The sequence below is a fragment of the Bombus vancouverensis genome, unplaced genomic scaffold (assembly GCF_051014615.1).
Source record: "Bombus vancouverensis nearcticus unplaced genomic scaffold, iyBomVanc1_principal scaffold0028, whole genome shotgun sequence".
NCBI lineage: Eukaryota > Metazoa > Arthropoda > Insecta > Hymenoptera > Apidae > Bombus > Bombus vancouverensis.
Window position 1 is genome coordinate 1 of NW_027468919.1, and position 144179 is coordinate 144179.

General features: G+C 34.6%; 2 protein-coding genes, 1 long non-coding RNA gene, 1 other non-coding gene and 2 pseudogenes across 19 annotated transcripts; 4 read left to right on the forward strand and 2 right to left on the reverse strand.

Annotated features, from left to right (window-relative positions):
* Window positions 1-3750: 3750 nt before the first annotated feature.
* Window positions 3751-11784, forward strand: LOC143304245 (survival motor neuron protein-like). 9 transcript variants are annotated; one of them, XR_013060953.1, is made up of 5 exons: window positions 3751-4412; window positions 4490-6735; window positions 10562-10744; window positions 10870-11282; window positions 11670-11784. XR_013060953.1 is itself a non-coding variant. In XM_076626636.1 (4 exons), exons 2-4 carry the CDS (start codon window positions 10348-10350, stop codon window positions 10969-10971), a joined length of 330 nt encoding a protein of 109 aa, XP_076482751.1. In that variant the 5' UTR covers window positions 10228-10244; window positions 10313-10347; the 3' UTR covers window positions 10972-11217. The 9 variants fall into 9 exon arrangements, 3 of the variants coding, with proteins under 3 accessions (XP_076482752.1, XP_076482750.1, XP_076482751.1); XR_013060954.1 differs by lacking the exons at window positions 3751-4412; window positions 4490-6735 and adding an exon at window positions 9807-9902; XR_013060955.1 differs by lacking the exons at window positions 3751-4412; window positions 4490-6735 and adding an exon at window positions 9866-9915.
* On the reverse strand, window positions 7547-9373 carry LOC143302404 (adrenodoxin-like protein 2, mitochondrial; annotated as a pseudogene). The gene is made up of 4 exons (XR_013060949.1): window positions 9064-9373; window positions 8536-8648; window positions 8243-8371; window positions 7547-7877 (listed from the first exon to the last, which is right to left on the reverse strand). The product of XR_013060949.1 is annotated as an adrenodoxin-like protein 2, mitochondrial (transcript).
* Window positions 11785-20004: 8220 nt separating the features above from the next.
* Window positions 20005-102988, forward strand: LOC117162209 (very long chain fatty acid elongase 6 pseudogene; annotated as a pseudogene).
* Window positions 21320-27779, reverse strand: LOC143304250 (omega-amidase NIT2-A-like). 3 transcript variants are annotated; one of them, XR_013060961.1, is made up of 5 exons: window positions 27610-27738; window positions 22760-22944; window positions 22198-22366; window positions 21717-22002; window positions 21320-21565 (listed from the first exon to the last, which is right to left on the reverse strand). XR_013060961.1 is itself a non-coding variant. In XM_076626642.1 (4 exons), the coding sequence occupies exons 2-4, from the start codon at window positions 22841-22843 to the stop codon at window positions 21863-21865; spliced, it is 270 nt and encodes an 89-aa protein (XP_076482757.1). In that variant the 5' UTR covers window positions 22844-22944; window positions 27610-27779; the 3' UTR covers window positions 21320-21862. The 3 variants fall into 3 exon arrangements, 2 of the variants coding, with proteins under 2 accessions (XP_076482757.1, XP_076482756.1); XM_076626642.1 differs by having other exon boundaries at window positions 21320-21879; window positions 27610-27779; XM_076626641.1 differs by having other exon boundaries at window positions 21320-22002.
* LOC143304251 (uncharacterized) lies at window positions 27668-32802 on the forward strand. Of its 5 annotated transcripts, none has more exons than XR_013060967.1 (8): window positions 27668-27736; window positions 27813-27996; window positions 28209-28304; window positions 28381-28659; window positions 28735-29003; window positions 29087-29183; window positions 29346-29450; window positions 29528-32802. It is a non-coding gene; the product is annotated as an uncharacterized LOC143304251 (long non-coding RNA). The 5 variants fall into 5 exon arrangements; XR_013060965.1 differs by lacking the exon at window positions 27668-27736 and having other exon boundaries at window positions 27863-27996; window positions 29528-31016; window positions 31090-31521; XR_013060966.1 differs by lacking the exon at window positions 27668-27736 and having other exon boundaries at window positions 27863-27996; window positions 29528-29954; window positions 30099-30113.
* Window positions 52524-52630, forward strand: LOC117163157 (U6 spliceosomal RNA). The gene has a single exon (XR_004465425.1). It is a non-coding gene; the product is annotated as a U6 spliceosomal RNA (small nuclear RNA).
* Window positions 102989-144179: the final 41191 nt, after the last annotated feature.

The window sequence follows — 144179 nt, forward strand, 5'->3', positions numbered from 1 at the left end:
GATCAAATTTACGTGTAGCGTGGGTAACCAATGGTAAATATTTTGCAATGTGTATAATTTCTCAGTAATCTGAGGCTTATAAAATCTATTGACAACTAATGGAAATTGTTGATTTAACAGATCAATTTTAAATTCCTCGTTAATCTAAATTTTTTTAATCCTATTTACAGCTAAACCTTACGACGAAAAATTAACGAAGTGGAATAAAAATGGCATTGTAATTCTTCTCGTCGTGTATCGGTGTCACATCAAATTTAAGAGACAGTTTTACTTGCGGATGCTGCGTGTTACGTTGGTGAAGTCGACGAAAGCGTAAAATAGGAGCTCGTCCGAAATACACTAACGCGGAAGGTTAAATTTAACGCAAACGGCTGAGAAATTAGTTTAGAACTCGAAGTTTCATTGGTACGACGCTCTTGAAACGCATTCAAAGAGGTCGGCGACCTCGAAAGGGGATGAACGCAACTGTTTCGTGGGAATTTCTTATTGTGGCTTATTTGGATGAAGCTGCTTTAAAATCAGCGCTGGATTCGTCTGTATTTTGCCCGGAAATCATAAAATGTTTAGGCCAGGCGACTCCATGTACAGAAAATGTTATGTCCACTTTTTACGTCCGTAAAATTCAACTCTTTACTACTATGCACTTCTTCTCCAAAAAAATATCGCGTTTCAATATTAAAAAAGTTTCAATAATATACTATCCATTAGAAGAATGATAACATGATAACCTTACAAATTATTAGTATTAACAAATTCTTATTGTCGTATAGAAATGCCAACTATTGCTTCGGTAAAACAAACAAAGGAATTTTACAGGTAAATTTTACAAATTACAAGTCATCTTATAACGCAAAATACGACGTGTAAAATTGTCTCAATTTATTAATAGTGTTAATAAATTATTATGATAAAAGATGCAGGAATCTTAGCCTCATGAGAAATTAGAGATGAAAATGAGTGGGAAAAGATTAATCACTGGTCCTCCTAAAAAGATGCAGTCCCATGGATGGATGATTGTGCGAGTATTAAAGCAGCGCAAAACCGTTCCCCGAATTCTCATCCCGGACGTCGTACGACCAAAGACAAAAACAACTCACTCGAGGGCATTGCGGAGAGACATTCATCGAGGACACAATAGTATTATTCCAGGAAGTGCTAGTTCTTCCTAGATTCCGGTTACAATGTTCTTAACGCATGGAAATTAATCTTGACCAGGAAACATCTATAGCGGCATGTATTTTCTGCCGTGATTGTAAATCTGTTTGGAACATGCGGTTTGTCCGTTAATCTATGCGCTGTTGTTCAATTGAGTCAATATTATTTGTTGGTAGATTAGTGTGTGCAAGAGCGCTCTATCCATTATTGTCCAATTCGAGCACGTATTGGTAAATTTCACACCGGCAATTACGGTGAAATCGTTCGTGGTCGCTGGAAATTAGCAGTATCGTTTGCGGTCGTGAGCTGATCGACACTGCGTGAGCGGGGAATTATGTGAAGCAGCTTTGCTTTGTCGTTTCATGCATTTAATAGGTTTACGGCGGTGGACAGAGTTTGTAAAAAATGAAGACAAGGTAGAAAAAGATTATTTTTCATTTTTTACTATTAGATTATTTTCAAAGTGATCTTTTCAGTGAAATATGATTGACAAAAAATAAGATCTATAATTGAATCATTATAGAAAATAGAATAATATTGATAATAAAGAAATAAAAATCAATTATAGAATAACATATAATAATAATAATAATAATAATAACAATAATGTGGATAGACTTTATGTTTACTTTTATATGTATAATGATACTGTTTGATCCTTGAATTAAAGTTAAGATTAACGTTGCGATTATGATTATCCTTTGTCTGACTAAATATATTTGAAGTATCAATTACAGTAGAATTTTTGAAAGATTCTTGGCTGTTAAACAAAAAACTGGTTCCTTTATATTTCGCTCAATTATCATAGAATCGTGAAACTGACATTCACTTCAAATTTTGTCTGTTTCAGGAGTAACAAGTACCTGCAAAAATCATCCATCAGCCGGATATGTGCTGTCGGAGGGTTTTTCATTAACATTCCCGTCTTTCTAACTGGTAAGAACCAATTCCTTCAATTCTGTCAACTTTAACCTTTTGAAAGATACTAGTACATAAGTTATACGTTTAATTTTTCTTGAATTCAGGCATGAATCTAAAAGATACTGTGAACTATCTCTGAGTGTATGAAATCAGTTTAGAAATCCAATGGAAATAAAGTTAATTTTAACGCCGAATAGTCATTATTTTTCTTAGAAAAATAAAAAATGATCGTCTTTTAGGGAAGTTTTAACAGATTAATTTATAAAGAGCGGAAACAGAATATTCATGTCATGCATGAATACGGCTGGTGGATGGATCGAGATCTAATCTAAAGTTTACGTTGTGTCATGCTAGTTTACACAGCTATCATTCGCTCGATCGATCGTTAAGCTGTTGAACTCGATTCAAGACGGACATTTTGACTCTGTTCAGAAGAAAACTGCGTTTTAATAAATTTGACGGAATAGAAATTATGATAGACTACAATGTTTTTTTAATTATATCATAAAATTTATTTATTTTTTTTAATGTCATGTTAGAAACTTCAAATACTGTCCAAAACTTCGAACGTAATCGTTTTAGAAATTTGTAAATTACTTAACGACCAAAAATATTGAATTCTCTATTGTCTGAAGATAGATTCTCTATAATTTAAGTAATTTATTCGTCGAGAATTGATATATAAAGACTTAAATAATAAATTAATTGAAAAATAATTTGCGACTAGTATTGAAAATTTCAATGAAAAGCATATGTATATAGTTTACGCTTCGAGAATTATATGTATTGAGAATATGTATTTGCGCTGATTCTTTGTCCCGCTTGTTATGGCATACGTGTTATAATGATCCTCTAACAATGCTTTCAGGTATGATATTGTATACATTCATCCAGTTTCATTCGACGCCGGTGTCACGTAAAATGGATACTTGGGTTGCGAGAGAAAAGAAAGCTGAGTCGTAGCCCAACTATTCTCTTTTATCGAACTTTATTATGACTTTGGCACTTACAGTAGAATAACGTTGAACAGAGAAAGGAGTGTTGTACAAGAACAGCAACTAGAACGAGAACTCCCCGGGCTGGGTGAAGTCTCGGCTTATATACACCCTGGCTTGGGGATGTTGGGGAGTTTGGTGTGGATTCCAAGGAGTCCGAAAGTCGGGGTTGGGGCCTTATCTCTGATGGGGACTAAGATGCGTCGCGGCGTTGGCGTCCGACAGTCGGGAGTCGATGTCTTTTCTCTGAGAGGTAATTGGTGTCACACCGGCAATCGTTACGTCGGTTTTCATAGGCCTTGGCATCGTGTTTTGTGGATGCGCAATGGTCCATAACGTCTTCGTGTGGCAGAGGGTAAGAACATATCGCTATTAAAAAAGAAAACGAACACGTTCAAACACGTCTAAATCATCTTTTATGTGTATTTTACCCGGAAATCATTTTATCGTGAAATTTTGTTTTTCAGAGTTACCATAATTTATCTGGTAGAGTTCATAAAAATTTTTCTGAAATCAATTGCAAGCTTTTAGGAAACCAGGATTTTTCACATTTTTAAGAAGCGTTATAATTATATTGCTGATCTTTATACGTTCGTGCGAAATTGAAAAGTACGCAAATGGTGCAAAATGCATAAAATGCGCTAAAATATACGTATATAAGAAAACAAATCTCGATTAAAATTTTATTTCTTTGATTATGTTTGTAAAACTACAAACTTGTATAAAAATACGCATTCTAGTTATAAGTGTTAAAACATTCGATCTAGTCCTTATCACATTCATGAAAACCTCCATTTAACCATTCGTTGTATCAACAAACATTCATATGCAAAACTTACCACCTACCACATCCTCCGCGTATTAATATAATCCCCTTTTATAAATTATACACTTTAGAGTGGACTGGTTGGGTCAGAGTGATATAAGCTTACAAGTTCTCGAGCAGTTCTACCGAAGTTACATTTACGTTTGCATAATTTCACCGAAAAAGATACTCTGTAGAATGACAAGTTCGTTTGTTTATGTGATCCGCGATCGCAACTATTTCAAGGGGATTTTATAAATAACCATACATACGATATTCAGTGTATTTTCGTATTCTCGTTTATTTTTGGGAGATTTGTAAAACTGTTGAACAAAATAATTGAGTAACGATTATATTTGCTGAGAAAAAGTCTTTTTCTCTGTACCCCTCCTTCTACTTCAAGCATGTAGTATTGACAATAAGATTGACAATGGCTGAAAGTAATCCAAAAGAGTTTTCACCATGTTTATCGGTAACGAAAAAGATTTGAATCATCTTTAATACTTATTCGTAACTAGAATCATTTCAACTAAAATGTAAATTCTTATATTATAACTTTTTTAATTTGTTATGGCCCCTGACTACAACCTAACCTATCATTCTTATTTCGTAGGAGAAGACGAATGCCGTGAAGGCGTTAGCGCGCGAACAGTGCGAAGCGGCGGTACAGCTGCAGCGTCAGCAGCAGCTGCAACAGCACCAGAACCAGCCCCAGCTACAACAGCAACAACAACTAGTCCTGGAAATAAGCTAAATAGATCGCAGCATTTGCCACGGGAAGCAACTGGCAGCGTCAGTCCTGGTCTTCCGGCTGCCACATTGGATCTAAGTAGCGCAGCAACCACCAATAGTCCGCATGAATTGTCCACGTTAGTTTAGAAATTTGGTCCGAACATTATATCTTCACATAGGATTGGAGATTAATAGTTGATAGTTAATTTACACATCGATCTTTTTATTTGTAAATTGGGTCGTGGTTTAGAGTTGGTTTGTAAAAATTCGGCCCTAATTGTTAAATGATAAATATTGATTAAGAATAATAGGCATTGATGTACCAATCTTTTTTTAACTTATATACTTGAGCACACGCATTGGAGATTTCACTTTTATTCAGTGAAACAGCAACTTCATTACTCGCTTATTCAATACGGCAATTGCATATATTTCATGGACATTTTAACAATGTTTTGAATAATTTCTAACTGTACAATTGTGATGAAGTGAAAAAAATCGTGATAAGAAACAGAGAGAAAAGTTGCTCGTTAATGAATATTGACCAGAAATAAAGTAATTTCTAAAGAATATCCCGAAGACGTCGTAGATATTACGAAAGGAATGATTAATTTATACCCGCGTGTATCTTGCCATTACCATACTATTATTATTATTATTAATATTGTTAGTAGTACTCGATTACATTATTATTAATATTAATATTATTGCCTTATTATTATTAATGTTATGGAACCTCTAGTCCTAGGTTACTTTCGCTGCCACGAAAGAATAAGATTTTCGAATTTTTGACTATTACGTGTAATTCAAGTTTTCCTGTTGCGCATGCGCAGTAGAAAGAAAGTTAGCGGAACTCAAATCTCGAACTATAGAGAGTTGAAAAGTAGTAAAAGTAAAAAAGCACGAATAACATTTGTATTTGTGCTGGATTAAGTTTGATAATTGAAAATTGAGTTTGATGATAACATTTTTTTCGTATTCGCTTTGGTAAATATTAGTTTTATTTAAAATTGAACAAAGCATTTTATGTTTTTCAAATACGGTACATAATCGTAATATCGAATTTTGTAAACTGATAGTAAGAAACTCTATAATTCGAGACTGGAACTTTGATCAAGTTCACATTGAACGTAAACTGACTTAATTTTGTTATTTAAGCGTGTATACTATACGTGTTTGTTCCTTCTTCTCTTGTGCGCAGACTATAGCTTAATTACTTCCAATAAACGCAGTTATATCGAATCAATGACCGATACAAATTTAGATATTAGGATTATTTAAACAAGAGATTAAAAACTAAAAAGTATTGTTTTTATACTGCATATGTACATATGCAATATGAACGACAGTTTGTGTAATAATATGTACCCCTCTTCTTAGTTTACTTTTGTATATTTTGCGACATTTGATATTAATTTTATGAGGAACGTACTTACACTTTATCTTTGTAATTAAATGTGAAATGAAAGAAAAGAAATGACATGAGAAAAGGAAATTCGATGTATGAGTATATACGAATTGACGGAATTAAAATTTAACGCTATATTTAAATAGAAGACGTGAAATATCTTGTCATCTTAAAATAACTTGATCATTCCTATTCTTTTACATAAAAACACTTTTCGACTGTAACTTAAGAAACATGTCTGCTAACGTGAAACGTGCCAGAAAAAATTAACAACTTCCATTAAATTGGCAAATTTCTCATTAATATCGTAAAACTCGCGTTTACAAAGATCAGATCAGTGTACATAATATACAAAACAAATGCAGAATATATAAATATAGCACATACGTTCTGAATTATATTCGAATTGGGCAGGGTAACCAAGTGAAAATATGTAAATTTCACGATGTGTAATGTACACTTTATCGAATTTGTAAGTAGTGTAGAAATAGAATATTTTACACGTAACAAAATATACAAACGACAATACACAAGTTAAATTATTTGTTAGATCCATGTATAACAAGCATAGTACAAAAGTGTTTTAGCTTTATGTACTGGTAATTATGAGAAATACCAACTTAATAGATGTATTTGGTATGTACCTAGTTAAGAAAACAATAAATTATTTTGAACAGATAAAGCGTTTAGTAGCTTGTGAAGTATGAATTTTCGAAAACGTAAGTATTTTATATCTAAGTAGTTAAGAAACGCGAGCAAGGGAAATCAAACAAAGGAACAAAGTTTTTTTGTTTAAAAATATTTAATTTGTTGTTCTATTATCCGAGGTTAGAAGCGATAATGTACAAAATCTGAATAAATAAGATTCTTCAATATTATTGAATTTTAATTCTAGGGTAAAGTAATATATCCGCATATTTTATTTATATACAATATGTATAAATAATGATGTGATTTGACTAATTTTGTTGAAAGAATATTTGTACTTTTTACGTAAAACTTCAGTCTTTTACAAACTTTCTTGTAATTAATAAACCAGTAAACACAATATTAATAAAATCTATTAAAATTATAAACAAACTCATAAGTTTTAATTTTAGTCCTTAAAGGTTGAAATATTTTGCTCCAATGTCGAGACATTTGTTTTAATCCAAAACATTACTATACTGAATCGATAATGTTGCATGTGCCACGAAAATGATGATAGTGTCAGATAACTTGTTGTGAAACGAAAAAGCATTGCATGTACATTTCTGTTGTTTTGTTGACCATGAGTTTGATGATCTTTTAAACTTGCCCATAGCTAAGAAATCAAACAGTATATCTAAACGAAATTAATTTCAAATTATTTTTTAGGTTCTAAGCTTTTATCTAATCTTTCAGAAGTTGCAAAATTTATTCCACAAGAGTTTTTTTTATCATAACCAAATACACATCTTAAAACCATTTAAGTCTTCCTTAGTAATTTCTTCTTATCTTTAATAGTAACGAAAATAATTTAGATGAACGTTTTAAAATTGACACCCTGTATATTAAAAATAAAAGATATATTTTCTTCATAATTGGATAGGCTTTTTACAATGGCAATGTACAAATATCAAAATTGCAATTATACTATAACATATGTATATATATAAGCTTCACATTTAAACACAAGATTCTTTATTATATTTTTTTAATACCAATATTTTAATAATTATAACAAGGGTTTTTTAACAAGAGATGTATAACATTGTATACAAATTTTCAAAAACCTATAGATAATTTCAGTTATGCTCTTGCATCATTAATTGTTGATGGAACTCTTACCTCAATTCCATCTAGTTCCTTAGACATTACTATTTGACAGCCTAGCCGTGACCTGAAATTAAATATTATATAACTGAATATGTCAATAAATATATTTATTGCTATACAAATTAATACTAATACACAATAAGATTTCTATTTATCCATTTGAAAATCAACATTGTAAATATGCTAATTCCAACATATTTGTAATGATTATAGGGTCATAAATAAAAAACTATGAAAATTTATTATAATTTCAGTTTCGTAGTATTCAGAGATAGCGATTTGAAATTCTACATTGAGATGCAGATTTCGAAATACCCAATACTAACCTGTTTTTACATAAATTTAAATAGAAAAATTCACTTTATAAAATATTAAAAGGTAATAGAATTAATAATGTGAATGATTTGATACTGATTATTATGAACTAACGTATCTGTTAATTCATATGCTAAATCCAACATGTCTAATTCTTCATTTGTTGGTTTGTCAGGAAGTGCATCATAAACTTCTTTCGAAAATATTAAATGGCACTACAAGTTAATGTTCCTTCACAAGCACCTATATCAATTATATTTTAAGATTACAACATACTTATATAATAAAGTATCAAAAGTTAAAAATAATAAGAATATTAAACTTGATAAAAATGAAAATTTTCAAATATTTTCTACCTCAAAATTATTTATTTTAAATTAAGTAAATTATGCTTCTTTAAAACATACCATATCCATCTAAATCAATTTCATTATTTACTACTATGTCTAATATAGTATCTCCAACTTTCCCTTTTGCTGTGATTCTCTCTCCACTTGCTTTAACAAACGTTATATTTACTCTGAAAATAATATTTATGAAAGATAAAAATTATCTCAATATAATTATTTTCTTTATTTTTTGTGTTTCTTCAATTAATCTTCTCTTAATTATACCTTAATTATATGTATCACTTATGATAATAGAAATAATTTAAAAATAAGATATACTTGTCTTAATAATACATAAATAAAATTCGTATATCATATATTTATAACAGTGTTATATTTTTAGTTGTTCACTGTCAATGTTGTTCTTATTAATACTATTCTATTAATACTATGTTATTTTTCTAGATGTTATACTCCTACAAAGAGAAAAATTTCTTAGACATTATTATTAGCATTATTATTTTGACACCAATTTTATATTGGAAGGTAAGTACTGAAATTCTATTAAAAAAAGAAGGAAAGCACAAGAAAATTTGTATCACTTACTCTTGTTTTTCTGAAAGTGGTTGCGTGGTCGATATTCCTCTTGTTGCCTGCAAAAAGGGCAACGTTGTGTTGCTTGTATATTTTGAATAATTTGATGCAATACCGAGAATTGATCTCGAAAATTTTTGTAATTGATTTACTAACGCCATTCCACTGTCATAAATATCATGAGTATGGGACACCCTGACCGAACACCAGATAAGTATTGCGGAAAATATCAATTGTAGATCAATTGTACTTTGTACAAAAACTTTCACGGCATTCTTCGGCTGCTATACTGGGACGTTCCTTTACTGTGATAGGTTATAAAACGATTCCTAACACAAGTGACGCATCTCTACCGGACACGTGCTCTTCGGGCCACACGTTTAATGATACAAGACCAGCAAAATGATCAATGTGTAATTTTACATATCTTACATTTTTTCCAAATGAAATATTGTTTTTATTAAACGTTTAAAACCTCAGGCAACATTTATTTCATCTGATTTCAGTTTTACAAATATATATCTATAATACATATCTGTATAAATTACGGTCTGGTTATATCAAACAGGGACTGACACTCGCTAGGGAAAACTGCCTAAAAATTGAATCGTAAAAACCAATATGAAAGACAACAAATTTCTCGTTCTGCGGAACAAATAGAAATGAGCAGAATATCTTTATCTTTATCTGAGACATTCAAAGCGTATCACGCATACGCTAAACCTGAAGAAAACTTTCTTGTCTTCCATGTTCATTTTTCCCTTTCCATTTCCGAACGGTTTCTTCTATATTTATTTATATGTTCGTGATTGATGCTATTGACAACATACAACTAAGGGGAAATACGAATAGTAATAGATAGATGTATAATTCATTATGCAATTTTATAGAATTAAATCTTATTTATCTTCAGATATAAAAACTATATTTACCAGCTGAAACACTAACGCATATGCAGTATAATATAATCTACTTAACAATCTCGTTTTAGTTATAATATGTGATTAATTCTTTTGCTATTTCGCTATAAACAGTTTTTTGTGCATACAATATTTTTTTATAGTATTCTAATATATCGTTAGATATTGTAAAGAAAGTAAAATACAGTTATTGAAGTTTGGGAACATTCAATGTTAACCTTGCTTCAAAAAATAATCTTTCGAATGAATGGGGAATAGATTTTTAGTATTATAGTTGGTATAATGTCATCATTGTTTACAATGTGTTAGAATTAAAGAAATGAGACAAATTAATATTTGAGAAGCAAATTCAATATTTAAATGATGTTATTTTAAAATGGCAGATGATATGAATGTTCTTTTTATACGAGGAAATGGAAACGTAATGGTTTTAACATTATTTTAGTACAAGATCTTAGCATAATAGTAATTAACAGTATCCACTACCTTTTAGTCAATTTTTGAAAAATGACATATATGATAATTTGCAATAGTTTGATAATAAAATACTTGTATCAATATTAATAACGTATAATTTGCTATCTCAAAAGGATACAGACACAGCCAATGATAATGTTTGGGATGATAGTGCATTAATAGAAGCATATGATAAAGCAATAAATTTAGCAAAAGAAGAAGTTATCAAGCGAATGGGAATGGATGTTGGAAATTCTCAACCGAAAGAAAACCTACAAAATCTTAAGCAGCCTAAACACGCAAGTAAATTACACAAGGTTGTGATTTTGATATAATATTACAAATTTGATACAGAATATTATTAAATATATTGATTAAGAAGCAAATTATTTTATTTTGCTATTTACTTATATTTATTTGTATACACATCTTTTCTCTATAGAAATGGATCATAGGAGCACCTTATCGTGCAATATACTCAGAGGATGGAGAAATTTATGAAGCTATAATATCAAAAATTTACGAAAACAATGGCACGTGTTGAAGTGGTTACCACTTCTAAGAAAACTCTACATCTGGTCTTTTTTAGTTTTCTCAAGCACTGAAGCCATCGACAGCGTGTAGACAAAAGACTGCGACGAAGTCAGGCCATAAACAGTAGACAGGCGACGTTGGCTTCGGGGTTTTTCAGTTATTAGGTAACACAGCTAGCGTGCGGATCTGGACCAGCTCAAATTGTATTTTTACTTATTACACTTCTATTTAAATATATTTTCTACCTTACAATTTATCCACGTGTTTTCTCTGTTTACACACCGAATAACCTCAACAGCACGTGTGTTGTAAAATTTGTAGGTAATACCTTTAGCATGATGGTTATGTCAATTAAGAAATGTACTAAAAATACATATATATATGAAGTAAAGGCTTTCGCATAGTCTATCACAGTGTCATTCAGCAGGTCCTTAACTGGGCAGGAGTACCTGTCAATGTCTATGGGGAGACCCGTGGGATATAGGGTCATGAACCATAAACGTGCATGTTACTTATTGTTCATTATTAGCTGCTTGGAATATAATTCTCCTCATTAGACGAGTGATTATTACTACATATATCAAGGCAAACGTTTATACATATACATTTATGCACGGGAAATTCTAATACATTGCCTGTAAGGACAGTAACTGAATGGCACTCAGTCATTCTATTAAATGACAAAAATTTCTTTTACTCTGTGTTTAGGCTATGGTAATACAGAGAAAGTCGAGTTGAGTTCTCTTTTAGAATCAGAAGGTTTGCAAAGTCAAATAGCACAACAAAAGAAAGCTTTGGAAGAGAAATTCAATGAAGAGAACGATGCGACTTGTGAGACTAATTTTTCTACAAATGTAAATTCGAAAAAATATAATGTAGAAAAAATGGATTGTGACTCTGAAGAAGCAAATGCGTATAAACATCACTTCATACCGGGACCATCTTTCAATTCGATGACTGATATAATGCCACCTGCACCTCCTTTACCACCACAATTAATGGCCAAGTAAGTACAATTTAAAAATTCTAATGGAATGCTGAATACTTCTAATATTAATAAGTAATTTGGAATAAGTTTAAGCGGAAGCAAATTTTGAATAATTTTTGAATAATATCCAGTTAATAATTTGTGAAACAAATTAATTTCATTTTATTGTTGGAAACAAATTAGTTGGATTTTTCTTTCTTTAGCAGTTTTTGCCAGAGTTGACCTGACGTGCTACTTCAGTTTCCATCTTCGCTTCTCGAAACTTCCAACGTCCTTGGTGTTGGAGTCTCTTTGCCCAGGTGAGTACATAGCTTCTAGATACTCGTCGCTGTTCATCCTTACGAGCCTCTCGAGCTTTAGTTGTCAATTGTTATCGTTAAAGGAAGAGAAGTTCGCGACAGATGTTATCGAACAAATCGTTTATTCTCGAAAAGTTCGAACTTGTTCGTTGCGTTTGAATATATATGGACGGACGCCATTTTTCATGACATCATCATGATTTGTCATGTCGTGAGTATAGCTTTTGACTACCATATGTTTGTGATTTATGTGAAATTTGACCACTATACCGTGATAGAATAATATTTCCAATGAATTATAAATATTTTACATTGTGAATTATAAATATTTGTTACAAATTATATCGTACTTGAGATGAAAATGAACCATATATCTGCTTATGGAATATGAGGTAGTAAATCATTCGAAACATAATAACGATTAATTAAGCACATATACAATAACGTTTACGAATGAATATTGCGAATTATTGTATGGCTTTAATGCGGTATTTAATGTTTTGATTGCAGTCTTTGAAATGGTATCATAGGTGCTGATATAATATCGCGCGAAAAAGGAAAGACCAATGGTTAATATTGCAGGTGCACCAGTGCATTGCGCTCGTCGAGGGTGGTTTTGACGCTGGTGCCGAGGAAAGGCGCAGAACGTGTTCGATCGACCCGCGAACGTAGCCTGTGCTCATACTGCGACAGAGTTCGTTTCAGTTAGGCTCAGTCGCTGTTTGTCCGTCGACAGCGTATAGTCGCGTCGGCCTACGATTCCTTTTTTCTTCTTGTTTCTTGCGAACTCTCTCGCAACAGCCGTTCTATACGTACGCCGCCAGTATATCGCGTGATCATCGTTCCCGTTGCTTCCCTTACCCTCTCATGTCCTTCGAAGAAGACCTCCCCTTGGTTTTTCCTTGTTTGGAGGGAATTCATCGCTCGGACACATGGACTGCGAAACACGAGGGTTGATCGAGGCATCAGCGTGATGTACTTTTCAGGTTTCATATTTTCTCTATGAGACTTTCTAAGGAGAATTTGGAAGATATACATTTTTAGGAAATAAAGGTTTTTATGGAGTCATCGATAGGTTAGAATTTAATTAACTCTCTTATAACAGGTATTCCAATTTTTTAATATATAAATTTAGTTTCCTCTATGGTGTTAGAGAACATAATGCGGGCATTTTATGATATAACGAATATATTCGTATATATTTTAGTTTATTCATTCGTCAAATTTCCCTAGTAGGCCGGCCTGCAGCTCACATGCAGCACTTAGTAAAAATTTGTTTTGTTAGAGGTTGGCCATTCTTCTTGCTATAAAAATATCGTGAAGTCATATCATATGATAAAGCACCTTCTGAAAGCTAGATGCTCGATAACGAGCCTAATGATTCTCGGTAGTTTGTAATGTCAAGCTTTGAATTGGCGAGATCGCTCTGCTGTCAAACCGCCGTCCAGCGGCGACCACATTCTTTAACCACGTTCAAGGGGTATATCACGCTACAGAAACCATCAAAGGGTTTGCAAGTTAGTTGCCTTTTAGAAGTGGGGCAGTTGGTTGTTACATGTCATCCGTAGTTGCTGGCTGTTCTCCTTAGTCGCCATACATCATAGAGACGACAGTTATAGTCGCCAGTTGTCCTTGCTAATGGTTGCTTGTTGTCGCTAGTTAGTTCTCGCTATCGTTATGTATTCCATCAATCACGTGAAATTTAACGTATGGGATTTTATTCTTCTTTATTCTTTCTGTAGGGAGATTTTTTAAGACGAGGAAAATATAGAATATTTCAAGACGACGGTAAGGTTTGAATTTAAGCAACTATTTTATGATACAACAAAGTGGAAAAACGATTTAATTTTATAAAGTTTAAGGTAATTTTTTAAAAAACTTCGAATTTAAAAGATTCAAATAGATATCTTAAACGTAATTAAACCCTCCATATCGTAAGAAATTAAATGAAATTGCGCAAGAAAGTTAATACATTTAATGTATTATTTTAAACATTTATTTAAAAACATTTATTTAAAATTTAAGTGTAGGCGTTGACGCGCGCGCGCCATTCGAAGCATTTGTCAGTTCGTTACATCTGCGGTAAAAGTTGTAACTACGAAGAAGCTTAACATATGGTGCGTCTCAAGACGACAGTAAAAAGTATTAAGAGATTTTTCGAGATTTTTTCTTTTAAGTTTCCAAGTACTTTTTCTATTTAACTTCTTTTTTTTGCATTTTCTCACAATATTCGATAAATAGAGACGAAATATGACAGTTCTTAGTTCGGGGATTTATTGGTTCGAAAGTTACTTCAAAAGTGTTTCTGGAATTCGTGCGGTTAATACTTTTAAACTACTGAGTACGACTTATTCCGTATGGCTGGACAAATCTTTGTTGACACTGTAAGCGTAACTGGTCCGGATATTGTCTTGTGGAGATAGAAAAATACACGAAGTATTGATTGAACTACATATTTTTTTTAATTCTTTTTTAATTCTTTTAGTTCTTCATATATTGATAATAGAACGATATTCCGCTACTTTGAGCACAATATAGTAATGTTTAAATAAATAATAAAATTTACGCATTTCGTCTTCATGCGTCGATAAGAAAATGCAAAAAAAGTTAAAGAAAGATGATGCGCAGACGCGAAGTTTAGTCAGCAATAATATTTAAAACCTCTAAAATATATTGTACACATTTATTTGCAAATAAGCTCAATGAAATTAAACTGTAACTGTGTTTCCAATAATGTCTTCGATGTATTGCTCGCCATTATGTCGGATTAACAACTCTAAGTGATCGACCTTAATCACTAAATGGCGGCCGTGATTCAGTGGTATAGCTTTACATATGACGGACATCGCAGGCGCTTATAAGACGTCTATTGTGAAACGTTTCCAATAGCACCGTTTATGTGATGGTGAAATCTGAATATATATATATATATATCGCTGAAATATATATCGCTTATCACTTGAGTCTGACACGATCGTTTTTAAATAGAATCACGATTTTTTATTCTTTACAAAATCAGTCTATAAAGATTATGTGCAAATAAAATAGATAAATAGATAAATGGTAGTACAAACTTATAAAACAGATATTACAAGTATATCTAAATAAATGATATATTTATAAATTGTAATATTTGATCTAAAGTTTAAATAAATAAAAGAGATACTCGTGACTTACAATAAAAGTATTTTTTTCAATTTTTAAACAAAGCAAAAGTGGATAACAATTTTTCAAAATGTAAAAATCAACACAATGGTTGGTTTCTTTAATTAATCAATAACGTTTAAAGTTAATTAATGTCCAGAGTGGTTTGTACATTTTGTATTTCGCCGTATTTCAACGTTCGATGTGTAAATAAAACTTGATGCCTGAAATATCGAAAAAATAATTAAATCCGATCGTTCCGTCGAATTTGCAAATTGTATACTCGTGTAAAATCGAGTGCGCTTGTGTATGCTGATACGAAAAGTGGTAGTATATTTTTCTTTTTTCGATTATCGTTATCACTTTTTGTGTGGAAAAATTAATTCCGTGAAATGGAAGTGCAATCAATACGGCTTATCACGAAATAATAGCACAACGACGGTACATATTGGTATTGACGTCAGCTTCACAAAATTTCTCGAGTATCGCGGTCGACTATTTGGGTTAAGAATTCATTTTCAAGGTCCTACAAGCACGAGTATCTTATGGATAATGGAAATTTTCAGTGTACATTTTAATAACCATATTTCATATTGCATGCTGCGGTCCAAGAAAAATTCGCAGTTAATATTCTGCTAATCCCTGCTGCTTTTAAAGACCATAAGTAAGGTCCGTAAGGTCGTCCGTAAGGTTTAAAAGATTTCGAGTAGATTTGTATTACGTATTTTATCTTCTAATTTTTAAAGAGAGGGTCGTGTTTAATTAATTGAAAATGACGAAACTGTAATGGGACATTATTATCAAATATTAAACGTGGTTCCATTGGGTACTTTTATGGTCTTTGCGAGATATATATGCATTATACGTTGCTATTAGCAACGCGTAGCGATGAACGATGGAGAGCAGTACCTTCGTTATCTCGTCTCGGTTGTGTACATATCAGTAATGCACAGTACTCGGACTAAATATCTTACAAATTCCATACAGATTTTCAGATTAGTTTCGAATAATACCAACACGACCATGATAGTCACAGTACAGTATTAAATAGTGCCACTATGCATAATACACTCTTAAAATGTTTCTACAAATATATTTGTCCGAATATTTTTGTCAGCTACTATATCCTAAACACGATTTATTAAACAATATATAGATTTAAAAAAGAATATATAACGACATTACTTGTTTAGGCTAGATTGGTTTAACTTGTATAGTTTTAATAACTGTGTAAGATCAAACAAGAACTTATCGTTAGTTTGGCGAGATTTGATTACACGAAGCAACATAATTGCTTTGAAACTCAGGACAGAAAACAATGTCAACCGGTAGACGCGTTTGTCTGGTGAACGTGTAACGCGTGAATAATAGATAGCGACAATCACGCGAACGCTAGTTACAGCTGACTTGGCTTACATTGTAGCATTCAAACTAGAGTATACGAGCCGTAAGCGCTATTGAAAGTTCAAAGGCCGACTAGTGAGCTTCATCCTATCTCATTTTTTAATCAGGCGATGGATCGACGAATCGTATTGATTTCGAGGATTATTATAGTTCTGTGGGAATTTTAAAGCGTGGTTTGTCTAATCTTGTCTCGTTAGCTACAGACTCTTTGGCGAGCAGCCTGAAACTTGATCCAGTTTCGAGAAAATGAAAAATTCGTTTCTTCTCTTTGCTTCCCTGTTCCTTCTTTCCTCCTTTTTCCCTTTTTACATCGCGTTAAGACCCGTTAAATAATATTGACTGCCGTGGACGCTGGCTGAGAAGTGCACTTTATAACTAGCTTTAAAATCACTGACGTCGATGAGGACAAAGGTAAGTTAGAGGGTCATTTATCTGAGCTGGTGTTATTCGACCTGAACTCTGCAGCTTTTCAGAGCTCCTTTCGTTTTTCTTTTAAGAGCAGAGATGTTAACTGGTCTTTTGTTACGTGTAAGAAGTATGTACTAAAGCTTATTTAGCACCAATTGGTTGCTCAAAGTCGAGATATACATACCTATATTATATTAATACGTTACAGAAGATTAGGCGTTAGTTAGCTTATGAGAATTTATAGTGTGTCACAGATCACAAAAGCAGAATGACTACTTTTTCATAAACGATATATGTATATGAATTGAAAGTTTAACTATTACGCCACATACTTCTCTCGATAAACGTCGTCGAATGCATATTGTTAAGGAATATTAGCCATTTGAATTCAATAGTTTCGAAGATACTAATGCTTCTGTGAAGTTTTTGCGGGCTGTTAATTTTTTATTGAGATACTACAAATTTTGAATAACTTCGATTAGAAATAAAAATCACATTACATTAACGCGTAGAATGTAACGTAACGTAGATAATGTAAATATAAATTATATTACAAGGAAATAATACGGGTAAGTAATGTGAAACATTCTGGTTAAAATTGCATCCTTTGAAGGCTAGGACACACAGTACTTACGAAGTAGATTAAGTACCAAATGGGGTACTTAAGAAAATTCATGTTGTCATTGTTTAATAAACATCTTTAGCTAATAGCTTTCTGCAAAAGCTGGTTTAAGTTATGCTAGCTTATTCCTTATTAATTGCAATTATATTGTTCGTATCTCCTAGAGGATTAACAATCCATTTTTATAATGGATAATAAAAGTAAATTCCTATTAGGTTGTCCCAAGTTTCTTTCGTTTTATAAAGAAATGACAGATGCACAACATATTTTGTTTTATGTTATTCTATATTATTTTACATTAAATTGGAAAAAGGTGGATCACACGTAATTCAATAAAATAATATAAAACGAAAAATGTTGTACATCTATTACTTTCTTATAAAACGAAAGAAACTTTTGGAACAACCTAATATTTCTCTACTACGACGCTTTTACAGTGCTAAAATATTTGATAAAAATGTTAAGAAATTCTAATATTGATTTAAGCGTATCGATTTATCTGCTCTTCATATTTAATCAAACAGAAATTGTTAATTATGATTTCCACTTAAAAGCGGATTGCATATTATGAGGATAAATTATCAAATTCATCTCTAATATAGACATTAGAGAATCATTCATAGCCGCAATCCTGTTTACCGCTAACATTCCTGGTACTCAATAATTCATTAGGTGACTGCTTTAGCCGCACAGAATGCACCTACAAATAATTAATCGCGATTAATATTCCATCGACTTTTGAAAGTCCCTCATGTGATCTATTTCATGCGATGAGAATATGTATAAATTGAGATTGCGATCGACCATCCTCAGTCGGATAAATCGAGTGATTCAAATTATAACACAAAAAAAAGTTAAAACTAGTTACATTATCTTTTTCAATTTTTATGTATTATTTGGCGGAAGAAACTTTGGTAATTGGTAAGTAAAGTTCACCTCCTTAATGTTAATGATTTTAATATGTTATTAAGCTCAAAGTTCTAAGGAATTTTCTATATATATATACATATACATAACTGTGTGCGTATATATATAATATACGTATAACAGCCAAAGTTCAGCTCTCAAGTGTACGCAAAACTTTTATGTTCATTTTACGCTATACCAGTATGTTTCATGAATTTGTTTGCTAACAGTATCGAAACAAATAACAAGCAGAGGACGAGCTATTCATGAATTGTTTTGCCAGCGTGTACGCTCCCAATATTTTCTATTTGAGAAAACATACTTGTTGCTATTGCAACTACAAATATTTTTACAGTCGACGCTTTTGCCGTGAATCATTGGCTAACATGTAAAATCGAGAAAAAACATGGTTTATTGTGATGGAAATGTGGAAAACCGCAAAACCGATATAGAAGGGAAAATAAAGGAAAGGAAGGTAGATAAGTAGAAGCTTGGGGCCAAGTTTAATTCACTGAAACCGAGCTGCTTGTATTATCACAAAACAAAATTGCCAGTACGTCATTTCCGTACTCTCGTCCTCGCGAAAATGGTTTCGCTTGTTAAGGAAAAACGAAGAGATAGGGAAGAGAGGAAAAAGCAGACGGAGAGCGCTTTTCAAAAGCTGGCGAACCGTGTGTTACCACAACGAGACACGCGATGCTATTTGTCGCTTTAAATTGTGCCGCAACTCGTTTTTGAGATCTTTGCCAGGGGCGCGTTAAAACACGCTGAAAATATATTTCTGGCTTTTCTGGCGTTTAACTGAAATATGACAAATAACGTTGTAAAACATATGTACTTATGACTTACAGAGTAATTGAGTGTACAAAATATATAGTATACAAAATAGTCAGCGATTTAGGGCTTTAAAAGATCAAAAGGAAAGAAAAGAAAAGAAAAGAAGAAAGATAATATGTTGTGGCAGTCTAAGTCGATCTAAGAAAATAGATAAAGGGAGGGAGGAGCAAAGCTAGTTAATCTGGAAAGAATCCAAGCGTCAATTTCAAGCATTTACAGAGAATCAAGCGGGCTGGTTAAAGTCGTGAGTTGAGCAATTATCCCGCGTTAGGTTCAATCAGGTTAGTCCCATGCGAAATTGATCCAACCATGCGAAAACGAGTGTATTCTGATTTCTGTCGCAGATACTTCTGGCCAGTGCAGTACCTACACGGTGGTTGTTGAAATAGCCGCTTCTCATCTATTTTCCGCAGCGCGGACATCATCCTTTGATCCCTTACGACTAACGAAGTTTTCGAAGATGTACGGCAGTTTGAGATTCTACTTGAAAATGATCATGATTGCGGTCTGTGTGCCGTCTGCTCTTCTTTTTGTCCTTCCGTTAAAGACTGGTAAATTGATACTGATTAATTATGCGATCGAAACCATATATAATGGCTACAAAAATGCCGCTAATATAATATTCCTTCTTTCTTGTATCTGTCTGCCTCTCAGGTCGTTTTACTAATTACAATAAGTAATTTCGACTTCTTTGCGCTCTCTTTTAACGCATTGAAACTTGATCCAGTTTCGAGAAAATGAAAAATTCGTTTCTTCTCTTTGCTTCCCTGTTCCTTCTTTCCTCCTTTTTCCCTTTTTACATCGCTTTGTTTTACATCGCAATTTACATTTATTTATAAAGTTTGAATCTCCTCGATATTGAAGATGTTGAAGCTGCAAGTATGTATTTCATTTTAATCCATTCGAGACCGAGACTTAATTGTAAGACGATACCTAGGTGTCGGTACGATCTGAATGTTTAGTTAGAATGATTCTGTGTTTTACTCTCTCCAGGGTATCCTTTTCATACTTTGATTTTAAATCGATGACAATCTTAAATAGTATACCTCATATTTTTAAAATATAAAATTATATACTATGTTATTCTATAATGTATTATGTACAGTTATATATATATATATATATATATATATATATATATATATAATAATTCTATATTGAAAAAAATATGAAATTAACATGATATATACATTACTACATAAGTTATATATAAAATATGTATATTATACCCTTGCCTACTGACTGATATGAATTTCTTTCGGTCTCGAATGCGTTAAAAGAGAGCGCAAAGAAGTCGAAATTACTTATTGTAATTAGTAAAACGACCTGAGAGGCAGACAGATACAAGAAAGAAGGAATATTATATTAGCGGCATTATCATGTTTTTGCTCTCTTTAAGTCTTTCAACGAGACAGACAATCTACAGGTATTAATCGACCAATTTCTCCAAGCTGATAACTTCGAATTGATGTTTATATATAAGAAGTGTTATGTGTTAATCTGTCTAAATGTTTAAAAGGTGTTATAAATTAAATGTTGTTAAACGATACGTAATTGCCTTTTGATCGCAAATTTTACTATCAAGGGGTCTTTTATGTATGCGTAATCATTGTGAATTATAACAATTTATGTGATCGATATTAAAGGTGTTTAAAAGCATGTATTTTTTTCTATATTATTATTCTCCTATATTATTATCCTATATTATTATAGCATTCCTATATTATTATAATATCCAATTACATGTTGATACACAAGATATACAGATTATTATTTATAACGTTTTGGTTTTCTTAATTGAGTCATTCATGTAGTACAAATGATAAGAAATTAGTAATAATTCACAGAAAAAGGATATCGTAGTAGAAATATTATAAAAAAACATTTTCTGTTTTAGTGTAGAGTTACTCCTTCTTACAGACAGTGTCGTACAAATCTGTACGTCTCTGAGAAAATGTAGGTATCTGAGCCCTTACTTCCTCAACAACTTTTAGATCTGATAGAAAAAAGAAACATACGAAGTAATAAGTAATGCTTACTAATAAATTCAACAAATACAGAGGAAGATGGCTAAATCGATAAATTAACGAGACTAAAAATTAATTACATCATGGATCTCTCGCTTTTAATTTTAAGCTGTAAATTACCGATATCGGTGACTGCCATATTCTCTTGAGTTTCCAAATCGTAAAGAATCTTTCCCCAGGGATTGGTCAACTGTGTATGTCCCCATGCGATGTAACTTGCTTAAGGAACACGAGCCGGTGATATGCAGGCAACGTATAATTGATTATCATTCGCTCTGAAACGCTGAAGTAATGACCAGTGCAGTGGTCCAGTGGTCATATTGAAGCAGGTCATATAGAAGCAGGAAATATGAAGCCACCGAATACCAATTAACTTCGTAGTTGCACGGTTCACATTCCATCATTTCTGAATATGCGAGGACAGTCCTCTTATTATGCTTTTAATTCTTTTATTTGTTTCATTTTCAGCAAATATACTGGTTTTTTAAATTAAGCTTCTTTTTATACAGAGTTACAGATTATATTAATTTTATATAGAATATATTTAAGAAAGATATTTAATTTTTTGCTAGTTAAGTATTGATCGATTAAGTTACTGTACCTTTGTTCCGATAAATGCGTGCCATTTCCTCGAATCTAATATCATAGCAAATGCCAATACCTATTTTGCAGCCCTTCACATCGAACGTCGTTAGGGAGTTACCAGGACTGAGTGAATCACTCTCTCGAAAAGTAATCTTATTAGGAATGTCGATGTCGAATAGATGTACCTAATAACATAAAAATGTAGTCGCTAATTCTATTGCTGCAACTTTTGTAATTTAATATCAAAGTTACCAACTCCTAAACTTTAATTATTTTTTATTTAATAACTGACAGCGTTTTTATCACTTTCTTTTATTAAAAAATCTTATCATTTAATAATGTTTAAAAAGGAGAAAAATAAATATAATAATATTTTAAGTATGTGAAAAATTTATATTACACATTACAACAAAAATGGGCGTTTCCCGTATCATAACGTATTTTATAAACCGTAAATTATAGAATTGGTTATAGTATACGTATGTACATATGTATATTCCTAAATTATTCCTAGATAGAGTCACTTTCTTCACCCCAATATTTTCAAATTCAAAGCCATAAAGGAATATATTACTTACCTTTCGGTGTTTTGCTATCAAAGTTCCATCGGGACCCCAAATAGTACAGGTATTGTACAATTTATCGCCCTCTATTTCAGGCATCGTACCACCAACTACATAGATGTTGTTTTCTTTAGCTGCGTTCGATGAAGCAACGCTCGTTTCACCATCAGGAATACTCTCGGCGTATTTTGGAAAGTACTCTGCATTGCAATATTTCAATTAATGAAAAATAACTGTCTTTTGTTCCAACCATAAATTAAATTGAAATGTTTGTCAGTTTTTTATTTTCTAAATTATCAAAATAACTAAGTTTTATATTTCGACTTAATTAAATATGCAATTACTTAGCTAATAGTATATATAATAAATTGTTTCTACAGGTTCAAAATGAAAAATGAATATTTAGAAATATTTAATTACGACAATGCTATTTGTGTTAGCATCAGTGGCTTGTTACTCAACAACTTTGCTAGTACTTTTTGAAACATAAAGTTAGTTTTCAATTAACACTTATACTAGAGGCGGAATTATAAATGCAAAATAATTGATAATACTAATTTATAAGTACCTAATTATTAGTATCTTAAAAAATATATTTATACAAAAATCACGATAATCATGAAAATGGGGAAATCCTATATTCTCGACTCAATTCACAATTTATTTTGTATATTAATTAGATTCCGCGCTCATCAGTACGTACTCACTGGCGACATCGAGAAAATGTATCGGCAATTCCTCGTACGACCAGAGGATCGGAAATATCAAAGGATATTATGGCGCAGCGCGAGTGGAGAAACAGAAACATATGAGCTTAACACCGTAATACTCTTATCATAGAAATAGAAGCAGTCCTCAATTCCCGCCCGCTAACTTCTATCTCCACCGATCCAAATGATCTCCTAGCCCTCACTCCCGGACATTTCCTCATTGGCGATTCATTAATGTGCTTACGTGATCGAGATTTCAGGGACATTCCATCGAACCGACTCTCCAAATGGCAGCATATCCAACAGCTTAAACAACATTTTTGGAACCGCTGGCATAAGGAGTATTTGAACGAGCTAACCAACCGCAATAAATGGAGCAAGGGTGGACACAGCATCCAAAAGGGCACAATCGTCATCCTCAGAGAGGACAACGTTCCCTCCATGCATTGGCCTCTGGGCCGAGTTATCAAGGTTCATCCAGGCGCCGATGGTGTCATCCGGACAGCTACAGTTCAGACGGCAAAGAGCATTTTGGATCGGGGCGTCAAAAGGCTTGTCCCACTGCCAATTCAACCCGATCTCGAGAAACCCGAACAACTAGCCACCGAGACGAAATAAGATGGGAACTTCAACCACACCTCGCTAGTTTGATCCGTACCCTCTCAACGGGGGGAGAATGTTACGCCATGCGGCTTACCATAGGTCATATTCTTAACTATCGATCGCGGCACTATAATGTCGCAGACGGATCGTCGCGTCTGCCCGGCAAACAAACATTGTAATGGCAAGCGCATGGTTCATTAAGCAGGGCGACTTCCAGAAACGTCGACTCGTGGCCCGTATTTTACCTCGCGTAAAAGAATGTGGCGTGATCCGAACGTAGTGGGGGTCGCCTTCCAGAAAAAACGAAAAAAATCGAAAGGCGTTCAGAACTTTTCGAGAAGTCGAACCGTCAACACATGTGGTATGTCGCGCATTACTTATCAACCAAAACGCAGTTACATTTTTTTTGTTCCATTTATATCTTTCTAGTTAATAAGTTGTTGAAATAAACATTAATTTATTTGTGTTAATTCTGTGGAATTTCATTGAACTACCCTTATTATCATAATCGAAATAAGGGGATCGATCAGTTCGTGGCGTCGATTATTTAATCGTAACGGGAACTTACAACTCTCGTTGACGTGCTATCTCGCGATCGCGTCTCTCCGCGAACGGTCGAAACAAAATGATTCACTAAAAACTGTCCTGAATTCCTAAGAATTTATTTACCGCAAAACTTACAAAGTGTTTATTTAAAAAATGAGGTTGAAGGTAGTCCTTTTCTTTCATTTCATTCATTTTCATTTTCTTTCTTAAGTATGGCTAACACAATATCTAATCAATTAAAATTTTATATTTTCACGTGAAAAGTTTCTTTAGATAATTATTATCAACATGATGAATAACTCTTACGGATTACTACGTGTCTGTAGGGCAATCCGGTGGACTTGATCGGCTTTTTACTTCGAAAGTTGAGTAATCGGTGTCGCTTTCTTACGCATCTTTGAACTGTAGAAATGTTTTAAAATTGTTTGATCCAGAATGTACCACACCGGACAATCAAGAAGGCAGGTGCCTTGACTACAGAAAATGTAAACCTCTGCAAGAAATATGGCAGATACAGTACCGTACAGCCACCGATTTTTATAGACGATCAGTGTGCAGATACCAGGGCAATGTTACGATCGTTTGCTGTCCGGATGGTCCAAACAAAGAGAAGAGAGAAATTTTAATAAAAACTGTGTATAAGTATAAGGCTTGGCGACCACCATACTGTGGTTTTAGCAACGTCTCTCATACCAGGGTGGTCGATGGTAAACCAGATGAACTTGGTACGTTTTATGTCTTTCTTTCCGATTAATAATAAGCCATTTACTGCAAAGAATGAACTTTAAAGGCATTAAACAGCACATCAATGTACATTTCAATTAGACTAAATAATAATGCTATGATTTTATCGGTAGTAACTTTACTTATTGACTTGAATTATTTCTTTCTTTTACTTCATGTTAGGAAGAGTATCTTTTTGCTTGAAATAAAAAATTGATATAGGAGTAATAATATGGATAGAGATCAAAAACTGTTAGGGCAGAAATTACACGTTTGAACTTTATAGTTCAGTATAGTTGAAATAGAAATTATATAGAATTATTTAATAATTTGTATTCCACTGGAATAAAAATTTAATTTCTCTTTATCAAATCTCTATTTCAGAGTATTTGTACGTATGTACTTATCGTCTGCTGTATGATCGAATATCGAATAGGTAATAATCGTTGTTACTCCTTATGTGAGAAAAAATTATGTATATTCACAACTATGACTATTGCATTTTAGGCGCTTGGCCATGGATCGCTGCATTAGGTTTTCGTAATCCCCGAAACCCAGACAAACCACTATGGAAGTGCGGAGGTTCCCTGATATCGGCTAGGCATGTTTTGACCGCAGCACATTGTGCACATATGCATGGAATAGAAAACATACACAATCATAATATTGCCATTCTTAGATTGGTGGAGGAGGTGCCATTTTCGAGTAAGTCCTCAAATATATATATATGTATATATATATATATGCTAATGAGTATTACTGAAGTATCATATCTTGAAATTTCTTACTGTACACATATATTGTGTCATAAAGCATGTACAATTCTTTCTCATACTTTTGGTCATTCGTTTCCTGCATTTTCATTTATTTTTTTATTTTTCAGGGTAAGTATATCCCATTTGTACGAAAGAGCCCCTACGAAAGAGCAACTTCGTCGGCTATAACCCCCTTGTTGCTGGATGGGGAGCTTTAAGATATAGTAAGTGATATCAATTTTATAATAAAATTAAACAGTTCCAGTCTTAAATATCTTTCTTATTTTCTTCGTAGGACGACCACGACGTAATGCATTAATGGAAGTACAAATGCCAGTGATTAAGAACGCCGAATGCAAAATAGCTTATTCCAAATTTCCTAATGCACCTGATATCACTGATGGTATAATATGCGCCGAACATGCTCAGGGTGGAGAGGATTCTTGTACGGTAATTAAGTTACAGAGTTACTACAAACTATACGGTATCTGAAGACACGTCAATTCGAATTAACATCAAATCGACGTCTTAAACATTAAAAATAATAGATAAACACAATTTAATAGTTTTGCCCACTTCTCACACCTCATTATGGTATTTAATGTAATTTCCTTCTAATCTTAGTTTTGCTCAAAATACATATAACATGTACATTATAAATTGGAGTATTTCTATACACAAATCAATAGAAGATTATTACTGTATATAAGTATAATTTCAATACAATTCGATGGATATATTTCAGTATCTTTGATTAAAAATTTAACGATCCTTTCAGGCTGACCGCGGCGGACCACTGCTGATACAACATGAATTAACCTCGTATTTAATAGGTATTGTGTCTTACGCTTATAAGTGCGGCACAGCTGGCTATCCCAGCGTTTACACTAGGGTCACATCGTACCTTGACTTCATTCTCCAAGCGATGCAATAATATGATATTACTGTTCCATAAATATCATTGTGTAAAAAACATAAAGTTGGATTTTCTTATTGTGGAGATAAGAAACAGCTCAAATTTACATTGTTTTGTACGTTACAAATTATAGGCTTAAAATGTACGAAATGTAACTTTGAAACGACACTAATTTTTTACGCACGATAAACCTCCACGACTTAGGTATGTAAAGATGATAAACGTATATTAATTCTATTAATTTGGTAATAATAAACCAACTTTCTGAGAAGTTCTGTAAATTTCGTTTCTGTTGTATCAAGAGAATAATGGAATATTCCACCTAGATCGTATACTTTTTGTATGTACATACAAAATTTTCCGGCTAATCTAAAACACTTCATAAGATAGAGAGCTTCTGGAGATTCGGACACAGAGAGTGCATAAAATACAAGATAAGTCTCGTGTCTTTCAAAATTATTTTTTATTCGCTAAAAACGTCCTGTGTACTCATGCAATCACATGCAACCTCGAAACTTCGCTTATTTTTTATCACTTTCCAATTCAATACACTGTTTCTGCATTTTTGACTATATGTAAGAGAAATTTCCATTCAGCCAAAGGTGTACTTACAGATTATAGATTCCTATACGACTCTCGGTAAAAATTTATCCGCACTCCAGATACTTAAAACTTCTGTCGACCGTATTGATCCATCTGCACTCTTCGTATGACGTCAATATCTGTTCAGTGCTGCTGCGTAGGTTTCATTGTGTTACGTCAATTCGTTTGTGACCGTTGCACGAGTAATGGCGCTTTGCAATGGTGATTTGCAGGAAAACAGTGCAGGATGCTGTGATTCGTTTCTTGTGGTCGGAGGCAAAACATTTTTTAATGAGAAAATACGAAGGTCCTTCAGCAAATGGACAAAGTGTATACAGAAATTGAGTGATTATGTCAAAAAATGATGTATGTCTTTTTTGATAATTGCTTAAAATAAATTCTACACCGACAGAGCGGGTAACTTTTTACTCACCCTCGTAAGACACTTAAATTTCCAATCTATTATGATGAATAAAAGAGCTTATACTATTAAATCTAATTGTATTTTGTTGCATGAGAGTACACGTGTATGTGATGTACATTACCTTTATATCCCCTTGAACGCTTCAATATTGCGCATATATACTATATTTTGTACAGCTTCTATAAAATTTTGTATGTTTGTTTAGGCTGTTAATCTAGAGGCTGGAGTACAAAGAAGTGGCACAATGATGTGGGCTGATGACATTTATAATTATCAAGGAATCACCCCTACATTCGCTCAGGTATATATCGTTGACTATAATGTATTTAACATATATGATTGTTAGAATATTAATAATTAATTTTTAATTCTATCAGAATTTTAATGAAACTGTCCCTTGGGAAGGAAGAACTGATACCTTGATATCACGGTTTGTACATCCTATATGTACGACAAATTTTAGAACATTATGTAACGAAGAACCAGATCGTCGTGGCCATGTGATGTGAATAAAAGGACTTGAATTTGATGATATTTTTATAATGTTAGATAACATAACTAAGTACCTTCACAGTAAGATAGGATGACATGGTTTACATGATCTTAATGTTGTTCACTTGAGTGATGATATTATAAGGAAAAGTGTAATATCACAGGTAGGATGATTCATAATTTAGAACTACTAACTCATGTATGTATTAAAAATTAAAGAAATATATTAAATTTTATAGGATATTTATGTTTAGTAACCAGTAATTCAGAGATTGGTATTCATGGTTACTATAACGAGGCTGTAGAAACGCACCCTTTCTTCTTTGCAAATGGTCCTGTATTTATGTCTAAGCCGAAACTGGAACCTCTGAATAATTTAGATTTATTCTTGTTATTTTCTAAAATACTTATCTACAGTATACCATAAGGAATGATACCGTATCCCACCTAATCAAGTGCCTTAAGAAACATCAACAGGATATCACAGTAATCCTTTATCGACTGATATGTAAGTAAAAGTTATGTGTCATTGTTATACACAGTTATGTGTTAGTGTTATACACAGTTATTTATCATTTTCTATTAATTCAGTTGTAGCCACTACAATATCTATGACACTAGTAGTAATTATAAGAACAATAATGATGTTCTATAAGAGGAAATGATGATTAGGAACAAAAACTTACAGGTAAGCCAAAGTATATGTTATTTGCCATTTGAAAAGAAAGTTACTAACTTAGAATTTTTTGATAAATAATAATTGTGCAAAATATATTGGATTTCAAATTTGTCAAAAATTGAAATTTAAGAAGCATTGTAATAATATAACATTAATATTTTGATTTTTCAGGAGATATCATACGGTGGATGGATAATATGTAAAAAATATTAAGCAGTATATGAATTTTCATATTGCGTAGAGATAACAAAATGAATTTTAAAAAATGTCCACATGGTAATAAGAAATAGCATCATGACAAAGAATATATAAACACAGTTTCATTTTTTATAAATAAAAATTTGTTGTTCCAGATTTTGAAATATAGTGAAACGTTTAATTAGTATCTTAATATCTTTAAATAATTATTATTTTAGAATCAATTGTAATTGTATCATACGTACTTTTGAATTCGTGCAAGAACATATGTAATTTTGAAGTAGTTATTATTAGGAAATTGTTAGACGCGAACAGTATGCGAAAAGTTAGTATGCAGTGTAATAATTATCAATCAAAACACAAGAATTAAATTCTTGAGGAAAAAATTTCCGGAATTTCTTATTTACATGATTATAAAGAAATCCATAATAAAAAGGAGCTGCTTTCTAATACTTCTCTTCCTTGTAATGCCTATGTTAATAATAACGAGGTTCGACTTTTTGTTTTTAGAGGGATACTGGAAAATTTGAAAGTACAGTACCATTGGGAAGAAAATCACGATATTGAAAACGATATTTGCAAGTAAATTTCCAAAAAATCTGTTTTCAAATTTTCGCTTTCTATTTCACATTAAAAGAAAGGGCTGCCTTCTTTCTCTGCAAGACAAAACAAACATTCTGAATCTCGTATCAATGAATGATGTCAATAAGTTATTTTTCTTTTCAGATTGAACAATATTCCAGATTTATTCATAATTTCATACTACGCGAAGAATAGACTTTCATAGGTATATAAAGGAAATATTAAGTATAGGAAAACTCTTTTTCGTTGCAGGTGACATATGCTTCACGGTTGAACACATGTATTTTTGAACACATATAAATGAAAAAGTACTCTTATGGAGAAAAAGAATTGATACCTTCGATTGACATTAGATAATGTATATAAACTTATGAACAATCACTATCTGTTTGTATTTTAGGTGCACATGCAGATTTGTTGGAGTTCTTATAAAATGTACATCTTGTACGAGCGTTTTATTCTTCCAAATTTTACGATACTATGTCTCATATAATAACTATATGGATTAAACGTAATATAAATGATCCGAAAATAGACTCGAACGACATTAATTGTCTTTCTATTTATACCAATATCGAAAATACAAGTAAAGCTGGAGCAATAGTATGCAAGAATGGACTATTTATTATTTTAAACCAAATCATAGCATATTCAGAATGCACAGTATTATTATGAAACGACGAGTTTTATGTTAATTCCGACCGATTACAATACCTTTCTTTCGTTTACAAGGAACGACGAGACTGGCAGTTGCGTGATTTGCAATGCAAAAGCCGCGATATCTGCACGATAACCTAACCTCAACCGATTTTGTTGTACTATTCTTATGTGGACTTCGTTTGTACCACTTTCGTAACAAAAATAGAATACGTAGAACACAGCATTCCGTTATGCGATATTGTCGATTCCTAACATCCGAAAAATCAGAGATAATTTTTTCTCTACAGTTGTACATTTGTGTGAAAAATTACGAACGTAAAGTTGTTTGGTGCATGCACAGTCCTCCCCTCCCCTGCATTTGTGTGGACATGCTAGAAAGATTCACTTTTCCACGGTGAAACTGTATGTATTATAATTTCATTTTTACAAAGGTCGAACATCCTACTATGCATAAATTTAATATTAATATAAGCAGGTTTCGTGTTAAGTATTACATCTGACGTATAAGCACACGTGTGTACGAGCCTTGGTTTTAAATGTCTTATAGTAGACACCGAAAAGATTATTCAGTTGGATATCTGACTCAACATCAATATTTTACTAGGAGATAACATGTTAAGAACACGTTGGTGGATGGCATGGGAGATGATGAATGAAGACATACTTCTGTGAGATACGTAAAATAGTAGTCAGAACGTATTTTGGCGCTTGGGGACAGCAACAGCTTTTTTTTGTTTTTATTTATTTGTTGAAATTACAATCAATTCTCGCGTTCAGAATTTTCAGTAATTTTTCTGGCGTGGCGCAGTGACATGGCTGTTTATTTACAATAAGTTAATACTTATTATAGATAGGTATAATTTATAAGTATTATAAGTAAGTGCATATGCTTAATTTGGATAATTAAATGAATCTAACGTTTAGGTCTAGCGGGTAGTGCCTCTTCAGCCTGCGAATCTGGTCCGTCGTATCGAGTAGTCCAGTGATTAGGGGGTTTCGGTGTTTCTTGACTCTTTTGCTATATCTGTCGCTATATTTTGCTATTTCCTCTTTGACTGTAGGTATCTTGAGGTCGCGATGGATGGTTTCGTTGGTAACATACCAAGGTGCGTCTATTAAGGCTCTTAGCGCTTTCGATTGGAATCGTTGTAGTATTTCGATGTTGGAGTTACTTGGACAGCAACAGCTGGTGATACTGTCATACACCTCCATTTATAAACTTTCGAAAATCGATGTGACCTTCAAACTTTAGTGTATTCTGTTTCACTGCACAAAATGTTTCCGAAACGTAAGTTTATTGTTACAATAAACTTGACTAGTGGCTCTGAAATACTATCCTTGAAAAAACAATGGGGAAATTGGAGCAAAAAAAAAGAAGGAAATAAACAAAGACCTTGTTGGTTCGTAAAAATAAAATATGCTACAGGAAAAACTTTTTCCAACGGATTGAGATGCGACTAGCTTTAAAAGCTGTGACGCGAATCGAGCGTTTGTCTACAAGAGCGCATTTTCGGTGGATATATATGTCGGAATGACATTGGGGATAGGGTTGTCGGTGTTTGAGGAGTCTTCATTGAAGGTAGCCATCGTTGCGGTGTAACGAAGATACGATTTATTGACACAGGTATGAATAACACAGGTTTGACAATCTACCACGGCGGTGAGACGTCCGCGACACTAGTGACAGTGGTCTCCGGTTCAATAACGAATCCGCGGCCAACGGGATGACAGATGGGCGTTCTCGCTGAATCTAAGTCTGACTCGTAAAAATAATTGCTGAGCGTAAAGACGTTATTCTTTGGTCGACGGGAGCGCGTAAAAGAATGCCCGTCCCGTCCCGATGATGCCACAGAGGAAAACTATAATGGGGTATGTCTAAGGACACGAGATCATCGGATTCGTCGAGGAAAGCCTTCGTTTAGGAAGTAAGGGAAATTGACGTTGCTGCTAATTGGTCAATCTCCATATCGGTGGTTAGAAAAAGATGCTAGCCGCCCTCGAGGGAAAGTTGCTAGTGGGAGACGCCGCTCGTTGAAAAATATGTCTCCCCTATCTTCCCGTAGTTGGGACAAAGACTGTTTGTCTGTTTGAAGGACTTTAGTTAACTAAACCTTAAGATTTATAACGGGCCCTCGGGCTAGCCGAACATGTACTGCGGAGACGCATCGACATCTGGCAATCATCTTATTCGAAGAATAGGCTCTGCGTGTGGCGAGCCACGGGACAGAAACCGTTGGAATGTTTACTGTCGCGTGTCACCACGAATATTTCTTTTATGGAGATCTATAGAATTACTCCATACCTTTGTTAGACAAAGCGTTCATCCCGTGACCGCGGCTACGTTCGGCGACTGACTGTCGCCTCGAGCCCAAGCTCATTATCACAACTCTCGAACAATTACAATCGGATTGAATAACTACAATTGTTCAATTACAGCTATAGTAGACTCTAGGTTACAATGTTGCGGGATTATCCAAAATTCCAAAGGCTCCGGTGTTCTTTCATCTCCGACATATAATTATATAATGACTCATTGAAAACCAGCTTTCATTTTTTGTTGATAGTATGGTAAGAAAATGTGAAGTTCGAACGCTTATAACGATTGCCTGAGTTGCGTCATCCTTGGTTTTAGGAAAAGATAGGGAAGTCACTGAAGGGTGTCGCGGCTTCGATGTCTTTCGTAGCTGCGACGCGGAAGCCTCTCGGTTGTTCTTTGAACAATCGTCAACGTGGACGAACGTCAAAGCGAAACCACGCGAATTCGGCATTTCCAATAATACGGAACACTGTAAACGCGACTGCGTTGAATTCGTTCGATTAATTCCTAGCAGTATCTATAAACAGTGAACTTAAGGCCCCATACACAACTGCATACGCTAGGTTGTAAGAAATAATAGCTATATAAGTATGTAGCGACACATGAGTTAGAGAACGATGCAAATCGAGAGCGACTCATATTATTGTTTTGCCTCGTGACACTTACACAGTCTTGACGTACATGTAACGTCAACAAATATCTCCAACAGACTCAGGAAACCTGAACCGCCTTGCACACGACACCGACTCCCAAAACAAAGGAATATGAATTCGGCACATAGGCATAAGATAAACGAACATCTAGAAGGGCTGTGTCTGGATCGAGTCTTTCAGTCTTTCGGTAACGGTCAAATCGCACACTTGTAATCCTATTATAAAATAAAGGTACCTCGAACTCTGGTTCAAGAACCCAACATTTTTTTATTATTATTTTCCCATTATTTTTACGTGACATTTTGGCGATCCTGCCAGGATCCATTCGCTTCAGTGTAAACGAAGTTACGATTTCGGTCTACGGACATTATTGAAGATCGAAGGATTCGAACTACTTGTGTTATGAACTTTGCTGTCAATAATTTACCACGGTGGACCAAATCAACGGGGCCACTGTCAGCATAGAACAAATCAACAGAACGAGTTTGACACTCAAACAACACATTTGAACGCGCCACAGAGGAAAACACCGCAAGGGAACCTCATTATACGAACTTACGTATCAAGGTGAGAAAAGTCGGAATTCTTTTAAACAATATAGAACGCGAAAAGTTAGTTTCTCTAGTAACTCTAGCGAAGAGACAATATGAACAAGAAAGACTCAAAAGCCGAGACAAGTTTACCCTCTACAAGTGGAGTTCAAAATAAAACGGGATCACTCGATTCCTCTACCAGAGTAATTTTAGACTTAATACAGAGACAGAACGAAGAATTTCGACAACAATTTAACGAAATAAAGAATGCTTTAAAATTAGCGAACGAAGAAAATAGAAAACGCGCTAACGAAATGGAAATATTAAGTAGAAACCTCTCTCGTGTTAAACTACCACAAATAAACGTAAAATCAACTGAATTCGGTTCTATGATGACTGACGATGACGATAATATATCAGTATTAAAACACGATACTAATCCACCTCCACCTATGCCACAAAAGCCACCAACATATGTCCAACCATCCAATCCAACAGCTGCAAACTCTGGAAATCTAAAAGCTGTTTAGTATCTCCGATACTAAACGGAGAAAACGATATAAGTGTAGAAGATTTTATTCGTGAAATAAAAGAAATGAGAATGATGTGTAGCGAACAAACGTTATTATTAAAAATGATCAAAATAGAGAAAATTGTAGGAAAAGCCGCAATGACAGTCCGCAATATCCATATTAACGAATTCGAAACTCTGTACGAAGGATTAAGACGTAACGTAGCTACTCAAGCATCAGTAAGAGAACACCAAGATCAGTTAAGAGTGATAAAGCAAGGAATAACCGAAAGCGTGCAAAATTATAACATTAGATTTCGACGTGTTTTCAACAAACTTCAATACAGCATTACCAATGAATATAAAGACGAACTAACTCGATGAGCGATGAACGATCGACTATACATGGTTTCTGTGATTGACTATGTAAGAGGCCTTCGTTCAGAAATAGGACATGTGCTATTGGCTAATCCCCCCCCCCCCCTCCAAACATCATCGATGCAGAAAAAAAGGCAATGGACGTGGAAAAATACTTTCGCGAAGACAACACTCGCAGACGGATGACACGACAAACAACCACTCCACCATCTTATCGTAACCAGACGTCTCGTCCAGTAGGTAACCGCTTCACGATTACAAGTAACATGAATAACAAAACTCCACCCACACAAAACATTCAACCAAGAATGAATAATTTTACAAAGCTTGAAAATCGACCATTAAACGAAAGGCCACAAACGAAATGTTTCAAATGCAATCGATTGGGACACCTTGCCAATCAAGGCCAAAATTTTCGAATACCGCCTCAAACAAAAGCCCCTCCAGGAATAAACCACATTCAAGAACAATCAGAATTAACAATGCTACCTCAGGAAGATTATCCACAATACGACTACAATTACCAGGACGACGAGGATTGCGATTTTTCGTTGACTCGGGAGCAGGAATCAACTTGCTTAAACGAGGATGCTACCCAGGAAGAACAATAATACCAGACACATAGAAATTCTCCATGGAACATTCCAAATACGAATCCAATTCCAAAATTAAACTAAATTTATTCAACAAAGAGATAGAATTTTCCTTAGTATATGATAATTTCCCTATCATAGAAGACGGCATATTAGGCTTACCCGGTTTAAATCAATATCGATTCGAACTCTCCAATAAAACATTAAAATTAGATAATAATACTCTTCTGCTGCAGCAAGAACCAACCCTCGCATCGGGAGAAATCGTTCAAAAAATTGTATACTTCGACGGAAAGCCAACGCCAGTATGCTTTATCAATGGTGGTAAGTTTTCAGTCCAAATTTCTAACATTATTGAAAATATAAACACTGTAGATCAAATCGAAAAATTCAAATCTTTGATTCGACTATCGCATATAGAAAAACCTCTTAGAGAACCTATGTAGTATTTTCGTCTGTACCTACTTAAATTATATTTATCTTATTTTCCTTTAAGCATTCGTGAACGTAGTGGTAATGAACTTCAATGTGTTTAGAATTTTTTGTGAAATTTCCGTACTTTGCTATACTTATCACTCCAGAGTTATCGTCATGAATTTTTACAGGGTTATTGTCTAGATTTACATTGAAGACCTTCATAATTTCTCTAATAGACATTAATTCACTCACCGCTTCCGATAGAGCTACATACTCTGCATACGTTCAGGCTTTTGTTACACACCTTTGTTTTTTAGATTTCCAACCGATTACATTTCCATACAATTTAATTACATATCCAGAAGTAGATTTTCTATTTAAATGATCTCCTGCCCAATCAGCGTCCACATAACAATCTATCGTTTCACACTTTTCATTCCTTTTCTAATGTAACCTTAAATCTGTAATATTAAATATTTCAATATTTCGGTACAAATATTTCAATATTCGCAAAGCATATTTAAAATGTATCTTGCTACAACAATCTTGAAATCTACTTAAGATAATTCAGACTATAACTTATATTGGGTCTGGTATTTGTACTAATATACAGCAATGCACCAATTAAGTTCTTGTATCCAATGTCATTTCTATTTATCTCAGCGTTTTCAATTTTTAAATTTGTTTCCGTTGGTGTACAGTACAATTTGCTGTTTTGTAATTTATATTTGTTCGCTAATGATTCAATGTATTTCGTTTGGCTTAGTTTCATTTCATTTTTTATATAATCATACTCTATATTTATTCCAAAATATTCTTTTACTTCACTTAAATCTTTCATTTTAAATTTATCAGGTAATAGCTTCTTTACATTTTGTATCCTTTTTTCGTTTTTACTACAGATTAACAAATCGTCTACATATATTAGCAAATAAACAACATTTTCCCCCTCTCCATGAGTATATAGGCACAACTCTATGTTATTCTTCTTAAAATCCAATGTCGTCACATACCTATCAAAACACTCATACCAGTCCCTCGGACTTTCTTTTAACCCATAATGCGCTTTCGATAATTTACAAACTCTATTCGTTCCGTCTGCATATCCCTTTGCTTGATTTACATATACCTCCGAACTTACTTCGCCATTTAAAAAGGCAGTTTTTACATCCATTTGCTCAATGATTAATCCATTTTGACAACAATATGATAGAAGAGAAGAGAATATATGTCATCAACGACTACGTTGCTTTGTTGAAATCCTCTTACCACTAATCTAGCCTTATACTTGTCATCTGATTTTCTCGTGTAAACCCATTTTACATCTAATACTTCTTTGCCTTTTACCCTCTCTACCAATTTCCAAGTTTTGTTTTTATAGAAACACTCTATTTCTTTATCCATAGCCTGTTTCCAATTTTCACTATTTTCACAACAAATCGCCTCCTCAAATGTACAAAGGATATCTACTCTACAATAATTTGCGTGAATCTCACTACTGTTTTCCTTTTCTGGATACCTTACTGGAGTTTTCTTATTACGTGTAGATCTCCTAGGAATCTTTAAGCTTTCAGAACTATTATCATTTTCATCTTCTCTACTTTCTAACTCTTCCTTATTCATGCTGTCCAATAAATAATTATCTTTACTATCATCGCTAACTGCATCGAATGAATTCTCCTCAAAACCGATACATTTTTTGTCTGTTTCTACGACCTCTACATGTCGCTACTGTTATTTTTACACCTAATAGGACTCTCTAACCTACTTCACTATATCCTAACAGAATTCCCATATCTGCCTTCTTGTCCCATTTGGAAACTCTTTTTTGTTCTGGCCTTCTTACAAAAACTTTACTTCCATATAGATGTAGATTTTTAACACTTGGTTTTCTCCCGAAGAATATTTCAAAAGGTGTCTTTCTTTCTATAGTATTCGCTAATATTCGATTTTTCAAGTATGCCGCTGTACAAACTATTTCCGGCCAGTACCTTTTATGTACTTTCGCTTCCGCTAACAAGCAACGCGCCATGTCCATCACTGTTCTATTATACCTTTCCGCTGTCCCGTTTAATTCATGTACGTATGTTGGGCAATTATTTATTCTTATACCTTTATCCCTAGCAAATTTATAAATTCGATTATTTAAATATTCTTTACCATTATCGCATCTTAATATTTTTAACCTCTTGCCCGTTAAATTTTCGGCTTCATTTACGAACTGTACGAAAGAATCAAAGACCTCATCTTTTGATTTTATACAATAGATCCTAGCTATTTTACTATAATCATCGATAAATGAAATGAAATATTTTTCTCCATTGAATCCGGTAATCTTAAAGGGACCACATACGTCCGTATGAATAATTTCCATTATTTCCCTAGCCTTAGTTCGATTATTTTTGAAAGGTAAGTTATGCATTTTGCTTTCTATACACACCCTACATTTCAAAAGTTCCTTTTCAAATTCATTCGGTATGCCAGTCACTAGCTGCTCTTTACCCAAAATCTCTAAATATTTAAAATTTACGTGTCCTAGCATCCTATGCCATCTTTACTTTTTACTCATATCACTACGTTCGCCACTGTTTACTAAGTGCTTCTTCCTTTCAATATACTTTTCATTTTATATGTACCATTCTCTTTGACCGCTAAAGCTGTAAGTTTACTGTTCTCATCTATTATTTTTGCAATATTTCCTTTTGAAATAACCATATTATTATTATCCGTTAACTTGCCGAAACTAATCAAGTTTGCGGACATTTCCTTCACATAAAAAATTTTATTCATATTTATTTTATTTCGTTTTTCAAATGCTTCAAAATAGCTTATAACATTTCATAATTTTGTTGCCTTTATCGATCTATTATCGCCCAAATATATGTCGGGTTAACATTAGAATTAGGGTTAGGGGCGTAAAGCGAATCTTCGTTTGGATTACACGTCGTCGTTATGAAATAGAGAAGACATTGGCTAGTGCAAATACGATTACCATAGAACCGGACAAGTAACCGTGGTGATTAGATACTCGAGAGACTAATGACAATGATCCTAGGTTCAATAACGAATCCGCGGACAACGGACGGTAGTCGTACGCACTCGCAAAAATCTAAGTCGGATTCTGTGTTAGTATTCGCTGACCGTAAGGAGTTAATCCTTTTTTTTTTGTCGATGAGACCGCAAGAGAGAATGACTTTCCGTCCCGGTGATACCCCAGAGGAAAACTATGACGGGGTGTGTCTAAGGACACGAGATCATCGGATTCGTCGGGGACATCCTACGTTCGGAAAGTAAGGGAAATTGACGTTGCTGCTAATCTCCATATCGGTAGTTAGAAAAGGATGCTAGCTGCCCTTGAGGGAGGGTTGCTAGTGGGAGACGTCGTTCGTGGAAAAATAGGTCTCTCCTGTCTTCCCGTAACTGGGACAAAGACTGTGTATCTGTTGAAGGATTTTAGGTAACTAGATATTAGTGTTTATGACGGTCCTCGGGCTAGCCGATCACGTACTGTGGAGACGCGTCGACATCTGGTAAACATCCTGCCCGGAGAATAGGATCTGCGTGTGGCAAGCTACGGGACAGAAACCGTTGGAATGTTTACTGCCACGTGCCGCTACAAATCTTTCTTTTAAGGAGAGCTATAGGATTACTCAATGCCTTTGTTAGGTGGAGAGTTCGTCCAGTTGACCGCGGCTACGTTCGGCGACTAATTGTCGCCTTGAGCCCAAGCTCATTGTCACAAGTCTCAAACAAATACAATTGGTTAGAATGATGGCAAATCGTTTAGTTACAACTGTAGATTTTAATTACAATGTTTTTATGGATTTTCCCGAGGTTTCGGAGAGAAGGCACCGGTGTCCTCTTATCTCCGACATATATATTTACCGGTTCTTTAAGGTCGATAGATTTATCAAAATAATTTACGTCGTTAATAATGTGATCGGTACAACCGCTATCTAATAGGCATGTTATTTCGTTACCACTTATCTCGTTCATCTCGCTGCTGTGTGCTGCGTGCGCTGTTGCCATCCATATGCCTGCTCCTGAGTTGCCATATTCGCTCGTGCCGGCTGCTGATTGACGATGGAAGTTTCCACGCCCCCTGTTCGTATTGCCTTTGTTTCCTCTTCCTCTGCTGCGACCACGTGTTGACCCACGCCGATAACTGTTACTGCTTCCCGCTTGGACGCCATTTTGACACTCTCATGCAAAATATCCCACTCTTCCACATTTGAAGCATCCTTCCTTTTTTGCAGCAAAGGCATTAGTTTTCATTTCTCCTCGATTAGACTTATCTTTCTTTTCCGCTATTTCTATTTTATTCTTCACGCACGCTACCGTTTGTTTCTCTTCTTTCACTGCATCTATTATATCCACTATGTAGCTATACTCTTCGGGTAACGTATTGTTTTCGCACGTTCGCGGGGAGACGCGATCTCGAAGAAGCGCGTCAATGGGAGTCGTAAATTCCCGTTACGATTTGCTAATCGACGCCGCGAATCGCTCGATCCCTTATTTCGTTTAGGATAATAAGGGTAGTTAAATGAAGGATAACGCTGTTGCTAACAGGTTATTATATATTTTCACAAACCAACAACTTCGGTGTAACACAAAATGAATATTTGTTATGAGATGACTACGAATGAGTGCGACCTGAGTCTCTAGACGGATTATCGCGTATACTGATGGATTTGTCGACTCATTCGAATTGCTGACCGCTTGACGAGATGCTTGATTGAGACTGACTGATCTTCGGGTGTAAACCCGGTCGAAGGATGTTGACTGTTCGAAGGATGTAAAATCAGTGATGTTCGGAGACGATGCTGTGGCGGAGGAAAGCTAAGGATGGGTGTGTCTAGAGCACGGGAGCATCGGATTTGTTGGTGACGATTTTGACTAAGGGAGTGAGGGAAATAGTCTTCGTTGTTAATTGGTTAAACGAAGGGTCTTAACCGCCCTCGAGAGAAAGTGGTTCGTGGGAGGAAAGTTGCATCATACGTGAGAAAAACCAACTTTCCCTTGTCAAGCCGTAGTAGACAAAGGTCTTTAGAAATGCTTTGGAAACAGACGTTTGTTCAGTTTGAAGGACCTCGACTAGGAAATTCCTAAGATTTATGGAAGATACTTGAGACTATTGAGGGTACGCAGTGAGTATCCGAAGACATCTGGTTGCCATCTTGCCCGCGGTGTGTGGCCTGGGCTAGGTAGAGTGTTACGCGACGTAACACGTATTTATCATGTAATTCAGCTTTTCCCTCTCACTCACTTTTGCGCCTGCACCTTTTAATTCATTTATTAATTTTTCAAGATCGCTAAAAAAACGATGCTGAATCACTGTATTTATCAAGACTTATCTTCTCCAATCTCCTTCTGCACACGATCTAGTGCCGTTGATTCTTTCAAGTACACTTCGTCGAACTTTTTCATTATTTCATACGCTGTTTTTTCTTCCCTAATATATTCGAATTGTCTATTTGAGAAGGCACTGTAAATTATATTTATCGCCTTCAGATCCTTTTTATCCCAGTCTGGATTGTCTGTTTCAGTCTTCACTCTAGTTATAACAATATCACATTCTTTATATCTCAGAAACATTGTTATTCTTTTCTTCCACATACCGTAACCCTCACCATCAAATATCGATAGCATAATTTCCGATCTCTCCATTTTAATTGATTTCCTATTCTTTACTCAAGCGTTCCTACGTGCTTGAAGTATTTTTTCTTTTATTTTATATTCTTTGAACGTTTCTTCCCTTACTAAACTCGCAAGACTAAAAACCACGCACTAAATAGCTTGCAAAACTAGTAACCACGCTCTGCTACCATGTTAAGGTATAGAGAGGATTCGAAAATACAAATAGTTTACTTTATTTCGCACACAACAGCTATACATATATATATTACACTCTGAAGACTTCGATAACCTTCTTGCACGCACGCTTTTGTCAACCACCTCCTCTTTTGTCTCTACTGAGACCTGGACGCCCTCTGACGCTTACACACACATTCACGTGTACAGTGTAAATGTATCATCTACCTAACAAGATCATCAACGTAAAATTCTACCGTCCTCCCGAACATCATAAAACCGAAATAAATAAACAGATGACTGAAATGTTAAACAAAGAGATTATAGAACCCTCCGACTCTCCCTATAACTCTCCTGTCTGGGTCGTTCCAAAGAAAATCGACGCATCAGGGAAACAAAAGTGGCGAGTAGTGATTGACTTTAGGAAGTTAAACGAACTAACAGACCAAGACGCGTATCCACTACCTGACATTGACGATATACTATCACAGCTAGGAAATGAGAAATATTTCTCCTCTTTAGACTTATCCTCAGGGTTCCATCAAATACCCATGGACGAGAATTCAAAGAAATACACTACATTTAGCACACCACAAGAACACTTCCACTATAATAGAATGCCATTCGGGCTCAAGAACGCACCTGCTACCTTTCAAAGAATGATGGATACCATGTTAAGAGGTTTGATTAACAATCATTGTTTCGTTTATCTCGATGATATCATCATATTCGGGCAATCGATAGAAGAACATACTAAAAACTTAGTCATTATATTCCAAAGACTCGGGAAAGTAGGTCTAAGAATACAACCAGATAAATGTGAATTCTTAAAGCCCTAATTAGAATATCTAGGACATGCAGTGACAGCAGATGGAGTAAAACCTAACCCTAAAAAGATAGAAGCAGTAAAGAATTTCAAACTACCAAAAAATCCTACAGATGTAAAATCATTCCTTGGGCTAGCTGGATACTATAGAAAATTTATTAGAAACTTCTCTAAAATTGCCAAACCTCAATCTATTTTTAAAGAAGGACATTTAGTATTAATTCATAACGATCATAAAGAACACAAGATAGATACTGAATGGCCAGGGCCATACACCATTGAAAAAGTGAAAAACCCCTTATTATGAAATAATAGTAAATCACTCGATTAGGAAAATACATGGTAACCGTATTAAACCTTACTTTCCAGGACAATCTTCACCTTCTTCATAGTTAGCTAAGCTAAACGTTATACCCCTTAATGGTAGTTCTTTATATCAAGAAAAATTAGCTCATGCATACTTATATAGCGAATCTGTAAACGTAATTATAGGTTTAGACATTAAGGATATATATGCAAAACTCAGCGAAATTAAAAGATTTAGACTAATGTTAACAGAACATTTTAAAAGTGAATGCCCGTATTCCAATGAAATGATTACACGCGCTCGCAAAAGAAATTTAGACAATGTAATCATGCATATTAAATTTATGACACACACTTGTTACCGAAGAAGGTCATTGAATTTTGTTGGATCCATTTCTAGAAGTCTATTTGTAACTCTGGATAACGATAATTTAGAATTAATGAATAAAAATATAGATAAATTTTTTGATGAAAACAATAACTTAAAAACCAATATAACTTACAAAACAAATTTCAAAACTATAGCTTTACCCTTAACTGACAGTCTAGAAGAAATCCTAACAAAAATTGAAAACGCTCCAAAAATCATTAATAATGTATAATCGTATAGAATGCACCTCAATCAAATTTCCAACGAAGTAAACTCTCTTAATTATGAACATAGAATTAGAAGTCTTAAGAAATAGGAACTAAGTGTCTTATTAGTTATATTGATCTAGCATTACTAGGAACATATGTATATTTAACAAAATAGGATTATTCGATATTATAAGCAAATGCCTACCTTCCAAATTATGTATTCGCGTATTATGTTGTAAAACCAAAGAAAAAAAAAGACACAGGTATAAGCAATATCTCTAGACCAATAGAGACACCTAGCGCACCTTTAAACACATATTCCACACCTGAAATACAACCATTACGAGAATTACCTGAAGACACCAATTCAGTCATCCTCGAAGCAAGGCATGTAAGATTCCAAAAGGGCATACAAAAGGAGGCACTACACCGAAAATAAGAGTCTGGAGGACCAGCCGCACTCTAACACTGGGGGAATGTAACGTCAACAAATATCTCCAACCGACTCAGGAAACCTGAACCGCCTTGCACACGACACCGACTCCCAAAATAAAGGATTATGAATTCGGCACGTAGGCATAAGATAAACGAACATCTAGAAGGGCTGGTTCTTGATCGAGGCTTCAGTCTTTCGGTAACAGTTTAATCGCACACTTGTAATCCTATTATAGAATAGAGGTATCTCGAACTCTGGTTCAAGAACCCAACATTTTTTTATTATTATTTTCCCATTACTTTTACGTGACAAGCAAAGCGTAACGATAAACAAACTCCGGGCAAAACAATGTTGCCGCTACGTGCAATCGTCAACCGAGGTTGAATTTAAAGTTTTCGATACTCCCCCGAGTATAAATAAAAGAACACGATCGTTAAGACAGTTAGTATCGAACATTCTTATAGCGAATTAACATCGAACGAACGTAAGCATTACCTTGTATACACATATCGAGCAACACTAAGCGAACGACGACTAATTCTGTACTGCAAATAATTTTAAATACATTTGACTACACTAAGTATCAACTCGTCTGGTCATTAATCAACAACGCGTTTAATCGTCCTCCACATACATGTTGTATAAGCTACTATGTGTATATTTATTTATGTTTCCCATAGTACAGACGTATTCCTTATTTTATTGTAGCTGTGTAATTTCAGTAGTCTTGCATAAAGGACATCTGTTTTGTTGCAATTGTATCAGCTATTAATTGTAATACTGGAAGCGTTTGTATCTAATCGTCATGCATCTGTGGTGGCACTCGACCATGGAACTTTCCAACGGCTTCGCGACACAAAGCGCTATACCTTCAAAGCGTAAGGCCGACACGCCTAATGTACCATTGATATCCCTACAGTTCTTTCGCCGAATATTCGGAAGAATGCATACGCGGCAACCGTTGCGGACATTTAATAAACGCGTGCGTAGTGGAGATATCGAGGGGCAACAAAGAAAAGAATCCATTTGGTTTCGAATCAAAGATTCATTCTGCCCCGAGCTGCGGAGTGCGAAAGGTTAAGCGTCATAGCGAAGCAAACACAATTAGAGATACGTGATTATTGACTCTTGATAGTTAATCGTTAATCGTTAATTGTTTTTGATCGTTCATCGTTAACCGTTAATTGTTGTTGACAGTTAATCGTTAGTCGTTAATTGTTGATCATAAATTGTTGACTGTTGATTGTTAATAATTTAATTAACTTTTTTGTTGAACATCAAGAGTATTTCTTGTGGGCACCTTCACCCACTATCCACCTCACATCGTTATTCTACATACGGAAGGCAAGATTGATATCAAGTTCGAAGGACAGACCGCAGAAGTCTGGTCTCTGCTATTACCACGAGACCTTTCGAGACCGCGCAAGGTAGTGCCGGGCCCCTTGCAACTGGACCCAGTGAAACGAGACCAGCCGTCTGTAAACGCGGCATGTGGCGATGGCTTTAGTATCCCGTCGCATTTTCGTGACGGACAGGGCACCAAGGATCTCTTTCCTTGTGAACACCGGTGTCAATATAAACGTATACCCGTGCAACAAACTACGCGGATCCGCGAACAAAGATACGTACGAGCTGTTCGCGGCGAATCGAGTGGTCGAAGCAAACCGAAAACGCCTTTCGCGAGTCAAAACGCGTCGTCTCTGACGCCACAATGTTAGTGTCACGACCGGCATACTTCAAATCCGATGGACTGACGATGGAAATAAAGATGTGGCGGCACTCGACGACAATCGGCGGCAATATCGCTGAAGTGTCTAATGAACCATCAACATCCCAACGGTCCTTCCGCCGAAGGTTCTAGAAGAAAGAGCACGTGGCAACGGTCGCGGACGCCTAGCAAATGCAAATGCATGGTGGGGATGTTGAGGGATAACAAAAGAAAGTAATCGGATTCGATCGCAAGTCAAATCATAAGAGCTTCAGTCTTGGAAAGTCACGCCTAGAGTTTGGAAGTGGATTGTAAAGTGAATTGTTGTTAGAAAAAAAATAAAGTTTCTTTTTTTTATTTTTCACCTCAAATTTCTTTTTTCATTTTGTTATTTTACGTGACATTAGCGCATCCGGTATCGGCAACAGCGCGTGAACGACAAATGGCAGCCGCTAGGATTCGTTACAAAATCTTTGTCTCCCGTGCGATTAATTCTGTATTTAGAATAATTTTAAATATATTTGACAATATCAAGTATCAACTCGTCACGTCATTATTTAAATCATCCACCACAAATCCAAAAACAGAATAAGGAAAACAGAGAAACGAACAAATAGAAAATTAAGTTGCTAACATGTTTTTCTATAATAATATTTTAACATCAATATTGTAATACGCAATGTGCTACGCCGCCTAAAACATCTGCACGCCAGCCCGCGCGACCGGACAACAACCGACCTGCGTAACGTCACTTCGACCCTCAATAAACCTAAGGACCCACCATAACTTTCACTTCCCTGTATTGTTTCGCCATGTGTCTTCAATCCGTTTGTCTTGAAGAATTTCTAAAGCTTAAAAATATTCTCGAAACACAGTCGGTTTTTAGAGAGGTCCTTGGGTTTATTAGTCGCACTTAAAACACGGAGAAAGCGGGTATGCACCCATTAGGAAAATCCGAATAGCCCTGTAATAAAACAAGCTAGGTTTTTCTCACGCACACAGTCATCTATCCACCACGATGGTAGGAGACTCCCTACTCATCCCTTCGAGCAGTAGTGCAGGTCATGACCAATCGACACCGCGGTTCGTTGCCCTCACTTTTCCTAACGAAAGTGGGAACAACGAATCCGCGTTCTTTAGGCACAGGGGCACACCCACACCGAACTTTTCTTCCGTATTAGAAAAAGAGCGACAGACAGTCTAAAAACTAACGCCTAACGCGGCAGTCTACACATAGCGCGAGAGTCGCATACTTCACGCAAATCTTTTGTCGGTTCTCGGCGTTGTCGAACACACATCTTCTCTCCTAAATATATTATAGTGCTAAGTCCATTAATACATTAATTTCCATTATAAGAGCCCTGCTCTAGCGTACATATCTATCGCATCTTCGTGCGACAAGTTGTTAACTATTTATTTCTCAACGTCAGTGTAATCTAAGTGTTGGAAATATATAATTTATAATTCTGTGAATCACAGTGTTATACAAATGCAATCACCCCTATTATCTCAACGGAAATCAGGGGATCGATCAATTCATGGTGTCGATTGTTATAATCGTAACGGGGATTTACGACCCCCGTTGACGTCTCTCCTCGCGATTACGTCTCCCCGCAATTGGTCGAAATTTACACAATGTGAAAATGAAAAAATTGGAAGCAACCGAACTACGGATGAAACTAAATCACTTCGCTGCTTGTAAAGATAACTTTTAGTGTTATAAACATAAGTCAAGTAGCAAAGAGCATAAATTGAATTTACCCAAACTCTTCTTGAAATCTGACAAAATGATTCTTTATTTTGTCAAAAAAATCTTTACGTATTTTCCATTCCCATTCGTCGCTTTTTTCAGTGGCGTGTTTATCGCTACGTCGAAACTCCGTCGGGTAGCAGTTAATTTCATTTAAAGTAGAAAACTATTCAGAAACGTGTATACGTTACACAGCAACAAACCAGTCGCCCTGTTATTACCTCGTTCTCAACAGTTCAAATTTCAGGGACAACCGACTACTTAGTATCGACCCAGTACGTCATATTTACACGCCAAAAGTATTGTAAACGAAAATTGTAACCAGACGTGCCGTTAGTAACTACCATTTTTCGCGAAACTTCTTTTTCATTTGGCGGAAATTTAAACAAACCCCGAAACACCGTGGCGTTTTGCAACTGTCTTTAATCCTTTGAGATAAAAAAGATTGACGCAAAATTTTGACGGGATGAAATTTCACGATATATTCAGGTGAAACGATGCGAAATTAGAGCGAAGCTTATAATGGGAATATAGTTTGCTTGTTTGTTGTCATAAAATGAGATATGCAGAATATATTAAAAAATAGAGTATATGTAATACGAAACTTTATATTATTCATGTTATTATGGACAAAATATCACAATATGTTCATATATTTAAATCTCATCCGAAAAAGATTATTGTATGTAGAACACAGTTTAACTGTATTTTGAATTCTTGTTTATCAGATCACAATTGATAAGTTGATATTAGGATGATTATCCTCATTTGAAACAATTTTGTGACTGTTACTTGTCAATATACTTTATATCTTATGTACATTTTAAATATAGTACGCAAACTCGAAGTTGCAAGGAACATTAATAAAAATTCAATATTTCAATAACGCCTTTCATGATTATAATTAAATATTTTTTCAAAATGTCGCATCAGTGTTACATCTAGCACCCCCTCCCCCACACACAAAAGTTTACCAATTTATAATATATGTACTAGTAGATTGACAAGTTACGATTTACAGGTTATATAGAATTCTATTTTATGATTTTATAATTTTTCGTTAAATAGAATAATCAAATAACTTGCAATTAGTAAAATTTCATTTGTTTTATCGTCAAACTTGTGCAAGGGAACATATTAATGCTGGTAACTTTAGTGACTTGCAAAATTTCAATAGTGCAAGACGGGCCAGATATTCAATTGCAATTGGTTGCTATCCATATTTTCATCGGTCTTACAATAACCTTATGTTATCAATTATGAATTAAAAAGTTAATGAAATCACAACTCACCCAAGGCCAATGGGTATGACTTCTTTTCGAAGATCGATTGAAATCTCGAGTTTGTTGTTTGAGACATTCAGTTACCACAAGACAAAAACACCACTCCATTACAGCCGACGTAAACAAAACATGACAGATTCTTCCAATTCTCGGACAACAAACATAGGCTTACATACTTACTGTTTTAAAGTCACAGTCTGTCGTTGAACTTTCGCCAAGTAACTTGATACGTACATATACACGTCCCTCGAAATCAGTTTTCGACGAAAATACATACGTGACATGTTATGTTGCAACCGAACGTGAATTTCTCGCGGGAAATAGCCTGATATCGTTTATTTATGCGTCTCTCAAATACGAATTTTACTATACACTTCGTTTAAGGCACGCCATTTTGCAAAACGATTATCGAAAGATTACTGCTTACATCGAGATCGAGAATAGATTCGCAGGAAGCTGGATGCCGCGATTTCTTCCCGCGCTTTACTTTCTTCCGAAGTTGTGATTGGTTGATTTCCTGCTGCCATATTCGGTTTCGCCGAGAATCGTGAACACGTACGCTGGAAGCAATGCGGGGTAATTATTTAATTTATTTCATAATATTATTTAACATATATCGTGAAAAGTTCTGAATATTCGGATTCTTCTGTTATCGTTTCATCGTATGTTAGCATTATTAGCTTTCGATATCGAATTGACAAACAGAATTTTTCTCATACAAAGTAAGTCACATTAAGTATATGTATATGTATAGTCGAAGCAATGCAATTAAAAATTTTTCCATTTTAATTGGTATTATTTATCACAGACATTTTACCGAGCATTCATTTTATAAATCTTATATATATGTCGGAGCGGACATTAGAATTAGGGTTAGGGGCGTGAAACGAATCTTCGTTTGGGTTACACGTTGTCGTTATGCAATAGAGAAGACATTGACTAGTGCAAATACGATTATTATAGAGCCGGACAAGTAACCGTGGTAGTTAGGCACTTGAGAAACTAATGACAATGATCCTAGGTTCAATAACGAATCCGCGGTCGGCGGGATGATAGATGAACGTACTCACAAAATCTAAGTCGGATGCGTGATATTCGCTGGTCGTAAAGGGTTACTCCTTTCATCAGTGAGATCGCGAACGAGAATGCCTTTCCCGTCCCGATGATGCCACAGAGGAAAACTATAATGGGGTGTGTCTAAGGATACGAGATCATCGGATTCGTCGAGAAAAGCCTTCGTTCAGAAAGTAAGGGAAATTGACGTTGCTGCTAATTGGTCAATCTCCATATCGGTGGTTAGAAAAAGATGCTAGCCGCCTTCGAGGGAAAGTTGCTAGTGGGAGACGCCGCTCGTTGAAAAATATGTCTCCCCTATCTTCCCGTAGTTGGGACAAAGACTGTTTGTCTGTTTGAAGGACTTAGTTAACTAAACCTTAAGATTTATAACGGGCCCTCGGGCTAGCCGAACATGTACTGCGGAGACGCATCGACATCTGGCAATCATCTTACTCGAAGAATAGGGTCTGCGTGTGGCGAGCCACGGGACAGAAACCGTTGGAATGTTTACTGTCGAGTGTTACAACTATTTCCTTTTTAAGGAGAGCTATAGAATTATTCCATGCCTTTGTTAGACAAAGCGTTCATCCCGTGACCGCGGCTACGTTCGGCGACTGACTGTCGTCTCGAGCCCAAGCTCATTATCACAACTCTCGAACAATTACAATCGGATTGAATAACTACAATTGTTCAATTACAGCTATAGTAGACTCTAGGTTACAATGTTGCGGGATTATCCAAAATTCCAAAGGCTCCGGTGTTCTTTCATTTCCGACATATAAATAAGCGTAGCAACATAGAAGAGAGAGAGGTAATTCCTTAGTTCAGAGTTCCTCAGTTCCCCAGTTCTTGTTAGTCTTGTTAATCGACGTGTTTGCATTTGTCAATTTGTAAATTATTGCAAATCTATCAAATTAAAATCTTGTAATTAATAAGAGTGAAAACGTATTGCGAACGATTCGAGTAACTTCGAGTATTTGAAATTTCAACGAGAATTCTGCCAATATCCAATTAAAATATGAATAAACATTTTTTTGTGAAGAATATTTGTCTAATAATATAATAGGATTAAGCGAACATTTATTTTCACCAACTTTGATCCTCTCCCGTGCCAGTACTCCTGCGCGTAGCAGGTTAGCCGAAACGTGGAGTTTAATTGTCAATCGCATTAAATAACAGACAACACTACAATTTAATCTTAGTTCAAAAATTAACGGCAACACAACCAAAACGAGCCAAACAAAACGTAACACAAGACAACCAAGAAAACGAAACCTCAGCTTAACAACAATTGTAGTTGGATGAGTGTATGATTCTCTAGAGGAGCAGACTTTCGATTAAAATTTATTTCGATTAAAAATTCCAAAATATGGAACACTTGTAAGAGTGCTATGTGAAGCTCTTACAGGATGCTCTTACGTATGCAACTTTTACGTGTATATTGTTGAAAGAAGAAAATTAGAAGACACTGTTCTAAGGATGAACCTGTTCACTGAACCTTACAAGAACATATGGCAACATATTTATCACAATAACTACTATAACAATATCGATATGGATAAAACACTTCTGAAAAACAAATTGTGAGTATGTGAAACAACTAAAAAATATAAAGGTCTAACTCCATCACTCCAAACAATAAAACTTTCAAGATGTTAACATGCATTTTATGGAAACCACCATATTTTGTTAGAAGTATGGAATATGTTGCGTCCGGTGACTCTCTACGGTCGAGGTGTCCATCAACTGTGCATATATATGTCGGGTTATCATTAGAATTTAAGGCGCGTAACGATTCTTCGTTTGAATTAGCCATTGTTTTACGAAACAGAGATTATATTTACGCGAATATACAAGATTTTACAAAATATTATGAATAATGAGTTTAATGAATGATAAGATTAACAAACGATAAGTTTAACTAATGATTAGATTAAAGAATAATAAGTTTAACGAATAATAAGGGGAACAAATAATATGTCTTACGAATAATAAATTCCACGAATAATGAGATTAACGATTAATAGATTTTACGAATAATGAATTTAATTAACGCTACTAACAATGTTCCTGGGTTCAAACGAATCCACGATGTATCACTTTCCAAGGCGATCACACGAATGAATATCTGATGAAAATCTTTTTCGCTATACGACTGCATTTGTTTGTTATATGCTCGCTGGAGGCATCGAGAAGGTTCCAATCGCCTTTGCTAGGCAGTTTCTGTCAAAAGTTTGTTGTATACTCTTTGGAAGCATCGAGAAAGATCCAAACGCCGTTGCTAGGCAGTTTCTGTCTGGAGTTTGATTCCTAATACAACGTGTGTCCCATTATATCGACATCTCCAAAGTACAATTCTATGTGATTTCTAGGGAGAACAATATAACCGATCCACACCTTCGTCAGGCAAAACGTTTATCCCGTGACCGTGGCTACGTTCGGCGACCAGTTGTCACCTCGAACCCACTTTCGCAATCACAAATATCAAACAATTACAAATGACAACAATTGCTTAATTACAGCTATGATAAAATCTAGGCTAAAGCATTAGAAAACTTTCCCAAAAGTTGCAAAGGGAAGGCTCCGGTTTTCCTTTCATCTCCGACATATAATTATACGGGTCGCAATAATCCTAAGGAACGGTCATAAAACGAGGCTTCTGGATTTACCGCTAAAGCCGTTAAGTGGCCTAAAACACCTTCAAATCGAGACATTCCTTATGGTTATTGTTCCATCAGGTAGAAATTGGGGAGTACTTGCTTCGGCATTACATATACTAAAATTGGAACGATACATAGAAGATTAGCATGACCCCTGCGCAAGTATGACACGCAAAATCGTGAAGCGATCCACACTTTCGGGGAACACGAGGCGGGTATGGGTTTTCAGGGCGTAGGACTATGCCCTGGGAAAGTGGTTCGTCGGTGCCTTTGGCACCCGCCAGTTTGCAGATCCGGTGCAGAGAATTTTGCAGAGGATGGATATGGCAGACAAGAAAGGCAGTAACGTTTACGGCGCAGGGAAAAGATACCTCAGTACCGGTGCAGCCGCGGGTTGTAAAGCGAGCCCCGCTGCGTCGCCATCGAGCAATCGTGGCCGTCCGGGGGTGGACCATCAGGCCCCCGGGCGTGTTCATGCGTCTGGTGAAGAGGACGTGCAACCAGAGGAGTCTCGGGGAAGGTCAGAGGGTCCGGATGTAACTATCAGCGGCCCGGGATCTTCGTCGGATGGGCTGCTTTCGCGGTACTGTGGCGGCGGCAGGGTGAGATTCGACGACGAAATGTCATCGTGTCCTTCCTCTACGACCGTTGTGAACGCGCTCGGCAAGCGATCATACCGGAAAATTACCCGGTCATGGTTGGCCTCACGGAGGGCGAGAGCGTCTAACGCTGAACTCCAACGGCGCACGTGGTCACCACCTCCGCCGTCGCCTCAACAATCGCCGATCTCTGTCGTCTCTGCATCCGCGACAGTGCCGTTGGCGACGACGACGTGCGGAAAGAGGATATAAAGACGGAATCGGAGGAAAGAGAAGGGACCGAGAAGGACAGCTAACCGATTCACGGACATGAACACGCGGACAGCGCATATCTGCGGAGGAGGGTGCGCTTTCTGGAGAGTGAGGTCAGTCGTCTCCAGAAGACGGTGGAACGGCTGACCAAGGAATGTGTACTAAGAGGGCAGTAACAGAAGGAAGTGTAGCGACACTCGACAGCAAACTTTCCAACGGTTTCTGTCCCATGGCTCGTTACACAAAGACCCTATTCTTCGGACAAGATGATTGTCAGATGCCTATACATTATTACAGAATATTTTCAGTTAACCTAAGGACCTGCTACAAATCTTAGGATTAATTTAGCTAAGGTCCTCCAAAGGGACAAATGGTCTTTGTCTTAACAACCCCTATACCTACCGCCAACTACAGGAAGATACGGGAAATCTGCTTTTCTCACGTACGACGCTTCCTACTAGCATCTTTCTCTCAAGGATGGTTAGTATCCTTTTCCAACCACCAACTCAAAATTTAGCCAATTAACGACGACGTCCACTTCCCTCACTTTCCGAACCAACGCTTTCCTAAACGAATCCGATGATCTCGTATCCTTAGACACACCCCATCATAGTTTTTCCTATCCAGCATCATCGTGACGGAAAGTCAGTCGCGAGACGCCTGTCCGAATTGATAGTTGATAGTTGGCAGCAATCACTGATCCGAGTTGCTCGACATCTCAGGCAATCATCGTCCGAACTCGTAGCGCATATCGAATCGTATCTACCCGAATCTACCCGAGTTCGAACTTGTAATCGCGAACCGCGAACCACGAACCGAAATTAATAACCGCGAGTTTTACGTCAAGTATACTCACCGAATATATTTTGTTAATAAATATTTATTGTTAAACATATTCGAGTGTTCCTTCAATACCTATCACGCCCATTACCTCAGAAGTAACGACGGTGAAGGGCAAGCGGTGGGGATCACCACTACGAGGGGACGAAAGGAGATGCTCCCGGGGCCCCAACGGGAATGATTATGGGCCATAGAATAAGAATATATATAAAAAATTTCCTGCAAAAAGTGATAATTTCGTGGATAGAAGATTGTGGATCAAAGGAAAACGACGAAGAAATATCTAGTACAGCAAACACTTATGAGACATATGACAAGCAGATCATCCAGACTAGATCACCCACAAAGACTATCAAATTTCGGAAAACATAAACTTATAAACATAGTGTCTAGTCGTCGGAGTAAAAAAGCCCCAAAACCCCAATGTAGAATTTGCACAATTAAAAAAGAAAAGAAGTAGAATATGTTTTGTCTGTAAATTTTGCAATGTTTCATTACACAGAAGCGATTGTTTTGGACGATATCACACTTTTAAAAAAATATTAAATTATTATTTGCTTGAAGAAAATCATTGTATGGATTATGGAATATTATATAAATATTAATCTAAAAACGATTCTAATAGATCAAATAAATATCAATATAAATATTATAAGTAATTTCGCCAAATTTGAGTTAACATTTCTATAGGTATGAGAAAAAGCGCGTATATTCCCGCGCGATATCCTAGAGTCTAAACAGAGCTAGAGTCTAAACTGGCTTCAACGATGTATCTGCGACCGAGTGAGAGGTAGACAGTACATAGGATTTTCAACCGCTACTGGTCGGTAAAATGATACGATAGTACACAACAAGTGTATAAGGTGAAACCGTGAATGCGCGTGCGTGCGTGCGTGCGTACGTGGATAACGATAAGGCGCAGCGAATAATATGCATAGTGAATCTTTTCTGTCTTTTGTGAAGAAAGGTTTTATTTTTCATTCTTTTGGTCTCTTCCCTCTCGTTTCTTTTTTCTTTTCTTCTCTCCAGCGTCACATGAAGCGCACAAATGTCCAAATCTTTCCACGGTTCTTTCTTGGTTCGCTATATTTTGCGAATGAAATTGTACTTCAAATCCACTATATCCAAACGTCTTCCCCTATCCTTTCCTATTTCTCTACCTATATGTCGGAGATGAAAGGAAAGCCGAAGCCTTTCCTTGGAAATTTTCGGAACATCCTCTAGTACTTTAGCCTAGATTTTATTATAGCTGTAATTGTTTAAAATTAGTGATAGCGAGATTGGCTTCGAGGTGACAATTGGTCGCCGAACGTAGCCACGGTCACGAGATAAACGTTTTGCCTAACGGAGGTCTGACGAGTGGTTGTATGGGTTTTCCGAGAAGTGTGATTGTGGCGGCATGCGGCCTCGAGAGCGGGCCTAGCCACGTGTGAGGTTACCTCGGAGGTGCCGATACAATGGGACATACATTGGCTAGTCCACGCGAAGAGTTGTCACGCGCCCAAAATTCCCATCTTAACCCGACATATATTTTAAATAACCCAGAGCGGTCGGAGCCTATATCGAATCGATAAAGTTTGGACCCACGTAAAAATAAGTATAAAGCTCAGGAGTTTGTCGTTTGGGTATTCAATTGTGTGTTCACTATCGTTACTACTCGCACTCCGCACTCGTACTACAAATCGACAAATTTTTACAATTTGTTAATTTATCAACCACGGTTGATCATTTTACAATCCACAGGAAAATGATAACATGCTCGATATTCTAGTTCGTGTTTGAAGATACATAAAAAATATATATTTATGCACTTCCTATACTACATATCTCATTGAGCATGCGAAAACTCGCTAGTAGAACGCTAGTAGTAGGTTATGAAAATACATCTAATTCATAAATATATTGTGAAAATTATGTAAAGAAATATAAATAGAAGATAAATTTGAGATAACAAAATGATAGCACGCGCCATACAAAATATATTTTAGAAAAAATAAATGATTTCTTATACTTTTTTACTTATATTTATTTACCTATATTTTTACTTCCCTTATAAAATATCTATTATATTTCGATGTACTCAGTTGTTTAATATTTTCATGTTAAATTATATTATTCTTTCAGAGTATATAATTTTGCTCTTTCACTATTTGAAACTATTTCCTTCCACGAAACGATTTCCTTCGACGAAAACCATGCCATGCTTTGAAATACAACTTTTCAAAACATTTAATGTAAAAATAGGCAGGTCATGATCCATACTGATATATACATATTTTCTCATTTGGAGTTAACATCGCAAAAAGTTCCTTCTTGCTTAAATTTCATTTACGATAAGTATCTTCTGTTTGTTCCTCAGTCATAATCACGGAAATAAATGGTCGAAGAGGTAGTGTGCATCGAAATATAAATATAATATGCTCAAATATACTAGAACTGCTAAAATATTCAACAAGGGCGGTGGTATAGGCAATCGTCATCGAGAACAAATGACTAGCAATCGTGTTATCGTAAGTAGCTTGTTTTTTCTTGTTCTTTATTTTGAGATTCAGCTTCCATTCCTTACATTCATCAACTCTTTGTATTCTCCTTATTTCCCCTTCCCTTTTCACCCTTTTCCACTTGCGGCTCATTTCTTCACCCGGAACAGAGTATGTAGCTGATTTTCATCGAACAAACCTGTTCGAACGTCTCACACCACTTTACGGATACTTGCATATAACTATAATACGCATCTTCATTCGTCTCTTATTCATTGAATGGATTTGAAAGACAGCGATTCTGGCGTGCTTTCCTCTAAGCATTATCGTGTTAGGAATGTTCCTACTACAGTATATATGTTTCGTAACGGTGATAAATAGACCGAGTTCGATGGACTTTCAAATGGACGGAGCAAATTTCTGATGCCCAGATTTACTACTATAAAAATAAATCAATGCATCATTTGATTAAGCAGTTTCAGAAAACAGTCTGAATTTAATTTGGTAGGACCGTCATTTTAAAGATATCTTCAGGATACGCGGGACAGCGTACTCTATATATTTAGTATAGTTTAAAATGATATCTTATAGGATTCTCAAATCCGAGTCGAAATTGAATTCATGAGCAGTTGCAGTTTTCATACAGACATGTATGTATGTTTTCACTTAAAGCCTTTTTGACAGCATTTCACAGATGAGGCACCAAAGTTTTCTCTGCACGTTGTCTATTGACAGTCTTGAGCGCAGTGAGATCATATTTGAAGCTCTCGAAAAATTAGTGAATAAAATTATTGCGAAACAGATCGAGAGAAAAGGAGCGTTAGATGCTCCTGTTATTAAATTATCAGAGAATTAAAAGTTGTTTCCTTTTCATTTTTACTATTTATATCATTTCTAAAATAATACTAACATTGACAATAAAATTCGATTGGGTTAGACATCTTCGCTTTAGTGATAAATAGTTGTTACGCAATACATTTGTTCAGTTGAGATGTACTGTTGAATACAAATACAATATACAAATTGTATTATAATTTATAGCGTAACTATGGATAGATTTCAATGGTAAGAAGATTATTTTAAACTCGTACAAGCATATGCCTCTGCTCAAAGTGATGAATCTTTATGCTCTTGTTCAGCAACTGGCCTAATAACATTTATGTGACAAAAAAACATATACATCTAGAAAAATTGTATAATACACAACTCACTTCTCGATAAATGTGCGAACATGTGTAAGATGTTCGAATTTCGAATATTTTTCAGATATTCATCCACTTATGTGAAGAACGATTTTCCGCATGAGTCATCTGACTATTTCATTTTTTCTCCGAATGTCCGTACGTTATGTGTGTATTCTGTACATCCTCTGTGAACGCTTTCAGTCCTTCCGGCTTCAGTCCTTCGTCGTTTCCACGATTAGGCCGGTGTCGCTTATTTTTTTTTCAACTGCTGTGACTTGTATTCCCCCTTTACGGGGGATTACTAGCGTGAATAGCGCGTCGCGCGCTTCTCCGCTGCTTCTTATTTCACCATCCTCAACTTCCGACCGGATTATAACCACATTTCTCGGTGGTTTTACCGCCATTTGTCCGCTTTATTGCTGACCATCTTCACTTTTTCCGCGTACGAGAGCTGTTTTGGCTCGGCCTTCGTTGTTTTCTTAACGGCCGTTTTAAGCCGCTTGCTGGCTTCCAACGACTTACTCACAGCGCTTAATATCGCAGTTTCCTTATTCTTAGCTTTTAGCTTGTTCTAGCCTTCCGGCTAGATGACAGTTGTGGAGCAGGAGATTCTCCACAAATCCTCTCATATCCTTAAAGTAACGCATTATCGTTGCGGTTTGCCCTTGTTAACTTTGTTGCTCGGGTCGTGGCAGAATGGTAGGACCCTCTTTTCCATATCGCTAGCTCGTTCCCTTATGTCGGGTATTGGCCGCGATTCTTCTTTAGTATCCTCCTTCTCTTCATCAGACCGCTTCTTGATTTCTGGGCTGTTTTGCTTTATCGGTGTAGCGCTTATATTAGTATCTTTAGGGGTTGACCACTCTGCCCCTTTTTCAGGCTTTTGCGTTTTCAAGGGTTGCAAAACCATGCTTGCATTCGTGGCGGGTGGCGGGTGGCGGGTGGCGGGTGGCGTCTGCCCACGTGAAGACATCTGGATTACATTCGTGGCGTTCTGTTTGTACACACGGACAGTGTACGAAGCGACGCGAACACAACCTATCTGCATGCCGTCATCTTGGGTCAACGCATGCTGTCAGGAGATCTTTAAAATGTGTCCAAGGATGTTGGCCGATGTAATTGTTAACAATGACTTGGCTTACTTAGAACCAGGCAGGCAACCGCCAGAGGCAATGTAGGTGAAGAGGCTCTACAAGCATTTCTGGGGTAGAGCTGCACCTCCAAATCCTATAATCCTAGGAAGTAGAGCCTCGGAGTTGTCATTATGTGAATACTTTCTTGTTTCACATGATCTAATAAACCAACACTTCTTTCAACTTTTTTTAAGAAACTGTTTTGAATCGTGCAACATTTTCGATCGATTGCGATATCTCTGGTAATTGCATAGTTTTATTTGTGAATATTACACAAGTAAATATTTCGTTTTTTCGTTCAGATAAACTGCAACGTGATATTATTTTATATCACTGTTGCTTTATCATATTGCACAATTTTTATGCCAAGAGAAACATGCTAAAATTCTACATGCAATTTCTTTAGAGACGGTTGTACATTCAAATCATACAAATATTTTTTTTAGGCCTTTTTTTTAAAAGGAGTTTATTGGGCCCAGAAAATACAGATTTTAAGTGCATATATTCACAATAAACATGAATTTTTGTAATGGTATGTTAGGCAAAGGTACCGATACGCGGCGGTACGACGTAGCCATGCTGTATTATGTGTCGGCGCTTTACATTTTTTGTTGTATGATGCGGTTTTTGGCTTTAAGCCTCTGGGGAGCGGAGCTTTTTTTTTATTTTTTTTTCTGTCCTGAAAAACTTGGTCGCAAAACAGGACGCTTCGGTAGTTTGCTTTTTGGGTGCTGTGTAACTTTGGGGAAGGGTGGGATGAGAGGGATGGTGCGGGTGGGGGGGGGGGACAAATAGGATTATTTACTAATATTTACAAATATTTACAAATATTTACAGTGTTTACATTTTACACCTGTGTTATGCGGTGTCAGAATTGAGTTCTGTCGGTTTAATGTTCTCTCTTACTTTGTTATGGGTTCTGTATCCACCAGTATTTTTTTGTGTTTCTTCTGTGTTTGTCTTTGGTGTCTTTCCGGGGGAGGGCAATGTTGTATCTCCATCTCGGGTCAGCGGTCTGTCCATTTATGTTTTCTTCGTAGAGTATGGTTTTGATCCCTGTTTTTCTTTTTATGTGATATATTATTGGGATGTTGTTTTGGTCCTGGAGGTAGTTTTTTTCGTCTAGGTATAGGAAGGCTTCTGGGGGGATGTGGCCTGTTTCAGAGTGTTTTTGTAATATGCGTTGTTAGGAAATAGGCAGCTGAAAACTAAGCTGTTTTCTTTTATTTTTGCTGCTTGCGCGAAGTGGTTTCTTATTAGCTTTAGGATGTGGCAGTCGATGCGGTGAATGTTGGCTAGGTCGTATATTGTTTTGTTTTTTACATATTTTTTGAATCCGCTGTGTTCGGATCTGTATGTGCTCAGGCAAGCCCTGATGCATTTTCTTTCGAATATGCGGATTTTTTCCATCTGGGAGGCTGATATGTTGTACCAGATTGGGCTGCCGTAGGTAATGATTGGTCTGATTAGTGCTTGGTAGCATAGTATTTTCACTTTGCTGTCGAGATGTTTGAAGTAAAATAGTCTTTTTATTCGCCAGAATGCTTTATTGGCCTTAGCAAGTTGGGTTTCGGTGTGCTGCTTGTAGTTTAATTTGTCGTCTATGTTTATTCCTAAGTATTTTACGCAGTTTTTGTGTGGTATGAGTGCCCCTTTTTTTGCTTTTTCTCTTACTTGGAATTCTCTGCGGTGTTCTCTTTCTGTTGGGCCGATTTCACTTAACTTGGGTCCGAACAGCATGGTTTCGCATTTGCTTGTGTTGATTTTTAGTTTCCATGCGTGGTAATAGTCGTTTATTTTTTCGAAGAGTTCTTGCAGTTCAGTTTTTATTGTCTTCGTTTTGCGGCCTGTTACGTAGATGATTAGGTCATCTGCGAAGGCTATGGAGCGTTTGTGGGTGGATGTATTGAGATTAAAGAGGTTCAGTAAGTCACTATTGTAAATACTGAAAAGTAGCGGGGAATTTACTGTACCTTGTTGCAGACCGTTTGTTATGGACAATTCTTTGCTTGATGTGTTTGCACCTTCGGTCATTACGAATGTTCTGCTCGTGATCATGTCCCAGACTATTTTAATTAGGTGTTTAGGAAGGTTTATCTTGATCAATTTGTATATGAGACCTGGGATCCAGACTGTGTCAAAAGCTTTTTCGAGGTCTGTTAAGCAGGCGGCTACTCGCTGTTTTGCGTTTAGGGCCCAGCAGATGTCCGACGTAAGTTTGTTTATTGCGTGGATTGTAGAGTGGTTGTGCCTGAAGCCAAATTGATTTTCTGGGATTATGTCATTTTTTGTGCAGAAGGAGGTTAGGGGGTTATTTATGATTATTTCAAATACTTTGTTTATGTTGGGGAGGAGACTTATGGGTCGTAGGTTTGCGGGTGATGAGCCGTCTTTATCTTTTTTTGTTATAGCTATCAATTTGGCTTTTTTCCATTTTATGGGGAAATATGTGTTGTTTAGAGCATTGTTGAAGGGTACTGCGTAGTACCATTTTATTTTGTTCGGTAGACGCTTGAGTAAAATGTTTGGGATACCGTCGAAGTCGGAGGATTTTTTGTTGTTTAGTTTGGAGAAGATTGTGTTTAGTTGATTGTAATTTGTGAAGTAGTTTATTTCTGGATCTGGTTGTTTGGGGTTGTCTGCGGTGTTTTCGTTTGAGAATGTGCAGACTGTTTTGTTTAGCGTTTTGTCTTGTTCCATTTCATTTTTGAGTTTGTTTGTTTCGGCGATGATAATTCTGTTTAGTTTTTCTCGGCCCATGTGTTCGTTTTGTGTATGTATTTTGGAAAAGTGGGTGCCGATAATGTCTAGTTTTTCTATTGTTTTAGATATTATGAAGGTACCCTCGGTGTCTTTGATGGTGTTGTGTATCGTTATACCTGCTTCTTGGATGAGGGAGGCATTTTCTGGGGGCAATTTGAGAGGTGGGATGGGGTTTTGTTCTTTTGGTCTAAAGATTTGATTTATTTGTGGGAACATGTTTGCTGAGTCATTTTTGGAGATGTTTTTTATTTTGTTTGTCCAGTAATGGTTTATAGAATTTGCGAATTCTTGTTTCATTTGCGCTTTTATTTTGTATAGTAGGTACTTTAGGAATTCTAATTCTTCTCTTTTGTCGTAAGAATAGTTAAGTTTTATGTTGTTTATCTTGCAGATTATGTAGCTTTTGTCTCAATGTAGCTCTTTTATTTTGTTGTTGATATAGGGCTCGCATGAGTTTTTTTGTTTTATGTTTGGCACTGTTAGAATTTAATCTTGGAATTAGGATTAATAATCTGTGGAAGACACAATGTTTGTGTTGAAATAATACAATTAGATATTTATTAAACAATTATTACAGGAATTATAAGTGTGTGTGTTCTGGAATGTAGACAGTTGGCTAGTTATTCACAGACTGGCTTAGTGATCCATGGCCCTTGAAAAGGTTTAGAGCCCCACTCTCTATGCAGTAATGAGTGTGACTTGTGTGGGTGTCTGTGTGGCGTCACATGTGGCACAGAACCTTCTAGTAGCTTCTTGACGTGCCCATCTAGAATGTTCCATCCATATCCTCGCGTTTCTTCCGGCGTTTTTTATAAAAGCATGCACGTGCTAACTGCCGTGGTGCATCTCACGAACGCACGCTAGTGGGGCTGGCGCTGGGCAACGAACGGAAGAATCCGTATGATCAAACACTCTATCCGCATGCGACTGATATCGTTGTATTCCAACAGGCACAGATTTTTGGAGAGCGGTTTGTGTATGTTTTTCTATTTCGTCTATGAATGCGTCGATTTGTCTGTTTGTTAGGTTGACGTTGTTGCAGATCTTTAGGTCGCAGTTTTGTTCGAGTATGTTTTGGAACTTTTTCCAGTCTGTCTTTTTATAGTTGTACCTGGGTATCTCGGTCTGTGTTTCGAGTGTTAGGAGGTCAGATGTTTCCTTGCTTACGTGAAATATTAGGGCGTTATGGTCACTGTCATAGGCTAAGGTTTTCAGGGTGTTATTTGGACGTAGGTTTTAAAATTTTAGTCGCGCATCTGCTAGGCATATGTCCAGGTATGAGCGCCCTTTTGGGTAAGAGGGTAGCTCGGAACTGTACAAGTTTGTTTTGTAATGGATGCTTTTATTGTCTAGCCAGTTTCTAATGAAGTTGCCTCTCGTGTTGTTTATTTCGTTTTTCCAGCTTGTATGTTTTGCGTTAAGGTCTCCTGCTATTATATAGTAGTTTTCCGGTTTGTTGAGCTGTAAGAGTTCGAAAAGATTATTGAATTCGTAGTTAAATTCTTTCTGGTTTCCGTTGGTTGCGTAGGCTGCAGTGATGAATAAATTTTCCTTATTGCTTATTTTTATTTTTATGATCGTTGTTTCTAAGGTTTTGAAACTTGTTATTTTGTCAATTAGAATTGTTTTGTATTTTATAGGGTTTTTTTATGAGGATCGCTGTTCTTCTTCCTTGGCTGGCGTTCGGTCTGTCGTGTCTTATCATGGAGTAGTTTTTGAAGTGTACATTGTGTCTTTTGTTTAGTTTTGTTTCTGAGATGAGTACCATATCGGGGGTTTCTTTATTTATTAGGGTTAGCATACTGTATCTTTTTTGGTTTGAAATTAAAGAGTTAGCATTTATTGCAATTATTTTCAGATGCTTTAGGTTAAATTTATGTGTTTTTTGCTGTAATTGTTGGTTCAGTGGATTCTGGTTATTCTTCATCTGTACTATTGAAAGTGCTGAAGATGGCGTCGAACCTTTCTTCGTGCGTTGATAGTGTATTTTTTATTTCATTTAATTCCATTTGTTGTTCTTTTAACGCTTGGAGAATACCTTTTTTAAAGTCTTCAATAACGTTTATAATGTTTAGATGGGGGGAGTTATCGATTGTAATTGAGCTTTGGCTTGAGCGCGGATCTAAGTTTGTTAATTGTGATGTGTTTTCGATTATTTGATTTAATTTTGTTTGTTGTTTCACTACGTCAGAGAACTTTATTTCTGGGACGTATTTACGGCTTATTTGGGCAATTCGTTTTATCTTTGTTTCCTTGTCTTTTTTCTGTTTTTCAGCTAGCTTTTTGCGCAGCTCCACGAGTTTTGGACACCCCTTGTAAGAGGCGAGGTGTCCGTAGTTTTTGCAGTTAACGCAGAATATTTTCTCCTTGGTTACTGCTTCTTCTTTTTTGATTTTGCATTCGCCTGGGCCGTGGGGCTCGGTGCATTTTACACAGCGGTAGTTTAGGTTACAGTTTTGTGCTGTGTGACCTAGTCGCTGGCATTTGTGGCATTGGGTTATATCGTTATTTTTTTTATTATTTTTTCCCATTTTATTTTGTAGTAGTTAAAATGGTTTATTCTTAGGAGTTTGCTTATGTTGCTGTCGGGGGATACTTGTATTATGTAAATTGGGAGCAATATATTGATCTCCCTTGATCTTTTTGTCGTGAATCGTGTGTCTTTTGTGAATTTTACGTCGTCTATTTGCAAGGCTTGTAGGTCCGTGAGTATTTCCATTTCGGTGTAGCTATTGTCTAAGCCTTTTAGCAAGTATCTGTGGTGTTTCTCTGCTTTGGGTGTATACGTGTAGAAGGTTGTGTTGGCTGCCCGAAGCGTTTCTTTCGCTGTGTGGAAATCGGATAGATTTCGGAGGCAGAGAGCATGCTTACCCCAGTGTATCCTTTTGATATAAAACTGGTTGATCTTGGCTACTTTCTCTATGAGCGTTACTGTGTCCTTAGGGTCTTGTAACGTTATGTTGATAGGCGGCGGTTTGTATTCTCTTGTAGTGGATGGGGCTTTCGTGCGCTCCTCTGCAACGTGTCTTGTGGGGTATCCGTCTGGGGTGGGATTGTGTTTTCCCATTTTGTCGCGTAGTATTTGGTTTTTTTGTTTAATTCGCTCTAGCGTTGTGTTTGGCGTTGGGTAGTTTGCTGGTCCCGGCTGTGACTGTAGGTGTGGTTCTGATTCTAGCAAGCTGAATCGGTTATGTGTTGCGATCGCTGGGGGCAAGGCAGCTTTTACGGGTCTCATGTTTCTGTCTTCTTTGGTACTTTCGTCCTGGGCGGAGGGGAACTCTTGTTTTGTGTTTTTTAGTATTTTTTCTAATCCTTTGGTTCTGGCATCTAGGTTTGGTTGGGGGTTGAGTTTACGCGTCTTTTGCGCGGACAGTCTTAAGATGTTGATTTCCTTCGCCGCTTTTTGCGGATTTAGTTTTCTTGTGGTGGGTTTTCTTGTTAGTTCTAAGGTGGGTTTCGTTGCCTTGCTTTTTGCATCATTCTCGGTAACTTCCATTTTTTTATATACTTTTATTTTGTCTTATTTTTTTTCTTTTTTTTTAATTTATATCACGATGATGTCACTGCAGTATTTTTCACTCTTTGTCGCTTTTTCTTTTAGGGCCTAAGCCTGCTGTCCCTTTTTAGGCTGAGGGGTCCGTCCCGTTCGGAGGTTTACCGTCAACTGTTGAATCATACTAATATATTCGTCTATAAAGTGATGAAAATTTCCATAATTAGGAGGTTGGTGTATGCTGCGTTTTATATCGCGCAGGAATAATTAACTCCATTTCTTCCAATGACGTCATTACAGAAATTCATACTAACCACATGGTCACCTGATTTAAGTGCACGAACGAAGGAATCTATCCGTTATTATTTTTCTCCTTCTATATAGCTATAAGTGTCATTTCTCCACTACTCAACATGTGCATATTCTAAACGTATCATGCGCATCTTCTTTCCGTTTCCGTCTCAAAGTTCGCAACACAAGTATATCATTTCTAATCTTTCCACTTTTCTTCTTCTTTCCTTTTATCTCAATAATCGTTAAGTACTACATGATTCTTAGGAACTTCGTGGATACTCTACAATTTCGCTCATCTAACGCATTGGAGTCAAATTATTTTCCATCACTAAATACATCCTTTCTTCAATACTTCCTACACTGCATACGTACTTTCGTAGTTTCTATAATTTTTCTCTACGGCGAGAGGCGAGTAATATCCAGTGTTTCAGTGTTGGATGAATGTTTCAAATGTTTACATCGTTGCAAAAAACGTTGATCGTTTAATAAAAGATTGTTTAATAAGACCTACTATTTTGGCATATCCTTTGGCATTCGTTGATACCGGCGATTGCTCTCTGCTCACCCTTGTGTTATATTTTACAGATCTTTTTAAGGATTATGTTACCATGTTTCAATATCTATTAATGAATTTTGTAATTTTTAGGACGTTACAGTTATTTGCAATGTATATGTAGTCCTACTTTGATTGATTAATTGGTTTACTTGCAAAATTTAGTGAGAAGTAAAACAATAAAATATTGTGTAGAGCTGTATGTTATCATATTGCTTTCAAAATACTTTAATAGTAATCAATAAAAAATATGACAAGATTCTATTTAGATTTCCTTCTATAACTTTCATATCTTTTCTGAATGTATATAATTTATAAAATATAACATTTAAAAAATATAAACTCGTAAAACATAATATTGAAAATGTTCTCATTTCCCCTTGTACCGTACATCAAACGTAGTGTCGAATTATACTAGAATCAATAAAAATATAGCAGCAGAAATGGAAAATGTAAATAACCCATGGGAGAAAGCAGGATATCTCTTGTGAAGACACCACAACTCCCATGATCTATCTCAGGATATGCATATAACACCTGGTCATGCGATAGCAGTGAGAATAGACAGTAGCCGGATTCCCACCCGTGAGATATGTGAATCATAGTGAGGAGGTAAAGATCCCAGTCCTTTAGTCAGTAAGTCAGTCTGTATTTTGCTATTGAAGTATAACTTCGCCTTGTGAATAAAGTATACGAACGGGCTATTGTTCATTCGCCTTTTTTTATATGTCAGAGAAACGTCGAGGATGGGGTTGGGAGCGTTAGATGATTCCTCATTGAAATTAGCCATTGTCGCGGTATAGTAACATTACGGTTTATTAACACAAGTATGGGTAACACAGGTTCAAACACGGCAATTAAGCGCTTGCGGCACTAGTGACAATGATCTCAGGTTCGATAACGAATCCGCGGTCAACGGGATGATAGATGAACGTTCTCACGAAATCTAAGTCTGAATAGTTGCTGATTGTAAAGACTTTACTCTTGATGAGGTCGCCAGAAAGAATGCCTTTCCCGTTCCGATGATGCCACAGAGGAAAACTATCACGGGGTGTGTCTAAGGACACGAGATCATCGGATTCGTCGAGAAAAGCCTTCGTTCAGAAAGTAAGGGAAATTGGCGTTGCTGCTAATTGGTCAATCTCCATATCGGTGGTTAGAATAAGATGCTAGTTGCCCTTGAGAGAAAGTTGCTAGTGGGAGACGCCGCTCGTTGAAAAATATGTCTCCCCTATCTTCCCGTAGTTGGGACAAAGACTGTTTGTCTGTTTGAAAGACTTTAGTTAACTAAACCTTAAGATTTATAACGGGCCCTTGGGCTAGCCGAACATGTACTGCGGAGACGCATCGACATCTGGCAATCATCTTACTCGAAGAATAGGGTCTGCGTGTGGCGAGCCACGGGACAGAAACCGTTGGAATGTTTACTGTCGCATGTCGCCACGAATATTTCCTTTAAGGAGAGCTATAGAATTACTCCATACCTTTGCTAGGCAAAGCGTTCATCCCGTGACCGCGGCTACGTTCGGCGACTGACTGTCGCCTCGAGCCCAAGCTCATTATCACAACTCTCGAACAATTACAATCGAATTGAATAAGTACAATTGTTCAATTACAGACTCCGGTGTTCTTTCATCTCCGACATATATTATAGTGCTACGTCCACTAATACACTAAATCCAATTATAAGAGCCCTGCTCTAACGTACATATCTATCTTATCTTCGTGCGATAAGTAATTATTTATTTATCTATGCTCAACAGTGTAATCTAAGTGTTGGAAATATATAATTTATAATTCTGTGAATCACAGTGTTATACAAACTCAATCACCCCTATTATCTCAACGGAAATCAGGGGATCGATCAATTCGTGGTGTCGATTGTTATAATCGTAACCGGAATTTACGACTCCCGTTGACGTCTCTCCTCGCGACTACGTCTCCCCGCGATTGATCGAATTAACAGTTGGGTCAGGTATAGTGTTTGCCCATGTTGCTTCTTGGATAGTTTCTGTCAATGTTTTTACTCCCTGTTCGATGCATTCGGGTGTTTCCAATGGGATGTTGCAGTTGGTTTTGCTCTCGATTATTTCTTTAAAAGTTTGCCATTTGGTGGTTTTATTGCATAGTGTCTCTGGATTGCTATAAAGTATTAGTTTGTATCTGTATGCAATTATTATGCGTGTATGATCGGAGCTAAGCTCGAGCCTGGGTGTTTTTTTTTTAGTTTATTTGCGTTTAGTCTCTTTGTAACTGCAAGATCGAGTAGGTCAGGAATTTTGCTCAGGTCTGTCGGCAAATGTGTCGGTCTTCCTGTGGATAATATATTGAGGTTGTTATTTCTAATGTATTTTTCCAGAGTTCTACCTCGAGGTGTGGTAATTCTTGATCCCCATAGCGTGTGCTGTGCATTGTAGTCTCCCGCTGCGATATACTTGTCACCTAAGTGTTGAAAGTACTTTTCCCACATTTGTGTTGTCATTTTGTATCGCGGTGGTACATATACTGTTGACAACTGGAAGTGGTTGCTGCTAATTTGTACTGTAACGCTGGTTGCTTGGGTATATTCCTTTCTTACTTTGTTGTGTAGGTGATTGTTACGACCGTTCGCGGAGAGACGCGGTCGCGAGGAAAACGCGTCAGCGAGAGGCGTAAATTCTCGCTACGATTCGGTGAATCGACGCCGCGAAGTAGTCGTTCCCCTGTTTCGGTTAAGATAACAGAGGTGGTTAAATGAATATGACACAGTAGAGTAAGTTATATTTCACCGTTTATTCCAACAACTTATAACGAAGGCAGTTACGCTGGTGCGTATGTACTAGATGAATGAGTGACTGATCTACGGGTGTGTATACCCGGTTAAAGGATGTTGACCGTTCGAAGGATGTAAAATCAGTACTGTCTTGGGAGACGATGCTGTGTCGGAGGAAAGCTAAGGATGGGTGTGTCTAGCGCACGGGACCATCGGATTTGTTGGTGACGAGTTTAGTTAAGAGAGTGAGGGAAATAGGCTTCGTTGTTAATTGGTTAAACGAAGGGTCTTAACCGCCCGCGAGAGAAAATGGTTAGTGGGAGGAAAGTTGCATCATACGTGAGAAAAACTAACTTTCCCTTGTCAAGCCGTGGTAGATAATGGTCTTTAGAAATGCTGACGTTTGTTTGGTTTGAAGGACCTCTACTAGGAAATTCCTGAGATTTATGGAAGATACTTGAGACTATTGAGGGTATGCAGTGAGTATCCGAAGACATCTGGTTGCCATCTTGCCCGCGGTGTGTGGCCTGGGCTAGCTAGTGTTACGCGACGTAACAGTGATGTTTAATGTCGTGTTTTATTACTACTGCCATCCCTCCGTGTGCTTTCCCTAAGTGATGCTTGGTGTCGTATATGGTGTAGTGCGGTATTTTTATATAGCTTTTTATAATGAAGTGTGTTTCCGATACGGGTAGTATGTAGATATTATTGTAATACAGGAATGTTTTAGTTTCTAGGGCCCTTTGTTGTAGTTCGTTAGAGTTCCAGGCTGCTATTTTATGCATGTCTATTTTTATTTTTTACTTAGCAAGTTTGTGAGTAGTTGTAACATGACTGTTGTTTGTTGTACTTGTTGCCTTAGTATTGCGTTTAGCTCACTTACCATTTTTCTTAATATCTCCGTACCTTTAATGGATTGTTTGAGCATTTCTTTGATTTCTGTATCATCTTCGGTGCTGTTGATTTGATTCTGTTTGTTTGTGGGCATTGCTTGTCTAATGTTTTGGGTTACTTGCGCGTAGCTTCGGTTTCCTTGGGGATCTGTGTTTCTGTTTATAACTTTTAGTTCATTTTGTGCTTTCAATGTTGCTTAATTATCCGTTATACTTTGTTGTGGTTGGTAGTTATTGATTGATCTATTGCGAAGTGGTGGAAACACTTTACGTTGTAATTGTTTCCTGATTTCACATCCTTTATAGCTGGCTGGGTGGTTTCCATTACAGTTGTAACATTTTACTTCATTTATTTTCCCTACGTATGGACAGTGTGTTGTTAAATGATTGTTTGCACATTTAACACATGCCGGGCTTCTGTTACAATAATTTTTAGTATGACCGTATTGTTGACACCGCATGCATTGTGGTATATCATTTTTGTGGCGTGGTGGTTCCACTGTTACTATCGTATTTAGAATTCTTTTGATTTCGTAGGTTTCCTTGTTGTTAGTTCTAGGTTCCAGTTCTATTAAGAATAATGGTAATGGTTGTTTCGTATCGTATCTTGTCATATTGTTTATTGCTCTTGTTTGGTGGCCAATTTTTGCTAATTCGTCACTTAGTTTTTTTTATGTTAGTTTTTGGATGTAATCCTCATAACTATTTCGTAGCTTTCCGGTTTGAGCTGGCACGTGTGATACATAGCGTTTTTTTCTTTTAGTTCTTGTATCACTTTCCTATAATTTTCTGGGGTGTTTGTTTGTATTTTTACTTGTTCTAATTTGGTTTGTTTTCTTGTGTAGTTTTCCTTCCCAACTATATGGTTTTGTAGTGTGTGTTGATTGTGTTGGGTTTTTGGTTGTTAGGTCGTCGTCTATTTCTTCCGTTAGTGAGCTGAAGGAGTTTCTTAATGGTAATTCTTGCAGCCATCGCTGCTTTTCTGTATCTGGATTTCCTGTTATTTTTCGTTTCTTGTTACAACTTGCCACCTTCCAGCCTTCATCCTGTTGGGTTAATTCGTTATTGGTATTGGTCTCTTCATTGTTTGGTATTGTCTCCATATCAACTTCGTTTGTAGCTGAGCATTCCTGTTCTTCGTTTATTGGTTGGCTTGGTTTTGATATGTGTTACGCCACGAGGCTTACCACAGGCTGTATTTTATAACCGTCGCTCGCGGTCCTACAACGTCGCAGACGGATCGTCGCGGCTGCCCGGCAAACAAACATTGTAGTGGCAAGCGCATGGTTCATTAAGCAGGGCGACCTCCAGAAACGTCGACTCGTGGCCGTTATTTTACCTCGCGTAAAAGAATGTGGCGTGATCCGAACGTAGTGGGGGTCGCCTTCCAGAAAAGACGAAAATAATCGAAGGGCGTGCAGTTCCTTCTGACGAGTCAAACGCGACACTTCGACATATCAGACCAATAGCAAACGAATTTATCTAGAGATCAAAGTCGAATCAAATTTCTGTAACATCTTCATCAGATTATTGTAAAATATATTGTTCTATGTTAACCTGTTAATACAGTGTTACATTCATTAAACCACCTCTGTTATCCTAAACGAAACAGGGGAACGACTATTTCGCGGCGTCGATTAACATGATCGTAGCGAGAATTTACCCCTCTCGCTGACGCGTTCTCCTAGCGACCGCGTCTCTCCGCGAACGGTCGTAACACCTATATCATTTATTAATTTACCTACAACAATTAATATTAATTACTTATGAAATTTTGGATCAATACTTGGAATATTTTTAATAATTCAAATTATCTCAGGATTATTTCTATCAATACATTACTGTCCAAATATCAATATTGCATTTAATAGAATTTCAAATATTATAAAAGATATAAACTCAGGATGATTAATTCGATTAATTCATATAAACGGAGCATCATTTTATTTTTTCATTATATATTTACATATTTTATTTAATTTTATTTTATTTGTATTAATTAACTTACAAATACCTTACATCTTAGGTGATCCAGATAATTTTAAAATAGCAAATCCAATAATTACACCAATCCATATTAAACCTGAATGATATTTTTTATTTGCATATTCAATTTTACGAACAATTCCAAATAAACTAGGAGGAGTAATTATACTTTTCATATCAAGTTTTATTTTATATTTAATTCCATTAATTAATTTAAATAATTTAAAAAATAATAAATTTTATTTCATAAATAAAATTTTTTATTGATCATTTATTAATATTTTTATTATACTTACTTGATTAGGAAAACAAATAATTGAATACCCATATACTAATTTAAATATATTATTTACATCATTATATTTTATATATTTAATTTTCTCATTTTTTATAAATAATATTTGAGATACATTGAATACGAATTAGTTTGAACTTATTAACTACGAAAATAGGAATGGGGAAGTATGAAAGAAAGTAGGAAACTAAGAAGTATGTTTTCATGCGGTTGTCACGTAAAATAACAAAATAAAAAAGGAATTTGAGGTAAAAAATAAAAAAAGAAAACTTTATTTTTTTTCTAACATCAATACACTTTACAATCTACTTCCGAACTCTAGGCGTGACTTTCTAAGACCGACTCTTATGATTTTACTTTTGATCGGATCCGATTACTTTCTTTTGTCATCCCTCAACATCCCCACCGTCCACGCATTTGCTAGGCGTCCGCGATCGTTGCCACGTGCTCTTTCTTCTAGAACCTTCGGTGGAAGGACAGTTGCGATGTTGATGGTTCATTAGGCACTTCAGCGATATACATTGTCGCCGAGTGCCGCCACATCTTTATCTCTATCGTCAGTCCGTCGGATTTGAAGTATGCCGGTCGTGACACGGTCATAAAATTTGCTAGGGTATAAAGCCAGGTATAATTCCTTAGGAAATTTTGAAAACAGATGGGAGGGTGCAAACCATTGGAGGCGGAGCAAAATACAATTTTGCAATGTCCGTCTGTTGCGATTCTGTCCTGCTTCTGTCGTCCTGTTTCTTAAAAACTCTATAATTTTCACTGCTTTAATACTTTTCTTGAACTATCAATATTATATAGCAGTGCACTATATCCAATTAATAATAATAGCAGGATACTCTGAATTGAAATTAATACGTACAGTACATTGAGTACATAAAAAATAAATATTATTGTTTAATAAAATAATTAAAATTAATAATATTAAATTCACAATAACAAATTCTAAAATAAATTTAATATTAATCAACTTAAAAAAAATTAAATTACTTAATTTAATATTAAATTTCAAAAAAATTTTATAAAAATATCTATAATTCCCAAAATTATTGTTTTTATTTAAACTATTTTTTGTTAAATTAATATTTTTAGTTATATAGTTTAATAAAAACATTAATTTTGTAAATTAAAAATTAAAAAATATTAATATAACTATAGATAATTTTAATATATTAATCTATTATTAATGAAAACTTTTATAACTCTATTCTTCCTTATATTTATAAATTTAAATATTAACTTAATTTTAATTTTAAATTATTTTTATTTAAATACCTTTATATCACCTTTAAAACAAATATTATATTTAATTTTTTATATTATTTTTATAAAAATAAATATCATTAACATATAAACAAATAATTTCATTAAACGTATATATCTTATTAATTATTTTTATTAGAGGAATTTTAATTTTATTTTCTTATTTTATTAGTTTAATTAATAAACCATTTAAAAAAACCAATTATTTAAATTTATTTTTTACAAATTTAATTTTAATATTAACTTTTTTATTCTTAATTAATCATTATGATATAAATATTACAATATTAAATTTTAATTATTACAAAAATAATAAAATTTATAATATTAAAAAATTATATTTAAATCCCAACTATTATATTCTTTTAATATTTATTATTTTCTTAATTACTATATTATTTATTATAACAAAAATTTGTTATATTAAAAACAAAAACTTACGAGCAAGAAAATGAAAAAAGTAATTTCATCAATTTATAAAATTCATATAATAAATTTACCAATATCATTTATTAATTTACATGCAACAATTAATATTAATTACTTATGAAATTTTGGATCAATACTTGGAATATTTGTAATAATTATTTAAATCTAACTCTTTTAAAAAATCATACAATTGAAATTATTTGAACTTTAACTCCTATAATTATTTTAATAATTATTTGTCTTCCATCTTCAAAAATTTTATATCACATTGATGAAATTATAAATCCTTATTTTTCTATTAAAGCTATTGGCCATCAATGATATTGATCTTATGAATATCCAGAATTTAATAATTATGAATTTGATTCATATATATTAAATTATGAACTAATAAATCAATTTCGATTATTATAAACTGATAATCGATTAATTATTCCATTTAAAATTTCTATACGAATAATTATTTCTTCATTAGATGTTATTCATTCATGAACTATTCCATCATTAGGAATTAAAGTAGATGCTATTCCTGGTCGAATTAATCAATTAAATTTATTTTGTATTCGTCCAGGAATTTATTTTGGACAATGCTCTGAAATTTGTGGAATAAATCATAGATTTATACCTATTATATTAGAAAGAACTTCTTATGAATTATTTATAAATTGAATTAAAAATAAAATTTGAAAAATTAGTTAATTTAAATAACATTATATTGTCATTCTAAAATTAATATTTTATTATTATTTTTCTATCATTAGAAGTCAGAAATAAAGAATTGATCTTTTAAATCAATTATAGTAATTAAAATTTACTTCTAACGAATACCACAAATAATACCTATTAATTGATTAGTTATCTTTATAATATGTTTATTTACTATTATAATTTTAATAAATTCATTTTTATTATATATTATCATAAAAAATATTTATAATATAAATAATAATAATAATAATAAAAATAATTTAATTAAAAAATGAAAATGATTATGATAAACAATTTATGTGAAATATTTGATCCTTCAATTAATAATTATATTCAATTAAATTGAATTTTTATAATTTTACCAATTATTTTATTTCCAAATTCATATTGATTAATTCCTTCGCGAATTTTAATAATTTTTAAATTATTTATTGAATATTTATTTAATGAATTTAAAATAATTATAACTAATAAATATTCGATATATATTTTTTCATTCTTAAGAATTATAATTTATATTATAATATTAAATTTATCTAGATTAATTCCTTATATCTTTACATCAACAAGACATTTAATATTTAATCTATCAATAGCATTATCTTTATGATTAAGATTTTTAATTTACTCAATTATTAATTTTCCTATAAAAACTTTAAGACATTTAGTACCATTAAATTCTCCAAAATTTTGAATAAATTTTATAGTAATTATTGAACTTATTAGACTTTTTATTCGCCCTTGAACATTATCAATTCGTCTTTCAGCAAATTTAATTTCAGGACATCTTATTCTTATTTTACTAAGAAATTTTATAATAAACTTCATTATTTTATCACCATTAACTTTAATAATTCAAAATATATTATTAATTCTAGAAATTTCAATAGCTTTAATTCAAGCTTATGTATTCTCAATTTTATTAACATTATATTTTTCTGAATCAAATTAATGAAAAAATCTTTCCTTTTCGTATTGTTACTATTAGACCATGACCAATTATTGTTTCTTTTAATACTATAAATATATTATTAAGAACAATTTTATGAATTTATTTAAATAATTTATTAATTAAAATCTTAAATTTATTAATTTTAATTTTATCAACAATAATATGATTCCGAGATATTATTCGAGAAAGAACATTTCAAGGAATACATTCTTTTTATATTTTATCAATAATAAAATTTAGAATAATTATATTTATTATTTCTGAACTATTTTTTTTTATTTCATTTTTTTGAACATTCTTCCATAATTCAATTTCTCCTTCAATTGAAATTAATTTAATATGACCACCTAAAATAATTAAATTTTTTAATCCATTTGAAATCCCTTTATTAAACTCAATTATTTTAATTATATCAGGATTTTCAGTAACATTAAGACATTATAATATATTAAATAACAAATTTAAATCAAGAATATCAATATTAATATCAACAATTTTTTTAGGATTTTATTTTAATTTTATACAAATTTTTGAATCTTATAATTCATTCTTCTGTATTAATGATAGAATTTTTGGATCTATTTTTTTTTATCCACTGGTTTTCATGGTATTCATGTCTTAATTGGAACATTATTTTTATTATATTCTTTAATTCGAATAATAAAAAATCATTTTTCAACAATTCATCATATTAATTTTGAATTTGCTATTTGATATTGACATCTTGTTGATGTAATTTGATTATTCATTTACATATTTTATTATATCATTATAAATTAAATTAAATTTTAAATATATAGTATAATTAAATTACATTTAATTTCCAATTAAAAAATTTAATATTAAATTAATATATTTAATTAATATAATTTATTATTTATTAACTTTTATAATATTAATAATTATTTTTTTATTAAATAAATTTTTATCAATATATAAAAAATTTAATATAGAAAAAAACTTACCTTATGAATGTGGATTTAATCCAATCACAAAAATAAATATTCCATTTTCATTACCATTTTATTTAATTTCATTAACATTTTTAATTTTTGATGTAGAAATTATTTTACTAATTCCTTTAATTTCATATATCAAAACATTAAATTTTTTATATTTATTTATTTTAATAATTTTTTTATTTTTAATATTAATTTTTTCTTTATTAATAGAATGATCATGTAATTATTTAAATTGAATATTTTAAACTATTCTAATTAAATATTTTAATATATAAGGATTTAAAAAATAAATCAATCTTTAAGTCGAAATTAAAAGTAAATTTTACTTCTTATATAAATTTAAATTTATATATGTAATATCGTGATGTAATATGTTCACAAAGAGTGGACAATAGAGATGTTAATCAGACAGAAAAGACGATTGTGGCTTAACTTGGACTATTCATACCAAACGTACAGAACACAGCGCAATCCACACTCTCTCGGCAACGCCACTCGCAACCTCCGTCTCCGCTCGACTCGCACTCGGCTTCTCGACTCGCACTCTCGTTCTCGACTCGCGCTCTGCTTTTCGACTGCCGGTTGTCGCATTCCATTGCCCTTTTCCTAGGCCCACCGCACACGTGTTCTGCAGACGCTCGTGGCCAGGGTCACGTAGGTCTTTTCCACGAAACTATGCACTTGAAAAGACCGATGACACATTGATGGGCCCGACGGCGCCTCGGCTCTCGCGACACTGTTCATAGTTCGTCCGATATTGCCCAGGCCTTTCGTCCACGATACTACATTCGGCCATCCTGCAATAACATCTGCCCTCAGATGTTGTCTTCTATCTCGCTGTCATCAGACGCGTCATCTTCGGCGTTCAGGACCCAAGGTTTCATAAAATCGAGGTGTGTGCGGGTCCTTCCTTCGGTACTGCTTCGCACGCTTTCTTCTTTTCTTGTAATTTCGCAGGCTCCCTTCTAGCTTACCTATGTTTCGTTGGGTTAGGCTACAGTCAAGGCAGTTGGACACCACGTGTTCGACCTTTTCGCGTAACCCCTTGAACCAGAAGTCCTTCTTGACCATAGCTTCTGTTTTGGTAACCTCGAAATGCCCACGCTCGTGCGCTTGCCTGACTACCTGAGCCCGCATCGCCTTCGATACTACTATTAGCACATCGTCCTCACACTCCTTATACAAAATATTGTTTCTTACTACCTGCCCATCGGCCTGACTGCACGTTGCGGCGTCCAAAATCCTACGGACTTCAGTGTCCTTGTTCTGTGCCCTTCTCAACCGTGCAATCAGCCCGTCTTCACTCTCCGTTACATACATAGTGCTCGGCAGGGGGTTCCTACTCGGAGCATCTACATGCTGCATACTTTTCCCCGGCCGATGACACACCTGATACTTAATCTCGCCTAGTAACAAGGCCCATCCAGCCACGCGCACACACAAATCTTTCTTTCTAACTACACCTATCGGACTCGCATACTCCGAGTCTGACGATTTGATGACACCCTCGTTTGTCCACGCTTCCATCAAATCATCTTCTTCCTTTCTTTCCGACGGCGCCAGTCTTCGCGGTCTTCGCGCTATCGGCTTGTCGCTTTTCAAAACTACTTTTTCGGTTATTCCGACGTCTCGCTTCTTCTCCGGCCTATACCCCCTAACGATATCGCGAATCGCTTCACGATAATGCGGTTCCCGTACGTGTGTCAGGTCTGTTTCGTCGGTCTGTTCTACCGCGTTTACCCTCAGTACATCCGGCGCGTCCTCGTGACCGTCGGTCTGATCGTCGAGTCGTAAAAATGTCACCTCGCCCCGTTTGACTCGCAACTCTACCTGGTCTAAAAAGTCGGTACCTAAGAGTAGGCTGTGTCTTGTCATTACCTTATTCGAGACAACATGCAGAGTGACAGTAAAGTCGTACCCGTCGACCGTCATTACCCTTATGAACTCGCCCCAAGTACTATTGCCAGCGGAACCAAAACCATCAAACTTAAGTTTGCAGTTTCCCAGAGGTGGTGATCCTAACCTCACATACTCATCCGCTCGTATGAACGTAAGGTTACTACCTGTATCCACTAATGCCACAAACCTACAATCATCTATCGCCACTTCCTTCACATACTTCCCCTTTTCGGATCTTGACACTACGCAAGTCTCTTTCGGTTGTGCCGTACACCTCGCTGCAATATGTCCAAATCCGCTGCACTTGAAACACCTAACACCTTCTCCCCTCTCCGGACACTTAACACTTAGATGATCCTCACTACCGCAAATGAAGCATCTTCTTTTCTTCATTGCATCCACAGATTGACTGGGCTTCCCGTTCTTCTGGGTTTTAGCCGACTTCACAATCGACTTTGCTCTGCGACTCTTCTGCTCTTCGTACATTACTAACCTCTTCCTCAACTCTTTGATTGACGTAGCGCCGTACAATACAGCCTTATTGTTCTCGTCGTCTATTATTCCATCCACTATGTATTCCACCTTTGCTTCCTCCTCCATGTCCACATGGCTGGCTATTTCGAGCATACGGTACATGTAAGCCAGACATGCTTCATCACTCTCCTTTTTTGTTTCTTCAAGTTTCTGATGAACTTGCCTACTGTTGACTTTCCTCGAAAATTCTTTCACTAGCCCCCTCTTCAACTCATGCCAAGTCCTGGCATGACACTCGAAGCTCGCAAATATTTTCGCTGATCCCTTCAGCAGCTTCCTTGCATAGACTGCCTTCTGCCCATCCGACCACATGCACGTATCAGCGACTTCCTCGAACGACTCGAACCATCGTTCGACATTTTCACCTCTGTTTCCACTAAACGACTCTAATGCATCTTCGACGTCTCTAAAACTCAGTGTCGAACCAACACATGCCCTTCGACAACATTCGTCACGGTCCTGATACACCCTTCGCGTATCTCTCTTGTATTCTCTTGCGTTTTTCTTGTCATCTTCATCCTCACTTTCGTCGTCGCTTTCCTCTTCCGACGATATGTCGTTACCATCCATGGCCGCTCGTAGCCGTGCGCGTAATTCTACTTTTCTTCCCGTCGTTTTTAAACCCAAACTAGCGAGGCGCTCCTTCAACTCCTTCGTATTCATTTTCTCAACATCCTCATCTTCGTTGCAATCACGCTCAGCTCTCTGTACACTTTCTAAATCTCGTTGACCGGTTAGCTCTTCACCGCCCGTCGATCCCTTACGATACGATTGTCCAGCCCTACACGCCCGATTCAGCCTTGCAATCAGCACTGACCTCGCACCCGATATAGGGAGGTTCATTCGCGCGAGCTTATTCCTCAGCTCCTCCAGCGTCGAACCCTCTTCACCCGACAATCGTTCGTCCTCGACGTTTGCCATTTTTCACACTGCACAAACTTAAACAGTCAACGATATCGTCTTTTACCGCACCGCGTACCGGTAAATTCACAACTAGCTCGAATAGCTCTGTTAAACCGTTTCGTTTTCTGTCTTGTCCAATCCCGGCTGAGCCCCCAAAAATTATGTAATATCGTGATGTAATATGTTCACAAAGAGTGGACAATAGAGATGTTAATCAGACAGAAAAGACGATTGTGGCTTAACTTGGACTATTCATACCAAACGTACAGAACACAGCGCAATCCACACTCTCTCGGCAACGCCACTCGCAACCTCCGTCTCCGCTCGACTCGCACTCGGCTTCTCGACTCGCACTCTCGTTCTCGACTCGCGCTCTGCTTTTCGACTGCCTGTTGTCGCATTCCATTGCCCTTTTCCTAGGCCCACCGCACACGTGTTCTGCAGACGCTCGTGGCCAGGGTCACGTAGGTCTTTTCCACGAAACTATGCACTTGAAAAGACCGATGACACATTGATGGGCCCGACGGCGCCTCGGCTCTCGCGACACTGTTCATAGTTCGTCCGATATTGCCCAGGCCTTTCGTCCACGATACTACATATATTAAATAAAATAAATTTTAAATTGAAGCCAAATTAGAGGCATTTTATTGTTAATAAAATAATTGAATTTAATATTCCAATTTATTAATATATATATATATATATATATATAAATATTATATAAAAGAAATTATTTTAAAAATTATACAAAATTTAAAATTTAATTTAATTTATATAGTTTAAATAAAACATTATACTTTCAATATAAAATTATTAATAAATAAAAAATTAATTGTAAACAGAAATAATTTAATAAAGCTTTTAACTTTAATAATTGATTTAAAATATCATTATTTCTTATAATTTATTATTAATAATAATATTTAAAATTTAAATTCATATATATATATGTTATTTAAAAATTAAAAAAAATTTCCCTAATATTTTCAATATTATGCTCTAATATAAGCTACTTAAATTCTATAAATAAACAAATTTTTTTTCTTTTTATTTAATATATGAATATAATTTAAATTAAATTAATATCATTAATATTAATATAAATATAAATGTAATAATAATAATAAAGAAATTTTAAATATAAAATTTATTTCTAATATATCACAAATATATCTTATAATTTTTCCTATAAATTTTTCTAATAAACCTTTCTCAAAATAAAATACATAATAAATTATTTTATTTATTAATTGTTTTATTATAAACTTATAAAAAAATTCTATTATAAAAAATCTTTTAATAAATATCTTACTTTTTTTTAAAAAAAATTAATATTTCATATTAATATTGAAAATATTGATCCTAGTAAAATTATTTTAAATACAAAATATTTATAAATACAAATTAAATTAATACTTAAATGATAAAAAAATAAATTAAAAATAAATTTTCTTAAAATTAATATTATTATTAAAATTATTGATATAACTCTAATTATAATATAATCTTCTCTTAAATATATTAAATTTATTATATAATTATTTATTATTATTATAAATATTAATTTTAATTATAAATATTAATATTAAATAAAATTAAATAATTAGAATAATAATTATTTCCTAAACCGCCAACTAAATTAACTCATTTTAATCAATTTATATTTATTAAAAAATTTAATCTCAATAAAAATATTAAATTTCTTAAAATATAAAAATTTATAAACTTAAATAAGATAATAATAACAATTACAATTGTAACGTCATTCATTTTTAAATTAAACTTATAATATTAATTTTTTGATGACCAAATTCATAATTTATTCTAACTAATAGTGATAGACCTATAACTCCTTCACATACAGAATAAATTAAATAAATTAAATAAATTCATCTATTAAAATCAATTAAAATTATATAAAATAAAATAATTGAAATTAAATATTCCAACCCAATTAAAAAATTTAAAAAATAAATATTATTATTTAATAAAATAACTAAAATTATTAAAACAAAATTCAAAATAATAAATTCTAAAATAAATTTAATATTAACCAACTTAAAAAAATTAAATTTCTTAATATAATATTAAATTTCAAAAAAATTTTATAAAAATATCTATAATTCCCAAAATTATTGTTTTTATTTAAACTATTTTTTGTTAAATTTATATATTAGTTATATAGTTTAATAAAAACATTAATTTTGTAAATTAAAAATTTAAAAATATTAATATAACTAATAAAATAATTTTAATATATTAAATTTATTACTATTAATGAAAACTCTTATAATTGTATTCTTCTTTATATTTGTAAATCTATTAAATTTTAATTATTACAGAAATAATAAAATTTATAATATTAAAAAATTATATTTAAATCCCAACTATTATATTCTTTTAATATTTATTATTTTCTTAATTACTATATTATTTATTATAACAAAAATTTGTTATATTAAAAATAAAAACTTACGAGCAAAAAATGAATAAAATAATTTCATCAATTTATAAAATTCATATATTAAATTGTTACGCCACGAGGCTTACCACAGGCTGTATTTTATAACCGTCGCTCGCGGTCCTACAACGTCGCAGACGGATCGTCGCGGCTGCCCGGCAAACAAACATTGTAGTGGCAAGCGCATGGTTCATTAAGGGGGTCGCCTTCCAGAAAAGACGAAAATAATCGAAGGGCGTGCAGTTCCTTCTGACGAGTCAAGCGTGACACTTCGACAAATCTGACGAGCAAACGAATTTATCTAGAGATTAAAGTCGAGCCAAAATTCTGTAACATCTTCATCATATTATTGTAAAATATATTGTTCTATGTTAACACTGTTAATACAGTGTTACATTCATTAAACCACCTCTGTTATCCTAAACGAAACAGGGGAACGACTATTTCGCGGCGTCGATTAACATAATCGTAGCGGGAACTTACAACTCTCGTTGACGTGCTATCTCGCGATCACGTCTCTCCGCGAACGGTCGTAACAATATGTTTGTTGTTTTATTTATGTAATATCGTTCGTCTTTGTTAATTATTTTTATCGGTGGGATGTGCTTTTTCATTTTAGTTATGCTTATAGTCTTGTTAGTAGAGGACACGGGTTTCCACCATTTAGCTATGGGCGTTGCCGTTCGTAACTTTCTTTTCCCCACTTGCCGCACTTTTTCTGAAACACTGGTTTACACGTCCGTTTAACTCGGCTGCGCGGAACTCGATTTATAACATTGAGAACATTTATATCGAAAATTCTTTCTCGCATTAAGCTTCTGTATTGATACAAAAGGCACGAATTAAGATATATGACTGTTCACAAGTATTAGAGCACTTGCTGATCTTATAGATTTTATAGAAAATGTAATACATGATTGATCAAGATTATTAAGAAAATGAAGTTTACTCCCATATGAGATTAACGATCCGAAATACACACTGTGTGAAAATGTACTAAAATACCTAATGTCCGTACCGTAAATACAACGAAAAACGTAACGTGTAGATTGCGGATGTTTATGAATGTAAAATTTGCGAAAAGCATATGAGATTTATACACATAAAATATACAAATATTGATATATGCACGAAAAATATGCGTATCTGCACAAAAAATATGTACAATTTGTGAGTAATATGTTCAATATTGATTTATTAACGTTATGTGAATTGATACAAAAGGATATTTAACAATTTCGTTTTAAACAAAAAATCTATTTATGACGACGCGCCAAAATTCGCATTACGATAAATTACGATAAATTGTAAATTACTTTTCCGTATCTGCAGCACTCAAATTGTACAAGGAATGTGTGCGTTTGAGGGCCCGACCTTTTGGTCGACCGCGCCATACCTGGAGTAAAAACACATACTGGCTTCGCATTTAGATGTTCGCGTTCGACTCTCTTCTACTTTCCAGCGCCTCTTGCCTTGGGAACGGCGCGCATAGATGGTCGGCGCGCGACTTGGAAAAACCCTCTCCTGCCCTCTCCTTGCGGATCATTGGACAAGTTAAACCTACCCTTTCGGGCGGCAGCTCGCTTAGCTGGCGCCACGCGATACCTGCCACCATATAGCTCGGTCCCAGCAGGTTGGCTCTCCAGCCGATTATTCCTGCTCGGCAACCATTTTGTAGGCTTACCGCTTGCACCGACGGTCACAGGTTTCCTCTCCAGCTCGCACGCTTCGTGCTTTTTTCTGCGCCCCGGTTCTTCGTTACTGTTGTTTTCTTGGTTCTATCTTGTTTATTGTTCTATCTTCGATCCAGTGTTCTGTTTGTTGTATCCGTTTATTTCTTCGTTGCGATTCTTTGATTGGTTGTTGTTGTTGTCTGTATAAACTTGAAATATAAATGCAATTTCCTTTTAAATACAGTAACGAGGTTTATTCAATTTCGATAACATTGTATTAGTAAGATATCGAAGCTAGCAACTTTTCGTTGAAGTTTATTTTATATTTCTTAAATTATTCGGGTAAAGATAACTCCACACTGACGGCCTATTGTCCACAGACAGATGTCGTAGTAATCGGCGGACAATGTCTGTCAGTGAAACTTAAGGCGCGTACGGGCAGACTACAGGCGTCTGTAGACATTGCCTGCCGACAACACATGCCAAAACATGTATATAAACTGCCTGCAAGCTACGTCGCTTGTCCACTAGAAGTTTGCCGGGTATCACTGCGTATCGATGAGTCGAAGATGCCTTGGAGATGCAACACACGGATCGTTTAAATCTACCTGTAATCCAATCAAGCTAGCCTAAAAAAAAGACAAATTCAACATTAAATTGTATCGGACATTTTGCTACAACGCTCAACTGATAGAAATCATGCTCAGGAACAAATATATGTCTTTGCTAACTTTCTAAATATATGTAGACGACGTTTTAAATTGCTAGTAGTTGAAACAAACAATATGATATATTTTTGAGTGATCTATAAGGATTTACAGGCCCACTGGGAAATCTTATTAGTGTTCTCTTGCACTATGTATTAAAGCGCATCAACACCGATAGAAGCACTGTACACGCGATATCGTCGCGTCGTGTCTCCTGAAAATCGCCGATAAGTCGCTCGAAACTTTACTGGAAACATTTCTCCATGTTCTACTGACAATCACATAGCATGTGTCATTGCTGGAATTTGATAAATTTGGTTGAGAACACGAAAGAATTTTCCGTTTACAGTAAAACAAGGGACTATCGAGTTGGAACAATTCGTGTTTGAAAATAGCGTTCTATGCTAAAATAGCGGTGGAAATTATACTACATGTAAAAGTGAGTCATAAAAACAAATACAATTTTCTTATTTTCTATCTTTTTTACTTTTATCGCAAGTTTGATTTCTATACATATAACTGTTTTCAATTTAAGGAGGAACTTATTTTCTTAAGGGCTTTTCATACAAATTTGAAAAATAACTGTTGTTTTTGATCCCTTATCTCTATCTTTATCCTTCTATTTTTGTGAGACTGTATCGGTTATTTATTCTTAATTTTTACAATCCGAAGTCTAATTTATGTGCCGTATTAATTTTCTGTGAATAATTTAGAGATATGTGAAATCTTGCTATATATATATATATATACTGTTTGGTACCTATTAGAAGTGCGTTCGATCTAGCGTGGAAAATTCTTAATTTTAATAAAATAGTTTCAAATTGCTAAGGCTGGGGCAAACTAAGAAGTTTCTGGAATATACAGGGTAGTAAGTCGCTTCGCAGATATGTGTACATCGGGACAATATGTTACATATGTAATCCCTTACACAGTTTCATATTATCTTGTAAAATAATCATTCTTCTTTTAATATCAGTTGGTTTTTGTATTTTTATTTCATTTATCTCATAGATTATAATTCCTTTAGGAAATTTTTGCAAAAATTTTCGCGCGTATTCCAAGTTGGCCCGTTGACTAGTTGGCAAAAAGAATTCCGCCGGCAGACGTATGCCGGTGCCGTAAATCATTTCGGCCGCCGTTGCGTTTAGGTCCTCCTTTATCGCGGTTCTTATACGTAATAAGACGATCGGGAGAATTCCGACCCAGTTGCTCGTGTCGTGGCATTTGATCGCCGCCTTTAATTGTCTGTGTAGGCGTTCTACCATCCCGTTAGACGCTGGATGGTAGGCCGTTGTACGCAAATGTTTGACGCCGAGCAACCGGCATAATTCCTCGAATAAACGCGATTCGAATTGACGTCCTTGATCAGTCGTAATTTTCAAGGGTACGCCGAAACGAGATATCCAGTTAGAAAGGAGGGCCGAAGCCACGGTTGACGCTTCCATATCGGCGATAGGTATGGCTTCAGGCCAACGCGAAAAACGATCGATACACGTAAGGCAATAACGGTATCCTTGCGAATATTGCATTGTGATGATATCTACGTGTATATGCTCGAACCGGCCCGCTAGCGTTCCGAACGTTCCGACGGGCGAGGATACGTGTCTGGTGACTTTGTTGCGCTGACACGGTATGCATTGTCGTGTCCACGTTCGGCAATCTTTATTTACCGACGGCCAGACGAAGCGCGTCGCTACCAATTTTCGCGTAGCTCGCATCCCCGGGTGGGAAAGTCCATGTAGCGCTTGGAATACGGTGCGGCGTAACGGTTCCGGTACGTACGGTCGCACGGTCTCGGTTTTAATATCGCAGTATAACTCGACGTTGTGATCGGGAAATCGTACTTTTCTCAGCTGCAACGCGCTCGAGCCAGCGTTGATAATTTTGCGTAGCTCGCTATCCTTTTCTTGCGCTGCAGCTAGCGTATGGTGATCTATTGGTTTTCCGATCGCTTCGATGCGAGATAGAGTATCGGCTACGTTATTTTCTACCCCTTTTATGTGACGGATATCCGTCGTAAACTGTCCGACGTAGTCCAGATGTCGAAACTGTCTCGGCGAACACTTATCGAGGTTCTACAAACATTGTGGCCTTTTTCCTACTTAGTTCGGTAATTTTCAATTTTAAGGTGTTGAACAATTTCGTTTCGTTGTAATTTAAGATTTGTTAACGAGCACTTTTCACAAACTGACCGCTGTTACTTGTCTTTGGATCGTTGTTTTGTGAATACGGCGAATGTAGGAATAAGAAAGAAGAGAAGCAATTGAGATACAACGAGATACCTTACAGATTTTATATCTAGACAAATAAAGTCAAAAGAAATATAATTTAACCAGTGTCTGGATCCATTTGGACTAGTCAGCAAATAACGGAAGTTGTTTAACTTAGTGTCATAAGAAGCCAAGGTATCTCTAAACGACGGATTTAGTATCAACATTCATTGTAACTTCAAAGAATTGTGTCGGACTTAGGCATGGTCTTCTGTGCAGTTGACCGAACGTTGCGCATTTCCAGAGTTTAGCTATCGTCCAATATCATTTTGATCGTGAGATTCTCAAAGATCCAATTAAATCGTTTTATAACAATGAAATAAAAAATATGAAAACTTCGTTTTTCTTATTTTGGCAATTTATGAGTAATTGCGTTATCGCTGGAGCAGACAAAGAAAACACCGGAAACTACTTGCAGTGATCAGTTCCGCGAAGTAGTGGGGATAACTCGTATCCGCTTAAAATTTGAAGAGACAAATTTTCGACTCTCTGAGCGACGTTTATTTCGTCAGGACTATCAATTGTCGTTTGAACGTTGTGTTTCGATCGTTCGCGGAGAGACGCGATCGCGAGATAGCACGTCAACGAGAGTTGTAAGTTCCCGTTACGATTAAATAATCGACGCCACGAACTGATCGATTCCCTTATTTCGATTAGGATAATAAGGGTAGTTCAATGAATTCCACAGAATTAACACAAATAAATTAACGTTTATTTTAACAAATTATCAACTAGGAAGACATAAAGAGAACAACAAAAAGAAATGTAACTGCGTTTTGCTTGATAAGTAATGCGCGATATAAGAGATGTGTTGACGGTTCGGCTTCTCGAAAAGTTCTGCACGCCTTTCGATTTTTTCCGTTTTTTCTGGAAGGCGACCCCCACTACGTTCGGATCACGCCACATTCTTTTACGCGAGGTAAAATAACGGCCACGAATCGACGTTTCTGGAGGTCGCCCTGCTTAATGAACCATGCGCTTGCCACTACAATGTTTGTTTGCCGGGCAGCCGCGACGATCCGTCTGCGACATTATAGTGCCGCGATCGACAGTTAAGAATATGATCTATGGTAAGCCGCATGGCGTAACACGTTGCATTAATTTCTCTAATGTAATTTCGCGTACCTTTAACTGTAACTCAGTTCTTTCGGTACTTAACGAGAGAGCCGAAAATTTCGTCGTTTTAAAGTTTGACGATCTCGATAATTGTTAATTGTGTAATTTCGTGCTCCTGATAAGGATCGATAACTTACAATTAATATGCATAAAAATAATTACAAATATTGTTAAATATGCCCGCCTTGATATTCAGTACATTTATTATTTCTTCGTAACATGTTTTTAAAGACGCTTAATAATATCTCTTCACTTATTTGTGACACTCGCCTTTCGATATTCTCCTCAGCGGTTTCGATTTGTACACATCAGTCTCTAACATCCCACAGAGAAAGAAGATTATTCTATTCTCTCCGTTTATTACGCCCCAGGGCTTACTATAGGCCGTGTTCCTAACCGTCGCAAACAGATCGTCTTACATGACCGTCGAGATATACACAAAGTAGCGATAAACGCATAGTTGTCGTCAAGCAGCGAGTTCCAGAAACATCTATTCGCCTTCGGTGCGTTATTTTATCCGCATAAAGAAACTGGTATACGTGATCATAGGCGCGAACGGTGGCGTGATCCGAGCGTAGTGGGGGTCGTCTTCCAGAGAAGACAACGAAAAGGATCGAAGAGTAATCGGTCCCTTCTGAAGAGTCAAACGTTATAAATTGCTTAGTCTAACGAATTCATTGAGAGATATCGCAATGTCGGGTTGAATTCCTATAACATATCAACTGTATTTATTGCTAAATAATTTGTGACGTTTTTATTATTACATTCATTATTTTTAAATATACAAGCTATATTAACCTGTTAATACAGTGTTAAATTCATTGAACCACCCCTATTATCGTAACAGAAATCAGGGGATCGATCAGTTCGTGGCGTCGGTTATCTAATTGCAACGGGAATTTGCTACTCCCGTTGACGTGCTTTCTCGCGATCGCGTCTCTCCGCGAATGCTCGAATAAACACGGATTGCTTTTTAACTAAACGTATTCATACCCTGTTTTCTCAAAATCGAAAGCTTAAAACATCCGTTCTTACTGATGTTATTTCAATTATATTTATATCGCGTTATTTCAATTATCTAATATATTTTTTACTTTTTTCATGTAAAATCATCATTTTACCAATTGTATCATAATTATTAGGAAGCTCTGTTAGAATTTAATCTTGGAATTAAGATTAATAATCTGTGGAAGACACAATGTTTGTGTTGAAACAATATAATGTGATATTTATTAAACAATTATTACAGGAATTATAAGTGTGTGTGTTCTGGAATGTAGACAGTTGGCTAGTTATTCACAGACTGACTGGCTTAGTGACCCATGGCCCTTGAAAAGGTTTTGAACCCCACTCTCTATGCAGTAATGAGTGTGACCTGTGTGGGTGTCTGTGTGGCGTCACATGTGCCACAGAACCTTCTAGTAGCTTCTCGACGTGCCCATCGGGAATGTTCCATCCATATTCCTACGCTTCTTCCGCCGAATTCTCGAAAGAGCATGCACGTGCTAGCCGCCGTGGTACATCTCACGAACGCACGCTAATGAGGATATCGCTGAACAACGAAGGAAAGAATCCGTTCGATCAATCACCTCATCTGTATGCGATTAATATCGTTGTATTCCAACAAACTCTGAACAATAACTTAAACACGAAACTGTAATTTGTGTCTTTATAATTTGCAACGTTGTTAAAATTTTGTATTTCCCTTTGCAAATGCAAATAATTTAAATGAAAAAATACATGGTTTTTAAATCGCTTCTCTTATATTCGTAATAATAATTTCGTTCTACAGTGAATGCATTTATTATTCAACGACGTGATTTTCGGTTGTTTATTGGAAAGTTATAATGCTGCTGATCTATAGAATTAGTACTGACTGTTATAGTAATATGCACAGCGAGTCATTTGTAATAAATTGTAATTACTTGTAATGTATATCGATTGTAATTACTTGTAAACCACTCAATTCATAAATGCATACATATGTGGCGGCACTCGACAGCACAAATACGACAACTCGACACTAACTAATACCAGACAACGGCAGCGCAGTGGTTAGCGCCTCAAGTTACGAACGTTCGGGATCTGGGTTCTTAAATCCCGGCGACCGTAGTCCGATTTTTCTTCCACGATTCTTAAATGAAAAGAAAATACAGCGGTACCCTAGCAGCGACATCTACAGCCAGCGGTAGATCTTTCTTCATCGCCCCGCGATGCTCGCCGCCGCGAGCTATCTCTCTAGTAAGGAGAACCATAGCACTATCTTCTAGGGCATCGTCAAAGGCACGCGGACTACTTCACTGGTCGTAACTGTTTTATTCTTGTTTGACATATCGTTAGCGCGCCCGGAATCACGATCATTGAAATCTCATTAGCTCGATCACGTCGGGGTCACTTACACCTCACATATTTCAAATAAAATCTGCATAATTCTGAAGGAAACACAACTACATTTGGGTTATCTTGTTTTCACAGAAACCTGAGAATTGCTCAGAGTATTTTAATAAAATATTCAACTACTTTAAAACGCAAAAAATAGTTTATTGTATGGAATATATAGGGTGGTTCACGCAATTGTTTCGGCATAATTGGAAAATTCGAAATGTGTAGCTTTAAAAATATTGCAGAGGAAAAATCGGATTCGTCGAGGACAACCTTCGTTCAGAAAGTAAGGGAAATTGGCATTGCTGCTAATTGGTCAATTTATATATCGGTGGTTAGAAAAGGATGCTAGCCGCTCTCGAGAGAAAGTCTCTAGTGGGAGACGTCGTTCGTTAAAAAATAGGCGTTTCGACTGTTCGCGGAGAGACGCGATCGCGAGATAGCACGTCAACGAGAGTTGTAAGTTCCCGTTACGATTAAATAATCGACGCCACGAACTGATCGATCCCCTTATTTCGATTATGATAATAAGGGTAGTTCAATGAAATTCCACAGAATTAACACAAATAAATTAATGTTTATTTCAACAACTTATTAACTAGAAAGATATAAAAGAAACAAAAAAAATGTAACTGCGTTTTGATTGATAAGTAAAGCGCGACGTATCAGATGTGTTGACGGTTTGACTTCTCGAAAAGTTCTGAACGCCTTTCGATTTTTTTTCGTTTTTTCTGGAAGGCGACCCCCACTACGTTCGGATCACGTCACATTCTTTTACGCGAGGTAAAATAACGGCCACGATTCGACGTTTCTGGAAGTCGCCCTGCTTAATGAACCACGCGCTTGCCACTACAATGTTTGTTTGCCGGGCAGACGCGACGATCCGTCTGCAACATTATAGTGGCGCGATCGACAGTTAAGAATATGACCTATGGTAAGCCGTATGGCGTAACAATAGGTTTCCCCTATCTTCCCGTAGTTGGGACAAAGACTGTTTGTCTGTTTGAAGGACTTTAGTTTCCTAAGAATTCTGCCGAATATCAATGGTCCGCCTGGCTTGGCGCGCAGGCTCTATTACAATGTTTGGGAACCCATCGTGACATATGGTGCGCCTGTGTGGGCTGATGCAATGAACTATGAGAAGAACAGGAAGATTATAAAAAGGACCCAACGTACTGCCCTGTGCATTACATTTACAGCCTACCGCACTGTATCTCATGCGGTGCTTTGTGTATTGACCGGCAACATACCGATCAACATTAAAGCTAGGATGTTGAAAGAATCATACGAGAGAATGAAGATTTATAAGAGCTTAGCTGTTGAAGGTGAAGTGATCGATAGATACATCATGTTAAAAGAAGAACTGGATGACATAAGGAAGAAAGCCCTAATGGAGTGACAAGCGGAATAGGGCAATTACAAAGAGGACAACTTTACTAGGAAGTTGATAGGTAATGCGTCTATATTCGCCAAGAAAAGGAGAGACATCGATTACTTTACGATGCAAATGTTAATGGGGCATGGTATCTTCAACAGCTACAGAAAGAGGATCGGTAAGGGGGTCGACACTAAGTGTAGGGATTGTGGTGACCCGAACGACGATGCAGAACACGTCCCGTTCGTGTGTCCTAAATGGACCTAATGAACATAACGATCGAACTCGAGAATTTCCTGGGTCTCAGGATAAGTGTGGACAACTTGGTGGACACCGTGGTTACCAAGGACGAATACTGGACAAAGCTCAAAGCGTTCTGCAAATCGATAATAAATTACAGAAGAGAAATGGAAATGGCTATGGGGTCAGCGAACAGGAGGAGCGGTACCAGCATGCAACGTTAAATATTCGGAGACGCGGTTAATGACAACCCTGATGAATGCTGATCGGCTATGCCGGGGTTGTCCGTGTCTAATCAAATAAAGGATCGAGGGGTTTTTAGGGCGTATGGCGATGTCACCTGCCGAGTCCTACATAACCCAGAGACGCGGATCTCTCTGGGTACGCGTAATAGCATTTTTCCCTTTTCACGCAAAAAAACCGGTTCATCTAACAAATTTTTGTTTCATGACGACGGTGTCCTCGAGATAAGGACTCATGGTAACTACAACTGCCGTACATTCTCTACTATTCTCCTCGATAGGAACATGAAGAGATCCGTTCCTTTTTTCAACTACGATCGGATTTGCAAAGTCGGATTAAGACTGATCAATCACTTTGTCTTGCCGCATTTCTATATCTACTTTAAACACCTCCGGGTGTCTATTACAATCTTTTTTCTCTACTTTACGAATAGAAGCATTTCCGTCCTTTATGTTTAATTCGACGGTATTCAGGAAGTATGTGCCAATTATGAACGAGTGTTGCATCAAGGTATGTGAAACTTCATGTATCGTTACAACGTACGACTCATCATCTATCACAATATTCGTCGAAAATTCTTCGAGTGTACAATTTCTTCCGGACCCGATACCAATTTTCACATACTGATTCGCTCTCATTAAAGTTAGTTCGCTACCGGTATCTATTAGCGCGCTCAATTCGAAATTTCCGATCTTAAAATCTTTACCACGCTTCGTCTGCAACGATTGCCACGTGCTAGAAACAACTTTATGGGACTCGCTCAGGTTGTCGCATTTCGATACGATGTGTCCGTCGTACTCTCTACACTTAAAGCACTTGGGTCCTCTCGACCTATTCGGGCACTCTGCACACTCATATTCTTCGTCGCCGCAATTGTAACATCTCGTCTTCTTCATATCTCCAGATTGACTGGGCTTCCTGCTCCTTTCAATTTTGGCTAGCTTCACAATCAATTTTGCTCTGCGATAATTCTGTTCCTCGTATATGATTAATCTCTTCCTCAATTCTTTAATGGATGTAGTACACTTATTGTTTTCTTCATCTACTATTCCTTCTACAATATGCTCCACTTTCGCCTCCTCTTCCATATAAACATGGCTGGCAATTTCAAGCATGCGGTACAATTTATATTCTAGAGAAAAATGGCGCGCCCGGGCGAATAGATGGCGTTAAACGCAATGATCCCAATTGAACTGAAAAGTCGTTATGTATTAAGGGACTTGTATGTAGAGGGTGGTTAATCGAGAGATTTATTAGACGAGATTGCCCGTTGTAGAAACCGTCAAGTATATTTTAAAATGATTAAATAAATAAGAACAGATAATGTTCGCAAAGACGCTCGTATTAACGGATTCGCTAAGACAGTGTATAACCGCTCGCTCATAACTCGTTAGTAACTGATCAATACTCGGTAGATAGTCGGTAGAGTCATAGGACGTGGCGGATCGAGAGCGACTCATGTTGTTGTGCCCTGGAACACGGACATCGCCTTGACGCACGAAACATATCGATAGGTAAACTCCGGACAAAACAAAGTCACCGTTATGGGCAATCGTCGATCTAAGATGAATTCAAATTTTCCGACCTCCCCCCTCCCCCAGTATAAATAAATGGACGTGATCGCGAGTTTGTATATACCGAGTACCTACGAATTATCGATCAATATCTACGAGTTATTATCCGAGTCATCCGAGTCATAGTTATCGAGTTTTTCGCAAGCGACCATACCCTAGCTTCGCGAATACATTTGTACGAGCGTCTCTCGACGGTATTTATATTTATTCGTATTTATTTTATTTATTCTAAATATATTTGAGGCGTTGCAGCAGCAATTTCTCGTATTCTCTAAATTATTGATCCTCACACGATCCACTACATGATCGATAACTCTTTACGATTGCGTCCGTTTAAACTAGTACAGTATAAACTGGTCGGAGGAGAATCGGAAAATTCAAATTCGTCTTCGTTCGACAGTTGCACGTAGCGGCAACATAGTTTTGTCCGGAGTTTATTTATTGCTACATTATGTATGTCCTAACGATATTGATACTCCGAGGCAAAAAAACAACATAATTTGAATTGTCCTCTAGCTCATGTACCGCTACATGTACTTTCAAGGAGCAAAACTGGCACAGTCCCGCTTGTGACGCGAAACGGAGATTATCGTTTCCCTTCCTTTAACGCATTTTGCCATGGAAAGACACGAATTTCTGTGACTTGTTTTATCTCTGTTATAAAAGTTGATATTTACAATTCTGTAGTTTTTATGCAAACGTAAAAGGTAAGTAAATATTAATAAATATTATAATAATATAATATAGTACTGTATAATAATATTAATAAATGCTTCGCTATTTACTTGTTTTATTTCCATTAAAGTATATTGTATTTTTCATTAGAGTACTTTCACTTTTATTTGGTGTAATAATAAACATATACGTTAATATTCATTGACATTAGTGTAATTGTAAGCTTCGCTGTAAATTTAATAAAATTGATAAGAACGGTATTGTTAACAGTGTATATATTTGTAATTAAACTAGATTTTATTCTCAACGTTACTTCATTATTTTATTATTGTTTCATATAAATATTTTTTTTGAAAAATAATTTACATATGCTTCTAAGTTAAGTGTTTGTATTAATTGTTACATATGTCATAATTTCAACCACAATATTAAATTATGGTATGTATTATTAAAAAGTATAGTTTAATGTATATATTAAATACTTATGTAGTATCGTTGAGCTGTGCTCAGCGCTGTAGAGGTCGCTGTTGGGTACGGTCGCTCTTTTCCTCATTTTTTGTACCGTGGAAGAAAAATCGGACTCCTACGTTCGTAACCTAAGGCGCTAACCACTTCGTCGTCCGACACTAGTTAGTGTCGAGTGGTGCTATTTAACTATCGAGTGCCACCACAGGCCCTTCTTTCCACGATACTACACTTATAAAGAATTTATTTGTAGATTTATCGGTTGTCGGAATATCGGTACTACATCAAAGAATCGGATTAAAGCACTAATTACCAAAGATATATTGAATATACGTTGCTTGGGTGTTAAAAAATCTGTTAACGACCATTTTGGAGATACTTTGCTCAAACACCACAACCTGGCCCTTCAACTTCAACTACGCCGAAAGTTTTGAAGAGCCGAGCAAAAAGAGAGGGTTGAAGGAAAGCTGCAATTAATATTAAAAAACAACAGTCAATGTCACTTGTTGCAAAATTACGAAGGCCATTAATTCGTGACGATGACAGTAATGTAAATGTTTGTATCATATTATGATGAAATTTAATATCTTTAATCTTACCCCGAATCTCATGTTACTGATCAATACTAACCTTTATATATAGTACCTAATAATGCTTGATATCGGTTAATTAATATGTTGAAATCTAATCGCTTAATGTATGTACATTGTGCATATAAATTCTATTATAACGTAATTAAATATATCCTACATTTTTAGAGGAAACGTGAAAACCGATCTAAAAAAAGGAAAAGTGCTAGAAGTAGCTCAGAAGAAGAAATAACACAAAGCCCTACAAAACATAGTAAATGAGAAAAGTGTTTTAAGCGAAACAATTTCAAGGAAGATCGCGGGTACTTCACAGACACATTTACAGGATCATCTTTCTATAAGAGAAGATGCAATACAGCCAGAAAAGTGTTCAATGACAACAAGAAATAGTAATAGAAAGAGAACTTTTTCACAGAGTGAAAACACGAAGATGCATCAGCTAAAAGAAGAAGATGAGTCATTCCCTGAAGTGAAAAAGTTTCAAGCAAATATTCAGAAACAAGAAATTAAAAAGCGGCAAAACAGATCTATGACATTGTGTTTCGATCGCGGAGAGACGCGATCGCGAGGAAGCACGCCAACGGGAGTCGTAAATTCCCGTCACGATTAGATAATCGACGCCACGAAATGATCGATCCCCTATTTCGATTAGGATAATAGAGGTGGTTAATTGAATATGACACTGATGTAACAAGGTGTGAATGACAGTTTATTCCAACAACTTTGTGAAGAAGACAGTTACGCTGGTGCATATGTATAAGATAAGTGACTGACTGATCTTCGGGTGTAGACCCGGTCGAAGGATGTTGTATGTTTGAAGGTTGAAGAATCAGTGATGTTCGGTGACGATGCTGTAGCGGAGGAAAGCTAAGGATGCGTGTGTCTAGCGCACGGGACCATCGGATTTGTTGTTAATTGGTTAAACGAAGGTTGGTGGACTAGGAAGGGTCTTAGCTGCTCTCGATAGAAAGTTGTTATTAGGAAGCATCGTACGTGGGAAAACCCAACTTTCCCTTGTCAAGCCGTGGTAGACAATAATCTTTAGAAATGATTCAGAAAACAGATGTTTGTTGGGTCTGAAGGACCTTAGCAAGCAAATTAGTGGGATTTATGACGGGTGCTTAAGGTTATTGAGGGTACGCCGTAAGAATGAGCGGACATCTGGGGCCTGTCTGGCCAGCGGTGTATGGCCGGGTCCAGGTAGAGTGTTGCACGACGCAACATATTGAGTGAAGATGAAATACAACCATCTTCGGAGGAAGAGAGAATGCTCTATTCGATCCATTTGAACAGGCAGGCACGGACACTTCAAAACTTGTTCAACTAGGATAACTAGAACGAAAACACGATAACAAAACACTAGAACTATTGCATGAACAAAAGCTTTGAAAAATGCAAACATTGCAGAGGAAGCGATTGCATATAAATCCGCTGCGTTAAATGTGCAGGTACACACCCCACTGACCAGTGCACTAAATCACCGGAAACCCCAACGAAGTGCATCCACTGTCAAGGTGACCATTCTGCTAACTACAAAGGCCGCTCAGCCTACAAAACCTTATGTATAAATAAATATCCCAAGCTTAGAGCCAAAGAGACAACCAATCAAATACCCAGTCTTCCGAAATTCACTACTACTTCAATCTCCTATACTACTCCCAAGCAGTACAAGGAAATCAAAATAATCCAAATAACCACAGGGACCATTCTCAAAATAATGTCTCCAATTCATAAAACACAGACAACGTCTCTAGTGTCACAGTGGCCCCGGGAATTCAGCAATAGGATAATCATATCTCACATACCTTAGCCATCGAAACAGTAACTAAGCAGTAACAGGATCCCTATGTGACCGGCATCCAACGATAACCCCTCCACAGGAGCCAACCCCTTGATATAAAAAAACCTCCCAAGTCAGTACTCGACATTCTATTCTGTTCTGTTATAACATTCTGTATCGTTACTTTGTCAGTTTCTAATAAATTTTGTAATAACGATCATAATTGAAATACGAATCTCTCACCTTACGTGCGGAATGTGAAATAATCCCGAATCAACGTGACATTAGACTCGAAAAGTTAATAGAAAAACAATCTGAACAAATAAATAATTTGCAATCACTATTAACACTCACCATGGATAAATTAATACGCCCCGACGCAAAATAAAATCAAGACGCATAGCTCTTTGGAATGCCAAGGGGCTAGCTTAATACAAATTCGAACTAGAACTCTTCCTAAAGCAACAGCAAGTCGACGTAATGCTCGTATCTGAAACCCACTTCACCGACAAAAACTATCTGAAAATAAATGGTTATAACTTCTACCATACCCAACATCCTAGCGGAAAGGTCCACGGCGGCACCGGAATCATTATCAAATCCAGCATTAAGCACTACGAACTTCCATCATTCCAGAAAGACTACCTCCAAGCAACAAACGTAGCAATAGAAGACTACCATGGTACAATCACCACTTCAGCAGTATACTGCCCTCCCAGACACTCCATCGCCAAAGAAGATTTTGATAACTTTCTTGACACTCTGGGCAATAGATTCATAGCTGGAGGAGACTATAATGCCAAACTTACCCAATGGGGCAGAGGTCACAGTAACAGGCAAAAATCTCTTAAACAGCATAATCACCAACAATCTCAACTACTTCACCACATATGAACCCACACACTGACCCACTGACACTAACAAAATACCTGACTTACTTGACTTCTTCATAACTAAAAATATCTCGCCAAAATATGTCCAAATCAACTCCTCGGCTGATCTCTCTTCTGACCATTCGCCCGTGATAGCAACAGTCAGTTCAACAAGTATCGAGAATACACATAATGGCTTTATTCATAACCAACTCACCAACTGGCAGCTCTTTAGAGAAGTCTTTAATGACTCAACTTTAACCCTTATTTCACTAAAAACTAATGAAGATATCGAAGCAGTCACGAAATACTTAAACACGAGCATAATAAACGCTATCCGCTCCTCCACACCTACTAAGACTTCTATCAGCAAACGTGAATATCCCCATTACATATTTAAAAAAATAGCAGAAAAACGTAGACTAAGAGGAGTATGGTAGTCCCATAGAACACCAGATGACAAACGCAAACTAAACAACGCAACTAGAAAGCCAATCACAATCATCAAAAATTATAAAAACGACTGTTTTCATAAATATCTCGCCAATTTGTCCCCCACAGCTGACTCCAACTACTCACTATGGAGGGCTTCCAGGAAACTCACGCGCTTCCCGCAAATAATCCCATCAATCCGCTATCCGCAAGGTGGATGGGCGTGTAGCCCTATAGGTAAAGCCAACCTGTTTGCTAAATACTTGTCTAAAGTATTTAAACCCCATTCCTCCAAAGCTGCCGCAGACATTACTGAACACCTGCACTCTCCCTTCTAAATGTCTCCTCCTATTGAACCCTTCACTTCTGCAGAGATTATAGAATCAACCAGTCGCCTAAACCCCAAGAAAGCAGCGGGGCATGACCTAATAGGCAATAGAGCAATCAATGAACTTCTCATAAAAGGGATTGCACTCGTCACATCGATTTTTAACGCAATTCTTCGCCTTGAATATTTTCCTAAGGCCTGGAAAATTTCACTGATTACTCTCATCCCTAAACTCGGAAAACCAATATATGAAACTCTGCTCCTATCGCCCAATTAGTCTTTTACCTATCCTGTCAAAACTATTCGAGAAAATGCTAACGAATAGACTCCTTCCACTCTTGGGGGATTTGAAAATACTCCCAGATCATCAATTCGGTTTTCGGAAACAGCATTCAACAGTAGAGCAAATCCATCGCATAACACACATTATCAACCAATCCCTTGAAAAGAAAAAATATTGCTCAGCGATATTCCTAAACATTCAACAGGCATTCGACAAAGTATGACACAAAGTACTACTATACAAACTTAAAAAAGTCCTATCACACACCAACTACTCCATCTTAAAGTCCTACCTAACCAATAGGCAACTCATGGTTAAATACTTAGACGTCACTTCCACAACGTTCCCAATGGAATCTAGCACACTCCGAGGTAGTGTCCTCGGACGCCTGCTGTTCTCCATCTACACTGCCGATTTACCAACATCAACAGAGATAACAATAGCAACATTTGCTGACGACACAGCGCTACTAGCTTCCCACGCTGTTACGTCGCATGGAACAGCTGTACTCCAGCCGACGCTACCTGGCAGCCAGCGGCCCTCAATAAACTCAAGGACCCACCATAGACCGTCAACTTTGGCTTCATTGTTTCCACATGTTTGCCAGTCAAACTGTTTGTCTAGAAGTATTTTCAGTTTATTTTCGGGTTTCGGAAAAGTCCTTGAGTTTATTAGGCTCTTAGAAATCACGGAGAAAGCGTGTAGTCACCGAGTGGGAATACCGAACACATGTTTATCGAAAAGGACTGGTTTTCCCCAGGAACGAAGTCACCCCCCGATCCACGTTGGTGGGAGACTACCTCATATCCTTTTTCATTAGCATGACTCATAACCAATCGGCATCGCGGATGGTTACCCTCACTTCCTTGACGAAAAGTGTGAACAACGAATCCGCGTTCTTCGTTCAAAGGGCACACCCACGCCAAGCTTTCCTCCGGAAAAACATAAGAGGGAATAGTCAGTCAAGCAATTCGAGCCTCTCAGGTGGGTCATTACATCAACTCAATACTGTAGAAGCAATTCAGAAAAATATGACAAGGAAGGGATGTGTGTTGAATAATAGATAATAAAACTTCATTTACCTTAAAAACTGTTCTTTTTAATAATATTAGCCCGAAACTTTTTAAATGTAAATGCATACAGAATTTGATTTTATGCTAAAAGTATCTGTACATGCTCAATCCGCCTTGCGATAGCATACGTATCTAACAGGGGATTCGTAATATATTTGACACATATTATCTTTACACGGGAAAATCCATGTCGAAGGAGCAAAAATATCCTGCAAAATTGAGACTGAAAACATATTTTACGGAATATACCGGAAATTATTACGTTTAGAAAAATAGTTTAAACGTAGCAATTGTCTACAAGCAAGGAATTCAGCTAAACATTTTTAATCTATAATTTAATTTTATCTGTAAATTTTCTTTAATACTAGAAATTCGCGTCTTTTTGTTAACTTTTATTGCAAAATGTTGTTCGATGCTCTGGAAAATTGAGAAACTTCAAAGAAATGTATAAAATATGGATAAATGGAAATTTTTATTTTTGATATTATAACAAAAATAACTGCATTTGTTATTATTGTACTATACTTGAAATAAATTCAGCCACTTTCAACATAAAAGTAAATTGTTTGTAATATGAAAAATACACAACATCAGACAGATATTAAGAAACACACTATGTAACTTCAATTTATATATCATGTTCATAACATATAACAATATTTCCAAAATATTATATCATAATAGAAATGTAATTATATTCTTTCCAGCCATCTTACTCAAGATCCAGTTTTCGGTTTTTGGTCGTGGACCTTTGCCCTATCGAAGCTAGTAGAATTTGGCGACACAGCCTTCATTGTGTTACGAAAGCGACCGTTGATTTTTCTACATTGGTACCATCACGTAACAGTCCTTCTCTATACCTGGTTCTCTTATGCAGAGGCCACAGGAAATGGCAAGTGGTTTGGCTTGGTAAACTCTTTCGTTCATGCCTGGATGTACTCCTATTATGCTCTGAAAGCAATGCGGTTCAATATACCAAAATGGGTCGCCATGTTTGTTACTACGCTACAGCTATCACAAATGGTTGTGGGTTGCATTTTAACTGCATCAGCTTACTACTATGTACACAGTGCCCAAGTTGAATGTCACGTTACGCCTTTGAACATCAAACTTGCTATGCTGATGTACCTCAGCTATTTCATTTTATTTGCCAGATTCTTCCAGCAGGCTTATTTATCTAACAAACACATAAAAAAAATTGGAAAGAAGGATTAGCCCAATAGATCTGCAAGTTATAACAAGCTGAAGTTTATGTAGAGCAGGTGAAAAATTTTTTAAATCTTTTTTACGGATGCTTTTCAGTGACATATCTTAAGAAAAACTTTATCAAAATCTCATGTGATGGATATGGACGTCAAGAAATAATTTGATGAATATAGTTCTTTCAAGCCTTTGTGAAGGCAAAGTTGTAAAGATTGATTGTGAATGAATGAAAATGGAGAAATAGAATTAAAGTAAATCTCGCACACTAAATCAGAAATAAATTTTTAATATCTTAACGATATTATCGTTAACTATAGTACGAATGAATTAATAAATCTCGTCCTGGAAACACATATATCCCTAATCTGTTTACTTATGAAACGATTTCCAAGAAATTTTTTGGTCTCTTTTATTTGTAATGTTTCCTTCTTCCGATAACGTGACAAAACCTTACTGGAACAAGAACGGAAGCGATATAATATTTGAAAATGTAATGTGTAAATATTCGGGTAATATTAACGTATCTAATATTGAATCATTTAATAGTAAAAAAAATATTAAACACAGATTCGCCGGCAAATCTGATATACTTTTATAATAATGAATTATAGGGTTGACATATTTATTGTCATACGTATAAAACTATGAAACTATATATATTGAAAGAAGCCATAGAATACATAACAATTTGTATGAATAAAGTACGAGTGATATTAAAAAATGGATCATGCATTAGTTCAAAAACTTTATCGAGCCTTAGAATATTTTCTGCTATTTTTAAGTGTCAATATTGATTATTATCTTGTTTAGTATGTAGGGAACGCCTCTCAAACGTTTTTCTATTTTCATTCGAACTGCCTATGTACGTATATATGTATGTATATTATACCGCCGTTTTCTGGTGGTATTACATATTCTAATGGTGTAAGAAAATACTTATACTCATTGTTTTGTAAAATACACACTACCGGTGAAGAATTGATAACCTTCCCATTGCGTCTATATTATATCATCTACTAGTTTTATTATGAATTTAAGAGTTATTATTACAAAAATTAAAGAAATGATAAAATTTTTGCAAACAGTGCTTTCGTTTTAGTTTGTTACAATATTTTAAAAAGCAGCCTTATGAAACTTCAGAATCGAGGAAAAAATATTCGTCAGTGTGACGATAAGCTTTAATTAAGGCTTTAATTAAGGACGGATTTCTTCCGGTACCCCCGCGCCATACGCGGCTACGTCTGTTAAAACTCGAATCACATGGGCGATATCCATAGCCGCACTAGTTCCAATATATGTATGCCATGTTTGTGTTGACACATATACCACAGCGTTAATATCATGGACAGCACTGCTTCTATTTTTCAACAAGCAAGTTTCAAGTATTGCATTGCGTCTGATGCACCTGTCAGTAATAAAGTAGACGAAACATCCTGCATGCCACAGCTATCGAAATAATAACAAAACAGCAACTGAATAGCCGCCTCTGATATACATCGGACGATAACCTCTCCAAAGGGACTAAAACCTCCATATAAAAACCCTCCTACATTAGCGCTCAACACATTATTCTGTTAATTATTCTGTAACACTTTGAACCGTCACTCCGTTGGATTTATACAATAAAATTTCCATCATCTTATACGAAGTTCAATTCCTCCACGTTATTCGTGAAACGTACGAATATATTTACTGCGACGCGAGGAGAGGAGATCACCAGCGATCTATTGGTTTCATGATTTCTTCTGTCTTCGACGTGACACACGCATTTGACTGGCTTGGAAGCTGTTTTGCGATCCGACCATTGCAGCCGAATTAGTAACTATTAATTTTTATTAAATACTTTTATTTTAAGATTTAATTTTTACCCAATAAAAATTATTAAAAATTATTTGTTATTAAATATTCTTATGCTAAAAATATATTTTTAGTTAGTAAAAATTAATAGCAATTAGTGAAACCTATACATTTTTTAATAACAATTAATTGTCATTAAATATTCTTATTTTAACAATAATTACGAGTTAAAACAATTAGTTTCACTTAAAATATGTCTTCACAACCCTAACGTAATCACAGAATCATCTGAAGGAAGAAATATGTGTGGATTTCGAAGCTTTGGGAGGTTGTGAATTCATAGGGACAAAATGTTTTTAAATTCAACTCCTGAAATTTGATTTTGACCGCGTCACATAATCTAAAGAACTCTTTATATGTTTTTTCGTTATTCAGCCAAATGGTTCCTTATTAATATGTCGGAGATGAAAGAACACCGGAGCCTTCCCTTTGGAATTTTGGGAAAATCCCGTAACATTGTAATTCAGAATCTACCATAGCTGTAATTAAATAATTGCAGTCACCCAGTCCAATTGTAATTGTTCGAGAGTTGTGATAATGAGCTTGGGCTCGAGGCGACAGTCAGTCGCCGAACGTAGCCGCGGTCACGGGATGAACGCTTTGCCTAGCAAAGGTATGGAGTAATTCTATAGCTGTCCTTAAAAGAAATATTCGTGGCGACACGCGTCAGTAAACATTCCAACGGTTTCTGTCCCGTGGCTCGCCACACGCAGACCCTATTCTTCGAGTAAGATGATTGCCAGATGTCGATGCGTCTCCGCAGTACATGTTCGGCTAGCTCGAGGGCCCGTTATAAATCTCAAGATTTAGTCAACTAAAGTCCTTCAAACAGACAAACAGTCTTCGTCCCAACTACGGGAAAATAGGGGAGACGCGAGATGCGAATGCGATGCGAATTTACGAGTAATAGCCGACATGAGTACAAAAATCAATGAATTAAAAGACGACATGCGTTCACTCAAGAGAAAAAAGGAAATCGAGACACCCGTATCACCGCCGATAATTCCCTAGGTGACAATACCGACAGACGGTAGCCCCCAACCAATTAAGTTAAAAGATGCGATCGAATCGGTGCCAGTGTTTGACGGATATCGACCCTCAGTATTTCAATATTTAAGAGCATGCGAGCGCGCACGAAACATGATTCCGCGGCATCAGGAGCCTCAGTTGGTAACATTATTAATGAATAAGCTTCGCGGGCACGCGTTCCTCGCCATAAAGGACAGTTAGCTAAACAGTTTGAACGATTTCGGGAACAAATTAAAGGATATGTTCGGCCGGACTCAGATTTGGACGACGACCTCTCCGGATTATTTCAATAAAAATAAACGAAACTCCAAGTACTCCCACCGCTAGAATAATTTCCCCAGATTTAAAAACTAAGACAAATTTACTATTAGACCCCGGATCAGAAATCAATGTCATCAAGAAACCTGCCTTATCCGAATCAGCAATCATGCTGCAGCAATCATGCAATCGTAATGCAGGTTGCGGGAAATCCAGTTATTTTTCACGTGGGGAGCACGAGGCGGCTACGGGTTCTCAGGGCGTAGGACCACGCCCTGGTCCCATCGGGAAACCACGATGAATCTAATGTTCTCCTATAGCCGGGTGGTGACTGGTCGGGGTCTTCGGCCCCCGCCAGTTTGCCGATCCGGTGCGAAGAACCTCGGAGAAGTTGGTGGGCCCGTATCTGCCAAGACCACTCACCTCACCTTCTTGTGGGGCTCCCCGTCACCCTGCGCCGGCCTTTGCTGGGGCAGGGTGCGAAAGAGTGAGTGGCACCAGGATGGAAACCCTTGTTGACGACTTCGGCGACTTCAGAATCACAATGCACAGAGAAACGGACCAAAAAATCGTTTACAGTGCAGGGGAGGGATACCACAGTACCGGCGCAGCCGCGGGTTGTAAAACGGGCCCCGAGTCGTCATCGAGCAACCGTGACCGTCCGGGGGTGGGCCGCCAGGCCCCCGAACACGCTCATGCGTCTGGCGAAGGGGACACACGAACTGGGGGGTCTGGGAGAGGGTTGGAGGAACTCGACGTTATGACCGTCGGCCCGGGACCCTCACGGGATGGGATGCGGCGACGCCGCAATCGCGGCGGGGCGGTGAGATCCGACGAAATGTCGTCATGCTCTTCCTATTCGACCGCTGCCGGGACGGTCATCGTGGAGGTTTTAGTCGGTTGGAGGCCGGCATTACCACGCCGCTTTTCCCCAGAAGCGACCTGGTGTCCGTGCGGATTTCCTCCACGTTAATAATAATAATTATAAAAAAAAAGTTATTTTTCACGTAGTTGACTCATTGCTGATCGATCAAGATGGAATCTTAGGATCCGAATTTTTCGCAGGATGCAAGGCGCGTTTGGATTACGAGCGAAAACATATAAGTGGGGAAATATTTATATCCCCTTCGATACAAGAGAAAAGATAATCGTGCGGAAACGAAGTTCGGTACCATTACAAATGTTCGATTAACATTACAAATCTGGAGATAAAAGAGGGATTTATTCCCAAAATCGAGCCAATCAAGGGAGTCTATTTTGGTAATGTAGGTGCGAAGAACCATAAGGGACAAGGATATACAAGAATAATAAATACCACATCGAAAGATTACGAATTTATCACACCTACAATAGTAATTAAAGAATTTGAGAACCTCGCCTCGCCGCCTGAAGTTCCGTCTTCTTGATTATCTCACCTTTTTTTGGACACACGGAGTCTGCTGAAGTTTCGTCTTCTTGATTATCTTGTTTACGCTATTTTTAATCTTCCACATCCTTGAGACACGTAGATGCTGCTGAAGTTTCGTCTTCTTAATTTCTCATGTTTCGTTTGGTGTTAGTGACATACGAGGTGCGTGATAAAATGTAGATATTGTAGTAGCTCGTATTTTGTTGATGTTTCGTCTGCGATGCTTCCCAGGCCTTCCCTACTGATGCCAGTGGAACGTGCCTGGCGCGTGGCAGCTTTGTCCTTCCTGAGGTTGCATTTGTGATGTATTTGGTAATTTCCTTGCTCATGTCAATGAAACGTACAAGGCGTGTGGCAACTTAGTGTTTGTCGAGTCTTTGCACGTGTAACACGCTCTATTTCCTATGTTCCCCAAGAATTATTAAAATTCCAATGGCAAGTTTTTAATACGTCATTCCATAGGAGGTGGCGCCAAGTGGTAGTTTGTAATAATTGTTAATTTGCTTGGCGAGTTTTTAGGTTAGTTTTTCCTTTCAGGTAATAATATGCATTAATTCATAGTAATAAGTGATTTTGATAGTGTTTGATTATTCGATATTTTGTATGATTGGTAGTGTCGATTTTGTTTATTGCATTTTCATGTTTTCCCTTATGAATACAGGTTATGTTGGATCATGGATACTGATATGTCTGAAGCTGTAGAAGTATGTATTATTTTAATTTGTTTTGACTTCATCCTGTTTCGTATTGTTGTTCGTTTTCTTAAACTTGTGTGTTTTATTTTAGTGTGAGAAGAAGAAAAAAAGTCGTAGGCCGTTCAAACCTCCTCCGAAACGTTCTAGGAAACGTGGTCGTCGTGGCGGCGCAAAAGCTCGTGGGCAGAGGTTAAGGAGGCTGGAGGGATCGTCTTCCACAGAGGGTAGCAATAGTGTGGCTCCTTTTGGTTATTGATCTAACCTTCTCCGATGAGGACACCCTTCAGTTGCCGCCAAGTTCTCCTTCGATCGAAGTGGTTGATACAGATGCCTGTGCCAAGATTCGTTTTTGGGAGGAGATCCCTGATCAAGTGTTGGAGGCTTACCTACGCCACCATTCCTCAGGTCAGGGGGGTACTTGTCCGGACGTACTCTCATGGTGTTTAAATAGGTTTCGTGAGATGTATCCGGATGCTCCGTGTGTGGATTTTGACTTTACTTGGTAACAGTGCCTTATTTGTTCATGTGTGTATATATGCCTAAATGTGTTCCCAGCGGGTGTTATTTTATTGGTGTGATTTTGTCTATATTCTTATATTTTATTTAATAAGATATGTTTTGTTTTTTGCGTTGAAAACACCGTAATCACTGGTTGATACAGCGAACAATTGTGAACGAAATAGATCGAAAGTTGATAGAGTTGTTTTATTCCAGACAATTCATTAAATCTTGAGCAAGAACGATTATTTCAATTTTGAAACTATACTCTCTGTGAACAATCTGGATGACATAGTGATTTATTCAAGATCTCCTCACGAACACGAAATTAAATTTAACGAGTTAATGGAAATATTAAAGGAAGCCAAATTGCGATTGCAACCCGATACATGCGAATTCCTACGACACGAAGTTATTTGGGACACACAATCAGTGAAGATGGTGTAAAACCCGATCCACAGAAGATCGAAGCCGTATCGAAATTTCCACGACCAAAGAAAGCAAAAAATATCAAACAGTTTTTGCGACTAGCGGGATACTACCGAAGATTTATACCTAATTTTTCCAAAATTGCAAAACCATTAACACAACTATTGAACAAAGACATCCCCTTTAAATGGTCGGAGAATCAAGAAAATGCATTCAACAATTTAAAAACAGCGCTAATGACAAAACCTATTCTACAATGTCCGAATCTTTCCAAACCCTTTAACTTTACGACAGACGCTTCAGGTTATGCAATAAGCGGTGTAAATAGGATAATCAAGAAGACGAAACTTCAGCAGAAGATAAGCAGCACCCGCGTTTCCTCAGGTAAAAGGGAATATGAGAAATTAAGACACAGCGTAAACAAGACAACCAAAAAAAACGAAACCTCAGCTTAAGCTAGCAATTACGATATTCACATTTTGTCACAAGTTAGTTACCATTTGGTCAATTGAAGCGTTTACACCTCCACTCTGTCAGTCTGTCTCAATTGAAATCTATAAGTATTAACTACAGTTTGTCTTAATCGGAATCAAGTTAGTAGAAATTTATAAGTATTAACAAGAGCTACCATCTATCGATAGAAGTGTTTACACCGTCACTCTGCCAGTTATCTCTCGAATAATTGTTTCAAACGAAATTTATAAGTGTTAACTACGAAGGTTGCCCAAGCGAAATAAGTGCCAAAGTTCGATTAACCGCCGAATTGTATAATAGAACACGATTGACTCCGCATACATTTAAGGTGAGAATTTTAAAGTTTGTATATTCTCTTCTCTGATAACTTCGCAGTTGTACGATATTTGAAATCGGAATAAAAGTATCCGTTGGCAGTTACAATCAACGAACAAGAATATCAAGCACACGATTAACGCGGATTTTGCCCAAGACATTTTGGATTCACAACGACCGTTCTCTGCATTAACTAGTGATCTGACGCAGCCGAAACGTTGTGCTAATTACGGTGTTTTCAATCATAGAAAACACCTATGGTCTCCGTGTTTCTCTTCCCATTATTAGCACATATTGGGCGAGAGGGACGAAGATCTGCTTCGCGCGGCCTCCTCGGGGGCGATGGCCTCCCCTAGCGACAAATTAATCGGTTAGGGAAATTTGCATTGTTGGCTCGATCAAGAGGATCGGAGTGCAAGGAGTGCACTGTTAGTAATTCATGAGAGACCCCGGGAACACTTCTGTCAAATGTCAGGATGACCACCGTGGAGTTTTAGTCGGTAAGAGACCGACGCTGCTCTGCTGCTGCCGCAGAGGTAGAGTGTCCACGAGTATTTCTCCACGTACAAAAAAAAAAAAGAAGAAAACAAGCGGAGTGCACTGAGTGCGTCTTCGTCCCACGACATCCCGACATAAAAATCATGCCGAATTCTCCAGAATGTGTTTTAGGCAGTGCAAATTTATTCATTGGAAATGACTCTTTTAATGAGTATCTGGTGAGAGAACCGAATAGGTATCATTATTAAGTTATAGATAAATACAAAATTACATCAAAAACAAAGAAATGAACAGAAATAAAGAAATTTTTAGGCCTAGCAGTTCTAACGAGACAAGTAAAAATGAATGCTCTCTACGACTATTGGTCAACTGATCCATGTATGGAAACTCCATTCTTCTCGCAAGAAATAAGCAGAAACAGATTTTTACAAATAACGCAGAGTTGGAATTTTTGCAACAATTCGACGACGAAATGTCATCGTGTTCTTCCTCTTCGACCGTTGTGAACGCGCTCGGCAAGCGATCATACCGGAAGATTACTGGGTCAAGGTTGGCCACATGGAGGGCGAAAGCGTCCAGCGCTGAACTCCAACGGCGCACGTGGTCACTGTCACGACCGGCATACTTCAAATCCGACGGACTGACGATAGAGATAAAGATGTGGCGGCACTCGGCGACAATGTATATCGCTGAAGTGCCTAATGAACCATCAACATCCCAACGGTCCTTCCACCGAAGGTTCTAGAAGAAAGAGCACGTGGCAACGATCGCGGACGCCTAACAAATGCATGGACGGTGAGGATGCTGAGGGATGACAAAAGAAAGTAATCGGATCCGATCGAAAGTAAAATCATAAGAGTCAGTCTTAGAAAGTCACGCCTAGAGTTCGGAGGTAGATTGTAAAGTGTATTGATGTTAGAAAAAAAAAATAATGTTTTCTTTTTTTATTTTTCACCTCAAATTCCTTTTTTATTTTGATATTTTACGTGACATCACCACCACCTCCGCCGTCGCCTCAACAATGGCCGATCTCTGCCGTCTCTGCATCCGCGACGGTGCCGTTGGCGGCGACGACGCGCGGAAAGAGGATATAAAGATGGAATCGGATGAAAGAGAAGGGACCGAGAAGGACAGCTAACCGATTCACGGACATGAACACGCGGACAGCGCATATCTGCGGAGGAGGGTGCGCTTTCTGGAGAGTGAGGTCAGTCGTCTCCAGAAGACGGTGGAACGGCTGACCAAGGAATGTGTACTAAGAGGGCAGTAACAGAAGGAAGTGTAGCGACACTCGACAGCAAACTTTCCAACGGTTTCTGTCCCATGGCTCGTTACACAAAGACCCTATCCTTCGGACAAGATGATTGTCAGATGCCTATACATTATTACAGAATATTTTCAGTTAACCTAAGGACCTGCTACAAATCTTAGGATTAATTTAGCTAAGGTCCTCCAAAGGGACAAATGGTCTTTGTCTTAACAGCCCCTATACCTACCGCCCACTACAGGAAGATACGGGAAATCTGCTTTTCTCACGTACGACGCTTCCTACTAGCATCTTTCTCTCAAGGATGGTTAGTATCCTTTTCCAACCACCAACTCAAAATTTAGTCCATTAACAACGACACCCACTTCCCTCACTTTCCGAACCAACGCTTTCCTAAACGAATCCGATGATCTCGTATCCTTAGACACACCCCATCATAGTTTTTCCTATCCAGCATCATCGTGATGGAAAGTCAGTCGCGAGACGCCTGTCCGAATTGATAGTTGATAGTTGGCAGCAATCACTGATCCGAGTTGCTCGACATCTCAGGCAATCATCGTCCGAACTCGTAGCGCATATCGAATCGTATCTACCCGAATCTACCCGAGTTCGAACTTGTAATCGCGAACCGCGAACCGCGAACCGCGAACCACGAACCGAAATTAATAACCGCGAGTTTTACGTCAAGTATACTCACCGAATATATTTTGTTAATAAATATTTATTGTTAAACATATTCGAGTGTTCCTTCAATACCTATCACGCCCATTACCTCAGAAGTAACAACGGTGAAGGGCAAGCGGTATCACCACTACGAGGGGACGAAAGGAGATGCTCCCGGGGCCCCAACGGGAACGATTATGGGCCATAGAATAAGAATATATATAAAAAATTTCCTGCAAAAAGTGATAATTTCGTGGATAGAAGATTGTGTATCAAAGGAAAACGACGAAGAAATATCTAGTACAGCAAACACTTATGAGACATATGACAAGCAGATCATCCAGACTAGATCACCCACAAAGACTATCAAATTTCGGAAAACATAAACTTATAAACATAGTGTCTAGTCGTCGGAGTAAAAAAGCCCCAAAACCCCAATGTAGAATTTGCACAATTAAAAAAGAAAAGAAGTAGAATATGTTTTGTCTGTAAATTTTGCAATGTTTCATTACACAGAAGCGATTGTTTTGGACGATATCACACTTTTAAAAAAATATTAAATTATTATTTGCTTGAAGAAAATCATTGTATGGATTATGGAATATTATATAAATATTAATCTAAAAACGATTCTAATAGATCAAATAAATATCAATATAAATATTATAAGTAATTTCGCCAAATTTGAGTTAACATTTCTATAGGTATGAGAAAAAGCGCGTATATTCCCGCGCGATATCCTAGAGTCTAAACAGAGCTAGAGTCTAAACTGGCTTCAACGATGTATCTGCGACCGAGTGAGAGGTAGACAGTACATAGGATTTTCAACCGCTACTGGTCGGTAAAATGATACGATAGTACGAAACAAGTGTATAAGGTGAAACCGTGAATGTGCGTGCGTACGTACGTGGATAACGATAAGGCGAAGCGAATAATATGCATAGTGAATCTTTTCTGTCTTTTGTGAAGAAAGGTTTTATTTTTCATTCTTTTGGTCTCTTCCCTCTCGTTTCTTTTTTCTTTTCTTCTCTCCAGCGTCACATGAAGCGCACAAATGTCCAAATCTTTCCACGGTTCTTTCTTGGTTCGCTATATTTTGCGAATGAAATTGTACTTCAAATCCACTATATCCAAACGTCTTCCCCTATCCTTTCCTATTTCTCTACCTATATGTCGGAGATGAAAGGAAAGCCGAAGCCTTTCCTTGGAAATTTTCGGAACATCCTCTAGTACTTTAGCCTAGATTTTATTATAGCTGTAATTGTTTAAAATTAGTGATAGCGAGATTGGCTTCGAGGTGACAATTGGTCGCCGAACGTAGCCACGGTCACGAGATAAACGTTTTGCCTAACGGAGGTCTGACGAGTGGTTGTATGGGTTTTCCGAGAAGCGTGATTGTGGCGGCATGCGGCCTCGAGAGCGGGCCTAGCCACGTGTGAGGTTACCTCGGAGGTGCCGATACAATGGGACATACATTGGCTAGTCCACGCGAAGAGTTGTCACGCGCCCAAAATTCCCATCTTAACCCGACATATATTTTAAATAACCCAGAGCGGTCGGAGCCTATATCGAATCGATAAAGTTTGGACCCACGTAAAAATAAGTATAAAGCTCAGGAGTTTGTCGTTTGGGTATTCAATTGTGTGTTCACTATCGTTACTACTCGCACTCCGCGCTCGTACTACAAATCGACAAATTTTTACAATTTGTTAATTTATCAACCACGGTTGATCATTTTACAATCCATAGGAAAATGATAACATGCTCGATATTCTAGTTCGTGTTTGAAGATACATAAAAAATATATATTTATGCACTTCCTATACTACATATCTCATTGAGCATGCGAAAACTCGCTAGTAGAACGCTAGTAGTAGGTTATGAAAATACATCTAATTCATAAATATATTGTGAAAATTATGTAAAGAAATATAAATAGAAGATAAATTTGAGATAACAAAATGATAGCACGCGCCATACAAAATATATTTTAGAAAAAATAAATGATTTCTTATACTTTTTTACTTATATTTATTTACCTATATTTTTACTTCCCTTGTAAAATATCTATTATATTTCGATGTACTCAGTTTTTTAATATTTTCATGTTAAATTATATTATTCTTTCAGAGTTATATAATTTTGCTCTTTCACTATTTGAAACTATTTCCTTCCACGAAACGATTTCCTTCGACGAAAACCATGCCATACTTTGAAATACAACTTTTCAAAACATTTAATATAAAAAAAAGGCAGGTCATGATCCATACTGATATATACATATTTTCTCATTTGGAGTTAACATCGCAAAAAGTTCCTTCTTGCTTAAATTTCATTTACGATAAGTATCTTCTGTTTGTTCCTCAGTCATAATCACGGAAATAAATGGTCGAAGAGGTAGTGTGCATCGAAATATAAATATAATATGCTCAAATATACTAGAACTGCTAAAATATTCAACAAGGGCGGTGGTATAGGCAATCGTCATCGAGAACAAATGACTAGCAATCGTGTTATCGTAAGTAGCTTGTTTTTTCTTGTTCTTTATTTTGAGATTCAGCTTCCATTCCTTACATTCATCAACTCTTTGTATTCTCCTTATTTCCCCTTCCCTTTTCACCCTTTTCCACTTGCGGCTCATTTCTTCACCCGGAACAGAGTATGTAGCTGATTTTCATCGAACAAACCTGTTCGAACGTCTCACACCACTTTACGGATACTTGCATATAACTATAATACGCATCTTCATTCGTCTCTTATTCATTGAATGGATTTGAGAGACAGCGATTCTGGCGTGCTTTCCTCTAAGCATTATCGTGTTAGGAATGTTCCTACTAGAGTATATATGTTTCGTAACGGTGATAAATAGACCGAGTTCGATGGACTTTCAAATGGACGGAGCAAATTTCTGATGCCCAGATTTACTACTATAAAAATAAATCAATGCATCATTTGATTAAGCAGTTTCAGAAAACAGTCTGAATTTAATTTGGTAGGACCGTCATTTTAAAGATATCTTCAGGATACGCGGGACAGCGTACTCTATATATTTAGTATAGTTTAAAATGATATCTTATAGGATTCTCAAATCCGAGTCGAAATTGAATTCATGAGCAGTTGCAGTTTTCATACAGACATGTATGTATGTTTTCACTTAAAGCCTTTTTGACAGCATTTCACAGATGAGGCACCAAAGTTTTCTCTGCACGTTGTCTATTGACAGTCTTGAGCGCAGTGAGATCATATTTGAAGCTCTCGAAAAATTAGTGAATAAAATTATTGCTAAACAGATCGAGAGAAAAGGAGCGTTAGATGCTCCTCTTATTAAATTATCAGAGAATTAAAAGTTATTTCCTTTTCATTTTTACTATTTATATCATTTCTAAAATAATACTAACATTGACAATAAAATTCGATTGGGTTAGACATCTTCGCTTTAGTGATAAATAGTTGTTACGCAATACATTTGTTCAGTTGAGATGTACTGTTGAATACAAATACAATATACAAATTGTATTATAATTTATAGCGTAACTATGGATAGATTTCAATGGTAAGAAGATTATTTTAAACTCGTACAAGCATATGCCTCTGCTCAAAGTGATGAATCTTTATGCTCTTGTTCAGCAACTGGCCTAATAACATTTATGTGACAAAAAAACATATACATCTAGAAAAATTGTATAATACACAACTCACTTCTCGATAAATGTGCGAACATGTGTAAGATGTTCGAATTTCGAATATTTTTCAGATATTCATCCACTTATGTAAAGAACGATTTTCCGCATGAGTCATCTGATTATTTCATTTTTTCTCCGAATGTCCGTACGTTATGTGTGTATTCTGTACATCCTCTGTGAACGCTTTCAGTCCTTCCGGCTTCAGTCCTTCGTCGTTTCCACGATTAGGATTATAACCACATTTCTCGGTGGTTTTACCGCCATTTGTCCGCTTTATTGCTGGCCATCTTCACTTTTTCCGCGTACGAGAGCTGTTTTGGCTCGGCCTTCGTTGTTTTCTTAACGGCCGTTTTAAGCCGCTTGCTGGCTTCCAGCGACTTACTCACAGCGCTTAATATCGCAGTTTCCTTATTCTTAGCTTTTAGCTTGTTCTAGCCTTCCGGCTAGATGACAGTTGTGGAGCAGGAGATATTCTCCACAAATCCTCTCATATCCTTAAAGTAACGCATTATCGTTGCGGTTTGCCCTTGTTAACTTTGTTGCTCGGGTCGTGGCAGAATGGTAGGACCCTCTTTTCCATATCGCTAGCTCGTTCCCTTATGTCGGGTATTGGCCGCGATTCTTCTTTAGTATCCTCCTTCTCTTCATCAGACCGCTTCTTGATTTCTGGGCTGTTTTGCTTTATCGGTGTAGCGCTTATATTAGTATCTTTAGGGGTTGACCACTCTGCCCCTTTTTCAGGCTTTTGCGTTTTCAAGGGTTACAAAACCATGCTTGCATTCGTGGCGGGTGGCGGGTGGCGGGTGGCGGGTGGCGTCTGCCCACGTGAAGACATCTGGATTACATTCGTGGCGTACTGTTTGTACACACGGACAGTGTACGAAGCGACGCGAACACAACCTATCTGCATGCCGTCATCTTGGGTCAACGCATGCTGTCAGGAGATCTTTAAAATGTGTCCAAGGATGTTGGCCGATGTAATTGTTAACAATGACTTGGCTTACTTAGAACCAGGCAGGCAACCGCCAGAGGCAAGGGAGGTGAAGAGGCTCTACAAGCATTTCTGGGGTAGAGCTGCACCTCCAAATCCTATAATCCTAGGAAGTAGAGCCTCGGAGTTGTCATTATGTGAATACTTTCTTGTTTCACATGATCTAATAAACCAACACTTCTTTCAACTTTTTTTAAGAAACTGTTTTGAATCGTGCAACATTTTCGATCGATTGCGATATCTCTGGTAATTGCATAGTTTTATTTGTGAATATTACACAAGCAAATATTTCGTTTTTTCGTTCAGATAAACTGCAACGTGATATTATTTTATATCACTGTTGCTTGATCATATTGCACAATTTTTATGCCAAGAGAAACATGCTAAAATTCTACATGTAATTTCTTTAGAGATAGTTGTACATTCAAATCATACAAATATATTCGTCTATAAAGTGATGAAAATTTCCATAATTAGGAGGTTGGCGTATGCTGCGTTTTATATCGCGCAGGAATAATTAACTCCATTTCTTCCAATGACGTTATTACAGAAATTCATACTAACCACATGATCATCTGATTTAAGTGCACGAACGAAAGAATCCATCCGTTATTATTTTTTTCCTTCCATATATCTATAAGTGTCATTTCTCCACTACCCAACATGTTCATATTCTAAACATGTTCTATTCTTCTTTCCGTTTCCGTCCCAAAGTTCGCAACGCAAGTATATCATTTCTAATCTTTCCACTTTTCTTCTCCTTTCCTTTTATCTGAATAATGGTTTAGTATTGCATGATTCTTAGGAACATCTAACGCATTCGAGTCGAATTATTTTCCATCACTAAATACATCCTTTCTTCGATACTTCCTACACTGCATACGTACTTTCGTAATTTCTATAGCTTTTCTCTACGGCGAGAGGCGAGAAATATCCAGCGTTTCAGTGTTGGATGTTTCAAATGTTTACATCGTTGCAAAAGCGTTGATCGTTTAATAAGACCTACTATTTTGGCATATCCTTTGGCATTCGTTGATACCGGCGATTGCTCTCTGCTCACCCTTGTGTTATATTTCACAGACCTTTCTAAGGATTATGTTACCATGTTTCAATATCCATTAATGAATTTTGTAATTTTTAAGACGTTACAGTTATTTGTAATGTATATATAGTCTTACTTTGATTGACTAACTGATTTACTTGCATAATTTAATGAGAAGTAAAACAATAAAATATTGCGTATAAGCTATCATTTTGCTTTCAAAACACCTTAATAGTAATCAATAAAAAATATAACAAGATTCTATTTAGATTTCCTTCTATAACTTTCATATCTTTTCTGCATGTATATAATTTATAAAATATAACATTTAAAAAATATAAACTGGTAAAACATATAATATTCTCATGGGAGAATGTTCTCATTTCTCCTTGTACCGTACATCAATTAATGTCAAATTATACTACAATCAATAAAAATATAGCAGCAGAAATGGAAAATGTAAATAACCCATGGGAGAAAGCAAGGTATCTCTTGTGAAGACACCACAACTCCCATGATCTATTGTCGCAATCATAATTAACTAGAAGTGGTTAGAATGAAATAATTACGTAACTGTAACGCTGACCGTATGTTATGCCAACAATGGGAGCCGAGGCAGTAAAACTCGATAGCGACACATATACCCGTACGGCAACACGTGCTTGCGTGGCGATTACGAAAAACCGACGGCCAGTAGATGAAAGAAGGCCACATGCAGTCGAATGAAATCAAATATTAAAAACAGGGCCTAGGCTAATTAAGATTCTCTTAAGATGTTCACTACCGGCATCACACTATTATGATGCGTCGATTTTCATTCAGAGGTAAGAATCATAGATATGAGAAGACAGTCTCACGTACGATTTCAGGAAACCCAAACTGCAACATCCCGATTCCCACGGAAGCGTACCCCCAGTGGACCACCACCCCGTGGGGGATGGCATTATAAATAATGCGTAGCAACATAGAGCAGCGCTCATTATTATTTTAATCATTCTTTGTGCTCATTATAATTTACGTACCATATTGTGCTCATTATTTTTGTATTCATTCTTAGTGATCATTGTTATTACGGTTCATTATTATTTTGTTCACTCTTTGTGTTCATTGTTACTACGTTCGTTATTGCGCTCATCATTGTGTTTAAAAATTTTGTATAGTATTTTGCGTTTCGGGGTCTTTAGTTTTTCGGTCAAGAAAAGAGAGCCGCGACTAAGTAAAAAGAAAATTTTATCTTTGAAGTCCTCATTTCATCGCTTAGACAGAAACGGGCATTGTAATTGCGGTATTAATCCAGTTAGTAAATTGTTCAGTCTGTATCGAAATAGATAAATAAAGTAAAAGTTGATAGTAAACTATATTCGAGTTCAAGTAATAAACCCAACAAAAACATCGACGACCACCGGAGCAGCTGAGGTAATGGCGCCAGACAGCACCTACTCCTCAAGGTAAGAAAATTAATTTTGAAAATTTCCTTCTTCTCTGATAATTTCGTTGCCCTCGAGAATCGAATTAGAACTTCCTATCATCGATCTCGTTTTATTTTCGTGAACGGTTTTGAGGATAGAATCATTGTTTAAACTTTAAACAAAGGGGTTGTCCGCTGTGTCGGCTTGTGCGAACGGTGTTTTCAGCTACTCAAACACCCACTGATCTTCGCATTCCTCCTCCCATTGTTGGCAAAACATTGCCCGTCTTTGGGCAAGGCTTGCGAAACCACACGAACCCCACACAGAGAGGATCGTTGGAATCATCCTCGATTATTAAACTCGAAGGGCAAGAAAATTGTGGCAATAGAAACCATCGTAGTAAATGAACTGAGCTTTGGTTCTAACGACAAACTACTATAGCGAAATTAAAAGAGAAGAAGAAGGCAAACATAGGAATAAATATATATCAAACAACGAATATTCACATTCTTATCCAATCCATCAACGCGAAAATTCTTGTTCTACCTCGTCTAACTAACTAATATACACATATACATATATATATATATATATATATATATATCAACTATACTAACATCGATACTAAGTGCACACAAAATTCTCTAAAGCATATGACGACAAAATGGACAATTACATAAACTCGCTTGCCAAAAATAGTAATCCTTACTTGGGCTTTCGGTTCGGTTCGGGCCGAGGGTAACACACGGACGGAGATCTCTGGGGAAAAAGTGAAGTGTGAAGGGAAAAAGGAACAGGAAGCATAAAGAGGCATGAAGAAGGGAAAATAAAGAGTGAGCATACAAGGAGAAGGCAAAAGAAAAGCGAAAAAGGAGACAAGAACGGGAGAAAGCTACAAATAAAAAAAACTAGAAAAGAAGAGGTTAGGAGGCTAGAAGCGCGGCAAAACAAAGTAAGGTAGGGAAACGGCAGATGGCGACAAACAGGGGAAGACCAAGGAGTACTGGTAAAGCAGTCTTCAAAAATACACTGGACAAATACAGTTCGACAGAAAAAGAGACACCAGCCAGAGAGAAAGTAATGGAGGCAGTGGTGGAAAAAACAGAGAAAATGGAAAGAGGATTCGAGGCAATGATCGAGGAAATAAAATATATATATTGGAAAAGCAAGTGGAGGAGCTGAAGAGAGAAATGAAAGAGGAAAGGGAAAGAAGGGAAAGAAGGGAAAGAGAGACAGACAGAGAGAAAGGAGAGTGGGAATGGGAAAAGAAAGAATTATTGGGTAGAATCAGAAGAATTGGAGAGGATCAGGACAGGACAGAGAGAGAGAGAGGAAAGAAGAAGAAACATAGTAATCAAGGGAGTGGACTGGAACGAAGGAAGCAATGAAGAGACAGTAAAGGAGTTCATAAACGAAAAAATGAGGATAGGGGCAGAAGTAGAAAAAGCACATATGATAAAGGTGGGGTGGGGGGGGGGGGCAAGAACACAATAATAGTGGCAACGATGAAATCAATGGAGGAAAAAATAAGGATAATGAAGGAGAAAAGCAAATGGGAAAAGGGTGTATACATGGACGATGATCTGACAAAAAAAAGAAAGGGATGGGAAGCAACACATAAGAAGGGTAGCCAGAGAAAGAATGGAACAAGGCGAATATGTAAGGACAGGATACAAGAAACTAACAATAGAGAACAAATGGTACAGGTGGAACGAAAACGAAGAGAGGCTGGAGGAAGAAAGAAAGAGAGGGCAAGGGAAATGAAAAAAGAGGAACAGGAGGGGGGACTACAATGGGGATGAAAACGTGCTTCTGAAATGTAGCAGAGCTAATAAGTAAGGACAAAAGAGAAAAGTTAAAATATAGACTACACAAAGAATTCGACTGGAAATGCAGGGCAGCAATGACAGTAAGGAAAAAAGGAAGAGCAAAGGGAAGAATAACAACGGGTATAAATAAAAACCTAAGAGAAATAGGATATAAAGGAATTAGTGATAATATAGTTGGAAGAAAAATAATATACAATTACAAGACGTATAGGATAATGATGGTTTATAATCAAGATACATAAGGGACATGGAAAAAAATAGAGGAAAGAGTAGACGGAAGAGAAGAGGAAGTGGTGATCATCGGCGGAGACTGGAACGCAAGAACGGGAGAGGAGGGAGGGTCGATAAACGAGGACGTAGGGAAAGAAAAAAACAGACGATCAAAAGACAAGACAATAAACGTGGAAGGAAGAACACTGCTAAAGATAATCAATGGCAGCGATAAAGAAGGAGAGGAGCGGACCTATATTGGCGAGAGAGGAAACTCAGTAATAGACTATGTGATTGGCAATCAGGAGGCGACAGAAGAAATAATTTACATGAAAATAGGAAAAAGAACAGAGTCAGGCCACATGCCGTTAGAAATAGAAATAGGGGGGGGGGGCGCGGAATTACAAAAAAATGAGGAAAAGGAAGAAGAAGAGAAGGAGAAGAGGGAATGGACAAACAAAAGTGTGGAAAAATACTTGGACGAATGTAAAGACTGGACCTGCAACGGAAGAACAGTAGCGGAAATGTGGACAGAAATCAACAAGAAGATAAACGAAGCAATGCAAAAGAAGAAAGTAAAGATAAGGAATAGAAAGAGAGGAAAAGAGAGTAAAAGAGAGATGAGAAGGAAGGTGACAAAGTTTATGAAAGGAAAATACAGTAGAGAAGCTCTTATGGAGGAAAAAAGGCATTCAAATAGAGGTGCAAACAAAGAAAGGAAAGATACGAAGAAGAAGAAATGGTGAAAATCAAGAAGATAAAAACAGAACAAGAAGCGTGGAAATACATAAATAAATACAGAAGAAGAAGAGAGAATATAGATGAAGATTATATGAAATAAGCGAGGAAGAGTGGAAAAATCATTTTATGGAAATTTTAGAAGGAACAGAGCACAAAGAGGGCAGGAAAAAAGAGGAGCATCGAGCAGAAGAGAAAATAATGGATGAGAGAGAAGATAATATATAGAGAAGGAAGAGGTGATATACAAACTAAGAAACTTGAAGGAGAAGAAAGCAATGGGGGAAGGCGGGTTAGAAAATGAAGTATGGAAGTATGCACCGAAGGAAGTGGGTGAAGCGTTATGGGCTCTGTTAAGGAAAATATGGAATGGGGTGGGGATACCAGAAGATTGGAAAAAAGGAGCAAATATGTCCGATATATAAAAAGAGGGACAAGAGAGCTGGGAAGGGTTACAGAAAAGTAACATTAATGGATACAGCATACAAGATCTGTGCAGGGATACTGCACGAACGACTGAAGGCAGAGATTGAAAACAAACTGAAAGAGAGCCAATTCGGATTCAGAAAAGAAAGACGCGGTATTTGTGATAAACCATATCATAGACAAACAGTTGAGTAGAGAAAAAGAAAAACTACATGCCTGCTTTGCGGACTTAAAAGCGGCGTTCGACAGGCTAAACAGAAAGAAATTGGAGGAGAAAATGAGAAAAATGGGAATTAACGAAAACTTAACCAAAAGGATTAAAATGATATACGCAGAAACAAAGAATGTGGTAAGAATCAAGAATAACAACACAAAAGAATTTTGGACAGCGAGGGGAGTCAGACAAGGATGCCCGTTGAGCCCTACGTTATTTAACATCTACGTGGCGGGGCTGGAAGAAGAATTAAGGAAAGGACAAGTCCGGGGGGGGGGCATAGTGGTAGGAGAAAGAAAAGTATGGTCATTGACATATGCAGACGATATTGTGCTGATGGCTGATAGAGAGGAGAAGCTAAAGGAAATGCTAAAGAGAATCGAAATATTTTTAAAGGAAACCGAATTGGAACTGAGCACGAAAAAGGCCAAGAGTGTAGTTTTCGAAAAAAACGAAAGAACAAGAGGAGACAAAGAAAATGGAAATGGGGAGAACGAGAATTAGAAGAAGTGGACGAGATAAGATACCTAGGGTACATACTACTGAAAAAACGGTAGTGATGAGAAACACATAGAAGACAGGAAAAAGAGAGCAAGAATAGCAATGAAGAAAACATGGAGCGTGGAAGAAAAAATTTCCAAACAGGACAACAAGAGGAGAATGAAGATGTTTGGAACGCTGGTAGAGAACGTGGCGCTGTTTGGAGCATAGGTATGAGGCTGGAACATGGAAGAAAGGTTGGATAGAATACAAAGAAGATATGTGAAATGGAGCTTAGGTTTAGATATGACAACACCGAATTATATATCGATAGAAGAATGTAAGCTAACAGAAATCAAAGAAAAAGTATTAGGAAGAGCAGCAAGGTATGAAGGGAAAGCCATAGAGTCAAAAAAGGAACTAGTAAAGAAGTGCATAAAGGAAAGAGAGAGAAACTGGGGAAATGGCCAATAACGGAAAAGAGCAAGAAAGAGAAAGGAGGGACTAGAAAGGATGAGAAATGGAGGGACACAGATGGAAGTAAGAGAAGAGCAAGAAAAGATGACACTAGACCAAATTATAGAAGAAAGGAGAAAGAGAGAAGCAGAAGAGAGGGGGGAAAGGATAAGGGAATCAAAATATGACAAACATTATAGAAAAATCGCCAAAGAAGAGTTAGCAAAATACTTAGAAGGGAGGATGAAGTGGAAGGACAGAAAAATATTAGCAAGATTCAGATGTGGAAACGAGACTAAATCAAGGGAATACTGGAAAGAAGAGGGAGAAAAAAGATGCAAGCTATGTAAAAAGAAAGAAGAAGACCTGAGACGCGTAATAGAAGAATGAGAAATAACAGGAGAACCAAGGGACACAGAAAATAATAATAATAATAATAATAATAATAATAATAATGATAATAATAATAATAATAATAATAATAATAATAACGATAATGATAATAATAATGATAATAATGATAATAATGATAATAATGATGATGATAATAATAATAATAATAATAATAATAATAATGATATTAATGATAATGATAATAATAATAATGATAATAATAATGATAATAGTTATCCTTACTCATCCTCAATTATTAACAAATCACACACCCATACATTCTAATTGAAACGTTAAAAACCTTCCTTATTTTATTTTGTTTTTTTTTTTATTATGGGTAATAGCACAGAAATCCCCATGCTATAGTAATTAGCAAATGATACAAAAATGTAAGTATTTGTAGAAACAAATAAGAACGTTTAATAAAGGAAAAATTAAAAAGAAAATGATAGATACTTCTACCTCTCAGAGTGATCAAGCAAAAGGACCAAACGCATCGAGATCTACAGTAAGACACGGTAAACCGGCCTATCCTGTTCAATATCCATGTTTAGTGTCCTATTATAAATGTATGGCATGAACAAGAACGGCAATCAAAATAATAAATCAGCAATAGCATTCGTAAATGATATGTTAATTACATCAGAAACAATAAACCGTGACAAATAAAAATCCAGCTGCAAGACCTAGTCAAGAAAGTAGAAAATTACGCTTTCCAACACGGAAGCTAAGAATCTACACCCATAAATGTGAAACAATCTCGTTCAGTCCATATATTTCAAAAACTTCAAAAGCAAAGTACGACGTGAGAATAAATTCGAAAATATTCTTCCATACAACAGAAAATATCAACGGAAAATTTTCCGATGCAAACAAAGTTAGATCCTTCGGAGTCCATCTAAACTTCGGGTTAAATCACAACGACAACATAAAGACACAGTTATAGAAAGCAGATAAATTCTTCTTATACCTCATAAGACTACCTTACTCGAAAGATTCGCACAGATCAATAAAACTTCACTGCTACAAAACACTAATTAGACCAACCATTCTAATGTATGGTCGTTAAATCTGTTTCAATGTAAGTGTCAACGCCACGGAAAAATTAAGAATCATTGAAAGAAAATACATCACAGCATGTTTAGGAATATATAGATTGCCAGAATTGAAATTTAGCAAATATAGCAAATCACAAGCTATACGAAGAGCCAAATTAATCCATATCGATTCTTCATTCTTAAATTAGTCAGACCACTGGTCAAAGATACACAAAATAATCATAAACTTCATCGTCGCCCACAATCTATAGTCAAACCCGTTATACCATAAACACGTTCAAAAAAACAGGTTATTTCCCCCCGGAATCCTTCACCTGTTTAGATAGCGTGAAATTAATCCAAAACAATAATAACTTAGCATTATTCTATCACTACAGCAGAAACGTAATAATAAAAAATACTGTACGATAGCGACATAGACCATAAGGATAGCAATATAAGACTTATGTATAAATTGTCAACCGTAGATTTAAGTGAGACACTCAAAGACAATAAAGATAAATATTGGTGGCTAACCACCGTAGAAAATTAAATTATAGCAATAAGAAAACCGTATGTTTAGTTAGTAAATGAACCAAAGATTGTAAGCAAAGATCACAAAAGAACAATGCAAATGTCACGTAAACTTGAGGGTTAGACGATAAAATAAAATAGCTGAGTCGTAACACAACTATTAACTTTGTTTTCATTAATCTTTATTATGAATTCAGCAATCACAATGAAATACACACTGAATTAACACACACAAATCACAATTCACTCCAATCACCTTATGTAAAACCTAGTTACACTGATACGTTAAGTACGCGATTGTTATAAGGATAGAGACCGGTATAGATATATTGACTATTCTAAGGATACAGAATAAGTGAGTTTTTCTGGCGATACTATGTCTGAGAAAGGCTAGGGGTGAGTGTGTCTAAGGACACAGGACTATCGGATTCGTTGATGACAATTTTGGTTAAGGAAGTGAGGGCAGTAGACACCGTCTCCGATTGGATAATAAGACGGTTGGTGGACCAGGAAGGGTTTTAGCCGCCCTCGTGAGAAAGTTGCTAACGCAACATAGCAGACGCGAGGAAAACCTACTTTCCCTGTTAACCCGTAGTAAACAATAAACGTAAAAGGAAATCTAAGACAAGAGATACTCGCTTGGCCTGAAGGACCTTAACTATGAAAATTCCAAGACCCCTGGTGGGTACTTAGGACTACTGAGGGCACGCGCCAAGGATGTGCAGACATCTGGGCGCCATGCTGCCCGCGGTGTGTGGCCTGGTCTCCGATGTGAATTGACTTTATACAAACACAGTTAAATTAAGAAAATGTTCCCTGCAATTGTGTAATCATATATACGTAATTATATATCTCATACTTATACTAATTTGTAAGTTCATAGTCTAAGGAATGGTTACATTGTAAGTCAAGAAATGGTAGTATGAAGTGCAACGTTTATGTGAGCACCTATACTAGGCGTACATTACGCAAACATTAAAAACTTCCCACAAGCTGAGACCCTCAACTCATAAATCAAATTCTTTTTATTTTTGATTCATTGTAGTAAATGAAATCATTTACCAACATATTTGTCACACTTTTCTCATTCAGATAAGACCAAGCACGATATAATTTGGAGCATATTTGCTTACTGAGTAAATGATAATTAAATACATATCAATAAGTAAATCTAACATCACAAATATATTAGTAAAAGTTTAATTTTGGAAAAGTTAGAAATAAAAAAGTTTTACTTTTGATTCAGCACATAGATACATTGTCTCCGCGCTATCTGCCACTTGTGGTTTAATTTGATAATCCACGATAAGATAAACTTAAGTAGATGTTTATGTATTGTTGTATATTATTATATAAAATTAATTTTAATAAAAATTTAATACAAAATTTTAATTCAAATCAAAATGTAGTATATTTAAGAATTTATGAGTTATAATAAATTTAATTTTTTAATAATTATATTTTAATATTAATTTGAAAGAGGATTCAAAAGTAAAATCAATAAATTAATTAATTTGAAAATAGTTTTGAAAAGTGTACAAATTGCCCGTCAATTTCATTTGTGGAATAAGTCGTAACATAGTAAAAATATTGGAAAATGTTTTTAGATAAAAAATTAGTTTTTATAATATTTCATTTTTAATGAAAATTATTTAAATTGAATTTTTTTTTAAATAATAAATTTAATATTTTAGTTTAAAATTTATTAAATTATATTTTTGTAAAGTTGTATAATAAATAATTGTTAAAGTAATAATTTATGAAATAATATAATGATTTATAGATTTAGTAATGTGAATGAAATTTTAAAGAATTAAATAAGTAAAATAAATTTTGTACCTTTTGTATCAGGGTTAATTAATATAATTTAATAATTTTATTATTCTCGAAAGAAAAAGAGTTCAATATATAATTATGTTTTTGTTGAATAAAAAATTATAATATATATTTAGAAATTAAATGTTAATCGATTTTTTTATATATCTATTTTTTTTAAATGAATTTAATTCATATATAAAAAATATAAAAAATTTTTTTTATAATTTTTTTTATTTTTATATAAAAAATTTATGGGATAATCTATAAATTTAAATATATAATTAAATTATTATTATTATTTAAAAATTTATATTATAATTATATTGATTTAGTAATAATTTTTATTAATAAATACTTAATAATTTAATAATTTTATTTTAAAAATTTAAGAAATTTATATAAAATTGAATAATATATATTTATTAAAAAAAAATAATTTATAATTTATTTAAATTAAGTATAATGATTATATTAGTAATATTTTATGTTTAAAATTTTTATTTTTTAATAAATTTTGAAATATATATATATATAAGGAATTAGGCAAATTAAATATATTCACCTGCTTATCAAAAACATGGCTTATTGACTTTAATTTTAAGTCTATCTGCCCAATGATTTAATTATTTAATGGTTGCAGTATAATTGACTGTACAAAGGTAGCATAATCAATTGTTTTTTAATTAAAAACTAGAATGAAAGAATTAATGAGATATATACTGTCTCATATATATAATTAATTTAAATTTTTAGTAAAAATGCTAAAATATATTTATGGGACGATAAGACCCTATAGAATTTTATATTTATATTTAGATTTTAAATTTTCTAAATATAAATATTTAATTGGGAGGATTAGTAAATTTATAAAACTTTATTTTAAATATAAACTTTAATTAAAGAATAATTAATGATCTTGTATTATAAATTAAAAGAATAAATTACCTTAGGGATAACAGCGTAATATCTTTTTAAAGATCATATTAATAAAGATGATTGCGACCTCGATGTTGAATTAAGATAAATTTTAAATGCAGAAGTTCAATAATTAAGTCTGTTCGACTTTTAAAATCTTACATGATTTGAGTTCAAATCGACGTGAGTCAGATTGGTTTCTATCTATAAAAATAAATAAATTATTTGTACGAAAGGACTATAATTTTTAATTAAATTATATTATTAACTTTAATTAATAATTTTATTATATTAGCAAATTAGTGCATTAAATTTAGAATTTAAATAAATTATAATAAAATTATAATATATAATAATTTTTTTTTAATTTTTTATTAATGATATTTATAATTTTGATTAGAGTGGCTTTTTTAACTTTATTTGAGCGTAAAATATTAGGTTATATTCAATTACGAAAAGGTCCAAATAAATTAATAATTAAAGGTTTATTTCAACCTTTTAGAGATGCTTTAAAATTGATATCAAAGGAATTTTTTTTTTAAATTTTAATAATTTATATTTATATAGTCCAATAATTATATTTTTTTATCATTAATATTATGATTTATTTATCCTTGAATATATTCTTTTCTTTTTATTGATTATAGAATTATTTTTTTAATATTAATTTTGAGATTAAGGGTTTATCCAATTATAATAATTGGTTGAGTGTCTTTATGTAATTATTCAATTTTAGGTTCATTACGTTCAGTTTCTCAAATAATTTCATTTGAAATTTTATTATTTTTGTTTTTTTTTTACTAATAATTTTAATTGAGAATTATTCTTTATTTATATTTATAAAATTTCAATATAATATATATATATTTTTTTTATATATATCCTTTATATATTATTTTTATAATTAGAGCATTAATTGATTTAAATCGAGTTCCATTTGATTTGATTGAAGGTGAATCAGAATTAGTTTCTGGATTTAATGTTGAATATTATAGAAGATTATTTGTATTAATTTTTTTTATCTGAATATTTAAATGTTATATTTATAAGATTATTATTAACAATAATGTTTTTTGGATTAAATTGATGATCATTTAGTTTCATTTTAGTTTATTTATTGCATTTAATTTTATTAATTATAATTCGTGGTGTATTACCTCGTATTCGATATGATAAATTAATAATAATATGTTGGGTTGAATTATTAGTGTTAATTTTAATATATTTAATATTAATTTATTTAATAAAAGAATTTATTGTTTTGATAGTATTTTAATTTGTATTTAAAAAAATATTTAATTTTTAATAAAATTTCTTTATAATAAATCATTATTAATTTTAAATTAATTTTATTAATTTAACAATTATAAAAATTTATATGTATATATATATAGATTAAGTTTTTAATTAATATATTTAAATATATAAAAGTTTGTTTCTACAAATTTAATTAATTAAAAAATTAATTTTTATTAAATTTATATATATATATTAATATATAATATATATAATATATAATAATATATAATATATATAATATATAATAATATATAATATATATATAATATATAATAATATATAATATATATATAATATATAATAATATATAATATATAATATATATATAAAATATTAATAAATGATCGATAAAAAATTTTATTTATAAAATAAAATTTATTATTTTTTAAATTAATTAATGGAATTAAATATGAAATAGAAATTTATATGAAAAGTATAATTACTCCTCCTAGTTTATTTGGAATTGTTCGTAGAATTGAATATGCAAATAAAAAATATCATTCAGGTTTAATATGAATTGGTGTAATTATTGGATTTGCTATTTTAAAATTATCTGGATCACCTAAGATGTAAGGTATTTGTAAGTTAATTAATATAAATAAAATAAAATTAAATAAAATATGTAAATATATAATGAAAAAATAAAATAATGCTCCGTATCTATGAATTAATCGAATTAATCATCCTGAGTTTATATCTTTTATAATATTTGAAATTCTATTAAATGCAATATTGATATTTGGACAGTAATGTATTGATAAAGATAATCCTGAGATAATTTGAATTATTAAAAATATTCCAAGTATTGATCCAAAATTTCATAAGTAATTAATATTAATTGTTGCAGGTAAATTAATAAATGATATTGGTAAATTTATTATATGAATTTTATAAATTGATGAAATTACTTTTTTCATTTTCTTGCTCGTAAGTTTTTGTTTTTAATATAACAAATTTTTGTTATAATAAATAATATAATAATTAAGAAAATAATAAATATTAAAAGAATATAATAGTTGGGATTTAAATATAATTTTTTAATATTATAAATTTTATTATTTTTGTAATAATTAAAATTTAATATTTTAATATTTATATCATAATGATTAATTAAGAATAAAAAAGTTAATATTAAGATTAAATTTGTAAAAAATAAATTTAAATAATTGGTTTTTTTAAATGGTTTATTAATTAAACTAATAAAATAAGAAAATAAGATTAAAATTCCTCTAATAAAAATAATTAATAAGATATATACGTTTAATGAAATTATTTGTTTATATGTTAATGATATTTATTTTTATAAAAATAATATAAAAAATTAAATATAATATTTGTTTTAAAGGTGATATAAAGGTATTTAAATAAAAATAATTTAAAATTAAAATTAAATTAATATTTAAATTTATAAATATAAGGAAGAATAGAATTATAAAAGTTTTCATTAATAATGAATTAATATATTAAAATTATCTATAGTTATATTAATATTTTTAAATTTTTAATTTACAAAATTAATGTTTTTGTTAAACTATATAACTAATATATAAATTTAACAAAAAATAGTTTAAATAAAAAAAAATAAATTTGGGAATTATAGATATTTTTATAAAATTTTTTTGAAATTTAATATTATCTTAAGAAATTTGATTTTTTTAAGTTGGTTAATATTAAATTTATTTTAGAATTTATTATTTTGAATTTTGTTTTAATAATTTTAGTTATTTTATTAAATAATATTTATTTTTTAAATTTTTTAATTGGGTTGGAATATTTAATTTCAATTATTTTATATAATTTTAATTGATTTTAATAGATGAATTTATTTAATTTATTTAATTTATTCTGTATGTGAAGGAGTTATAGGTCTATCACTATTAGTTAGAACAAATTATGAATTTGGTCATCAAAAAATTAATATTATAAGTTTAATTTAAAAATGAATGAGGTTACAATTGTAATTGTTATTATTATCTTATTTAAGTTTATAAATTTTTATATTTTAAGAAATTTAATATTTTTATTGAGATTAAATTTTTTAATAAATATAAATTGATTAAAATGAGTTAATTTAGTTGGCGGTTTAGGAAATAATTATTACTCTAATTATTTAATTTTATTTAATATTAATATTTATAATTAAAATTAATATTTATAATAATAATAAATAATTATATAATAAATTTAATATATTTAAGAGAAGATTATATTATAATTAGAGTTATATCAATAATTTTAATAATAATATTAATTTTAAGAAAATTTATTTTTAATTTATTTTTTTATCATTTAAATATTAATTTAATTTGTATTTATAAATATTTTGTATTTAAAATAATTTTACTAGGATCAATATTTTCAATATTAATATTAAATATTAATTTTTTTTTAAAAAAAGTAAGATATTTATTAAAAGATTTTTTATAATAGAATTTTTTTATAAGTTTATAATAAAACAATTAATAAATAAAATAATTTATTATGTATTTTATTTTGAGAAAGGTTTATTAGAAAAATTTATAGGAAAAATTATAAGATATATTTGTGATATATTAGAAATAAATTTTATATTTAAAATTTCTTTATTATTATTATTATATTTATATTTATTAATATTAATGATATTAATTTAATTTAAATTATATTCATATATTAAATAAAAAGAAAAAAATTTGTTTATTTATAGAATTTAAGTAGCTTATATTAGAGCATAATATTGAAAATATTAGGGAAATTTTTTTTAATTTTTAAATAACATATATATATATGAATTTAAATTTTAAATATTATTATTAATAATAAATTATAAGAAATAATGATATTTTAAATCAATTATTAAAGTTAGAAGCTTTATTAAATTATTTCTGTTTACAGTTAATTTTTTATTTATTAATAATTTTATATTGAAAGTATAATGTTTTATTTAAACTATATAAATTAAATTAAATTTTAAATTTTGTATAATTTTTAAAATAATTTTTTTTATATAATATTTATATATACATATAAATATATATATATATTAATAAATTGGAATATTAAATTCAATTATTTTATTAACAATAAAATGCCTCTAATTTGGCTTCAATTTAAAATTTATTTTATTTAATATATAAATTTAAATTTATATAAGAAGTAAAATTTACTTTTAATTTCGACTTAAAGATTGATTTATTTTTTAAATCCTTATATATTAAAATATTTAATTAGAATAGTTTAAAATATTCAATTTAAATAATTACATGATCATTCTATTAATAAAGAAAAAATTAATATTAAAAATAAAAACATTATTACAATAAATAAATATAAAAAATTTAATGTTTTGATATATGAAATTAAAGGAATTAGTAAAATAATTTCTACATCAAAAATTAAAAATGTTAATGAAATTAAATAAAATGGTAATGAAAATGGAATATTTATTTTTGTGATTGGATTAAATCCACATTCATAAGGTAAGTTTTTTTCTATATTAAATTTTTTATATATTGATAAAAATTTATTTAATAAAAAAATAATTATTAATATTATAAAAGTTAATAAATAATAAATTATATTAATTAAATATATTAATTTAATATTAAATTTTTTAATTGGAAATTAAATGTAATTTAATTATACTATATATTTAAAATTTAATTTAATTTATAATGATATAATAAAATATGTAAATGAATAATCAAATTACATCAACAAGATGTCAATATCAAATAGCAAATTCAAAATTAATATGATGAATTGTTGAAAAATGATTTTTTATTATTCGAATTAAAGAATATAATAAAAATAATGTTCCAATTAAGACATGAATACCATGAAAACCAGTGGATAAAAAAAAAATAGATCCAAAAATTCTATCATTAATACAGAAGAATGAATTATAATATTCAAAAATTTGTATAAAATTAAAATAAAATCCTAAAAAAATTGTTGATATTAATATTGATATTCTTGATTTAAATTTGTTATTTAATATATTATAATGTCTTAATATTACTGAAAATCCTGATATAATTAAAATAATTGAGTTTAATAAAGGGATTTCAAATGGATTAAAAAATTTAATTATTTTAGGTGGTCATATTAAATTAATTTCAATTGAAGGAGAAATTGAATTATGGAAGAATGTTCAAAAAAATGAAATAAAAAAAAATAGTTCAGAAATAATAAATATAATTATTCTAAATTTTATTATTGATAAAATATAAAAAGAATGTATTCCTTGAAATGTTCTTTCTCGAATAATATCTCGGAATCATATTATTGTTGATAAAATTAAAATTAATAAATTTAAGATTATAATTAATAAATTATTTAAATAAATTCATAAAATTGTTCTTAATAATATATTTATAGTATTAAAAGAAACAATAATTGGTCATGGTCTAATAGTAACAATATGAAAAGGAAAGATTTTTTTCATTAATTTGATTCAGAAAAATATAATGTTAATAAAATTGAGAATACATAAGCTTGAATTAAAGCTATTGAAATTTCTAGAATTAATAATATATTTTGAATTATTAAAGTTAATGGTGATAAAATAATGAAGTTTATTATAAAATTTCTTAGTAAAATAAGAATAAGATGTCCTGAAATTAAATTTGTTGAAAGACGAATTGATAATGTTCAAGGGCGAATAAAAAGTCTAATAAGTTCAATAATTACTATAAAATTTATTAAAAAGTTTGGAGAATTTAATGGTACTAAATGGTAGTAAATAAACATATTATAAAGATAACTAATCAATTAATAGGTATTATTTGTGGTATTCGTTAGAAGTAAATTTTAATTACTATAATTGATTTAAAAGATCAATTCTTTATTTCTGACTTCTAATGATAGAAAAATAATAATAAAATATTAATTTTAGAATGACAATATAATGTTATTTAAATTAACTAATTTTTCAAATTTTATTTTTAATTCAATTTATAAATAATTCATAAGAAGTTCTTTCTAATATAATAGGTATAAATCTATGATTTATTCCACAAATTTCAGAGCATTGTCCAAAATAAATTCCTGGACGAATACAAAATAAATTTCATTGATTAATTCGACCAGGAATAGCATCTACTTTAATTCCTAATGATGGAATAGTTCATGAATGAATAACATCTAATGAAGAAATAATTATTCGTATAGAAATTTTAAATGGAATAATTAATCGATTATCAGTTTATAATAATCGAAATTGATTTATTAGTTCATAATTTAATATATATGAATCAAATTCATAATTATTAAATTCTGGATATTCATAAGATCAATATCATTGATGGCCAATAGCTTTAATAGAAAAATAAGGATTTATAATTTCATCAATATAATATAAAATTTTTAAGGATGGAAAAGAAATAATTATTAAAATAATTATACGAGTTAAAGTTCAAATAATTTCAATTGTATGATTTTTTAATAAAGTTAAATTTAAAAAGTTATTATATATAAAATCTATAATAAAAAATGTTGTTAAAGAAATAATTATTATTATTATTATTATAGTTAAATTATGAAATGAAATTAAATTATCAGAATAAAAAGAATTTAAATCTTGGAATGTTATTATATTTCATGTAGAAATTTTTAATAATTAAAATTTATTTGATTTTGAAATTCATTATATAATTTTATTAAATTAATTTATTAATAAAAGATAAAAATCTTTATAATTGAATTTTAAATTCAAAGCACTAATCTGCCATATTAATGATTATATATATATATATTATTTATTAATAAATTTTTAAATTTTAATTATTAAAAATATTTTTAATTTTATTATTTATAATTAAAGGAATTTCAATTAGTGAATGATCTAAGGGAGGATAATTGTTTAATCATTCTAAAGAATGATTGATGAAATTTAAATATAATTAATCGTTTTGAAATTAATCTTTCAAAAATAATAAAAATAAAAAATAATATTCTATTTATTGAAATTATTGCTCCAATTGATGAAATTAAATTTCAACAATAATAAGAATCAGGATAATCTGAATATCGTCGTGGTATAGATATTAAGCCTAAAAAATGTTGAGGGAAAAAAGTTATATTTACACCAATAAATATTATAATAAATTGAATTTTTAATCATTTTTGATTTAATATTAGACCTGTAATTATTGGATATCGATGAATAAATCTAGTAATAATAGCAAATACTGCTCCTATTGATAGAACATAATGAAAATGTCCTACTACATAATAAGTATCATGTAAAATAATATCAATTGATGAATTTGATAATATTACTCCTGTTAATCCTCCAATTGTAAATATTAAAATAAAACCAATTGATCAGATAATTGTAATATTAAAATTTATTTTTGAACCATGATAAGTTGCTAATCATCTAAATACTTTAATTCCTGTAGGAACAGCAATAATTATTGTTGCTGATGTAAAGTAAGCCGAGTATCAACATCTAATCCTACAGTAAATATATGATGTGCTCATACAATAAATCCTAGAAATCCAATTCCTAATATTGCATAAATTATTCTTAAATTTCCAAAAGTTTCTTTTTTTCCTCTTTCATTTATAATAATCTGAGAGATTAATCCAAATCCTGGCAGAATAAGAATATAAACTTCTGGATGGCCAAAAAATCAAAATAAATGTTGGTATAAAATTGGATCTCCACCTCCTATTGGATCAAAAAATGATGTATTAAAATTTCGATCAAATAAAAGTATAGTAATTGCTCCTGCTAAAACTGGAAGAGATAAAATTAATAATATTACTGTAATACATACTGATCATGAAAATAAATTAATTTGATCATAATTTAATGAAAAATTTTTTATTAATATAATTGTAACAATAAAATTTAATGAACCAATAATTGAAGAAATTCCTGTTATATGTAATGAAAAAATTGCAATATCAACAGAAGGTGATGAATGAAATATATAAGATGATAAAGGTGGATATACAGTTCAACCTGTTCCTACATTAGGTGTAAATAAAGTTCTTAATAATAATATAAAAAGAGATGGTGGTAATAATCAAAATCTAATATTATTTATTCGTGGAAAAGCTATATCAGGTGATCCTAATATTAATGGAATTAAATAATTTCCAAATCCTCCGATTATAAATGGTATAACTATAAAAAAAATTATTAAAAATGCATGTCTGGTTACTAATGAATTGTAAATTTGATCATTGTTAATTCATATTCCAGGATGTCTAAGTTCTATTCGAATTAATAATCTTATTGAGGATCCAATTATTCCTGATCATATTGCAAAAATAAAATATATTATTCCAATATTTTTATGATTAGTTGATATTAATCATTTTTTTATTAAGATTTATAAATATAATATTTATATTATTAATTTTGAAGATTAATAGTTTATTTAACATAAAATCTTTAATATAAATTTATATTAAATTTTTAAAAATTAAATAATAATAATAATTTTTATTTTTAATTAAATTTTATAAAATTTAAATAATTTATTTTTAAGCTTTAAATAAAAAAGTAATATTTCTGAAAAAGAAATAAACTGTAAATTTATTAATAAAAATTAAAAATTTTTTAATACTATTATAAAATTTATTTTATGATAATTTAATATAGTTTAAGAAAAATATTAAATTGCAAATTTAATGATTAAATTAATAATATTTATATTAAATTAAATTAAATAAATATAAGAGAAAAAATAAGATTACTATTGAAATGAAAGTTTTTATTTGAGAAATTTCAAAATTTATAATTGTTTTATTAAATTTAAATTTTAATAAAATATATTTTAATAAAATGAAATAATTTCATATTATAATTATTCTTAATAATAATAATAAAATTGTTAAATTATTTCTTAAATTTAAATTTAAATTACAAATAAATTCTCATTTGAATATAAATGAAAAAAATAATGGTAAAGAGGAATATATAAATAATAAAATAATGAAAATAAAATATGAATATATTGAAAAATTTCTAAAATTTAAATTATTTACATTATAAAAATTAAAAAAATATATTAAAGTTGAAAATATACATAAATAAATTAGAATTAATAATATGAATAAGTTTTATTAGTATGAAGAATAAAATAAAAAAATAATGAATTAAAAATTGATGAACATCCAAATAATTTTTTTATAGAGAAGTCTATATTTGTATATAAAGCAATGAATGTATTATTAATAAATAAAGTAAGAATTAGATATGGTGTAATGAAAGTTATTGAAGAAAAAAATAAATTGGAATAAATTTTATAAATGTTGAAATAATTAAAATTTGATTTCATGAAGATATATTATAAATATAAATTATTCAAAAACAAAACGGAAATAAACCAATTTTTAAAAATATAGATAAATTTATTAGAAAATTAATTATATAATTTTTAAAAATAAAAATTTGTGTATAATTTAAAGAAATAATAATAATAATGAATAATCTTGAAATTGATGATATTATAAAATATATGATTCTAACAATTTTATTATTTGATTTAATATTAATTATTCTAATTAAAATAATTGTTGAAAATTCTATTGATAATCATTTAATGTAAATTCTTGATGAATTTAATATAATAAAAAATAAAATAATTACTGATAAATAAGAGAATATATATATTTTATTATAAAAAATAATTTTTTTTTGAAAAAATTAAATATTGTATATAAAAATAAAATTTATATAGAAAAATTTCTATTAGTTTTTAACTTATTATATAAATAGTAATAGTATAATTTAATTATATACATAAATATTTTATCAAAATATAACTTTTATCAGACATATTACTTATATTTTTATATTTTATATAAAAAATTTTTGAATTTATCGATAGGGTATGAACCTATAAGCTTAATTTAGCTTACTATATAGTTTATAAATTTAATTTTTAAAATATAATTAAATTTATTAAATTGTAATTTAATAGTAATTTTAGAATTATATAGTTAATTTATAGGAATAAAAATTATTGAATTATTTATAAACAGTTAGATATATTTTAAGAATTACTATTAAATGCAATTTAATTATTATATTTTTTATTAACTAATACCCAAATTGTTAATAATTAATTGATAAATTTAATATTATATATATAATATTATTATTAATAATAAATTTAAATTTTAATTAAATATATATATATATAAATAAGTAACAGCGGTCAGTTTGTGAAAAGTGCTCGTTAACAAATCCTAAATTACAACGAAACGAAATTGTTCAACACCTTAAAATTGAAAATTACCGAACTAAGTAGGAAAAAGGCCACAATGTTTGTAGAACCTCGATAAGTGTTCGCCGAGACAGTTTCGACATCTGGACTACGTCGGACAGTTTACGACGGATATCCGTCACATAAAAGGGGTAGAAAATAACGTAGCCGATACTCTATCTCGCATCGAAGCCATCGGAAAACCAATAGATCACCATACGCTAGCTGCAGCACAAGAAAAGGATAGCGAGCTACGCAAAATTATCAACGCTGGCTCTAGCGCGTTGCAGCTGAGAAAAGTACGATTTCCCGATCACAACGTCGAGTTATACTGCGATATTAAAACCGAGACCGTGCGACCGTACGTACCGGAACCGTTACGCCGCACCGTATTCCAAGCGCTACATGGACTTTCCCACCCGGGGATGCGAGCTACGCGAAAATTGGTAGCGACGCGCTTCGTCTGGCCGTCGGTAAATAAAGATTGCCGAACGTGGACACGACAATGCATACCGTGTCAGCGCAACAAAGTCACCAGACACGTATCCTCGCCCGTCGGAACGTTCGGAACGCTAGCGGGCCGGTTCGAGCATATACACGTAGATATCATCACAATGCAATATTCGCAAGGATACCGTTATTGCCTTACGTGTATCGATCGTTTTTCGCGTTGGCCTGAAGCCATACCTATCGCCGATATGGAAGCGTCAACCGTGGCTTCGGCCCTCCTTTCTAACTGGATATCTCGTTTCGGCGTACCCTTGAAAATTACGACTGATCAAGGACGTCAATTCGAATCGCGTTTATTCGAGGAATTATGCCGGTTGCTCGGCGTCAAACATTTGCGTACAACGGCCTACCATCCAGCGTCTAACGGGATGGTAGAACGCCTACACAGACAATTAAAGGCGGCGATCAAATGCCACGACACGAGCAACTGGGTCGGAATTCTCCCGATCGTCTTATTAGGTATAAGAACCGCGATAAAGGAGAACCTAAACGCAACGGCGGCCGAAATGATTTACGGCACCGGCATACGTCTGCCGGCGGAATTCTTTTTGCCAACTAGTCAACGGGCCAACTTGGAATACGCGAACCGGCTGAGAGAACGCATGGAGAGGGTCAGACCACACCCGATTACTCGCCACGGCGAAAAGAAAATTTTCGTCTTCAAGGAATTAGAGACGTCGCCATACGTATTCGTGCGCCACGACGCGATTGGAGGACCATTACAGCCACCGTACGATGGACCGTATAAAGTCATACAGAGAGGTGATAAGACATATACGGTAAAAATAAATAAACGCGACGTAACGGTTTCCATAGATCGCTTGAAGCCTGCGTTTGTCATTCCCGAAGACCTCGAACAAAGGTCCGCCGAGACTCGCAACGTGCTAATTCCGGTAGACCAAACGAATGTCCGCGACGAAAGCAGGGCGAACGCCAATAACCAAACGACAAACGGAGAAAATACCCGGAATAGATACGTTACGCGGTCTGGGCGAAGAGTCCGATTTCCCGATCGGTTTCAGGCAGGTTTCGGATAAGTGTTAAGAACCGGCAAATGCGCACACTACTTCGTAATATCCATATATTCTTTTATTTACGTAGCGTTATCACTGGTAAGGGGGTACTGTGGCGACAAGGACTATGGAACTTTCCAACGGCTCCGCGATACAAAGCGCTATGCTACGCCGTCGAAACGCGACACGACGCACTCAATCTGTCATCCATATCTTCACGCTCCTTCAGCCGAATTTCTCTGAAGGGCATACAGGCGCCAGCCACGAGGGCACTTATAACGAACGCACGTCAGTGGGGATATCGATGGGCAACGGAAAAAGAATCAGTTCGGTCGAAAAAATAAGCACATTCGACCACGAGCCGTGAGACGCGAAAGACGAAAAGAAACGGGTACGCTTTTATCGAGAAATCAACCGAACGACGCTATTGTTTATCGACGTTAAGAATCAGCCGATGTTATTTGCATTATTGGTTAAATATCACCTAGTGTACTTCAGTACCTATTACACCATTCCACCTCATATTCAAGACATAAAAACAAAACACCATTAAAAGCTGTAACAGTTATACTTTCAGACCAGAAGAATAAGATGAGAGTATAAGTAAATGAAAAGATATGGAACATTTAAGGACACTAGAGATATAGCATTGCAAAGAAAGGACAAGATCATACATGATCTATCACAAACGCTATCATACTTTGAGAAAAATATATTTTTCATCTTTCTTAAAATCCTTTTTAAGAAGGAAAAATGATTTGAAACAAGAACAAAAGAAACTTTCAATCATTTTTCTTGCCTTAAATCGCAGTGTAAAAATAAAGATGAAAAAAATGTTATAGCGGATTGTAAAGAAAATACAATGAACGAACATACCTTGTTGTCGCGAATTGAAACGTTGCTCGTCACCGTGTGTGTCTGGTTTGACGTGCAAGACATTTCCTTGCGGAAGTTTGACCCTCTAGTTGTTGGCGCGAGGTTCGCCGCTAACGGTTGCTGCGATGCTGATGATGATGTGATCATGTAGCACTGTATGATTTACTGCTGTATCTCTGTTCACTTGATCGTCCAATGCTCGTGATCCGGCTCGAAGGACCAAATCGAGAACGACCGTTCGCGTAGAGACGCGATCGCGAGGGAAACGTGTGAGCGGGAGACGTAAATTTTTGCTACGATTATGATAATCGACGCCGCGAATTAGTCGTTCCCCTGTTTCGTTTAGAATAACAGAGATAGTTCAAATGATTTTAACTTTGAATTAACACGGTTAATATAAACGTGTATATTTAACGATATTTAAAGTTATAATGAATACGTCACAAATGATTTAACGATGATACAATTAGTTTGTTACAGTAATTTGACCCGATTTTATGATATTTCTCGATGTATTCGTTAGACTAAGCGACTTTGATTTTATTCGTCTGAACCTTTCGATGCATCCCGTTTGAATTCTCATTTGCCACTGACTGCCCTTCCATTTTGTCCTTTGTCTTCTTTGAGATACGACCCCCACTACGCTTGAATCACGCCACCGTTCGCGCCTATGATCACGTATACCAGCTTCTTTCTTTATGCGGATAAAATAACGCACCGAAGGCGAATAGATGTTTCTGGAACTCGCTGCTTGACGACAACTATGCGTTTATCGCTACTTTGTGTATATCTCGACGGTCATGTAAGACGATCTGTTTGCGACGGTTAGGAACACGGCCTACAGTAAGCCTTGGGGCGTAATAAACGGAGAGAATAGAATAATCTACAGGATTATCAACGGTGAAGTATATAAATATACTAACGACTCAGAAGACATAATTGAAGTGAGTTGCTTAGATATGAAATTATTGTTAATAACTAAAAGAATAATAGTACAAGTTAGATTAGCAGAGAGACAAACGTGATTGTGCAGTGAGTCTAGGAAACAGGATAAAATATAAAACAAATAAAAATGGAATATGCAATACGTCCTATCCAAGAAGATTGGATACCAACTAATGCATAATAAAAGAATGTCCGCAATATTTTTAATTAAGAACAAAATTCTTAAAATAAACAACCACCATCTTTATGAACAGAGAAAATTGATTATTGAGACTAAAGAATTTTATTAAGAAACAACATGACGCTCAGAGCATAATAACTGAAGTTATAATAACCTGAGCACAACTCAAAAACTTAGCTATGACCCTTTTGTAATAACTAACAAACAAACATTTCAAACTTAATTAATTATAAACAAGCTACAGATAATTTGAAGTTGGATATGAAGAAGCTTAATGACAAAATTAAATAAATAGAATTTTTCTTATTTAAATGCGACAGTTCGTAGTACAAAACAAATTTTGTTCAGGAATAAGGTTTTCTGAAAATATCCAGCGAAAATTTTTGCAAAAATTTCCTAAAGGAATTATAACCTATGAGATAAATGAAATAAAAATACAAAAACCAACTGATATTAAAAGAAGAATGATTATTTTACAAGATAATATGAAACTGTGTAAGGGATTACATATGTAACATATTGTCCCGATGTACACATATCTGCGAAGCGACTTATTACCCTGTATATTCCAGAAACTTCTTAGTTTGCCCCAGCCTTAGCATTTTGAGACTATTTTATTAAAATTAAGAATTTTCCACATTAGATCGAACGCACTTCTAATAGGTACCAAACAGTATATATATATATATGTCGGGTCACGATTCGAATTTTGGGCGCGCGACGACTCTTCATGTGGACTAGCCATCGTTTCACAAAGCCGAGATTTTATTTACACGTATATACAGGTCTATCACTAAGCTTAACAAATAATAAGTACAACTAATAATAAGTCTAACAAACACTAAGCCTAATGAATAATACGATCTACGAATAATTAAATTAAATAATACTATTAGCAATGTTTGAGTTCAAACGAATCCACGGTCACCGGGATAACTCCTTACTAAGCGAAACTAACTTAGACGCAAATGCGATCGTCGAAAATGCTCGATGTATCACTCTCCAAGGCAATCGCAAGAAATGCCAGCCTCGTGGAGATTTTTCTCCCTGTACAATTGCATTTTGTTTTCTATACCCGTTTGGAAGCATCGAGAAGGTTCCAAACGCCGTTGCTAGGCACACTCGTTGGAAGCATCGAGAAAGTTCCAAACGCCGTTGCTAGGCAGTTTCTGCCTGGAGTTTTGATTACTAATACAATGTATGTCCCATTGCATCGGTACCTCCGAGGCAACATCACACGTGGCTAGGCCCGCTCTCGAGGCCGCATGCCGCCACAACCACATTTCTCGGAAAACACATACAACCACTCCAGACCTCCGTTAGATAAAACATCCATCCCGTGACCGTGGCTACGTTCGGCGACGGATTGTCACCTCGAACCCAATCTCGCTTATTACAAATCTTAAGCAATTACAACTATAATAAAATCTAGGCTAAGGTACTAGAGGATGTTCCCAAAATTTCCAAGGAAATTCTTCGGCTTTCCTTTCATCTCCGACATATATATATAGCAAGATTTCACATATCTCTAAATTATTCACAGAAAATTAATACGGCACATAAATTAGACTTCGGATTGTAAATATTAAGAATAAATAACCGATACAGTCTCACAAAAATAGAAGGATAAAGATAGAGATAAGGGATCAAAAACAACAGTTATTTTTCAAATTTGTATGAAAAGCCCTTAAGAAAATAAGTTCCTCCTTAAATTGAAAACAGTTATATGTATAGAAATCAAACTTGCGATAAAAGTAAAAAAGATAGAAAATAAGAAAATTGTATTTGTTTTTATGACTCACTTTTACATGTAGTATAATTTCCACTGCTATTTTAGCACAGAACAAATTTTTAGGTTAAAATTATTCATACAAAGCTAGTACGTAGTTGAATATTTTTTCATTTTATAAACATTCGTGTAAAATATTTACCTCACTAAACTAATCGTTCTTTATAGAAATTTCAGAAATCAACTTTCTAATAATCAAATTGTGTTCTTCACTCATCAGATATTACCAATTAATGCTTGGTAGGCAAAAGAATTGTTTCAGTAAATGTCTATACAATGTGTATCACGTATCCGAAAGACGACTCAACTCAGACGATAACTGATTCCGCGACACTGTGAATCTGACGACAACAGACTAATGCTGTATAAATACAAATGACACTGTTATTTTGCGGCATGCTTGTAAAGTTTAGATGTGATTCTATTGTTAGCTTTTCATGATTGTACTACAAATTTTAGACTGATTAAATAAATATCTAATAACGGTTTTAACACATTGACTGCCACGCGTGTTTTCAAAAAAATCTGCGTCAGGCCACGCGTACAGCAGTACCAAGCGTTCTCTGCTAGGTGCTCCTATCGATATTTTAGTAATGCGAATCGCTCAAGTGGTGGTCTCAAGAATGATCTTTCGTTTCGCTTGTTCGCTACATTAAAACCGCTAGCTGTTGTCGAATATAACGAAGGAAAGTGTGGTATAGATTATTCCGATCAAATGGTTTCTTATGCCACCACAATTAGAAAAGGAATCAAATGGTACAGAAAACGTGGCATACAATTCCTTCTGGGAATTTCTGTTGTAAACGCTTTGACGGTTCACAAAATTGCAACAAGGAAAAATATAAATATTGGAATATTTAGACAATTACTAGTTGCAAAATTATTAGGGTTGTCTAAAAATACGAAGAATCCTTGTCTTCGACAGAGTCAGCACAATATCGCCGTTCGGAAAAATGATTCCGGAAGAAGCATTAGACGCGCGTGCAAACTATGTTATGCAAGTAAAAGACGTCGAATGGACCGAACAAAGGCACAAAAGAATTTGAAGAAAACAACAACTTCTTGTCCAAATTGTCCCGACCAACCTCAGCTATGTATAGAATGTTTTTTTTTATTTTATTTTTATTTTATATTTTTTATTTTATAACAATTTTTATTTACAACGTATTACAACGTATTTTTATTTTATAACAATTCAACAGTTTTATTATTATGAAATATCTTTTCAAATACCTACGACGATCCTTAGCAAGTAGTCAAATAAGCGACACCCGAATATGGGTTACGCGGCCTGACCAGAAACTTTGCTGACACCCGAATGCGGGTGTCGTGGTAGTCAACGTGTTAATAAATGTTCTTCAGTAAATTATTAATTTGAATTAAAATACTGGTGGAACTAATATACCTAATTTTGTTTTTATCATGTATTGTTTATGTAGATAGCTTGC

What these genes read in the sequence shown, in the direction of transcription:
- LOC143304245 (XM_076626635.1), top strand. Translation starts at nt 8,923, where the DNA reads ATGTTATACTCCTACAAAGAGAAAAATTTCTTAGACATTATTATTAGC. An exon ending in CACCAATTTTATATTGGAAG is followed by an intron (nt 9,004 to 10,561) that starts GTAAGTACTGAA and finishes CTATCTCAAAAG; the next exon opens with GATACAGACACAGCCAATGA. An exon ending in ACGCAAGTAAATTACACAAG is followed by an intron (nt 10,745 to 10,869) that starts GTTGTGATTTTG and finishes TTTTCTCTATAG; the next exon opens with AAATGGATCATAGGAGCACC.
- LOC143304250 (XM_076626641.1), bottom strand. Translation starts at nt 22,843, where the DNA reads ATGCCTGAAATAGAGGGCGATAAATTGTACAATACCTGTACTATTTGG. An exon ending in TGATAGCAAAACACCGAAAG is followed by an intron (nt 22,367 to 22,759) that starts GTAAGTAATATA and finishes TTATGTTATTAG; the next exon opens with GTACATCTATTCGACATCGA. An exon ending in ACGCATTTATCGGAACAAAG is followed by an intron (nt 22,003 to 22,197) that starts GTACAGTAACTT and finishes TCGCATATTCAG; the next exon opens with AAATGATGGAATGTGAACCG.